Consider the following 138,888-nt stretch of genomic DNA (forward strand, 5'->3'; position numbering starts at 1 on the left):
TATATAACTTCAAATTGTTTTTCGAAAGAATGTTGTTAAAGTACGTACCACAGAGAAAGTAGAGCAGGTAAAGAGTCTACAAAGCTGAGTGCATATCTTAGCCACTTCAACAACGATCATAATTATATTTCAGCAAATCCACATCAACCACTTCCTATTGCTGAAAATTACTAAAAAAAATAAAAAAAAAATCCAAACATGCCTTAGTATTTGATAATATAAATTGATGATCAATCTAAAATCACTTATAACAAGCTAAAAATACAAATTATATAGAAAAATTTCAGTGAAGAGAGAAACTTGAGCCATCGAAAAACGAATGATGAAGGCTGTATCAATTGAATCTGGAGAAGCATCAAAGGCTATAGGTCATGGTGTGAACAGAGGACTCTCTGTATTTGATCTTGTTCTTCGTATCGTCGCGATTGTTGGTACCTTAGCAGGAGCTGTGGCAATGGGAACTGCTGAACAAACTCTTCCTTTTGCCACACAACTTGTGCAATTTTCAGCTCAATATGATGATTTTGACTCATTTAAGTAAGTCCATCTATAGAACTACACATTTCTTTATTTTGAATGATACAATCTCAAAACTACAAGTTTCAAAAGTCTTTCCTTCTTAAACTCCGTGTCAGGTCAGACTACATCATATAATTAAAACGGAGGGAGTATATATACTATGAAAGTACAATTTCATGAAGGTTTATTCATCTTTTTGTTTTCTTGACATAGGTTGTTCGTGATTGTGAATGCAATAGTATGTGCATATCTTGCTCTTTCTCTGCCATTTTCCATCTTTCATATTATGAGGAGCAGAGCAGGAAAAAGTCGGATTTTGCTCATCTTCCTTGACGCGGTAATGTAGATTGAGTTCTTCTTTATACAGTCAAATCTCTTTATAGCAACGTTGTTTATCAATATATTTGTTGACTGCTATAGTGAAATGTTATTATGGAGAACATACAATATAACAAAATAACATACTCAATGTAATCGATAGGGTAAGGTGTGTATACAAATTGTATCCCTACCTCGTGGAGATAGAGAGGTTTTTTCTGAAAGATGTTTAGCTCAAGTAACTCGTAACAAAGCAATGTTAAAAATAACATACATAATAACGAAACCATTACATAACATTCAGAAAAGAGCACAGTAACAACTTCAAAATAATGTGATAACTGAACTTATTAGTTTCACACAAAATTGGTTGTTACATAAAAATATAAAAATATTGTTACAGAGAAGTCTGACTGTACTGTTTCATTATAACTTGTGGTTGATTAGGCCTTGAAAAAGTGTATTATTATAACTATCATGAAAATTAGATCATTTTTATCCCTAATTCATAATTTTCTTGTTAAATTTTGAAGATAATGCTGGTTCTTCTCACATCTGGAGCGTCTGCAGCAACTGCCATTGTGTATTTAGCACATACTGGGAACACTTCTGCAAACTGGTTTTCAGTTTGTCAACAGTATACCGATTTCTGCCAACGATCTGCTGGCTCTCTCATCAGCTCATTTGGCGCGATTGTGTGTCTTGTTCTCCTAATCATTTTCTCATCTGTCGCGATATCTAGGCGATAAATCGATGCTGTTTATACATTGGCTTGTTAGCCTTTTATATATAGTTTGTCTATCTGTTGTGTTTGATATTTGACTAAAGTTTCATGCTTTGGATTGTGTTTGCAATTTACTGCCAGACAGTGTCTGTTACTTATATCAATATATATTGTGTCTGTTAGTTTTCAAATTGGAGTTCAAAAAATGATTCAATTCCTCAATTTACTCATCAATGGGAAGTTTAAGCCTCAAAATGAGAAAAAGCTCAATATATTTCCTTTTTGGGTTAAAGATTCAAGTTACCTATTTTTTAACATTGATATTGTCAAAAAATTTATGTATGGAATGCTCAATCATCTTTTTATATATTAAGAAGAAATAATAGCCACATGTGACAGAAGGTGAGAAGAGAACACCTTATTCTGTTCAATAGAAATATTATTGTAGCTAAACTAAGAACTTCTCTTTGCTTGTTGAACTATATCAAGTTATTGTTAACATATGACGTTGCAAGAAAAGAAAATTGTGTACTATTGCGCGTGAAATCAATGTGATGAACCTCTTGATTTTAAAAAAATTGACGGTAGTTTCATCACTTTTGGTCCGCCATCAAACTTGTCTTTTTAAAATCAAAATCGAGAGGTTCATCACGTTCAGTGATGAAAATACAAACCTCAAACAACTTTTGCAACCACTTAACCACTACACTAAACCTTCAACTGATGTCAAGAAGTGTCAACACTTGTATATAAATATTCATTAAATCAAATTTTGACCTATATATACAATATAATTTTCCGACGAAGGGATGTTGCTTGACACCCCTTGCCCTAGGGTATCTCCGTCCCTGATCACGTCGATTCCACGTACAATAATATAAAAAAATTATTTTCTTGCAACGTCATATGTCAACAAAATTGATATGGTTCAACAAGCAAAGGTAAGTTCTTAGTTTAACTCCAATAATATTTCTACTGAATAAAATAAAGTGTCCTTCTCACTTCTCTCTCATAGAATTATTATTTCTACTAAATATATAAAAGGACTATTGGACATTCCATACATAAAATTGTGAACAAAATTTATGTTGAAAAATAGACAAAAGTTTGGGAAAGGACCAAAAGTGTACTAATATTGCAAACATGAAAAACTATTAATGCTCCATGTAAAACACAAATATGGTTTTGACAAGAGACTATTTTGAGTTTTTTCTCAACAAAAACCATAATTTCCCATTATGAATTTCACATTTTGATGGTAAAATCCAAATGTAATCAATTTTTCAAAACAAGTTTAGAATCATTAACTAAATCCAATACACCAACTCTTCTGCCCAAAAGTAGGGGCGACTCCATGTCTTTAAAAATAATGTATTCGCCTTAGGCCTCAAAAGTTTGAGGGACCCCTTTTCACTTAAAAATACAATCATTTTAAGTTTTTTTTTCTCTAAAATAATAATAATAAAGTGTCTTTAAATTTATTTGTCTTACTTTGTTTTAGTTCGTTTCTAAATATTAAAGAATATTTCTTTCTTTTCAATCAATTTTTAAATTTAACTTTACACATGACATGTTTAAGACTACAAAATTAAAATATATGTTGGTATATATATCTAATTTAGTTTAAGATCATAAGATTTAAAAATCTTTTTTATTGTTTTAATTTCACGTCAAGTCAAAATCAAACAAAAGATTAAAACGGATGGAGTGTTATTTTAAAAATAAAGTAAATTTTTTCATTAAAAAGAAAAAAAAAACTTTACATCTCAAAAATAATTTTAAATATACTTATAATTATGTATCATGTAGCTTAAAGTCCCAAAAATAGAGTGAATTTAAGTATACTAACAAATACCTTAAATGATGAAGAGATAGAAGCATCATGAAATTTCGCGTTAAAATGCATGGTGTATGAGAGAGATAAATAAGTCATTCTTATTTACTTGAATCGCTTTGGGGAGAAGCACTAAAAATTACTGTTTATATATTAAACAGAGTTCCAAGTAAAGCAGTAACCAAGACCCCGTAGGTTATATATGTTGTTTATCTCCAAAAAACATGATTTTGACATGGGATTAGAAGATGATCCTATAATTGTTAGCCAAGTAAAATTATGTCAAGACTTTGCTAAATGAATCGAAGCCATGAAAAATGAGATGAAATCAATGAAAGATAATGACGTTTGGGATCTGGTCGAGTTACCATAATAACGAAACTGATTGATGTAAATAGATTTTTAAAACCAAACGTGATTCAAAAGGTAATATCGAAAGATATAAAGCACATCTAGTTGCTATCACCCAAAAGGAAGGCATAGATTTTAAGGAGAAAGTTTCGCTATTCTTTTAGAATCATTATGACACTTGTAGCTCATTATGACTTAGAGCTACATTAAATGGACGTAAAGACTGCATTTCTCAATGGAGACAATGAAGAAACAATATACATATTGCAACCATAAACCTCTGAGTCTCAAAATTAATGCACATTGTATGTAAACTTAAGAAGTTCATATATGGTTTGAAACAAAAATCATGTCAATGGTACCGAAAGTTTGATCAGGTGATAACCTCTTTTGATTTTAAGGAAAATATCATTGATCAATGCATATATCTCAAGTTTAGTGGGATCAAATATAATTTATTATTCTTATGCTATATGTTGATGGCATTCTACTGGCAAGCACTAATATAGGTTTATTGCATGAAATCGAGAAATTTCTATTCAATAAATTTGAAATGAAAATTCTTGATAAGACGTCATTTGTTTTGGGTATAGAGATCCATCAAGACGTCATATGGTGCTAAGTAGATTTGGCATGCAAAGTTGTGCTGCAGGAGTCATGACCTAGAGCGTCATGAGTGACACCACACTCATGCAAAGTATTAAATAGTATTTAATAGTAAGAATAAAATAGACAGATCAGGATAAATTATCTCTTAATTTTCTAAACCGAACAAATATTGTTGGATAACTATTTTTAGTATAGTAAATAAGTAAAGATGAATTATGAAGTATTATAATGATCATCTATTTATAGTAAGGACGACATATAAATAGCAACGAAAGAGAGTATATCATAGTGAAGAATACTCCAAAAATATCAACGTCATATAGATGAAGATATACTCATTTATTAATCTTTTTGATAAGCCATGCATAGACCACACTCCTTTAGCCACTCATCGTGGCCATCACCTTCATTTTTTTGTCAATTATAAACGTCCACCTTTAATTTTCCCAATCACCTTTCATATTTATGCTCTTGTCATCCATAATTTTTGTATTGTGATAAGGATGGTGCGTTTCTATTATTTTACTTGCAAATTATTCTTATCGATTCAAGTGGCGATTACTATAAATATTTTCTATGGTTGAAGTTTAAATCCTTGTCTCTTTTATTTTTTTTGTCCTAATACATTGATGGTTAGACTAGATTTATATTCTTTTCCTTTAGTTTTTTTTGTGGTTGAAAGAAAAGATAAAGTCTCTTGCATCATCTAAGAAAGAAATGATCTTATTTATGTGATTTATGTGATGCGATTTGAATTTTAAATACCAAAATATATGTTTATATGATTTTTAATAAATTTTGAATTATTAATTATTTGACTTATAATATTTTTAAATTTTTCAATATATATATAAATTTTATTTTTATTTTTATTTCTATTATATAGGTTAAACTAGAATAATTTAACACTGGAAATTCAAAGTATCAAATATATTGAGACATAATATATGACAAGAGATTGAGGATTTACTGTCATTTATAAATTAATTAATAATTAATATATCGTTATTATTGTAATCATTATTATGTTTGAAGACATCATTATTTCTCTTCTGTGTGGAGTTTATCCTAACAAATTAAGGATTATCTCTATTAGTTTTTTTTTCCAATCTTAGGATTAATAATGTTTTTACTTATTTTTCAGTGTAATGTGAATTAATATAGTATTCAGGTGCTTGAGCAAATCTCACTTTTCGCTTATCTCTATTAGTTCGATAATGTTATTTCAACGCGGATTAGGTAGTCTAACGAATAATTTCCAATTTTACCAATTATAAATTATAATTTTTTAAAGAAAAATCAAGTATAGGAAAAAGTGAAGAATGAGGTTAACTTGGAGAGTAAAGTCAAGCTTATGCACCCACTAAATTGACAATTTATTTGCTAAATATAGAAATGAAAGGTAGACCTTTGTAAAATATTAGTATTACAATTTCAGAACCAAATTAATTATTTGTCAAACAAGTGCTAGAAAATAAAATTCTGTATTAATACAACAATCCTTTTTACCCCTACAGTACCATGACCTTTAAATTACATATATATGTTATTGTTGATGAGATATTAGTAGTCCACGACTGATCAACTTGTTTTGGATTGAGGCATAGTAATTATTGTTGTCGAAATATTTAATCGCCGTGCACCGCCTTCTCACTGAAATTGAAAGGATGGATTCACAAAAATTGGCTGTTTGAAGAAGCTATTAGAGTTATTTTGTGACACTTCCCCTAGTTGAAATATCTCCATGGCTTGATGAGGCCCAACATATCCATTGGTCATTAATGTATTATTTTGGCTTATAGTATTGTATGAATTATTGTCATCAAATAGTTGTGAAATTGACCCAAAATAATCCATTTCTAATAAATGAGATAGTGAACAAGTCCTTGGTAGTTTCAATGTTTGTTGTCCATTAGAAGCCACAACTTCAATAGGATTAATAACACTCATTATTTGAGATTGTTGTGTGTCTTCTTCAACTTTCAACATCTCTATAGCTCTTCCCAAATTCTTCTTTTTATAAATTCTACAAAGCACCCAATCATCCAACTGAAAAATCACCAACAAGAAAGTAAGTATTAGTCATGACAAAAAAATATGAATAGTAGAAATGATTTAACTTATATTCACGAACTAGCTATAGAAAGTTACATGCCATATTTTTCAATATAGTATATACGAATTATACATATAATTACTTTTTAAATGATTTGATTAACGTACAATAGTTAAACTATACACTATGACAAAAATAAAAATTAGCGACAGTCAAATTTTATAGTTAAACAAAACTAGAAACTTATCATAAAAATCAATTAGCTATGAGTAATTTATCGATGAATTAGTGACAAACACTATGAGAAGCGAATTTTTTTTGCTATAGAACAAATTTTTCTACTTAATTCCCACTGAACCAGCTCACTGAAAAAAACATATGGTGGGAATCAAATTTACGTTGAAATATACTTAAAATATCCACTAAACATTTTTTATTTTCTCATTGAATATTCAATCAAAATATTTGCGAAAAATAGTGTTGCAAAGAATTTGAATCTTACCCTCATGGATCCATTTGGCCTAGTAATTGGTTGAGTCCTTGATTCACTCAATCTATATTCATGCATGATCCAATCAGTCTTGATACCTTTAGGTGGTTTTCCTTTATAAAACACAAGAGCTTTTTTAATACCAACATATTTTGTTCCACTATATATAGCTTTATCTGTGCCTGTGGCTTTCCAATAACCAGACACAGCTGCCCTATTTGGCCTAACACCATTTGGATATTTTCTATCACGAGGGGTGAAGAAATACCATTCTTTTTCTCCAAATTCAGCTTTTTCTACGTTAAAAAAAAATAAAAAAAATCAATATTAATTCATAAAATAATTATTTGAATTAAAACGCGATTATATATGTATATAGACTAACCAGGCAATTCCCATGGATCGAACTTATAGACATCAACTTCGGGGATGATTGAAGATGGACAAGGCCTTGATGTAGCTTGATTTCGAAGATAATATATGATTAATTCCTCATCTGTTGGATGAAACCTAAATCCAGGAGGAAGGTGATTGGAATTATTTTTACCAATCATTTTTTACAAAAAAATTTATATGAATTTTTGTGGAATAGAACAAAGGTTTTATAAAAAAAATAAAATTGTATAAGCTAAGAAAAGTATGATAAAGTGGGGTTGATGGAGGGGAATTTGATTCTATGTAAGAGGGAAATAATAATATTGAGAAGTGAGAGGAATTAATTGAAATGTTTGAAAGGGGAAGGTTGGCCAATTTATTCTTGAGGATTTTTTGTTTTGTTGCTAATCTTGTTGCATGACATGGGGTTTGATAATTGGCTGCTTTTGACTTAACATGTCCTAGTATTTTGGTTTTTTGGTTTTCCACCTGGTGTCCGAAGCTCATATTGGAGCCTCGACTAAATTTGGATTGCGCACTGCAGGGTTCATTTGGGAGGTGATGCTCCTAATAGGATTTTTTTCATACCTAAGACTTGAACCCGAGACTTCTAATTAGGGGTGAAGCAGTCTCATTATTGTGCGCACCACAGACCATGTTGATAACATTTCCTAGTATTATGAGTATAGCAAACTATACTTGAAGATTAGGTATATTACTTTAATTAATTTATTCCTTCAATGGATAACATGTCTATTATGAGTATGAGGTAGGGGTTGGATGAAGTACTTAGTTCTTATCTTTTTCTTTTTGTTGTTTGTGCTACTTTAACAAATTTTCATTCCATGGCTAGCTAGCTTTTTCCAATTTTGAGTATCAAAAACAAAATAAATAAGTAAATTTCCTTGCAAGAATCAGGTCCAGTGGCTCTTTTCACGAATATTTTAATTGAGTAGGTGAGAAAAGAAAAAACTTAATAATATTTTCATATGAAAAAATTAGGAAGTTTCTCAATATTTTAGTGAAAATCTATTTTTCATCATACATTTTCCTGATGAACTGATTTGGTGAGAAATAAGTGGAAATATCATGTTTTATAACACAAATTTATCATTAATTTTTATGAAAAAACTTTTATTTCTAATGGTGTCATGATCTTATATTGATATTGTGTGTGACCAAACGCTAATAAGAGTGAAAGTTATTGGATATTAAAGTTAAATACCCAATATATAAAGACAAAAAAAGATTATATAATTTTGTGCTACGTGTGTCTAACCTTTAGTTTGGTGGACAAAATTATCCAAATAGTCGTATTAGTGAGATATGATAGGTACCTAATGGAATAATCTAGTTTGTACGAAATGGTTTGTGTTTCATTATTAATCAAACAAATGATATATCGAGGTGGAGTCAGATATAATAGAGTTGAACCACTTTATCTAGTTCAATTATTTTATTTCTTTAAATTTTGAACCATTTAGTTAAAATTCTAACTCTGCCTTTAATTATATATCGCCCATATTCATCAATTTAAAAGGTTGAAGATTTAGGTGTATGATGAGGACAATAATTATAGAGAACTTTGGACTTTTTTGATATTTTAGAGTTTTGATATTTTCTCCAAATTAATGTACCATGTCATGAAGTAATAGCTAGAGAGAATCATTTGTGTTATGGGCATGGCTAAATTAGAACTCCACTACACCTTTTTTCTTTTGTTTTTTTCTAAAAAGATGGAAAAAAGGTCTTTAGAACAAATGCAAGCACTTTTTTTCCCATTCCACAATGATGTGATGAAACTTATATGCAATTGGCGATCGCATAGATTCATTGTATATATTATTAAAGAAAATGACTTTGAAAACAACATTCATACATAATATATGAATAACGCTTATACACAGTTTGTCAATCATTAAATCTTCACGTTATCTTAAACGTACGGGATCATTGTCATTCAATAGAAATAATTCTAGTCAATCAAATAACTAAAAGGGTCAAGGAAGTATTACTTTCGATATATTAATTAATAATTAATATTGTTATCCACTAAAAGCGTTTTTCAAAATGTTAGAATTTTTTTGTTAGTTGGTGAAATATTTATGATTTGTCTAATATAAAACATAGCTATGTGACTTTGATCGAGAAAACATAATTATGTGACCATTAATAAAGTTTTGTCCATATTTTCTTAATTAAAACCAAATCCAAAAAAGATAAAACTTTTTCCAAGTTTATTGTGGGTAATAATACAAACGTTTTGAATTGGACGAAATTATGGTTCTTTGGTGAACTTGTCATCAATTCAATCCCTTATTCCAACAATTCCATTACAAATTGAATTAAAAAAATTATCTTTTTTTTTAAAAAAAATTAAGTGTAAAAATAAAGGCCTCAAAGAGAAAATAAAGAAGAAGAAGATATATCCAAATTATTGGACTATCATCTTCATAGTATTAATGTCTTTCTATTTTTATTTTGGGTATAAAGGCATTTAGGTCAAATGGTAATAACAATGATTGGTTTCTTTTTATTGCAAGTACATGAATGTAGTAAGAAGCTTTATTTTAAAGCAAACCAATTACTGCTATTTAACTAGCAAAAAGTCCTCATAAAGTGAAGGGGTTGGGGATTGATTACCTTTCTTTTTTTCTTTATTGAGCAAGCACATCTTCTTCTTTTTTTAAAGCTTCATATTCGGTATTTGATATTCGCATAAAAACTTTTATTAATTTAAATTTAGGTAAAATAATTATTTTAAGAAAAAAATAGTATCCTATCAGAATTTTTCATATTTAATTAGGCTTTAACTTAAAATATCTAATTAAATAAAACGATTTTGTTTATTTTCATCACAGGATTATAGAGAAGACATTTTCAGTCCAATATATTTCAATTCCTTATCTTTCGATTCAGAAATGCATCAACGGCTGTGTTATCTTACATGATAGCTTAGATACTAAGAAGTAAGAACTAAGACTCACGATGTATTAAGCATTTAAAGACAATCACGATTGACAAAGAAATTGACTATGCAACGAATAGTACACACATGTGTCATACATATAGATGAATTCGCTTCAAAATGATTTGATTAGACTGACATGCTAATTGTGAAATCAATCTAGATAAATTGAAAGATTACGTGATTGATATGTGATTAAAATTGTTTTAATTATATGTGATAAATGTTAGAATTTCATTTAACCTTTCGTGTATTTATTTTTTATATTTCGAACTCTTTCAAAGACAATTCTTACTAACCACCAAAAGTTGCTATAAGTTTCCCATGCTTTAGAAAATCGACAAGTGTCTCTCCAAAAGTAGTTATAAAAGATAAGCACTATATTAAAAAAAACATATATTTACATAAGTTAGCTTGTGGTTATTATCTTAGCCACCTCACTAGGTAATAGGCTGTTCATTGAAGCAAATCAGATCAGCTTTTTGATTTCAATGTCAATCCATTTAAAATGAAAATAATATCCATTTTGTCTGTGTCATCACAATTATTATTATTATTATTATTATTATTATTATTATTATTATTATTATATTTCTATCAATAGTTATCGTATCTATTAATTTCACCATTATTAATTATATCGTTTTATTGCTATTACTATAACTATCAGACACTACAAACCACCTTTACCATTACAATTAGAATCACCATGAACTAATGTCAATACATCATCAGCCAACACACAATCTTCCAACCACTATCACAATCACCATTATCAGTCATTACCACCAGTCCACTACTATATATATATATATATATATATATATTCTACTATCAACTATATACATCATCACAATTAGCATTGCTGTCAACCACCATCAATACATCGTTAATCATCATACATTCTTTAGTTATTACCATCAACAACCCTATCTACTAACAACAATCAACTTCATTGTTACAATCACCACCATCACTATCAAACACTAATATTAATAACTATCTCCATCATAATTATAATTATTAACATTATCATTACTAATCATTAATACCGATCATCACCACACCACCCAGATCATATTTGTCATAACTAACAACATAAATATTTTTTTTTGAAAAATATAAAATAATAATTTAATTTTATTAAATTTATATTATTTCTAATACTTAATTATTTATTTATTTAAATTTTATACTTTGTTATGTCTATTAATAAATAAATTCCTCATTCTGGAAACCAAATAATTTTAATCATTTTACTATTTAAATAAAAACAACAGTATAATCATCATTCAAATATACGTTCAAATTTTCTCAACCTTAATAAAAATAAATAAGGTGAATCTGATTTGATTAAAAAATTGTTTTACCATCATACCGAAACTCACTTGACTATTTAAATAATTGATTAGATACTATCCAAAAAAAAAAGAAAAAAGCTATCCTTGAGATTGGACATCAAGTAGAGAAGAATAAAGATAATGAAGAATACCAACATCGGTACGGCATGTGGTGCAACGATGAGACTATTTCACCCTTAATTTGAGGTCTCAAGTTTGATTTTTGTATATGAAAAAATCTTATTACAAGTGTCACCCTCGAATGGATTCTACAGTGTGTGATTCGAATTTAATCAAAAGTTTCAATATGAACTTCAGAAACCAAATAAAAAACTAAAAAAAATAAAATAATGAAGAATATTCCATGGATATATTAGCAAGTTTGTTTGGGTCCTATTAAATCCCCTTTTAAGTTAGCATGCGTTGAAGGTGGATTATCTTTACACTATTTCTTTTTCATTATTCCTTCAATATACCACTAGTTATAAATTTATTAAATTTTTGAATAAAATACTAGATTTATTCTTGTGTCACTCCTTGCGTCATCTAGATACTGATATATAAATTCTGAGTATTATTTCATATATTTCGAATAGTTGTCACGTTGTATATTTTGAGAGAAATTAATTAATTTTTTAAGGTTAAAGTAAATTAATATTTTAAAATAAATTTAAATATTTTTAACCTAAAAAAATAAATTACTATAAATAATTTTTTAAATATTAATATGGTGAAATAATATATTTAAAAATATTTACTAAAATTTATGCAGTTTGATTTTAAAAAAATATGATAAGTATGTTGAAATAGAGGGAGTGATTGATTTTAATTAATTTACTTACCGTTGTATTCCTTTAATTTCTAAATAAATGAATTTCTGATTTTTTTTTAAAAATGAATAAATTTTTCGAAGTCTAGAAACGTATTAATTATCGGATTTTTGGTGTGTCTTTACTGATAAGGTAGCTGCCTTCCAAAAATTTATTGATGTTACGAATGTAGGTACGAGAAAAATAAATAAGAAAATACTATATATATATATATGTGTGTGTGTGTTGTGAATTAAATCGTAAGAGTGATAATGTTATTTACAACATACCTAAAATTGAAACAAGTTAATATACATATTATTTATTTAATTTTTTAATATAAATATAAAATCTACAAAAAAAACTACTGAGTTTGTTCAAACCCTTGAACTTCACCTAGTTCCGCCTCTGATCATACTACAATAATTTTTATAACAATATCTTTCGATTGGTTCAAGTGGAAAAGTAAAGAAAAAAAATATTTTAAATTTGCATGACAATTGTAAAATGAACCACACAAATTCCTGTGCGTATCTGTTCCTACATTTCTGACTTTTGGTATAATAATTATGAGCATAAATCATAATATAGCAATGTGCAGCTTTTAAAAGAGGAAGAAAAGGTCACATGCAGTTATAACAGTGAAACATCGTTGTTTTCCAAAAATTAATGCAAACAATAATATCAGTATATGTAACAGTAGTTTTTGCTATCAATTATTTTCTCCGTTTCAATTTATATGAATTACTTTGATTTGATATTAAGTTTCTTTTTTTAAAAAAAAATATTTAAAATTTGTGATCTAACATAAGTGATAGATATTTATGTGGCAAGAAATTATTTCATTAAGAATATAAATGACATATTAAAGTTAAATTGGTACTACATATAAAGATGCGTCATTTTTTGGAATTAACTAAAAAGAAAATTAATAAATTGAGATAGACGGAGTAGTATTTTTTTCAAAAGAAAGTTATTGCTACTCATCTTCCTTTTTACATGCATATTTAAGAAAGCATAAATAAAAAAATAATTTTACTATTCTGCCTATTAAAAAACTTCTTAGAAATTTTACAAACGAGAACACTTTTAAAAAAAATTATTTACAAAGGTAATATAAGAAAATTTTAATTAATGCTTTCTTGATTTAATAAGATGGACAACTAAAATGAAATAACTATTTTTTTAAAAAAAATTTGATTAATATGAAACGAAGGGAATATTAATTATACCTACCATTGCAGATTTTTCTTTTACTAAGTTTTAGAATTCAATGTTGATTCTAAGGAAATAGCATGCCCCATCGTATGGTCCCAATTTTTCTCTGCTCCAAACAGTTAGGCCAGAAAGAGGGGAACATAGTTTTTACTTTTGTCACTTATTTTAAAAATAATTTTTATTATTTTTAATATATCAAGAAAAGATAAAAAAAGTTTTATGTTTAATCTTTAACATTAAATACTTATTTTTTAAATTATATTTTAAAACTTAATACCAAACATCATTTAATAAGGATAGTATGGTAAAATACTTATATCAATATTATTTTTTAATGGATGTGTCAAGTCAAATAGTAATAAGTAAAAATGAACGGGGGAGTATATGATATATCTAGTGGAAACATAATGTTAGTTTCCAGCTATCCGCTTCAAGTCTTTATTTACATGATCTCTAAGTTATACTCTATCAGTTTTAGATCACAAAATTAAAGAATATTTTGATACATTCTAAATATTCAGGTTAGCTCGACCATAAAACAACTAAAGCAATAACTTAGGTTTTGGGAGTATTTTTTTTTTCCCTAAACATGTATTGTACGCAAATATATTATTAAAAAAAATCTCACAATTCGTAAAGAAATTTTTAGGAGGAAATATTATAACTTTTTATGTACATATCTTATTGAACGTGGCATCATTGTAATAATTGAGAAATGAAATAATTTTAAATGTGACTATTTATTTTGTTCTTTCATTTATACCTAACGTCTAACATAAACCCACACTATTATTTCTATATTTACCTTTTTCATTTCCTTTTCATTATTTTTATTCTCTTATTATTGAATATTTTAAAGTCTCTCAAATGGTCAAACCTTCTTCATTATGCAAAATCTATTTATGTTTACAAAAAGATCAAATTTGCCTTTTGATGTCTTCTTTAAATTTCAAACATTAAAATAAGTTATCATTATATTGAAATAGTGTAACACTATTATTCGATATTATTACATCAACTTATCATATTGAAAACAACACTATTTTGAAATCAATATATCAACTTCTTAAATTCTTGAGTTTGGATATTATTCCAACTTTAATTTATATTTTAATTTTTCATTAAATATTGTATTGTTTACATTTTTATTTCACAAATTTGACTACATCTTATCCCCGGGGCACTTCTCTTAAAAAAAATTCTAGTTAGAGAGAGATCTAACCGCTCCCGGGGGACTTCCTACTTCCTATAGATTCACCAAAAGCTTTGTATAGGGCAAGTAAATGTAAGGAGATAATAATTAAGGATAGTTTAAATCGCGTGTTGGAAATAATTATTGGGTCAAGTCCACTCATAAGAAATGCTAATTAGACGATAAATGTTAAACCATTAGTTCGTTCTTCTTTTTTAACCCTAAACCTTATGAATAAAAACACTATTATATATATATATATATAAATATAGCTTTAACTTATTAGATGACTTCTTCGATTTGTGAACACACTCGATCTCTCTATATATATAGAGAGAGAAAGAGATAGATAGATATTCAAGGTCAAACGTAGACCCCCCAAGGACTATTTATAAGAATATAATTTAATATAAGATCTTGATAATTTTTTTATTCATTAATTAATTTGCCGACAAATTCAGATTCATTTGGCATAAAATATCATCAAAGGAGAAGACCCCTACAAAAAGTTACTCCATTCTCCTTGCTCAAATCAAATATTTTTTATTCAGCGTGAAGAGATCTCATCCAATTCACCACGACAGGTCATGATCAAAAGATAAAAGAAAAAAGTGCATACAAAATAATCCAAACTATCATGAATACTTAGAATAATGGAGATCCAATTGGTGAAGTCATTACCAAATGTGCAATGTTGTTCCAATTAGTACTTTTGTTGTCTTCAAAATTTCCAAAGCAACTATCCATTTGTACTTCACTTGAGTAGTTTCCAGGGTTTTGGCTACAACCATATTCTGGAAAAAGCTCATCTAAATCCTCAATGATGGAAAATTCTGTTTGGATATCATTATCTTTTCTCATTGTATCTTCAAATATGCAAAGGTCTTCACCAACCTCTACATTTTCTTCGAAATGATTGAACGTAGACCGTGTTGTAGAATCACATATTTTTGTCCTTGTGTTCTTGATAAAACCATCAAGAAGAATTGCACTAATGTCATTTATAGTTAGTACATTTGTGTGCGACATTTGCCAAGCTTTTAGTATGTCAAGACAAGGGATTCGTTGCAAATTATTAAGAGGACGATGATAAGGATTATTATTATCGTTGTTGTTGTTGTTGTTGTATGTGCTTCTGTTTCGGACAAGCCTAGCCTCTGCTTCAAGTCTAGCAGTCTCCCATTCAGCCATATGGCTAAGGTTAGCAATGGACTTATAATCTGAACCATCTCTCTTTGGTTGATGAGTCGTGGGATCAATGCCCATATTGATTAGTCTCTTCTTCAAACGTGTGTTCCAGTAGTTCTTTATCTCGTTATCACTTCTGTTTGGTAAGTGAGATGCTATTGCTGACCACCTAATAAATAAAGAAATGAACCAAATATGTTACTATTGCACTAATCACTTAATAAAATATACGTGAATGATAGAGTCAGAATTTTAACTAAGGGAATTCAAAATTTTATTGATCCATTTTTTCCGGCTATTACCTATTTCCAAGAAGAGCATGAAGTTGAAAGATGGTTCTTTCTTCCTCAGAGCTGAACTTTCCTCTCTTGATATTAGGCCTTAAATAATTGATCCATCTCAGTCTACAACTCCTTCCACATCTCTGAAGCCCTATAGTTCAAATGTGAAAAAAAAATTACATTATATTAAATTAACGACGTAATCAGAAATTTTATAAAAGATTATATATACAATCGATGAACAAGATCGGTTTTCTAAAATATAACATAAAGAGGTAGCTACATGAACCCAAATATTTTTTATGGCTTTAGATAAGTCTACCACGCAACCACACATACTTTTTGATATTGAAATAACCATCGTTTTTATTTATACTCTTCAACTCAAAAGAAGTAGGGATTGAAAAGAAAACCTAGCTACAAAATGAATAAAGTTTATAATGTTACCTGCTTTAAGTGGCAAATCACTCCAACTACCATATCCATGTTCCTCAACATAAGCCAAGAGCTTTTGGTCTTCATCATGTGTCCATGGTCCTTTCTTCAAACCCTCTTTATCTAAACATGGTGATCTTCCCATTTTAATTATAACCTATAGTTCCAAATTTTAATAAGATATATAATGTGGTGTTTCTCTTTTTCCTCTTTTGGTGATATGTAATTATGGAAAGATAAGTGAGAGTATATATGAAAAGAAAGAATTAAATGTTATGGCCAAAGTTGTACCACAAACTTTATAATAATTAAATAGTAGTAATACATTAATCTCTGAATACAGAAAATCTAAGGAGATTATTTGATTCCTTAATTGGTGTGGTCCATGAAATAGTGAAATGATCTTTTCAAAAATAATGGCAACCATAAATGGCTCACCAAATTAAAGTAACATATCCCTTTTGACAATTACTCCAAAAGAATAATCAACTTTCTTATACACACCTAATTTTATTTCTTTTACTATAGTCTCATCCTTAATAGTTAATATATGTTACTCATGACTGTTCACTTTTATTTGTTAGTATATCAAGAAAAAGATTTAAAAATTTCTTGTACTGTTGACTTAACTTTTATAGTAGGGAAAAGGCTCAAATATGACCAAATTTTGAAAAAAGGCTCGTATATGTCATCCGTCAAAAGTTTAGCTCATCTATGTCATTTAAGTTAACAAACAATGGTAGAAATGAGCTTTTTCTCAAATGAAAATGACATAGATGAGCCAAACTTTTAACGGATAACATAAATGAACTTTTTCTCAAAATTCGATGACATATTTGAGACTTTTTCCTTCAAGTCTGGTTCTAGTTCGATTGTGAAATCAGGGGCAGACACAATTATATCAAGGGGTGTCATCCGACATGACTACTAGATCGAAAAATTTGATATATATAAAGAGAGAGAATTACATATACAAATAATAAAAATTAACTAGCTACTCTATGAGTTCAATGACTCTAATTATCTCTTAATTAAAAATCTGGTTTTGAGTTAGACTCGATCCGACAATTCCTTATTTAAAAATAAATATTTGTACCAAGTACCAACCAACCAAACATATAATTCACATATATACAATGCTTAGAAAATATAGTATTTGATATATTGAATAAGTTCAACTAAAAACTTGAAAGAAAAAAAATTACTATTTCTAAAAAGATGTAGTAATTTACATGAATTATGTTTTATTAAATATGATTTAAATAATTTATTCATTAATCAACAATTTGGTTAATTATTTAAATATCGACATCCTTTACAATTTGTTTTTTGTGTACGCTATTGATTGTCTTAAGTTATCGAGTTGTAACAATTACTTAGAAGTGTTGATAGGTTGTCGTTACTTTGAGAAATAACATTTTGCTTCAATCTAGTGATTGATGGAATATGACTTTAAATTTTGGATTGCAAAAATTGTAATCTAAATTTTAGCGTGGAGTAGATCGGACTTTTTAAACATATTGAGCATGATGATTTTCTATAAAAGAATCCTATGTTCTTTACTTTATGCACACTCAATAGCTTTTTTGTAGGGTCAGTATAAAATTTGAGAAGAACTAGGTTCTTGTAAATTGAAGTTGAGCAAACTTTTGAAGATATCAAAATTTCTTGAGCCATGTACGTGAATAACGATGGAATCAAGATTTTTATCAAGGTGATTCAAAATAAAAAGAAGTAAATATGAAAAATACTAGGGGATATTCAATAATATATATTCAGTGTAATGCAATAATGTAGGGTTTGAAAATCGTAGAGTATATGCACACATTATTTCCACCTCAATGAGATTGTTTAATTTCCAATAAACCATCGACACAAGAAACAAGAGATATTCAAATTTACTATAAACACATTAAGAAAAAAAATTAACTTTATATATATAGAATGTATTTCTCCAAAATATCAGAGCACAACTAAATAAGTTGTTCACGGTAACAAAAATAAATTTTAACGTCAATAAATTCATATTAACAAAAAGTATTAAAGTCTTTATTTGTCATTGGATTCAATATTGTTATAGACTTTAAGAACATTTACAAAAGGTGTTAATTGTCTCTAAAAAGCATGTGTAGCAATAATTAAACTATTACCATTGCAACATATCTATTAAAATTATGTTTAAGTACCATAAATATATTGTGGGACTATTTAAATTTTAGTGCATACGTACAAAATAGTTGTCCATTTTTTTCAATATTACTAATTGTATCCCATCTGTCGTACTTTTTTCTGCTATGAATTTTTTAATTCTGATTTAAATAGTCATAAGGTCGGTATAATTATGACAATTAATTCTTTACTTTCTCAAGAATTTTGTGGAGCCTTTGAGTAATGATCACATTTATTTTCGTCTCTTTTTTTCAATTCATAAAAAAGTTTACAGTACATAAAATTTGGTGTGTGGGAAGCCACGACATTGTAGGGGCATACGTTTGTGTTTGATCGATAAATTAAATTTTAAAATATATTATTGATTTAGTGATGATGAATTAATAGTTATGATTAAATAGATTTATAATTCATAACACTATTCCTTTAATATTTCTAGCTTTCGAGGTGCTTTCATTTATCAGTAAAAATTAAAAGATACTTTTCGAACCATGCTGAATAGTCATGCATATACACACAACTCTTAAACCTAATTTGTGATAGATTCCGAGAGACAAAGTCAAAGCACAATATCGTTTGCCTCATATTTTGAGATGCTTAATTTTTTTTTCTATTTTACGAATCCTACAACTCTCTTTACTAAGCCAGACTCTATCCATATTCCTATTATGTACCATTGTTCAGTAGCACTAAATTTTCTTATACAATCTTAACTAAACTGAAAGTAAAATTAAGAAAGGACCATAGTCCAAGATTATGGTTTGCATAGTTATTTCACTATATTAAAAATGATCTTTAGTGATAAATAATTAACAATAATAGTTTAATTGCCACTAAATGTATATTTTTAGCGATAGTTACTAGTGACAATTACACATTTTAACACTTTTTGTAAATATCGTTAAAGTCTATAGTGATATGCATCTTAATAAAAAATGCTAAAATCTTTATCGACATTAGTAATTATCACATAAAACAATGTACATTCTAAATAATTATCACATTTTTAGAGTGCTAAAATCATACCCCAGAAAAAATAAAAGTAATTATCATTTTTTTTAAATTTTTATTATTTAGAAGTAACTTGCTGGGGTATAATAAGTATGTACATCAATTAAAATTGTCACTTATTAACAAGACAGGTGTACGTCATTACTGAAATATTTATGAATGCTTGTTGGTCCTCACCACCCCCAATTGAATTGTCACTTATTAAACCAGATGGATATATTTTGTATAGTTAAATTTTATTAATGTTGATCCTTCCTTACATCTATTCCTTTGTCCTTAAATTGTTTAGCTCCATGACGCTATGACATGACATGAAATGAAATAATCTGCTCCGTTCGTAGTTAGAAATGGCAAATGAATGGGTAGGATTGGATATAAGAGACATGATTCGATGAATAATATAAATATTTATAGATATTCATGATCAGGTAAGAACATAAGTTAAAAATAAAAAAATAAGTTCAGACTCTCAAAAATTTAAAACTCATAAAAAAATATCAAAAAATGCATATTAATAATGTGAATATTTATATTATTCATTTTTATTGAATAATATCAATATTTGATTCATTTTGAAATGATCATTTATTCGAACTATAGGCTATATTTAATGGATTGAATTGAATTATAACTTATTTTTTAAAAGTTTTACCTAAATCTAAGATAATGGTAGCCAAAGAAATTAACTAAGTCGTAGGCCTAAAACTTCAAATGTAGTAGAAAAAAAATAAATGAAGATTCAAATTATATCTACATTGAATTCTTACATCTATCATGTCAATTTAATTGGTTGTGCCTATTTAATAATAGGTTACTCTTCTATTTTTATATTACCATATTAGCCTTGCTATAAGGCATAATACATAAATATGACCTTTAACTTGGCTTCAAATCACATTTATGCCCTTCAACTTTGGATGTACACAAGTAGACACTTAAACTTGTATAAAGTTGAACAAATAGACACACATGTCCTACATGGAATCCTACGTGTCATTTTTTGTCCTACGTGGTGTCCTACGTGTATTGTGTCACGTAGGACTCATGTGTCTACTTGTTCGAGTTTATACAAGTTTAAGTGTCTACTTGTGCATATCCAAAGTTGAAGGGCATAAATGCGAAATGAGGTCAAGTTAAAGGGCACATTTATGTATTATGCCTTGCTATAATAGTGTAAAAAAATTACTACTGACAATTACATTTTAGCATTTTTTATAAATGTCATTAAAACCTATAGTAACATTAAATTGAATGACAATTAACTAATGCTGATAAAGATTTTAATACTCTTTAGTAACGTACATATGTATTGCCACAAAAAAGTTATTTTAATTGTAGTGATAGAACCAACGATGATATTCAACATTGACCATAAAAATACTCAATATTAACCCCTTGATATCTTTGCCATAAATTATTAATTCTAATTTGCTTATGTTACATGATTGATCTTAGTTGTCCTTTCTTCAAAAAAAAATTATGTGGTGTATATATTTCGTTTGGATATCCAAAAAAAATAAAAATTGTCCATAATTTTATATTTTATTGGAGAGGTTAGGCAATATATCCCTCTCGCTCATGTATTTTGTTATGTTCTTTTAATATATAAGGTAGGGGTCATGACTAACCCCCACCCTAAAGGTGGTCTTTTGAAGAAAAAAAAATCGAGTTATTAATTTTCTTTTAACAATTTGATGCATAATGAAATTATTTATTTGCATCCAATTTTTATATCAAATCAAAATAAACCATTTTAATCTAAATGGTTAAAATTATCTATTATATACTTAATTATGATAAAATAATAAATACGTATATGCAATGAAATTTGGCATCGGATATCAACATTAAATCATAAATGGCATATAATATCACAAGTATTAAAAACAAATTGGCACCAAAATAATTTTTAAATATTTTAGGCTATGGTTTTAATCGATCATAGTATTCGTTAAGAAAAGGTTCATCTAATAACATGCATAAAGGTTACATACATGTATCAAAAGTTCATTTTTGATACATATGTGCATACACTAAAAAAATAAATAAAAAAATACAAGTATACATTGTATGCATATCAATCGAATGTGTGGTGTTTTGGGATGATGATTTCTAAAGTATATTGAAGTGTACTGTGTATACAGTATACTAATACATCTCAAATAAAACACATATATAATGTATTTCGATTGCAAGTGAATATATATTACATCCAATAAAATATATGTGTTGATATAATTAAATTGAGCGAATAGATATAATATATCCAACGAAATTGTATATTATAGTAAAATTAAGTTGAGTGAATAAATACAGTGTATCCAACAAAATTAATCGAACAAATGCATATAGGAGACGGCCCATTATACTTAGCCCATAATATTCGGCCCATACAACTTCCGAGCCCTTAGTGTTTCACTCTTTCTTCTGCTTATTCTCAGCACGGCCTAAACCCAGCAAAAATGGCGTTAAGGGGAACGATGCTACGAACCGCCGGGAAGTTCGCCGGTGTGAACTCTAATCTCCGACGATTTATCCACATCACTTCCCGTCCGGCGCCTCTAGATAGCGTGGTTGATCGTCTGACGGCGACATCACCGTCGTTGGTTTTACCTGAAAATGAGAATAACAGCAACATGTTTCCAAATTCACCTTTCAATTGGGGGTCCATGGAGCTTATGGCTGTTCCTAAGAAGAAGGTTTGATTTTTTTCTTCTTTTTAGAAGTGTTGCCGGTTTCAGCTCAGTTTAGCTTAATCCATTGAATCGTTAAATATATCCTTTAATATGATAGATATATAGCACTGAATTTGTAGGAAGTATTGCATATTTGCTTGTGCATAGCAATTTGAGTCAATACAAGGTAGATGACTCGAGGAATATTCTGAAGTTAGTTGCCGCTTAGGATCACTGTGAACATATCTTTCCCCTTGAGGATCAGTGATAGATTGGGATATGATCCTTGCTGTAGAAAAGCAAAGCCATTGTCTCTGACTCTCTGTCGCTTGGATCCTCTAAAATGATGCTGCACCGGGGTCGGATCCTCTCAAAATGCAAGTCGTGTCCTAGCACATATCAATAAGTTGAGTAGCAACTAATAAACCATAAACATTTGATAAATAAGCAATGAAGCCATGATTAGAAGATGTTGAGGTGGATGTGTGGGCATACTAGGAGAGATAAGATTAATAATAAGATATCTAGGAGAAGGTAGGAGTGTCCTCCGTGGCAGAGAAGATGATGAAAGCGAGACTAAGATAGTTTGGGCATATAAAAAGGAGATGCGAAGATGCCCCCACGAGGAGGTGTGAGAAGTTGACTGCGGTGGGTTTAAGGAGAGGTAGGCCTAAGAAGTATTGAGGAGAGACGATTAGACAGGACATGACACATCTTCAGCTTATCGGGGACATGACTAGATTACGGATTAGTGAGTGTTGTCTCACTTTCTTATGGGATAGGCTTGGTGGTAGTTTGGTGCACGTGCACCATACCTGTTTCTCCTTTCATACCAATAGCATCATTTACTCTTGTAGTTTCTTATCCTACGATTTTTGTTACAAGCTATTGTTTCTTGTGCTTTGGTTATTACATTATTTGGCTGTTGTTATTCCTTGTTTTCTGAATGCTATGTAATACTTCTCCTATTATTTGATATGTCCTCGTTTCTTCTGTATTTTCCTTTTCAAATTGCGATGATATGCGTTACTTGAGTCGAGAGTCTTTTGGAAATAGTCTCTCTACCTCCATGAGGCAGGGGTACGGTATTGAGCAACATAGGTCATTGTTTTAAACTAAACTAACCGTTTGTAATGTTTTTCATCTGGTTGTGCATGTTGGCTTTGCGCTTGTTTAGATTTTCCTATTCTATCACATGTATGCATAAAATATGTACATGCTCTGAACTTATGTGTGTTGGATGGTGCTCTGTGGAAGAGAGAGTGTTATAGAATTTACATCTGACTTTTTTTTTAATGGATTGTGGTTAATAATGCAGGTTTCTCCTCACAAGAGAGGCATAAGGAATGGACCAAAGGCTCTAAAACCCGTTCCAGTGATTATTCGTTGCAAGTAAGAGATTTTCCAGCAAAGAATACAATTTGGATTTGAAAAGTTTTAACTAATAAGCAAAATCCCTGGTGTCATTTAGCCTGTATACTCTTGAATTTAGAAGAGCTGGTTTGAGTTTATTGGAAAAAATACGACTCTACCTGCAATCTCTCAAAAATAATAGGAACCTACATCTCGAGGACAATCTAATATTTGAATTTGGAAAACACCTTAGCCCCCCAAATTAGTACAAAAGTAAAACAAATAAAAAGAGTAAAAGAGGAGACATACAATTCTTAATTTTGCTGAAAAACATCTGATGGCTCGTTTAACGCCAGTGCTTATATGTAGAGTAACATTGAGTCAGCTTTCAAGAGGGTCTAAGTTTTTAGCATAATTTGGTTAAGAAAATGATTTGAAAGATGTTATCTTTTTAAGTGACTGAATGAGGAGTATATATTGAACGTTTGAGTCTCTGAGGTTTTTCATGCAGTCAATAATCCTTGCTTAAAGGTTAAAAGTCATGAGCAGGACATTCCTTCTTAAATGATAATGTGGTCCGACGTGTTATCTTTCTCGATTAACCATATAAAATATTATTAGTATGACCTCTTCATATGTTTGGAGAATGATATATCCTTGCTTTACAATAGTACACGTTTCACTAGCAAAGAAAATATTAAAGGCGGTATTCCTCTTTGTGTGTGACTTAGAGTTACTATTGATCATGATGCTTCTCTATAGTAGTTCATAATGCCAATGATGATGCTTATTTAGGTTTACACTTGGGAAGACAAGGGCATGACTACGTTAGCCTCTATCTGCTCTGCTCTTTTTGCCTGCAACTCCTTTTGCATAGTAACACTCTTTGACATATCTTGTTGATGCAAACAAACTTGCAGGGCTTGTGGTCGAGTCAAGTTGCCACATTTCTTTTGTTGCAGTGGGATTAAGCAGAACCCTGGTGAGGAGAACAATTCTACCGGTTGATCAAATTGAAGGGATCATTTGACATATTTTCTTCATTTTCAAATCCCTTTCTTTGTAGTAGAATCTCCGGTTAGAAACTAGGAAGGTTACGTTATATCATGCCCGCATTGTGTACTATAGTGTAGTCATTGCAGCATGTACTCAAATTCCATGTTAAGTTGCACTATATCAGTTGCTTTATTCTAACCTTCCCTTGAATTGGTGACAAGTAAATCTAGCCAAATAATAAGAATTGGAGACTAGAAAGCATACCAGAGGAAGGTCATGCCATCAACAGATAGCTCTTTGGTTCTAAATTCTAATTAGTACTTAAAGAGACTATAGAATCAACATGCAATCTGAAGCAGCAATTTATGCTTATCTGCTTATTTTGAAGAGAACTATGTCTGCAACACTTGCTCCTCACTTCAATTATTTCCCATGGGTATTATGATTTGGTGTGTTTTATTGATTCCATCGACTCCCCAGTCTTCAAACTTTCCCATGTATGAGTTAACACTCAACAATGTCCGAGCTTCTTAAAAATAAGTGAAGTGACTTTTTAAGAAGTAGGGAAAATATTGCTCCCTCAACTTTCTACGTAGGGTTTCGTAAAAATTTCGCAAAGAAATCACTTCAAAGTCATAGCACCAAGATATTCATGGGCTAACACATGAAAAACTCAGAAAATCATTTAATTCTTGTAAGTCAACTCCTAAATGCCCGAAAATGCCTCAAAAATGGTGAGATTGTATGTACTGCTCTCCCAACTTGCTATGGAGTGTTCTGTAAAGGTTTTGCAAATAAATCATCTGGAAGCCATATCACCGAAATATTCATGGGTTAACAGACACAAAAATCAATCACCAAAATATTCATGAGTTAACACACACGAAAACAAATCACCAAAATATCATGGGTTAACACATGAAAATCAATCACCAAAATATTCACGGGCTAACACACACGAAAAACTGATAAAATCGTCTAATTCCTGTAAATTGGCCCCTAAATCCCCAAAATGCCTCTGAAAAATGGTAAGATTGCACGTACCGCTCCTCCTACTCCGTACAGAGGGTTCTATAAAGGTTTTGCAAAGAAATCATTCGGAAATCATTTCACCAAAATATTCATGGGCTAATACACAAGAAAATTGAGAAAAACGCCTAATTTCTGTAAATTGTCCCTTAAATGTCTTAGGAAAATGGTGAGACGGTACTTACTTCTCCCCTATTCCCTACGGAGGGTTCCATAAAGGTTTTAGAAAGAAATCATTTAGAAGTCATATCACCAAAATATTAATGGGCTAACACACACGAAAAACTAAGAAAATCAGTCCATTTCTGTAAATTGGCCCTTAAATGCCCAAAAATGCCTCAACAATGGTGAGATTGTATGTACTGTTCCCTGAACTCCCTACGGAGTGTTCCATAAAGATTACGCAAAAAATTCTCCGAAAGTCATGTCACCAATATATTCATGGGCTAACACATGAATAAATGAATAAAGAAATTCTTACTTTCTTTCGGAGTTGAATGTTGAAAAACACATATGACCATACAATATCAATAACAACAACATACTTAGTGAATACCTCTAGCTGGGGTATAGTGATGATAAATTGTATGGAGGTCTTATCACTACCTCATGGAGGTAAACGTTGTTCGAAAGACTTTTGGCTCAAGTGAAACAATTTTAAGTATAAGAAGAAGAGAAAAGTGACAAAAACTTCACAACAAATAAGAGAAGCAAAGCAAAGCCTACAAAATAATAATAATATAAACAACAACAAAATAGTACAATAGCCGAAACACAATAAATAAATGATGATATAATAAAAAAAAAGATATCACTCCACAACCTACTAAACTTCTACCCTAATATGCAACCTCTATACCGTCCTAACTAAGGTCATGTCCTCAGTAATCTGAAGTTGTGGCATGTCTTGTATAATTACCTCTTCCCAATACCTTTTCAGTCTACCACTACCTCTCCTCGTGCCTACTACATCCAACCTCTATACTTCCTCATTGGAACGTCTATACATCTCCACTTCACATGTACAAATTCTTACAATTTAACTTCCCTCATCTTGTCCATCACGTACATTACTCCTACCTTATCTCGAATAACCTCATTGTTAATCTTATCACTCTTAATATGCCCACACATCCATCTCATCATCCTTATTTCCGCGATATGCATCCTCTACCCCCATACAATAACGTCGGTCTAACCACAACTTTATAAAATTTACCTTTAAATTTTAATAGTACCTTTTTATCACAGAAACTCCAGAAGCAAAGACTCTACTTCATCCACGCTGCACCAGTACAATCTGTGATATCGACGTCAAATGTCCCCACTTCCCTGAATTACAAACCTGACATATTTAATTTAATATGTATAAGTAAAGAATCATACATATTTTATATAATTAACTTATTTATATAATAGACGTTTGAAAACAAGCATAATTTTTTTTCAAAATATCAGTTATAAATATGTAAATAAAATTCATTTGCAAAATTATTCTAAAATAAAAAGTAATGACAAAAAAAAGAGTTTTTTTAATCTTTGAGAAAAAGGGCTTAAAGAGGGGTTTTAGGAGCAACAAAGGGAGACAATTACCTTCCGCCTTCAATCTCAAACCCTAGCTCCACCACTATGTCTTCTTCTTCTTCAAATTCCTCGCAATCCCAGGAACCAAATCCCCAATCCAACACAAATACCAAAACCCAAGAAGAAATTCTCAAAAAAGACGAGGAAAAACAAGACGAAGAAGAAGAAGAAGAATGTGGGTTCTGTTTATTCATGAAAGAAGGTGGATGTAGAGACCCTTTTATCGATTGGGAAAAATGCGTTGAACAAGGGGAAAAAAACAATGAAGACATTGCAGAAAAATGTTTCCAAGTTACTTCTGCTTTGCAGAAATGTATGGAAGCTCATTCCGATTACTATGCTCCAATTTTACAGGTAGAGAAAGATGTAGAAGCTAAGGTTATTGCTGAATTCGAGAAGAACAGAGAATCGATTGAGCAGAAAGAAGAAATGTAATTTTTTTTTTTGAAGATTCTTTGTATGATTTTTGATATTTTTATTCTAAAGAGATGAATTTAGGATTTTTTTTTTCCTTTAGAATTGAAAAGAGAAAATGGAGAGTTTTTTGAGTAATTTATTTTCAATTAATAATTGTAATAAAAGTGCTACAGATTTTCAGTTCATAGAATTGTAATTTTAAAGTGCAAAGAGTAATTTGCATTGTATTTCCTTGTTTATGCAATCGATATTTACTTGATAAATTATGATCTCTAGTTTGACTATGATAAGAGTCGCGATTATAAACGGATTCGTGACTGACATGGCGGTAGATATACATGATAATAAGACTCGTGACTATGACAAGGTGATAACAACAACAACAACAACAAATCCAGTGAAATCCCACTAGGTGGGGTTTGGGGAGGGTAGAGTGTACGCAGACCTTACCACTACCTCGTGGAGGTAGAGAGGCTGTTTCCGGGAGACCCTCAGCTCAAGAACATCAAATACTATGACAAGGTGATAGCAATGAATAATAAACAGGCTATGAATAATAAACAGACTTATGATTGTGGCAAGGTGGAAGATATACACTAAGGGATCTTGTAGTGGTGTGACTTGGTGATTAATAAGACAGATTAATAATAATGAGATTTTAGATTTAATTTCTAGCGAAGGCAAAAATGTAGATTGCTCTATCAAATTAGTTGAGTTGTGCACAAGTGTAATGACACTTTGTAATCATTCCATGGCCCTAGTTTTATTAGTTGTGCATTGTTTTAGTAGTGTGCGTCAAGTAGTTTGACATTTGGTACACTTGTACTTCTGGTGTCAATGTCATCTTTAACGAACTTTGAAGTCGTTTTGTGGCTAGTTAGGAAGTAAATTATATGTATATTAAAATTAGCATATCAAACTCTTGGGTGGTGGTGTAAAAATAAAAAAGTAAACAATAGATATCGTATTTATCACTTCTGAATATTAAAGTGAGGTGTGTTGTGTTGTCTCTTCGGCATGACAATTTTTAGGATGCAATGGGTCTTGTTCTTTATCTACATTCTTCTCCATAGGTTTGGAGGACTCAATTTTTGTGCCGTCAACCAAACATAATGTCAAAAAACATTTAGAATGAAGTCCTACACACTTAACTCTAGAGTGTTATTTCGACATTTTCACCATTGTATACTTGTTTAACTTAGGACATCTTCAATTAAAGTATAGTTAAATATTAACTCTCCATTTTCAATCGAGACAAATGATTTATTGAGCAAGTAAGAAATAAGTTAACGAGAAATTAAATATATTAAGCAAATAAGAAATTAGGATAGCCTAAGTCAACCTGATTCCAATGACATTGATGCAGGAGATATCCTTAGGCAAGCTCAACTTATGCAATGAGTCAATCGAACAAGTAACAAAATTGCCAAAGAATAGAGTAGAAGTTCATTGTTTACAAGGTGATGATTCCACAACTTTTCTAAAGGGTGTTTTTCAGGAGATGATTGTCCATAATTAATCTCTGTAACTCATGATAAATAATATAATTAGTGACATTTAAGAAAAAAGAGTAACGTTTAACTTCACTTGTGGAATGATTTCATAACAGTTAATATTGACCGTTGGCTTTTTTTCTAGGCCTTGGTCTAGCTTGATTTCTACGGGGCGAGTTGTATCAACAACCTCTTGAAGTGGTACGTTACTTTGGCCATCTCCCACGTGTCCTTGCTTGATTCAACCACACATTTCATCCAATTATGTTCATTTATTAAAATTAATTTATAAAATAAAATTTAAAAACGACATTGTCCATCGGAAATTCATTTTTACATAATCCAACCTAATAAAATTAAAGGAACCGATAGACCGCCCTCAATATTTTTCGACTTTGTTCATTGATTCTTCTAAAGCGACAAAGCAAAAATTGATATCTCTTGCTCATCGGTTTACGCCAATAAACTGACAAATATATTCAATTTCGATCATCAATTTTAAGCGTTTAACAATTTAAAAGAAGTTTTAACTATATATGAACTATCAAAGGAATATGATAAAAAAAAAAAAAAAAACTCTAAAATTGTGTTAGGTGGGCTAAACTTGCAACACATTTTTTTTTTTTTAGATTTAAAAGAACAAGTCAAACAGAGCTTCCAAAGTACAAACAATTTTGTCCATAAAAAAAAATTACATATGCAATAACTAAATGTGAAATAAATAAACTAAAATCAAATTAATGATTAAAAGATATAAAAATACTTATAATTATTTAGAATAAAACCTCCCATTGTTGGAGAAGAGAAAGACATTACCAAATCAAAACCTTATTGTTTTGCTATATTTTTCTTCAAAAGTCTTATCATTAAAAAAAAATGAAGATCCTCACAAGTAAATCACTGTTTATGTTTCTAATCTTGATGTTTTTTTCAATGAAAATACATTCACTGCAATTCGAAGTTTTATCTGGTCGCACAAAATGCATAGCTGAAGATATCAAGAGTCATTCCATGACTGTTGGCAAATATCATATTGTCAATCCCAATGAACCACATCCTTTGCCAGATACTCACAAAGTCACCCTCAGGGTAATATTTTTTTTTTTAGATTTTTGTATGATTTTGATTGATTTTTGGGATATGAAGCAATTGGGTGTGCTTGATTTGATTTTTCTAGGGTAAAAGTTATGAGTTTTTGAATTTCTGGGTAAGCGTGTATGAACTTTACCCGAATAACAAGAATTGTGGTGGAGTGGTAAATAATGGTTAATTCTTAATGAGAGGTATCGGTTTCGAGTTTTAGAGCCTGTTTAGATTGGTTTATTTTAGGTGTTTTTAAGCTAAAATAGCTTTTGAACACTTTTGTAGTGTTTGGGTAAGATTGTAAAGTGCTTTTAAGGACTTGTTTTTAACCAAAATAACAAAAAAAGCTAAAAGTCACAAGGGAGGATGTTCAGACTCTTCAAAAATGTCAACGGATGTGTGTGGAATTCTCCAGAAGTTGTGTATTTTTGGAGAATTCGACATGGGTATGACATCAAAAGTGAAGAGTCCATGCAGCATAGGTCATAAGTTAGAAAACTTAACTTTATGACTTTTGGCTTATAAGTCCATCCAAACAGACTCTTATTGGATACAAAGTTGTCTTTGTCAGGGAACACTTTACCTTCTATGTGGGTCTTCTTGGCGAAACCGTCTACAACAACCATATTAATATACCTTAAATTCCAAAGTAGTTGAGATAGGTTACGTGAATATGTTGTACTCCCTCCGTCCCATATTACTTGTCACATTACCTATTATTTGTTCCAAATTACTTGTCAATTTACAAAACAAGGATATAATTAGTTACTTTCTGTTTTGCACTTAAAACCAATTCGTTTTGAAAGTGTAAAAAGTATTTATCACCTGCATAAATATTGTAAAGTTCCTCTATTGTTGATCGTTTACATGTACACTTTACTCAAAAGAGTTCATTAATTGCCTAAATTCTTAACTCGTGTCCATTTGCATCTTTTAGCAGGTCAATCATTCTTTTTATAGGGAATTTTAGGTGTGAAATGTTTCATTTTCATATAGGATTCAAGCAATTTTCATGTAGAAATTTTTGGCTCCAAAAATCTTTCACCTTGAAATGTTTTCAAACAGTGCAATGAAAAATTCAAAATATTAACATGAACTGACTTTTGCATAAATGATCTTGATACTTCATTCACTCGAGTTTATTAGTTTGAGGCATACTTCGTCTTGATGGATAAGGCATATAAGTAGAGTGTATTAAAAAAAGCTAAAGGTAAATAAGTAAAAATATCCTTCTTATTTATGATTTTGCAAGGGGCGTGTTAAGGGGAAAGTGGACAAGTAATATGGGATGGAGGGAGTATTCTGTTTGCACCATATAAACTTGTTTCATTCTAACAGTACTGATATTACGTGTATCGGAATGAACATGTCACAATGCATTCAATATTATGTTGATTTGTCATAAGTTGGCTAGCTTTACACTGGCAGTCAACTTTGTCACTCTCTTATATCGAGATTGTGGCCAAAAATGTGAGCAGGAAGGATTAGCTTCTAAACCCTTCAGTTGGAACTTTTGGTTAGTCAATATCTGCTTGATTTTATTTGCATTCTCTGTATTAACCTTACCCTTTTTATTTATTTGGGATTGGGATTGGCAATGTGAGCTTACTCAGGATACGAAACTCAATCAGGTGGAGTTAGCGTCTAATTCTTGAGTTCGAATATTTTAGCTAGAGAAAATCTGTTTGATTCTTTTGCATTTTGTCCGGATGAACCACAAAATTCTGAATTTTAATAAGAGCTTTCTTTTCTCTAAAGCTATTTGGATGCACGAGTAATAAGGATACATGTGATTTAAGGATTGTCATAGGCTTTTTTTAAAAAAAAAGAGTGATTCCCTAGGTTCATAAATGAAGAGTTATGCTCCTCTCTCATGCATAAAACAAGAACTTTTGTGAATCATATGTTACATTGATCAGACTAATCAGTTTCCTCTGGTCAAAAGATGAAGTTTTATGTGGTTTGTGTGATTTAGGTGACATCTACGCATGGGAATACCTTTCACTATGCAGATAATGTTCATGAGGGGCATTTTGCTTTTGAGACAACAGAAGCTGGGGATTATATGGCTTGCTTCTATGCTGCTGATCACAAGCCCCCTGTTACTATGACTATTAATTTCGACTGGAAGAGTGGTGTAGCTGCTAAGGACTGGACTAATGTTGCCAAGAAAGGCTCAGTTGACGTAAGCCTTCTTTCTTCTTCATGGTTGCTTATGTCAAATCACACGTATATGGGTGTCCCTATCTATTCGTCTTGAGTCACACTGGCTGTTTCACACATATTGACTCATTTCTATTCTGTGCCTCCATGACTCCCTTTTTGTTTCATCAGAACTAATGTTCAGATGAGAATGCATAGCTCTTAAGAGCGTTTCACTTTAACAATATGAAAGATTTATTTATTGAATAACTTTTAAATGTTCATGAACGTCTGAACTGCGCTCTATCTTAAGGAAGCATCTAATTGCACTTAAGCAGCCTCAATGACTGCAGCCTTTTGGCTCAGGCTTACCATTTGGCTGTTATATACAAGTACTTTTCATGAACTTGACTTCTTAGAAGAAAAAAAAACAAAGAAATGATTGGATTGAGCAGTTTGGGGCCTTCCAGGTTCTTTTTATGGGCAAGGTATCAGAATTTCGGGAGCCTCTTGTAAATTGATGTGCTTTATTCTTGAGATAACTCCTTCCAATGTGGAGAGGTGCGGGAGATGAGTTTTACGATTATATGAATTTTAGTTGAATATACTGCATTTTATTCTGTTCTTGTTTGAATAACCAGGTTCTTAACTTGGAAGGTACATTTGATTTCCTGTGTGATTATTGACCTTGAACTCATACCAAGTAGTCTCTCCATGCTTTTTTCCATTTTCTTGTATATGTGCCGTTTTGCCTGAAAAAAAAGAATGTTAAGAGAGGTTTTCTTTCGACTGCATCAGATTCCACCGACTGCTTGATTTGTAATGCTTTTTCATCTCTTATCTTGTCAGCTTATGGAATTAGAACTGAAGAAGATGCATGAACATGTTAAAAACATCCACGATGAGATGTTTTATCTACGTGAAAGGTGAGTTAACCTTATTCTTGTTATCAATCTCATCCTCGTGAATCTAACTAAGCTAATGAAATAGAGTTTGAAATTTTTCGACATATTACAGGGAGGAAGAAATGCAAGAACTTAACAGATCAACCAACTCCAAAATGGCTTGGATGACTGGACTGTCAATCTGTGTATGCTTATCTGTAGCAGGATTGCAATTGTGGCATTTGAAAACCTTTTTCGAAAAGAAGAAGCTAATCTAATGTTATTCTGATATTTTCACTACTCTCACGTTCGAGTAGAATTTTTTATAGACAACACAATAGTTAGAAGGGAAGTTGTGTTTCATGTACAATGTGATAGAAAATTGTATTCTGAAATGCATGTGTTACTCTCAGAGCTCTGTTTGCCTTCTCTCTGACTCTAATTTTCCACAAAACAAGACTCACAGAACATGAATTTGTTACCAAAGGCCTAATATGGGAACTTTCATTACAGAATATCAGTACTGATGTTTCTTGAAGAATCAACAACTTGCAAGTGTTTGATGTAATAAAGAAGGGATTTACTATGCAATTATTAAGTTTGGATTCAAGTAAAGATTTGGTTGTATGACTTCAATCTGAAATCACTGTCATACAAGAAAATGATCTTTTTGAACATAAAACTTCTGTGAAATTGAATAATGTTTGACATGATACTATTGGAACCAAAGAGAGAGATTAATAACCAAACTACATAGTTAGTGAGTAATAATACAACTAGTTGATAGAAATATTAAATTAGTTTTGCTTCAGTACATCATATAACAAAATACAAAAGAATGACAAACCATTTCTACAACATGAGGCTAAAAACAGAACACAAAGAATAGGGGCCGAAAAATTTAAGAATGATCCCATCTCCTTGCTAAACAAAATCCAATATTCACCTCATGGAATGATGACAAAATACAAAGGCCACTAGCCATTCAATACCATGGTTCTTTAACAAGCTTAGAGTTGAAAATTTGAACAACAACACTCCCTATGACAAAATTCAAATACAGAATGGACTGTTACAAATATATTATGGATGTTAGACTGATTAGTAGAACTCGTGCAGCAACACACTGACAAATCAAAAGAGTAAAAACAAGATTAAAACTTCGTGTTCTGTACATATGAGCTCAATACAATACAATCATCTGAGAAAGACCTTTGTTGAAATTTCTTGCAGAAACTCACCAGACATTTATCTCTTTGTGTTCTCATTCTGGGGCAAAAGCACAGTAACATGTTTTCTCCTGATGACTAGAAGAGACAAGGTTGAATAATTCCTCGACAAGCTATTCATTTGGATTGGTTTCAGAAAACACAGGATCAGGCTGTACATTTTCTGAATCATTATCAGGGAAAACCTCAGATTGCAGAGAAGGAACAATGTTATTTACGTGCAACCAAGTCAATTCCCATAAGCTGTCTCCACCGAGGGCGCTTCTCTTAACAAGTACCCCCTTAGACTTCATTATAGTCAAGGTGTTCTTCAGAAGTTCAGGGACTAATTCCTGAAGCTTTTCACTTTTTTTACCTCTAACTTTCACCTTCATACATTTTTCCATCCTGTTGAGGACACCCAACCACAGTTTACAGAATGTGGTCAATTGAGATAGCTCATGCAGCAACTGGTGAAAAACTTTCGCAAGGAGCTTTAAGGCAAGAACAAGTGTCTCTTCCATGTTTCGGTAGTCTTTTTGTGATGCAAGCTCAATCAAGTCATCCAACATTGTGAAAATGACCATATCAAAGCACTGTAACCATACACTATTTGGAAGATAAATTTCATGATCTCCTTTCAGGCACATTTGTAGGGATAAAAGAGCATGATTCCGAACTTCTCTCTGATCCAAGCTAACTTTCCTCAGTCCCTGTACAAGCCTCAACCACATGTCTCCAATATCTTGGGACAACTTCACAGCTTCAGTCTCTGCCAGAGCTTCCCTAGTATCTTTGGACCAGCATGCTAAACTAGCAACTGAACCTGCCATAAGATCCACCGCGCGAGCAGGTCTATCCGCAGGTCCAACACGAGACTCTGCAAAATTTCTAGCTGCATCGATGCAAAGAACATAATTAGCTGGGGACAAATGGGCTCCATCAGACATAATGAAAACCAGGGCATCGAATCCTGCTTCAGAAGCTTCTGGATGTCTTGCTGTTATAGAAAGTAAAAGAGTAATCGTTCGCCATCCCATTTGAGAACGAATGTGCGTGGCATTTGCTTTAACCAGCCGACTGACTTCCTGTGTAATCTGCTCACAGTATGCATCAGCAACCCGGGCGTCAAGCTTGAGAACAAGTTGTAGTGATCTCAAAAGTTCATCAGCTAAGTTCTCTTTATAGGGAAGCAACCTCAGGCAGATGCGAAGGAGTCCAAATATAGCTTTCTCAATCAAAGCACAAGGCATTACTGTTGAGTGGACAATACTAGCAATATGCTCATAAACTCCCTGCCAAAGAAGTCTAATTCTATCTCTGTTGTTCAAGGTGATCGCAATCAGCAGTTCCAAGCAGAATACTGCAGTGTCTTCATCTTCAGGAGAACTACTACCCTTCTGAGGTCTTCCTGCAGCCCATATGAGAGCCCGTGCCAACTGTAGCAAGGAATCAGCTAGAAGAAACTTACTTTCTGTAAAGATGCTATCAATGCGACACTTCTGAATTGTCTGCAGTGTGCGTTGGTGAGCAGCAAGTTGTTGCTCAGTAGGTTGAGACCTTGGCTCTTCAGTATCTAAAGATAGGAGCTGACTAAATCGCCCCATAAGTCCAGAAGATCTTCTAGGAGTACCTATGGATTGCAAATGTGCAGAAGATAACGAATTAGGCAAGGACTTCCCATGTCCTGTATCAGAAGGTGCCTCTGAGTCATCAGCTGCATCACTTGTCACACGAGCAGGAAGAAGGCCAAGCTTGTGCAATCTCAAGATGCAATCCAAGATATTTCTCCAACCAGTACGGATAAAATCACCGTATTCATTTGCAATAGTGAAAACTGTAACAGTTGCCATCCTTGCTTTTGCATCGTCGCCAAAGGCTAAAACAGGTTCCTCCACCAATGAAGGATTCAAGAGAGTTGTGAACTTACATAGAGATACTACCAGATCATCCAAAACATCTTCAAGATGATGGCAAGCTGAAATCTTGGCAACAGCTAAGAAACCATCAATACAAGTTTTGTAGACATCCTCATGTTCAGCGTGATCAAATACCACAGAGATAGCAGCAATAGTTGGACCAGACATGGTGGCAAACATATCATGATCAAGGTAAGCTCTCGAATCACACACAATATATGGAGATGTTTTCTTGGATTTGTGCATCAAATCAATCCAGCGGCTTGGGTTCATTTCAGCAAAACCAGCACTTTGCTCTGGTGTTGTGCGGATCTCATTGTTGCAGATAGAATGATACAATTCGGATAGATATTCACGAGGGAGATCATTACCTCCATTAATGTTCCGATTATTTCGAATGAAATCTTCCTCTGTCATCTTCTTCTTTACCTGAACATTATGTTGGTCAGTATTGAGCATTATTAGTGAATATGACAACAGCAAAGCAGCATCTTTATTAGCTAGAATCTGTGGAGATTGCTCATAATATCTCTCTGAAAACGCCTCAAGTACCCTTGCAATTTTTTGAGATTCCCCAGGCAATCGAAAAGTTTCCAAAAACAGCCGCAATGCAATATCCAGGTTCATGTCTTCAAAATCAAATGTTCCAGCAAACTCATGAAGAACCTGAATGCAAAATTCATCATGATTTCCCAGAAAGTCCCCCACGAGATTCTTATCTAGCCCAGCTGTAAACCTGAAAAAGCAAGCCACACTCTGGGGATCAAGTTTTTCTGGCAACAGATATGTTCCTTGGAGAAATTCCAGCCCTTTCTTAGGGTCCCTATTAAAATGATCAGCTCCAATCATTAACCTTCTCTTTATGTGCTTCCGCCTACGTACAAACGGTACCCAATGATCAGGATCACTATAGCTGTCACACTCAACCATCCAGAATGGAGCATAGTCCTCAAGATTTATTGGATTTTGCTGTGACCTACATCCATTGCTTATCCTCTCAGCCATTCCCTGAATTACAGCAATCAGACCGTCCAAAGCAAGAATGTTCATGGCAGATAATGGAGAGTTTACTGGGAATGCACTCTTTGACAATAAATTCGCAAGTTCTTCAAAAACATTGGTGCAGGTGATATCACAATCTAAATTTGCATACATTTCTACCATGAAGGATTTCTGCCTACAAAAATCAACAAGAGCCTCCATGGCCACTTCCTGCTGCTGGTATGATGCCCCATAACGACTTTGTGCAAGTCTCAAGACAACACAGGACAAGAAGGCCTCAAGTTGTAGCTTTAGTTCAGTATGCAAATGCTGATACAGATTTAGAACAATGCTGCAGACAGTTGAAAGAATCACTGGACTCATTGACAAGCCAAATATCATCAGATTTTGGAATAATTCATCCTGAACCAAACTCAACAATCTAGGGTGACTGTGTATAGCAGGGCCACCCAACTCAATGGCTGAGTTGATCAAACAAAGGGTGAACAGTGGAACATCTTCATCAAATGACGTGGCATTTGCTCTGGGACCCATCCCTATATGTTCAACAACATTTAACAAAGAACACAAGAAGTGAAATATCTCAACCATGCATGGAACTCCATATGGTTCACTCATTAGATGTAAATCATTAGGAACATTATCCTTCCCATTATCATTCATGACCATGCCTTCATCTATAACACTGTTAAGAAGACCTGTGGAAGCAGAAGAAGTAAAAGTTCCAGAAAGTGGCTGGCTATCATATTCAGAAGTACCAGTACCATTCTCTGACTTGTTGAAACTGTACTCGTTGTCAAGGTCCACAACCTACGCTAGAAGAAATTAACATATAATGCTCCAAACACATTCATATAGAAGAATAAGCCAAAACAGAAAATGATTTTTGAAACATTTTTATTCACTTCTAGAATTTCTCTTTGGTGCTAATTAGCAGCGGAGCCAGGAATTTCACTAAGAGGATCCAAATTATTAAAGAAGTAAACATATTTATATATATATATAACTTTGACCTTGTATATATAGTGCAATTTTCCAGCGAAGGGGTCAAAATTTTAGTTTTATGTATATATACTATATGTTAGCTCCACTTATTTTCTACATGTGTCTACTTTTTTTTTTATATTGTGACACCCCTTGGTAAAAATTTTGGTTCCGCCACCGGTCGAGATGAACCCCTTATGCTCCCCCAAGCTCCAGCTCTGGTGCTATTATACCAAGACTACCTTGTTAGAGCATAATTTTTGTCCCACTCCCCACACCCCAACCAAGGGAAAGAAAGAGAAAAAACAGGTATTTTAGATGCACATGCAAAAGAAAAGAAAAACTACTCATTAGCTTATAACAGTCTTGCTACTTTGTTTTGAATTGTAAGATCCACCTCATCAGAACTTAACCCAATCTTTTCTTTGTGCCAACACAAAGAAATATTCTTTTATCAAATGATACCCATAAGGCAAAACTGGATCATGAGAAGTATTATAAAACCATTTATACAGCCATTCTTATTGATTTGCACTCTAAGAGAGGACTGCAGATAATTCTGGAAGATCAATATTTCCCAAACCAGGAAGTAGTATGGAACATACTGCAGGAAGGATAAATCGAGATACATAAAAGAACAAAGATGCACCAATACCTTGTTTTTGGTGGAACTGCCTCGTCTAACTATAGATTGTTGCATGTCGTCAACTTCTGGAAGGTGGGAAAAAATACATCTCACAAGTTCATGCATGGTGTGACGTGCTGTCTGCTGTAAGAGCTCACTCTTGCTTCCAGCTTGATGAACTACTCTAAAGCACGTGTTGACTATGGTGCAAACATGCTGATTACTCAACATAACTGACGCTTTACTTCTCATGCACGCCAAAAGTACTTGAAGTATCTTCATCAACACAACCTCTTCTGATGCAGGATCAGTTACCTCAAATCTGCAACTGGTCACAGCATCCACTACAGAGTGCATGGCATTTTCAACATTGACAGTATTATGATCAAGAAAATCAAGAGTCAAAATCTTGAAAACAGAAGACAGTGCAACACCAGTGATTGGTGCCCCAGTTTCATCAGATCGAATAACATCCAGAAATGGCTGGAGATATAAAGCTGGACTGATGGTTTGCCACTGATGCTGCCATGAAAATATCTGTTTACGTAATGTCTTCAGAGACTGTATAAGTGAGTGCTCTAGTTGATCATCCCCGGATACATAACGACCACCCCATCTCACATTTCTTCTCATAACAGCTAAAACAGCACTTACTTCAGAGTTAACCATACAAGCTATAGCAGTTTTATTGGAAGATGTGGTCTCGCAATCTTCCGGCTCCTCTTCAATTGCTTTGATACTAGATTGTATCCTTAAACGCCCCATCACGGAGAATGTGTAACTTGAATGAACTCTGAATATGTAATCAAGAAAAAGCTTGCAGGAAGTATGCTGAAGCAAGTCGAAGCATACCCCTCACTGTCTACAAAAGACACCATTAGAATTGGAATGGCCATATAACAAATTTTTCAGGAAAGCAACTTCTCAAAAACAATGATAAGAAAGCAAAACATCCTCAGAATAGTGGTAAGATATTGACGCCATATAATGGTACTGCTTCTAATCCCAGGAAACAAGCAACTTTTTTTATAACCATGGTGTCCAGGCCAACTTGCATGCCCCTCGACTAATTCCACGGGTTACCTGCTACCTCCCACCAGCACAAGACCTTTAGTAGGAATCTCTGTCCCATAACTACGTACCACCACAGAATTAAAAAGGGTCTCTCATCAATTGAGGCTGACTCCTTAGTCTTTTACAGACATTAGCTTAGTAGATCCACATTAGCTCAGATCAACCTTTATACTCTGCAAAGTATATCTGGCCCTTTTGATGGGGATTATACATCAAACTCCATGTAGTAGCTCCCATGATTATATGTAGGTTAGTAGTATATGTTATTTCAGTACACCATTGTTATCAGTTTTCAAGTTATTTACTTGGTTATTGCATCAGCTTATGTCACTTCAGTTTATCATGCTTAGTTGTTATTTTAGCATGCATGCCTCGCATACTCAGTACATTCTAAGTACCGACTACATACTTCCTGCCTATATTGTTTGATAATATAGATTCGGACGTTCAACACTCAAGTTGAGGTAAGTATGACTCCATATCAAACTTAGTAGTGCTTTTGGTGAGTCCTCATTTTTCAAGGACATCTTTTACATTTCATTCAGTATTATTACTGTCCTCAATTAAATGTATGTTGTTCCATTGGGAGTTTATTTAGCACCGAGCAAACCTAGGAATGAAGGCTCATCCATTAGTTGAAGCATACGACCTTTAGCAATCTCTTTGTCCCAGAACTACGTACCACCGTAGAATTAAAAAGGGTCTCTCATCAATTGAGGCCGACTCCTTAGTTTTTTACAGACATTAGCTTAGTGGATCCACATTAGCTCAAATCAGCCTTTATACTTTGGCAAAGTATATAGGGCCCTTTTGATGGGGATTATACATCAAACTCCATGTAGTAGCTCCCATGATTATATGTCGATTAGTATCTCCTACAGTTCGGTCTTTAGGTTATTACATGATCAAGTATTCAGTTACTTCAGTACACCATTGTTATCAGTTTTCAAGTTATTTACTTGATCATTGCATTAGCTTATGTCACTTCAGTTTATCATGCTTAGTTGTTATTTTAGCATGCATGCTTAGAATGTACTGACTGCATACTTCCTGCCTATATTGTTTGATAATATAGATTCAGACGTTCAACACTCAAGCCGTGGCTAGTATGACTCCATATCAGCTTAGTAGTGCTTTTGGTGAGTCCTCATTTTTCAAGGACATCTTTTACATTTCATTCAGTATTATGCTTTCAATTTTCAGATAGTTAAGAGTTAGCTAGGGGCTTGTCCTAGCAACTCGTTTTAGTAGAGGCTTTTCAGACAGTCAGTTAGATTCAGCTTATGCCTATTCAGATATTGTCTAATCCAATTACCGGACTAATTCAATTTTAGCTTCCGCATAGTATTCCAGTTACTTGCAGTCATTACTTTTATGTTAATCTTAGTGTCATGCCAGACTATGAGGTTAGTTTAGGGGTCACTTGTGGCTCTAAGCACCGTGTTATGCCTAGGGGGTAGTCTCGAGTTGTGACAAGTTTAAAGCGATGTCCGACTTCCTCCATTTCATTTCCTTGTCTTTGTTATTTCAAACAGTATTGTAGCGTGAAACAATTGTACTAAGTCTTGCAAGCTCTTGTCCTAATGACACTAGATTTTGGGTGTATTTTGTTACTTCCGCACTTCTATTACTCCCAACGTTTTAAAAAGAATGACCTACTTTCATTTTTAATATGTTTAAAAAAGAATGATCCCTTTTTTTTTGCAACACTTTAATTGCAGCTTTCTGCGTGGCATGTTTAAAGTCATTAGATTAAAGGACATTTTGGTACATTTGACAACTTTAATTTACGACCACAACATTGAAAAGTCCTTTATTTTCTTAAACTCCGCGTCAAGTCAAACTAGGCCATTCTTTTTTAAACGGAGGGAGTAATATTTATGAAATCTTGACTTTAAGACTTATTTCCATTATTTTAATATATCCATGTATTGATTTGATTATTCAATTGGGGGGAGGATTTTCTTACCTACTCTAAGTTATATCATTATGGAAATATGATAATTTCCTTAACTTCAAGATTGACTTTTAGGATTTTAATTGCATCTGTTTAAGAAAGTAATTAATAAGTAGCTTAAAATCTAGATTGTGCAATTAGTTTATTGCCTTTGGTCAAATTGTCTCAATCAACTTGAGTTATTTAATTATGTGATCATATCAGGCATCTATATATATAAGACAAACACTCTTATTTTATGAAACCTACCTTCAAGGGAAAATATATTAGGAAAATAGAGCAAATGAGAAGGGAATACGAAACCTCTTCAACCAAATATTAGAGGGGAAAAGTAGCTTCGATGAACTTGATGCTAGAAAATGTAGACGTTTGTTAGAGCTAGTTGCTGATATTCGGACTAAACTTGACAAAAGGAAGAGACAGCTCATTGAACATGGAGACAAGAATGTTGCAAACGAAACTAGTGCTAATGACAACAATGCTAGAGAAGAGAATGATGGACATCCTTAGGATGTTGATTGAACATGTAATTCATTTACTTTTTTTCTATCGCTGATTTGTCATTTTGTCTTTTAACAGTGTTTCCTAGTTATAACTTATAAGTTTGTTGCCATTGTTCATCTATTTATGTTATTGTTGTCATTTAAAAAATATATAAAGGATATCCTATTTAAGGTTAGTCAACCTAGTTATATATATCCTTGAACTTTTCATAAGAAAATCTAGTTATATGTGGTTTGTTCCCATTTTCTCACTGACCTGTCATACAAAAGGTACGTTGTTAGAGTGAGTGCAATTTACATAAAGTAAAGGCCAGTGTTTGGCTGATAAAGGATCCATGGATCAATGAAGTAAGGCGAGATCATGAGATCTCGAGTTAAAATCCAAGCAGAGGCAAAAACACTATGATTTCCTCTCATCAGTCGAAGTCTTGGTGGACAGAGTTGTCGATATCTGCGATGTTGGGGAGTAGCAGGTATCCTATGAAATTACTCGAGGTGCACGTAAATTGGAACGGACGACGCAATTATCAAAAAAGACCTATTTATGTGTAAAATTAGGAATACCGATCCAGTCAACCTATTTGTGACAAACTGGTAATCTCATACAATCAGAATTCTAAAGAATATTATTAATTAATCAATATCAACTAGAAAGAGTGCAAGACTTTGACACAATTTTAGTCGATCACTTTTCAATTAGTGTTTCTATAATTAGGATGAGGATACTTTTTTCTTGAACTGGTAACTTGTATTCCTCAGCATTAAGGGTATGTTGGCGACCTCCAAAAAATGAGTTTACAAGGAGAAGTTAACTAAGGAACTCCTAAGAAGTCCATTATCTGTACTTCCTCCTAATATACATTGTTCTTTACAGTAAAATCATAAAGAGGCAATACATTTCCATTTGATCTTTTGTATGGAACTGAATCTGCCTTCAAAGATCCTTTCATTTCTCTCCTTCCATATGTTCCATCGAATACATGTTGGTAATGTTTTCCACCACTTTTTTTTACTCTTACTCCCACTCCTTCTGATCCAGCAGCTCAGTAAGTCTGTGGTATGCTCTGGCATTGTCCATTCCTCCCTAGCCAAACAGATAAAAAGTGCCTAGACTTCTGATGATGTTACCTACCGTGCAATAACAAATGGTTATTAGTTTCTGCTGCCTCCATACATAGAGGGCATCTCTGGATTTTCCTCCTCTAAAGTGTTTCATGAGTAAGACATGCTTTCTTCACCACCAACCATAAAAAGCATTTAGCCTTTGTTCGTGCCATGCTATAGACCCTTGAAACTTCCTGCCAACTCAGACAGGCCCCTCTTGTATACTCTATTTACTGAGAATTGCCCATATTCATTGTGCCTCCATCTGATGGTGTCAAGTCAGTTGTTGCCCCAGTAAAGCTTCCCGCTCTTTCTAACAGTTCAACCACCCTTTCCGCTTCCCAATCATTCAACAATCTCCTGAAAACAAGACTCCAACCCTATGTTGTCCAAATCTCTTCTATTGTGATATCTGAATTGGTGCAAATATAGAATAGTCCAGGGAAGGTCTCCAGCAAAGTTCCTTGCCCAGTCCAATTGTCTTTCCGGAAGAGCATTTTTCTTCCATTGCCCACATGGTAGCTTATATTCCTCATCAGGGGTGTCTATAAAAACCTGATAGTTCTCTAAACTCCAACTCTAAAAGTGTTTGTGACTTCATCAATACACTATTGTCCATTCTGCCCATACTTCTATAGATCACATCTTTTTAAAGAGATTGACCCTCCTCATTATACCTCCATAACCATTTCATGAGTAAGCTGTTATTTTATAGCTTTAAGTTTCTAACCCTATATCTCCTTGCTCTCTGCTCTGTTGGACTGTTTCCCACTTCACCCAATTGAAACTTTTGGCCTCTTTGTAACTGTGCCACAAAAAGTTCCTTCTCAAGCTGTCAAGAGTTTCGATTACCTTTCTTGGCATGGGAAATAAGGACATCACAAATGTTGATAAAGAATCCAAAAAAGAGTTGATTAAATTAACTTGCCTCCTAAAGAGAGATACTGAGATTCCGACATTGCAAGCTTCTTTCTATCTTCTCTATAATGCCATCCTAAATCTCAAGAGCCTTGTGTTTTGATCCCAATGACATTCCAAGATATACAGTAGGCAACTTTTCCACCCCACACCCCAGAATGTTTGTCAGCAACATGCATCTGTGTAACATCCTTAATAGGAAAGATGTTGCTTTTCCTTCAATTAACTTGCACTCCATATGTAGCTTCAAAAATAACTAGCATCATCCTAAGATAGTTGCTCAGGATTAGCATCACAAAAAATTACAGGGTCATCTACATACAACAGGTGGCAAATTTACAGTGTCTCATCTGCCCATTTTCCAATTCAAAAGCCTTGTAACCATATGCTCTGAGTGGCAATCTTCAATATACTATTGAATTCCTCCATAGCTATGATAAAGAGGAAAGCTGATAGGGGATCTCCCTGTATGACCCCCCTCTCTGCTGAAAAAAAACAGCTGATTCTCCATTAACCAGAATTGACAACCTAGTGTTTTTGATGCAGAATTCAATCCATTTCAGCCATCTGCTGTCAAATCCCATCTATTTGAGTCCCTGAGAATACTGAGTAGAAAATTCCAATCGAGATGGTCATAAGCCTTCTCAATATCCAATTTACATTACTTCAGGATCCACACCTCTCAGTCTAGTATCAACATACTCACTTGCTATCAAGCAGCATACATAATTTGTCTTCCTTTTATGAAGGCCCTCTAATGTGTACTGATCAACTTATCTCTCACCTTCGATCTTTCAACCAACACTTCGGCCATGATTTTGTACATTCCAATATTTACACGGGTTTTGACTTAATTTTTTAATCTAATTTATATATTATACTAGTGGTAAGTGGTAACAGAAGAAAACATTTTGTTGGAATATTAATTTAAAGTTGGAGTAAGAAACCAAAACTGGTTAGGATTTGTTACTGGTTAATTTATTCAATTCATGCCTAAGTAGGTGTGCTATTACTTATTTTCTAGTAGAGAAGATTTATGGAGAACATTAACAAATTTATGAGGTTCTGAAATCAATTTCATTCTTATAGGTATCAAAGTCTCTACAATCTTAGTAGAGTATCAAATAACTTTTGTTGACGCAGGGGCACTAGCCAACGTATGTCGCCCCTGTGGACAAGGATTACGTTCGCAAACTCACAGAAAATTGTCGACAGTGAAAATTTGATATAGGGTCAAGAAAAAATGCAAACATGTTTATAAAGGAGCAAGCAAATGTAGCACAAAAGGAAGAAATTATTTCTAAATGTTGGTGAAAAATGCACCAACAATAGAAAGTTGATGACAAGTGCATAAACAAATGAAAAAATATATTGATCATCAACAGTTGAGAGTTGGAGACAAGTACTTCAACAATTGGAGGTTGGCAACAAGTGCATCAACAAAAAAAAAAAGGAAGTTGAAGACAAGTACTTCAACAACTACGAGTTGGTTACAGAGTGCATCAACAATTGAAAGTTGGAGACAAGTGTTTCAACAATTGAAGTTTGGTGGCAAGTGCATAAAAAATGGAGGTTGGTGACTAGTGCATCAGCAATTGGAAATATAACTTTGAATAACGGGAGAATGTTGGAAGACTAATTCAAGGTTGGAATAAGAAACCAAAATTGGTTAGGATTTGATATTAGATAGTTTATTTTATTAACATGTAATTATATACTAATATGTTTTCAATTTCTAGTCAAAATAGGTTCTACACTATTATAAACATGAATTATATTGTACTGCACATTAAATTTACTTGAAAAAGTCATTTTCATCTGAAAAAATAGAAAAACAGATCACATCAAAGCTTAAAATCTGAATAATTAAATAAATTTGACTGCTTGAAAGTCCTGATAGTATGTAACTATTATAATAAACATCACTAGCCAAATAATGCCAAAAAATTAGCTCAAATAGGAAAAGATGCAGTATTTAATTTAATAAACTTAGTGAACAAGCAAATCACTAATTACCAGACAAAAATTAATTCTCAAAATTAGTGAATTTTATAAGTAATATTTTAACTTGACTAATTAGCAGTTTGAATTATTAGAAAGATCACATTATATTATGTAGCTGTAGAAGCCAATAAAACAGATTACGATATACGAATACTCGAAACGGAGAGAGCAAAAACTAAACCCCCAAAAATTCGTAGCTTTTACGAAATGTGAAGCAAAATTGAATACATAAGAGGAATTAGGGGTTTTATCTGAAAAAAGAGCGAAAAATGTAGAACGGAAATGGCGGAACTTACGGCTGGATTACGTCGGAGGAAGGAAAGGAGATCCCGAGGAGTTCGCCGGAAAAAGATGGACTTATTTGAAATCAATTGTAAAATGTAGGGCCTTGAAAGTGAATTTTATAAAGTTTAGTAGCCCTTTCTGTCCAATCACTTTAGTCTGTCACTGTATTTGTAACCTCAACTAGTTTTACGATTTTTTTACTCCTAATTTTTAAAAATAATACTTTAACTACGAGTATATTAATATTAATAATTTATGAGTATTTTTTTTTTCATGTCCATACGAAACTCCGATTAAATTTGAATTGCATACTGAGTTCATTATGAATTAGAGCACCCAACAAGATTTTCTTTATTTCGAAGGCTCGAATCCCAGATCTCAAATGGAATTGTCTCGTCATTGCAACACAACTGATATCAGTAATTTACATGTACTTATTTAATTAATAGTTTTTAAATATATAATTAATTGAATTTTCACTGAAAGTTAAGAGTTAATATCTCGTTGACTCAACAAAAATTTATGTAATAAAATCACTGAACTTGGTAATGCCTCACTAAAATCATTCCACTTATAGTGTTTTTATCTTTCAAAATCACTCAACTAAATTTTTTCGTTAAAAAAAAAAAAGAAAAGGGCTAAAGTGGAGGGAATAGGTTAGAGATGGGTTAAATGGTGAATTTCTAAAGAAATCGGATATTTAAAATTGAAGGTGGATTAATTTGATTATAAGTTTTCCGCATATTTTTTTGTCAAAATTAAGAACAAATTAGTGCCAGAATATAATGAGAGGAATATACTTGAATCAAAAGTATAACAAAAAAAATATATTTAAACTGAATGTATAATGAGGTATTATTAAACTTTTGTGTAGTGGCAATTTCATTAAGATATAATTCAAAAAATTTTACATAAAATTGTTTATTTAAGTATATTTATTTTATTTTCGAAACCACTTAGATGAAAAGCGGATTTTTTTCTCAGAAAAATCTAACCGACTTATCGTCAACCCCATTGACCACTGGTTTAGTGCGTAAAGTTCAATTATTTTAATATAATTTTTCTTAAAACATTATTTATTATAATAGATAAAACACTGATCATATGTGATATTAACCAAATGTAAAATTGTTTAAAGAAATAAGAAGTCTTTAAATATGACGATAACCAAGTGTTAAACTAGCATTTATATTTTCCAACTTTGATTATGAACAATTAAATATGTAAATTTGTATATAATTGAATAAGTAAACACACACGTTCTACCTAAAAATTTTACGATTTTACATGACGTCTTACGTGTATTATGTTATGTAGGATGACATGTATATCTACTAGTTTAACTTTATACAACTTTAAATATGTGCTTGTACACATCTAAAATAAAAAAAATACATATACCAGTTGATACCAAATCTAAACACGACACACTTTCTTATATCTCCTCCGAAAGTAAAAGAAAGAAAGCATTGCATTTAAAAAGAGTACATAATATTTCATACCAAATACTACTAAGATATCTTCTTTAACTATATACTTGCACAACAAACAACTAATGGCTAGTGTATATATTAGCCTACTTGAAGGACCGGAACTTTTCGCCGTGTTAGTAGGGACTCATTCATCTGGCTAATTTGGAGCGATAATTGTTCGATTTTCTGCAATAATTATAGTTACTTGTAATTAGAAGACCTAATACATAAATATATAGACAGTTTAACTTGATTTTAACTGATACTATACATTCTAATTTTGAGAATGGATAATACATCAACCTGTGACACATAAATTTTGAAAATGTCTAGATGATTATTTTGTAAGTTAGAATGTTCAATTGACACAGTAAAAATAAGTTTAAAAATTGATGTATGTTTAGTTGTCAGTTGTGATCAAGTTAAAAATTTTATTTATATATTATAGCATGTACGAGACAAATACAAAACAAAATACTTTTAAATTTCTGTAGAGTATATGTTAGTTGTACAATAGATTTTTACATTTTTTGATGTGTATGAAAAATAAAAATATAAAAAATAACGCAATCCCTAAGAATCAAATCTTGGACATTGTGGTGCATTCTAAATATTCCGAATTCCTAAGCTAATCATTTACTGATTTACATGTTATTCAAACCTTAGAAGATCACAATTTATAATATATTCAACACATATACCTAGAAATATCTATCCAACATATACAATATAATTTTTTTTTTACTGATAGATTTCCAGTGAACACCTTCACACTTCGCCCCTAACTACAATTTCAGAATAAGCTACCTCATAATTTTATTCTAATCAAATATGAGATATAAACTCATTCTAAAATTAACCTCGAGATTATTTATCTCTTATTCCTTCTACCAAACGAGTTCTAAAAGAACAAAAAATGGTAAAAAAAAAAAAAAAAAGAGAAGAAGTTGAATAAATACCTGGTCTTTTTCTTGGACAAGTAGCATAAGTTTGTTAGAAGTATTATCAATTTGTCTTTGCCGCCTCCATTTTTTCTTTATCATCCAATAAAACAATGGAACCAAAAGAAATGTCAATATTCTACTTCCATTATAAGTGAATTTTCCAATTCCAACTTTAGAAGAAGCATAATTTCTCATCTTTGAAGCCACTTGAACAATCCAACAACTCAATTCTCTTAAACTCTTTTTCAACCACTTATTTCCATATTCACCCTTCTCATCATCATCATTACTATTATTATTATCAATAGTAATATCCTCAATCAAGGGCAAAATAGTCATTTCATCAAAAGCTATTTGAATATTATTGTTATTATTATTGGTTGTAGTTGAAGATGAAGAATATGGGATTTGTTGCCATTCAGAAATATCCTCATGTGACATACTTTTTTTTTATGTGTGGGAAAATTGGAATGACTAATGGAATTGTGGAAGTTAAAGATATATTATAGTAGGGGGTATTTTTGTCTTTATTTGTTTCATTTTTAAAAAAATATCTAGTGTTGGATATTGGTTCATTTTTTAGGGATATTTTTGCTAGAAGTATCTTTATGGACTTGGCAACTTGCTTTCATGTCTTGACAAGAGATGACATTTGTTTTCCTTTTTCCTTTTGTTTGCTTTTGGGATTCTGACGGAGCTAGAATTTTAATTATGGGTTCGATTCGATAATTTTAGTTCAGATTTTGTAGTTATATTAATACATAAATAATATATTGACTGTATAGATTGTTGATTTATTATTCAACAATTTTAAATTACATAAATTATGACTTCCTTGAAAAGAGATAAAGTGTTTTCTATCTGAGAGACTATGATGTTAATTAGACTTGAACCTAAAACCTTGTGTGTCACAAACAAGTTATTGATTGCTAGTATGTGTTATTTTCACTCTAGGGAAAAAAACAGCTGCTTTATATTTAGGAAAAAAAACTACACTAAGTTGATAACATTGAAAAGACGATTAAAATTCATAAATGTAATGTCTATCAAGTCATTGATAAAATTAAAAGATGAACCTAATTTTTGTGAAAACTTTAAGGGGTATTTATATTCTCCGATCGTCTTATATTAAATTGATCGATCTATTAATAATTTTTTAATTATCATGTAAAAAGTGTTTAACGCCTTTCTAATAGGGGATGGAGGGAGTATTTGCCTACAGAAATTAAGCGGGTGTTTGACCTTCTCTTTCTTTTTCTCGAGGAATTTTAAAAAATATATATTTTTGTTTCCAAAGTAAAAATTCATAATTGATTTGAAAATAAATAAGGCATAAAAATTGATGGCTCTCCTAACTTGTCCAAAATGTTAGCATATGTTCTCCTCTCTCCCAATTTCGCTCACCTCTCTCCTCTTTCTCACCCCTCTCTCTCTCTCTCCCTCTCTTTTTACCATCACTTTATTAAGNCTTTAGTGTAAACACCCGATGCGGGCAAATTTTTTCCGACACGAACCTAAAGCCTGTGTGTCACAAAGAAGTTATTGATTGCTAGTATGTGTTATATTCACTCTTGGGACCCAAAAAAAACAGCTGCTTTATATTTAGGAAAAACTACACTAAGTTGATAACATTGAAAAAAAAATTAAAATTCATAAATGTAATGTCTATCAAGTCATTGATAAAATTAAAAGATGAACCTAATTGGGTATTTATATGATCTGTCCGTTTTATATTAAAATTGATTGATCTATTAATAATTTTTTTATTATTATGTAAAATAGAAAGTGTTTAATGCCTATCTAAATAGGGACAGAGGGAGTATTTGCCTCTTAAGCGGGCGTTTGACCTTTTTTCTTCTCGCGGAATTTAAAAAAAAATAAAAATAATATATATATATATATATATATATATATATATTAGTTTCCAAAGTAAAAATTCATATTTGAAAATAAATAAGGCATAAAAATTGATGGTTCTCCTAATTTGTCCAAAATGTTAGTATATGTTCTCCTCTCCCAATTTCGCTCGTCTCTCTCCTCTTTCTCACCCCTCTCTCTCTCCTTCACTTTTTACCATTAATTTATTAAGGTAAAAGCGAACGAATATAAGTGCAATTAGAGCAATAACGTTTATTATGTTTTTTGGATTGTAGTTGATATAGTCTAAATGCAACGAATGAATAAATTGATAGAGCGATTGTTGTAGTTTTAATTGTTTATTTTGGGGAACATCCCATACAAACCCCATTACTTCTTCAACATATGAAAGAAATCATCTTAGTTCAAATTACTCCAAAAAAAGAAGTATTTTACAAAGCATCTCTAGAAAGTATTCTTTAAAATCTGTCAAAAGGACATAAAATGCAAGATGAGATGAGAAAATAAATCTACATATTAGATGTTAGATATGATAGGCGGATTTAGAATTTGAAGTTTACCAAATCCTAGAGTGACCACAAGTTAATATGCAATAATATTCGTGTTCAAAGTCAACTCATTTATAGATATGGCTAATACAAATACATGGTCACGTAGACTCATTTGTTCCAATGTAGATCAGACTAAAGGGGCGCTAACGCTTGACTAATAAGATATCAAAGGGGCCTGACAAAACGTAATAAGTTGATACTCTAAGCTCATTTCGCTTCTTCAAGATCCACCCTTTCTTTCAAAAATCAACTAACAACCCTATAGGTTATATCATGTGATGTTCGAGCTAACTTGAACTATTTCATCGAATACTTATTACCTTCCTAGCTTCTGCCATGACTAGGTTCAGCTTCATTGCCATCACCCCAAGTCATTGTTCACCCTTTTGAGACTCGGTAGCTTCAGATTCATCGCCATCAGTAGCTTCAGATTTGTCGCCATCTCTAGCTTCAGATTGGTAGCCATCGGTAGTGCCTTGACTAGCATTTTGTTCCTGGGAACAGAGAAGAGAGAACTAAGTAGTGGAATACTAGCTAATACGGAAAGAGAGCGCTGGAGTTAATTAGTTATACAACTAGCAGCATAAGACAAACCTTAGAATTGAACATCTGTTGTGTCCATTTATTCAGATCATCTACTTTCACCTCAACATCATTGTTCATCCATTTGAGTTGGGGTGTACTAACAGATATTCCCTGTCGGACAAACGTCTCCATTTCAGGACAACTATTAATCCACACTACTCTGAGAAAAGGAAATTCAAGAGCATGCTTCGCGAGAAAGAAATGTCTCAGCTTAGGCAGCTTGCAAAGCACCAGCTCTTCCAACTGGGGAAATAAAGGCTCATTAGTCATGATTTCTTTGCCTTGATGTTGTTCCTCTTCTGTGATAACTTCTTCTATTGATTGGCAGGCTTCTATCATTAATACTTGGAGATTCAGAAGACTTCTGGCTACTGATGGAGATGTCAAGTTTCTCAATTTTCCACAATTCGATATGTACACCGTTTCAAGTTTGCTAAAGTAGGCAGTTGGAAGTTGGTGAGAGCATAGGGCAGTTATGTTGTTAACCCCAACAACTACTAGCTTCACCAGGCTGGGACAAGAAACCTGCAAACGTTAAAGGGATGAAATATCGACTCCATTTAGTTTAATAGTTGGGAAGAAAAGTAGTAACTTTGAAAGCTGAAAGAGCGGCAATTTGGTATGAAAATGAAAGATCAGATAACGGAAATGGAGAATTTGGAATGAAAATTGCAAAGAAATGACATCTGAGCCTAACTTAACCACAAAAGCTAACTCAAAAGGGGAGAATTACCCAGTCCATATAAGTAATTATTTATACAGCTAGCGGCACAAGACAAACCTTAGAATTGAACATCACTTTATTGATATCATCTACTTTCACCTCACCATCATTGGTCACACTTTCGAGACTCGGTGTACTCACAGATCCCTGTTGGACAAATGTCTTTATTTTAGGGCAGTCATGAATGCACACATCCCTGAGAAATGGAAATTCAAGAGCATGCTTCGTCCGAAAGAAATGCTCTAGCTTTGGCAGATTGTCAAGGTTCAGAAGTTCCAACAGAGGGAATAAGGGCGCATTAGTCATGATTTCTTCTCCTTGTTGTTCCTCTTCTGTGATCACTTCTTTTACCGACTCACAATTTTCTATCTTTAGTTTCCGGAGCTTCAGAAGACCTCTGGCCACTGATGGAGACATCAAGTTTCTCAATTTTCTGCAACTATCTACTTTCAGTTTTACAAGTTTGCTGAAGTAGGCAATTGGGAGTTGGTGAGAGCATAGAGCACTTATGTTGTTAGCTCTAATGAGTTGAAGCTTTTCCAGGTTGGGACAAGAAACCTGCAAAAAAATGAGTTAATATCATGTGGATCAATGACTCACATATCAAATATTAAACTAATAAGAAGCAATACTACTCGTGATCGATGACTCACAACAGAAACTTGCTTTATTGATTCAAAAAAAATTTAGATCCTGCACTAGAGCAGTAGAAGCAGACCTTTTCATCAAAAAGAGGATTTGAGCCAGTGATGAAGTTGTTGGTTGTAGGCCAGAAATTTTTGAACTCAGGTAAGTTCATGAAGTTCATTTTCCGTAACCGAGGGAACTCAATGCCATCAATAGTGTCATTGCAAAAGTGAGTGAGGCATTCGAGAGATAGAAGGTTCAAATCATATAAATTGGGGAACTTGATTACTTCATGTGTTCTCCGAGAGATCTCGGCTTCCTCATCATCAAGGCAATCTACTGTTGAACTTCCTCCATCCAAGGACACAAAAAAAACATACTTTAGACGATGACACTTTCTTACCTCCAGTCTTAGTTTGGGAAATGAAACATTATTCTGACATTGGATATGTGCCAATGAATCAAAACATTTCAGGCAGAGATATTTCACATTCTGAAATTCATCCAGCTGCAACTCGGCCAACACGTTCTTGGTTCCCTCTCCGGTTGAATGTACAAGTTCGCTCTTGCTCAACAGGTGGCGGATCCAATCACCTAATGGGGCAGTCTCGGTGACCTCTAAAGCAATATTCTTGTCGTAATCATCCATGCTTGAAGTCGCTCTGTAAGCTTTACCCACTGTAAGAGCATACCGCATCAACTTGGAGGTAAGGCCCAAGTTACTGTAGATCACATCTCCAGAACATTCACTTAATGTCAGTGCAGTCAATCTCGATAAGGATTCTAGTTCCCTCAAGGTGGAGTAACTACAATTTCTTACTTTCATTATATGTAGTTCCTCCAATCGAACTAGTCTTGATAAGACCCCTGGTGAAATCATTTCCAGTGGTTTTTTCTCATTCCGCAACTCTAACATGATTAGATTCTTCAATTTTCCTATCTCCACGGGCAGCTCCTCTAACTGAGAATCTCTTATGCTGAGAATTTCTAAAGTGACAAGTTCACCGAGAATGGATATGTCATCCAACCTTAAATTACTCAGACACAACGTCCTCAAATTCGACAACCTCTGAATGGACGCTGGAAAAGGCCAAATGGAGTATTCATATCCACTCAGGCTTAAGACATTGAGTTTACTTATCCCATCAAAAAAATTGTCTTGTAATTTGGTTGGCTCTTTACAATAGAGTTTCAACATTAGAAGCTTCAAATTTGGGCAAATTATTGGACTAGGATGCTCATCAAANGAATATTTGTCTAGGCCCATTCATAACAATACCTTCGACCCCAATAAGAACCTTGTCCTCAAGGTTCAAGTAGTACAAAATTGATATCATTGTGAGGATTCTCATTGGAGCTATTAAGGAAGCTATACACATTAACATTAGCAACTTAGAAGCAGGTGTAGGCAGTTCTCTACAACTTTACAAAATGAGCAGTACAGTGCTCCAAATTATCACAGGGAAACTCCAACCTTCAGTTTTTAGGAGATAAAGTGACTCAAAGAACATAATCTCAACATTGTAGATATATGATATAACACTCACTAGTAACTTCGTATGCCCTTTTGGTGCAATATAGCCCTTTGTGACACCAATGGTGTATCCACATTCTTAGTGTCATTAATTGAAACCACCAATTTGGACAGATTCCAAATGCAGTTCAGGATGTTCATCCCCTGAAGGATTTGTGCACTTCTGTCTCTGTGAATTTGGCCAGCAACATTTAGAATATTATGATATAAAGCAACGACTAGTGCATCATCAAAGACGTCACCGGTCATCAACGATTAGTGCATCATCAAAGAAGGTTGATATGACGTGAATATCCTAATGATCTCCTTGAAAACATCCACAACCATGCGTAAATAATAGTTTGTCGTGCCAAAAATACAGGGAGCAAACTAGAACCAGGATCAAACGGAAAGCTGAACTCGGATTGATCAGGTGGAAATCGATACAACGATAATGGGAGGTTAGCATGATCGAATTCCCTGAAGTAATCAATTATAGATCTACCCCTAAGTTGGGTGCGACTAAAAACCGATGGCCAACAAGGTAGTGCAAGAAAATTATCATCAAACATGAAGAGGTCGCCGTACTCTCCCTTAAATGTAGAAACCGTTTGAAAAATTTCATCAAACATATGGGTTGCCAGATTTGCTGAATCATTTATCACTGGATGTTCGATTTCCATGTCAATTTTTTTCTCGGGCATTTTATCGAACATGTGGTCTACCTCAGAATTTCCAGCAAGGACATCGTATTGAATTTCAAGTGAAGTGGAGGTGTTGTCCTGTTCGGCAAGAGGACATACCTGGATCGCTGGTAACACCATAGTTTCAACATTAGTTTCCTTATCCGACATCTCCTTGAACACTGTGTGTGCTAGGCTTTGGTTGTTGCGGTTTGAGTGTTCATTCAAGTCCGCCTGAGAGTAGTCCACTGCCCTATGATTCATGTTTCTGGGAATGGGTAAGAACTCGCATTGTTTGTCTCTAGGACGGGAGCGAAAATGAATCAGCAATTTGTCCACAAAATGGTCCCAGCCAGCCAGTTGTTTGTTGCGAAACAACCATCGATACCATTCCAAAGCCTCACCGTCAAAATAGAATGAAGCCAATGACAATTTATGCTCAGATAAAATGTTATGGAAGACAAAATATTTCTCCACCTGAAGAACTGTTAAATTAGGTCTTAGGCCTAACTCACACCCCAAAAGCTAGCTCAAAGGGAGGAGGATTGCCCAAGCCTTATAAGGAGTCCACCCATCTCATTAACCACCGATGTGGGACTTTTGTCATTCTTTAACACCCCACCTCACGCCCAGTGCTTAGCATCTGGTGCGTGGGCAATTTTGATTTTGGGGACCCCAACATCAGGTGAGACGGGCCCTGCTCTGATACCATGTTAAATTAGGTTTTAGGCATAACTCACACCCCAAAAGCTAGCTCAAAGGGAGGAGGATTGCCCAAGCCTTATAAGGAGTCCACCCATCTCATTAACCACCGATGTGGGACTTTTGTCATTCTTTAACACCCAGACTGCAGGGTTATCACCACGAAATCGTGGAAGAGAGACTGAATTCGGGACACAGGAACAAGATGGAGTTAAATGGGGCAGAACAGGAGACGATTGGATTAAATCGACCTGTTGGCGGAATGTACGGATAGATTCTTTGAGGGAGGTGAGTGAATTGTCCACCATGTTAGACAAATCAATGAAAGCACCAATGTGACGAACCCAATAACAAGACCACTCAATTCAAATTCAAACAACCAACAAGTCTATTTCATTAAATCGTAATTGAAATTACAAAGGAATTTAAGAACTAAATAGAAATGGAAGAACACAACTACAAGAAAGGGATGGGAAGAAGAACTCATAGAAAGGGGATGAGAGGACTTGGATATTTTCTCAACAATTTGCATAATCCTATTTTGCTCTCTCAAGTCTCTATTTATCAACCCGGATCCCACACATAGCCACTTAATCCTGTTTTGGGCTGCTTTGTGAATATTTGTCTAGGCCCATTCATAACATCATCCAACCTTAAATTACTCTGACACAACTTCCTTAGATTCGACAACCTCTGAATGGATGCTGGAAAAGGCCAAATGGAGTACTCATATCCACTCAGGCTTAAGACATTGAGTTTACTCATCCCATCAAAAAAATTGTCTTGTAATTTGATTGGCTCTTTACAATAAAGTCTCAACATTAGAAGCTTCAAATTTGGGCAAATTATTGGACTAGGATGCTCATCAAATTTATTTGCAACAATGGACATGTGACTATATTGCTCGTAAGAGTCTTTTCTTGGGAACTCTTCTGAGTTCACATCATGACTTACCATAAATATATGCTTTCCCTCAGATGCAATATATATAGCCACGTCACGAACCACATCATGCATTTTGACATAATTTCTGTTTGAACCTTGGGATAACAAGAAACGATCTTTCAGTGTTTCTAACAGATGACATACTCTATTTCTTGCTCCTTCTATATTTTTAATTTCCAAAAAGATGCCAAGCCCCATTCCATATCTAAGTAATTCTTCAGTCGAAATATCACTATCTTCCTCGAACAAAGAACAAAGCAAAAAGATATACCTGGCTTCATCACTTTCCAAGTGATCATAGCTTAGCCTCAGAGGTCTATACACCTTTGTGTGAACTCCAGGGATATTTCTTGTTTCTGCATTGCATAATTGTTTGAGGCCATCCTCCCACGAAGGCTTAGTTTTAAGCTTTAGTGCTCCTGCAACTGTAATAATTGCAAGCGGCAACCCCTTGCACTCTTTTGCGACATCTTTTGCTATGTCAAGTAGGGAAGGATCGTTGACTGAGTCACCTACTTTCTGGCTGAAAAGGTTCCATGCTTCCTCCTCAGATAAGGTTCCAACTTCCATGATCTTCTGAGCTCCCATTTCTTCACAAACATGTCGGAAACGCGTTGTGAATGTCACTTTGCACCGATGTTTGTGGTTGCTACCACTAGGAATTCCAAGTTTCTCTAGATCATGAAGAGCCTCCCAAACATCATCAAAGTTTATAAGGATACTGTCCTGTCCCTTTAACCTTAAACGCAGCCGATCTCCACGACTCCACAAATTATCCCCTTCTAATGTCAGCCCGACTCCTTCTGCAATCTCACCCTGAATTCTTTTAAAGTCTGGTTGCTGACTGACAGTTACCATGACAACATCATCAAACAACTTTTCTAGTTTTGCCCTTTGTCTGATTTTCTCAGCCAGCGTTGTCTTACCAACACCACCCATACCACATATCCCAATCATAGTGACACCGTCATCTCTCAAAGCTGCGATGACCTCATCCTCTTTCAATTTTCTGGAGGCAAACTCCTCACCCCTGTTACTAATAGGTTCAGCTTCAACAGGTGGTACATGATAGCTGAAAACATCATACTTGTTGCCTTCTTTTCTAAGTTCAATTATCTTCAGTGTAATTTTCTTAGCTCTCCTGCTCAACGAGTAACGTGACATCAAGTTTGGACAGCAACCATAGAAGCAACCACTTTCAACCTCATTTCTACCTCGTCGTGTTACAGCTTCCACATCTGCAGTAGTAGTATCAACACTAGTTAACCAATCCTCAACAGTTTGTGAAATGACTTGTAAGTTTCTCCTGGCAGCCTTTTCTCTTTCCTGCACGCCACTCCTGAGATTCTCCAGCTTCTGAGATTCTTCATCCAGAGATGTGATGTTTCTCTTGTAGTAATAGAAATATCCAATCCCTCGCGCAACTGGCTGGATTAAGCAATCAGTGAGTTTTTCGACAAAAATAGCTAAGAATTCCATTTCTGTAATAAAGAAACAACCAAAGTTTTTTTTTCTGTTTTGCTTCAATTCAATGAAAAACAAGATGTAAAACAAAGGAAAAATGGAAGAGTTAATATTTCCAGGGATTTTAGTGATAAGAATTACATGGCTCTTTCTCTTAGGCCCACTAAAATATCATACATAGACTTTTCTTCCTTTCTCTTTTAGCAGTTGGAAAATTATTTGGACATTAGTCACCAACTTCCAATTCAATTCCACAATGAAAGTCACCAACATGGACCACCATTTCTGTTTTTCCCTGTATTTTCTTCCTTCTCTTTTAGCAAGAGACAAATACTCCCTCTGTTTCAATTTGCTTGTCCTGTTTTGACTTGACACGGAGTTTAAGTTTAAGAAAGTAAAACTTTTGAATTTTGTGCTCTTAAACATGTTATGTGAAAAATTGAGATTAAAAAGTTGTCGAAAAAAAGAGAGGCTTTTGTTTTGAAACAGACTAAAAAAGAAAATAGGACAAATAAATTGGAACAGATGGAGTAGCAAATATCCAAGAAAAGGATGAAAGAAATGTTTGGCGGTTAACTTTGACCTTGCAATATTTGTTTGTCTGTTAAAGCTCTCTTGGAAAGTTCTTTTGATAAATGGTGATGCAATAGTTGTGTGCAAGCAGACGCAAACACCACGAATATGTAAATGACAACACAATTGCATAATGTGAAAGAAAGAATAAACTAGGAGGTAGTTATTGACAACACAAGACTTGGAGCTTTGAAATATTAGCTTGGTTTACTTAGGCACTAAGCTATACAAGAATTCCATTAGCAAAGAGTATTAAATTAATCACTTGAAGCTATAATAATCTAGTCTTATTTGGCAACTGTTGACTATAAAATCAAAGATTTCATCTTAATCAACATAGTAAAACTACTAGTCTTTTCTCTGTTATTGCAACATTGTACACCTAATATGTTTTTATCTCAATATTAAAGAGCTTTTGGACCCAATTTTTGAGCCAAAATACAATGTAATATTCCCATCACAAGCAGTAAGATAGCTATGTATAGGCTTCGATTAAATATGGATGAACAAGCATCACCAGAAAAGTATTTTTATAATCTTTCAAAACGACATAAAATGCAAGATTACATGAGAAAATAAAGCTACATATTAGCTGCTAAATATAAATGAAAGAAGAACAAAGAACATAGTCGGATTCGAAATTTAAAGTTTATAGAATCCTATAGTGATATCAAAATAATATATAATAGTAATAGTTGTGTTCACAGTCAAGGAATTTCTAGATATTATTAATAAAGTTACATGTATTCATCTCTGCTTCCATCAGGATCATAGGTATCAGGTGATGTTCGATCTTGACTTGTCACACTTTAACTATTCCATCGAGTACTTATTACCTTCATAGATTTGGATTCATCGACAACACGCTAGCTTCTGCCTTCACAAGACTGAAGATTCAGATTCACTGCCATCACTTACATCTTGTTCAGATTTACAGCCATCACTTAAATCTTCTTCAGATTCACTACCGTCACTTACATCTTCTTCATATTCACAGCCATCACTTACATCTTCTTCCTGAGAGTAGAGATTGGAAAAGAACATAGATGAAAGTACAATATTTACTTGAACAGAGATTACTTGAACAAACATAAATTATAAGTAGCTGAATACTACTAATGCATCTATGAAATGGAGTACTAGTTAAGACGGAAAGAGAGCACTAGAGTTAATTAATTTATACTGCTAGCGGCACTAGACAAACCTTAGAATTGAACATCTGTTGTATCCATTTATTCAGATCATCTACTTTCACCTCATCATCATAGTTCACACTTTCAAGACTCGGTGTACTCACAGAACCGAGGCCAAATGTCTTCATTGAAGGGCAGCTATAAATATACACTTTCCTGAGAAATGGAAATTCAAGAGCATGCTTCGTCTGAAAGAAATGCCCCAGCTTTGGCAGATCGTAAAGATCCAGCTGTTCTAACCGGGGAAATAAGGGCCCATTAGTCATTTCTTCTCCTTGTTGTTCCTCTTCTGTGATCACTTCTTCCATTGATTGGCAGCCTGCTATCTGTAGTATTCGGAGATTCAAAACACCTCTAGCCAGTAATGGAGACATCAAGTTTCTCAATTTTCCACAAGTCGATACGTCCAATCTTTCAAGTTTGCTAAAGTAGGCAGTTGGAAGTTGGTGAGAGCATAGAGCAGTTATGTTGTGAGCCATCCAGATACGTAGCTCTTCCAGGCTGGGACAAGTAACCTACACACATTGATGACATGAGGATCGTCCAAATCCATATAAGCAGACCACCATTCCATCCCCAACCAATATGGGATTCTAACCCACTCTAATACCTACCCTCACGCACTGGCCCAACTGTAGCATGTACCTGACTATGATAACATGTAATAGACAAGGTATGGAGAATAACTTGATATCTCATTCCAAAATGTAACCAATATAAATGCATGTTCATGAGGTGCTAGCTAAGGAAAGAAATAAAAGAGATTCCTACAAATCCGCTATCTATCTATATAGTCTACGTTCATTCTGCAACACTTGCCAAGCACTCAAACATCAGACTCTATGCATTCATTTTCTCCAACTTTTAACAAACTATTTCCCTTCCAATTTCACACAAATAAGACTTTGTGAATACATTTTCTCCAACTTTTAACGAAGTATTTTCCTTCCAGTTTCACACAAATGACTACTGACGGTATTTTAGAATAATGTCTCTACAACTAAATGGCACCATAAAGAATACTTGAAGCATGTTCATCTATTGATCTCAATCAAAAGACAACACGTACGAAGAAAACACTAGGTGATAAGTTGAGAAGCCAAAAGTGCTTATTTTAGCAAGTTGAGGTGTTTAGCCAAGCTTTTAGAAAAAGGTATTAATGCATGACACAAATATATATAGTAATTAGTTATACAACTAGCGGCACAAGACAAACCTTAAAATTGAACATCACTTTATTGAGATCAACTACTTTCACCTCATCATCATTGTTCAAACTTTCGAGACTCGGTGTACTCACAGATCCCTGTTGGACAAACGTCTTTATATCAGGGCATTCATGAATCGACACTTCTCTGAGAAATGGAAATTCAAGAGCACGCATAGCGAGAAAGAAATGCCCCAGCTTTGGCAGACTTTGAAGCCTCAACTCTTCCAACAGGGGAAATAAGGGCTCGTTTGTCATAATTTCTTCTCCTTGTTCCTCTTTTGTGATCACTTCTTCCATCAACTCGCAATATCCTATATCTAGTATTTGGAGATTCAAAACACCTCTGGCCACTGATGGAGACATCAAGTTTCTCAGATTTCCACAAAACGATACATATAATGCTTCAAGTTTGCTGAAGTAGCCAGTTGGAAGTTGGTGAGAGCATAGAGCAGTTATACTATGAGCACAAATGAGTTGTAGCTTTTCCAGTCTGGGACAAGAAACCTGCGAATGTTGAGGCCTTGTGTTTTATATAAGGGATGAAAAATCAATATAGCTTAAAGTACAAATCCAAAATTGAACCATATTCTCATCTTACATCATAGTAACAGCAAGTAAAATAAAAAAAAGTTGCTTTAAGTGACAAACAGAAATAACTATTACTATTTACTAGTTAAAGGGGAAAGAGAGCAGTAATTAGTTATACAACTAGAGGCACAAGACATACCTTAGAATTGAACATCGCTTTATTGAGATCAACCACTTTCACCTCATCATCATTGTTCACACTTTCGAGACTCGGTGTACTCACATATATTCCCTGTTGGACAAACGTCTTCATTTCAGGGCAGTCATGAATGCACACTTCCCTGAGAAATGGAAATTCAAGAGCATGCTTCGCTAGAAAGAAATGCCCCAGCTTTGGCAGATCGTAAAGGTTCAGCTGTTCCAACAGGGGGAATAAAGGCTCATTAGTCATGATTTCTTCTCCTTGTTGTTCCTCTTCTCTGATCACTTCTTCCATTGACTCACAATTTTCTATCTTTAGTTTCCGGAGATTCAGAAGACCTCTGGCCACTGATGGAGACATCAAGTTTCTCAATTTTCCGCAACCATCTACTCCGAATTTTACAAGTTTGCTGAAGTAGGCAGTTGGAAGTTGGTGAGAGCATAGAGCAGTTATGCTGTCAGCCCTATCGATATATAGCTCTTCCAGGTTGGGACAAGAAACCTGCAAATATACAATTTATAAATTAGTGGTATTAACTATTTGATTATGAACTTGATTTTGTGTAAGTAAATATCTCTAATACTCAAGTAAAAGGCAAGTTCTTAATTCATAGAAGTTTTTCTTTTTTCATGATCGGTCACATGTAGAGCAGTAGAAGGGAACCTTTTCATCAAAAAGAGGATTTGAGTCAGTGATAGAGTTGTTGGCTGTATGCCAGAAATTTTGGAACTCAGGTAAGCTACTGAAGTGCATTTTCCGTAACCGAGGGAACTCAATGCCCTCAACAGTGTCATTGCAAAAGTGAGTGAGGCATTCCAGAGATCGAAGGTTCAAATCATATAAATTGGGGAACTTGATTACTTCACGTATCCTCCGAGAGATCTCCTCCTCATCATCATCAGGGCAAGCTACTGTCAAACTCCCTCCAGCCAAGGACACACAAAAAACATACTGTAGACAACGACACTTTCTTACCTCCAGTCTTTCAAGTTTGGGGAATGAAACATTATTCTGACAGTGGATATGTACTAATGAATCAAAGTGTTTCAGGCAGAGATATTTCACATTCTGAAATTCATCCAGCTGCAACTCAGCCAACACGTTCTTGGAGCCCTCTCCGGTTGAATGTACATGTTCGCTCTTCCTCAACATGTGGCGGATCCAATCACCCAATGGGGCAGTCTCAGTGACCTTTAAGGCAATATTCTTGTCGTAATCATCCATGCTTGAAGTCGCTTTGTAAGCTCTACCCACTGTAAGAGCGTACCGTGTCAACTTGGAGGCAAGGCCCAAGTTACTGTATATCACATCTCCGGAACATTCACTTAATGTCAGTGAAGTCAATCTCGATAACGATTCCAGCTCCCTCAAGTTGGAGTAACTACAATGTTCTACTCCCACCAAATGTAGTTCTTCCAATTGAACTAATCTTGATAAGACCCCTGGTGAAATAATTTCCAGTGCTTTTTCCTCATTCCGCAACTCTAACATAATTAGATTGGTCAATTTTCCTATCTCCACGGGCAGCTCCCCTAACTTAGAATCTCTTATGCTGAGAATTTCTAAAGTGACAAGTTCCCCAATAATGGATATGTCATCCAACTTTAAATTACTCAGACACAACGTCCTCAGATTTGACAACCTCTGAATGGATCCTGGAAAGGGTAGAATGGAGTAACGATAATCGTCTGTCCTAAAACTTAAGACATTGAGTTTACTCATTCCATCAAAAAAATCATCCTGTAATTTGATTGGATCTTCTTCAAAACAAAGTTTCAACATTAGAAGCTTCAGTTTTGGGCAAAATATTGGGCTAGGAAGCTCATCAAATTTATTTGCAACAATTGACATATGACTATATTGCTCGTAAGAGTCTTTTCTTGGGAACTCTTTTGAGTTCACATCATGGCTTACCATAAATATATCCTTGCCCTCAGACGCAATATATATAGCCACATCACGGACAACATCATGCATTTTGACATAATTTTTTTCTGAACCTTGGTATAACAAGAAACAATCTTTCAATATTTCCAACAGATAACACATCTTATTTCTTGCATGTTCCAAATTTTTGATTCTCGGAAAGATGCGAAGCCCCATTCCATATCTAAGTAATTCTTCAGGACAAATATTACTATCTTCCTCAAACAAGGAACAAAGCAAAAAGAGGCACTTGGCTTCATTACTTCCCAAGTAATCATAGCTTAGCCTCAGAGGTTTATACACCTCTGTGTGCACTTCAGGGATATCTATTGTTTCTGCACCGCGTAATTCTTCAAGGGCACAGTCCCACGAAAGCTTGGTTTTATGCTTTTTTAGTGCTCCTGCAACTGTAATAATTGCAAGTGGCAGCCCCTTGCATTCTTTGGCAACATCTTTTGCTATATCAAGCAGAGAAGGATCATCGACTGAATTACCGACTTTCTGTCTGAAAAGGATCCATGCTTCCTCTTCAGACAAAGTTCCAACTTCCATGATCTTCTGAGCTCCCATCGCTTCACAAACATGTTGGAAACGCGTTGTGAATGTCACTTTGCACCGATGTTTGTGGTTGCTACCACTAGGAATTCCAAGTTTTTCTAGTTCAAGAGCCTTCCAAACATCATCCAAGATTATAAGGATGCGACTGTTCTGATCCATTAACCTTGTACGCAGCAGATCTCCACGACTCCACAAATCATCCCCTTGTAATGTCAGCCCGACTCCTCCTGCAATCTCATTCTGAATTCTTTTAAAGTCTATTTGTTGACTGACAATTACCATGACAACATCTTTAAACAACCTTTCTTTTTTCGCCTTTTGTCTGATTTTCTCAGTCAGTGTTGTCTTACCAACTCCACCCATACCACATATCCCAACCATAGTAACCCCATCATCTCTCAAAGCTGCCATGACCTCATCCTCCTTCAATTTTCTGGAATCAAACTCCTCAACATTGTTACTACACATAGCTTCAGGTTCACTTTCGACTGGATGATCAAATGAGAAAACATCAGGCTTGTTGCTTTCATTTTGAAGTTCAATCAACTCCAGTGTAATTTTCTTAGCTCTCCTGCTCAAGTAACGTGACTTCAAATTCGGACACACACCATAGAAGCAACCCCTTTCAACCTCAGCTACACCTAGCATTACACCTTCCACATCTGCAGTAGTTGTATCAACACTAGTTAACCAAGCCTTGCCATTAAGTGAAATGTCTTGTAAGTTTCTCCTGGCATCTTCTGCTTTTCGCTGCACTGTCATTCTGATATTCTTCAGCTTCTCACATTCTTTATCCATACATCTCATGTTGCTCTTGTAGTAGTAGAAATAACCAATCTGTCGCGCAACTGGCTGGATCAAGCAATCAGTGAGTTTTTCCACAAAAATAGATAAGAATTCCATAGCTAATTCTGTTTTTGACTAAATTTACAAGGAAGCAAAGGCAGGATCAGATGAAAATCACAAGTTTTTCTTCAATTCAATGAAAAACAAGATGTAAAACAGAGGAAAAAGTTCATTGCAGGGCTCTTAGTTGCAACTCAAATATCACACACACTTTTCTTCACATCTTCTGAACCATGTGAAAATTTGAAATTAAAAAGTTGTCAATAAACAGATAATGTGATGAAATAATGATTAAACAATATTATTGAGCAATGGTGTGAAATAAAATAGAATAATGTCCCATTACTACTCTCACCTACCAGCTACCTAATATGGGGCTGTCACATCTTAATTGTTTTGAATAATAACTACTCAAGAAATACCTCATGAAACTTAGTCAAGTTACACGTGTGAGTAGACACAAACACCACGATTATAAGAAATATATAAATCACAACACAATTGCATAATGTGAAAAAATGAAGGGATAAGTCACAAGTATTCCCTAGACTATGACCGAAATTCTAGAGACACACATTAACTAAACTAAGGTTCTATTACCCTCTTGAACTTATTTTTTTGTAATTTTGTACACATTTTGTCTTACGTGGTACACTCCGTAACTCCCATATAATTGAGGCGTGTTAGAGATATTTGGATGCCATGTAAGCCAAAAAGGTGCACAAAATTACAAAAAAAAAAAATGGGTTCAAGGGTAATAGGACCTTAGTTTAGTTAAGGTATGTTTCTGAAATTTCGATCATAATCTAAAAAATACTTGTACATTTTCCCAAAAATGAATAAACTAAGAGGTAGTTGTTGACAACACAAGACTATTGTAGAGAGGGCAATAGTCTACCCTATAAATTTGTACTATTACTCAGAAAAAGAAACGTTAGGGGAAAAGAATGTGTTGTCAATTCTTGATTTGATTTGTCTACGTGATAATTGAACAACTCTATTATTACTCTCACCCACCCCCAAACTTTATAGACCTTATTGTTCTCTAAGTATTTCAACCACAAAATTATGAAGTATTTTACTGTCTAACAAATTGGATACTTAAAAGGATAATTGTCAGATATTTATAAGGTAGGAAGAAAATTTATGCTTTAAAACTTGGTACACATTTATACATAAAGAATTTAAAATAGTAATAGCCACATCACAGATCATACCATTGACATAATTTTTATCTGAACCTTGAGATAACAAAAAAACAATCTTTCAGTGTTTTTAATCGAAGCAAATCTATTTCTTGCATGTTCTAAATTATCAATTTGCCTAATGTTGCCAAACCTCATTTCGTATCTAAGTAATTATTCAGTCCAAATATCATTATCTTCCTCAAATGAGGAACAAAGCGAAAAGAGGTACCTAGCTTCATCACTTTCTAAGTGATTATAGGCAGGTTGATACACATTTATAAGCACTCTTGGAGATTCCAACATCTACGATCTTTTGACACTTCACAAACATCTCAGAGACGCGCAGTTAATGTCACTTTGCCTTCAAGTTTCTTCCGACATGCTTAAGCTTTGATGGTCAGATCAGTTTACCTATGTTCGGTACATAAGATGGAATATAATCTAAATGACTTACTTCCCTTCTCTTTTAGAACTAGGTGAATGACAAACTATTTCAGCCAAGGTTTAAATTTGGCTGGAATAAAATGTATTTTGCATTAATAAACACGATCATAAGTCAACCTATCTAGAATAATTGTGTTTAGAATGTATGTGAACTTTATTCCTTTTTGATAGTCGCTTGAAGGGCCTTTTACATAGTAAACTGGCTGCTTAAATGTCATGATGAAGCGGAGTTTATTCTATGCACAATTTTTGGGTAGAATGCACTAGACAAGTCTTATGCAACTTTGGTATCAAACTGTAACTCTATCCAAAAGTTAGCGATCAAGTCTATATAGTAACTCACTGGTCCATTCTCAAGTTAACGTGAGACTCTGACTCACTCTAAAACATTTCTTAATTTTGGATTTGATCAAACATGTCACTAATATTAATTTTGAGACTTAAAAAGCATCTCATAATTCAATTTTCTTGTCTTTGCTTGAATCATATGGGATAAGACTAAAGACCAATTTTCTAGTGAATTGAGGAAAATATTGAACCTTATTGCCACTTGTCTCCTTCTTCACTCTTCTCTCCTTAACATCAATCCTGCAAACTTCAAGACAAGGGGAAGGAAAAAACCCAAATCACAAAAACAGAGACCAGTTTTTCTCATCATCTCTTTGGTTTCCTTTTTCAATTCTTCATCATCATCTTCAATGTCTGGTTATCCACATACCCTTAATCTCTGGGGAGTACTTTCCCAATCAAAGCGTATAATCAATGCTCACTCACGCCATTTCTTAGCCCTTTCAGTTTCCTTCCTTTTGCCTCTGTCGTTCTCCCTCATCATCTATCCTACTCTTCAAACCGCTCTCTTTCACTCTGGATCCAACCTTTTTCACCCACACCCATCTCACCTTTCCTTCTCCTTCTTCACCTCCACTGACCCATATGACCCGATTCGGAATCTGACCCAACCGGATCCCCAGTCCCTTCTTCTTCTCCTTGCGTACACCCTTTTAGCTGCTGTTCTGTCCCTTTTGGCGTTGGCTACAATCAGCTACAGTACTTTCCATGGATTTTATGGAAGACCCGTCAAGCTTGTTTCGTCTATGAAGTCTGTTTTGTACTCTTTCTTGCCTCTAGTTGCCACCCTTATCGTTTCGCGTGTCATTTATGCTTTAATTGTTCTACTGTTTGGGCTATTGGCGGTGATCGTGGTACAGGGTGTGCAGTTTCTGGGGTTTGAAGTGGGTTACGATTCGAATTACTTATTGGGTTTGGGTGTTTTTGTAGGTGTAGTGGTTGTATTGGTTGTTATGTGGTTGCATGTTAATTGGTCATTAGCTTATGTGATTGTAGTTGTGGAATCGAAATGGGGTTACGAGGCATTGCAAAGAAGTGCTTATTTGGTGAAGGGGATGAGATGGGTTGCGTTATCGGTGTTGCTATTTTTCGGGGTTCTGATTGGATTGTTAGTGGGTGGTTGTTCTAGTTTTTTGGTGAGTGTAGGAGCTGCTAGCGGTGGGTGGACAAGCTTTGGGGTGATATTGCAGATGGTGGTGAGTTCGGGTTTTGCTACTCTCTTGATGCTTCAGAATATTGCAGCGAGTGTCGTGTTGTATATGTATTGCAAGGCATTGCACGGGGAGCTAGCATTGGATATCGCGGAGGAGTTTGCTCGCGAGTATGTCTACTTGCCTTTTGACAATGAGAAGGTTCCTCATGTTGTTTGTGTTGTTCAAAGTTGAAACAGTCTAAGGTCAGTGGGTTCAAGACACAGTTTTTACTTTGTATTATGTAGAAATTATGGTTTTAATCATGTATCCAATTCCATAGTAGTTAAGAAATCATGTGAAGATGCTTTACAATATGTATTATGCATCTCTATATGTAATAAGTTTGTTGAAGCAGGTCGCGATTTAGACGCTTAGATCTCTTTTCTAGCTTCTATATATTGTGTAGGTACTGTAAAAACTACTTGTATCATTTCCTCAATGAAATGTAAGTTTGATTACTATATCCAAATGGCTCGTCTTCAGTTGATGCTCCATGACGTACTCTTATAATTGGGTTGGTATCTTTATTACCTCGAGAAAACATAGCATGTTTCTTCCATGCTAGAAGATCCGTGATGTATTTGTTATGTTTGAACATTGAAAGTTCTCTCCTTGTAAGAAATACTCTGTTTGGTTTTAGCTGTATTACTGATACGAGTGATGGCCTAAAGAAGTTTGCTTAAGAGAACTGCATTTTCGCCTGGTTAGCCAGTTCCGTTCAGATACTAGATATCATTTGTCACTTACTAATTGGTAAACGAGAAAACTTAAGCTGGGAATTGGTATTGGCACTTCTATAATTTAGTTGCTTCTCTGAGATATTGGCATACTTCTGATTTTGAATTTGTCTGCAGAACAGTGGGGTGAAAGTACGGTAAGGAGTTGTGAGCTATCATGAAATAAAAATATGACTTGTTTGGATGAGCTAGCTGAAAACAGACTTCTAGTTTTCCTGTCTGCTGCACTTTTAGCTAGGGCATAATGTTCATTGACCCTTCAGGGTGGCCCAGTGGTTTGGGCTTGGGACTTCCATGCTAGAGGTCTCAAGTTCGAAACCCCTTGCCGGTGAAAGCAAGGGGTTTGCCTTCTGGGTCGAGCTCGTCACGCCGGGCTTGCCTAGTGCGGGTTACCTCTCCTATGTGGTTTGCGAGTTATTGCATAGGAGCGGGGGTTTTACCCTGTCTGCACCCAAAGGGTAGCGGCTGTGGGTTTCCCTTGTCATCAAAAAAAATAATGTTCATTGTTTACTTTAGCAGTAATAGAGGTGCGTTTAGCAACTTATTTGTTCTCTGAGGTGCATCACAAATGCAAGTTGAGAAACTATGTTCATCATGCTCTTAGTGTTCGCTCCCATTTTTGACTGGAGAATCTGTTTGTTGCATTTTACAATTTTCCTATCTGTTTGTTGATTGGAACGTAGAGTGATCTCGAGTCTTGTACTCGTCTTGAGTTGCATTTTTAAATGTCTGAGTTCCCACTTCATCTGCCTGTGGATTTTGGTATCAGAGAGCAGTCCTCTTCATTTGCAAGTAAGTTCTTTGGCATCATGTCGAGGTGAGTTTCTTAGAACTATCGATTGTCATCTCTCGTAGGAGGAAATCCCCCTACTGTATGCTTTCGAGTTTCGGTTAGTCACAGAGATGGTACACATCTTGTTTTCCAGAACTGAATTGCAAAATCATGAAGAAATCCAATTCTACTTCATCCTTGTATTATACTGTCAACTACCTGACTGCTATTGTACAATCTTTTCATACTTGGAGTATGTTTTGTTATCTCTAAGAAAGTGAAAACACTTGTATTTGGTGATTTTCTTGGGATTTGGGATATCAAACGATCTTCGTAGGGAGCGCTTCCCTCCGAATGGGCAATTTGAGTTTTTGATGTTGTGTTTGGACATTCATTTTACTTGAAAAATATTTGAAGTTTTGTAAGTAGAAGTCCCAGAATTGGCAAATTAGTTTTCGAGAACTTGAAAATATTTGAGTAATGGATCTTGAAAATAAATTTGATCAAATTTCATAGCCAAACAAATTTTTGAAGATAAATTTTCTATAGGAGTAGCCATTTCTCTCAATTGGCAATTCAAAAAGTTTATGGATATGTAAAAGAAATTCTTCAAGAGTTCATTTATACAAAATCAAATAAAAAATAAAATAGGAGGAAAATTAAATCCACGTCCTAGAAATGAAAACAAATCCTTTTACCTTAGGTTTCCAAACAACTCCACATATAATTGAAATTGACTCTTTTATCCATTATACAGCCAATTAAATTAAAATGTTAATAAATACTACTTTCTTCGCCTCAAATAAATGTCATATTTTACTTTTCGAGAATTAATTTAACTAATTTTAAGATTTTGATATTTAAAATATAATATTTAAATATTTTAAAAATATACGAAATATTACAACTTCTTTTATATTACTACAATTAAGAAATATATCTTTAAATGTTTTGTTAAAATTTATATGGTTGAACAGACTTTCGTGAAATCTCCAATTCGAGTTTTGCATATGAAAATATCCTTCATAAAGAGTGTTTTCCTCCGAATGGAATTTTACACGATGCAGATTCAGATTAATCGAACTTCCATATGGATCCATGTTCTGATATGTTTGTCCAAATAAGCAAAAGTACAGTCTTATCACTTATGGGAAGAAAAATTAGTATTTTTCAGTAGTAACATATTTCAGAAGCTAAACCTAGTGTGGTTTTTTTTTTAAAAAAAAAATCACTTGTAGAATCTTAGACAAACACAAATACTACTCTAATCTTGACAAAAGTTCTTTTATAATGGTTTTGACAAAAAATACTTTTAAAAATAAATAATTTTAAAAATTTAGCCACAAAAATTATTGGTCTTATTAGAAACAAACTCTCAATACCAAAAGCAGAATCTCGGACCGAAGAAGACTAAAAAATAGTTTTCAAACCACAAGTTATGATAGAGTAATTTTTGAAGTGATAATAAGAAAACAAAAGACTTTATTAAACACTTTGGCACTTTTTGTTTTTGCAGAGTCAAACAATTTAAGATTAATTGAGATTTGCGCATATAATTTTTAAATTTTTTTAAATGAAATTTATTTATTTATAAACTACATAAAAAAAAAAACTGTAGCTCCGAAAGCTACACATAAATTGACACGGAAGGAATATAATTTATAATAGCGTCGTGACAATACAAATCTAACTCTTAAATTAAGATTCTATTATGTCATTTTATAGTACGTCATTTATGCTTCTATTTTCAGCTACCTTTTAGAGTGAATTGAACAAAGCAGCAGAGCATTCACCAAAAATGGAGCACAAGAAAACAGCTAAGCGTCTCCGTTGTATCGTCAAACTCGGTGAACTATCCTTTTTCAGTTTATTTGTCTACATTTGATTTGATTTGATTTGATATCTGTGTATTTGATTGACTAAAATAATCCTCAAATTGAGCATTTGTTTGGTACTTTATGAATAGACAATGTTGTGCTACGATTCAATTGGCACTAATTTTGTGATAAATTTACCTGTAGAACAGGGTTTTAGTCAAGCTACATGAATCCTTTGACTTGAACAGAGGATATGTGTAGATGAGCTCAACTAGTTTAGGATTGATGCGTAGCTGATTGATTGATTGATTTTACCTACAACAACAACATACCTAGTGTAGTCTAAGTGGGGTCTGGGGAGGGTAGAGTATGTGCGACCTTACTTTTAATTCACTGGGATAGAGAGACTATTTTTGATAGACACTTGGATCAAGGCAAAATCAATTTAGAAAAAGATGTAATGAAAGTACAAGCAATACTAGAAAATAACAAAAACAACAGATTGTCGCAGAACATGCTAATTGATTGATTTTACCTACAACAGCATACCCAGTGTAGTCTAAGTGGGGTCTGGGGAGGGTAGAGTATGCGCAGACTTACTTACCTCACTGAGATAGAGAGAGAGATTGTTTTTGATAGACCCTTAGATCAAGGCATAATCAATTTAGAAAAAGATGTAGTGGAACTACAAGCGACACTAGAAAATAACAAAAACAACAGATTGTCGCAGAACATGCTAATTGATTGATTTTACCTACAACAACATACCTAGTGTAGTCTGAGTGAGGTCTGTGGAGGGTAGAGTATGCGCAGACCTCACTTTTACCTCACTGAGATTGAGATAGAGAGACTGTTTCTGTTAGACCCTTGGCTCAAGGCATAATCAATTTAGAAAAAGATGTAATGGAAGTACAAGCGACACTAGAAAATAACAAAAACAACAGATTGTCGCAGAACATGCTAATTGATTGATTTTACCTACAACAACATACCCAGTGTAGTCTGAGTGGGGTCTGAGGAGGGTAGAGTATGCGCAAACCTTACTTTTACCTCACTGAGAAAGAGACCTTCTTTATAGACCCTTGGCTCAAGGCATAATCAATTTAGGAAAAGATGTAATGAAAGTACAAGCGACACTAGAAAATAACAAAAACAACAGATTGTTGCAGAACATGCTAATTGATTGATTTTACCTACAACAACAATATATTGAGTGGGATCTGGCGAGGGTAGAGTATGCGCAGACCTTACTCTTACCTCACTAAGATAGAGAGGTTGTTTCTGATAGACCCTCGGTTCAAGGACGTAATCAATTTAGTAATGGAAGTACAAGCGACACTAGAAAATAACAAAAATAACAGATTGTAGCAGAACATGCTAATTGATTGATTTTACCTACAACAACAATATATTGAGTGGGGTCTAGGGAGGGTAGAGTATGCGCAGACCTTACTTCTACCTCACTGAGGTAGAAAGACTGCTTCTGATAGACCCTCGGCTCAAAGACATAATCAATTTAAAAAGAGACGTAATGGAAGTACGTACAAGGGACAGTAGAAAATAACAAAAGCAACAGATAGTAGCATAACATGTTAATTGATTGATTGATTGATTGACTTTACCTATAGGAGAAAGTAGAAATAAAAATATGTTGGTTGATGCTTTCTTTTGAGTTTGTATTTAATTATTTTAGGTTACTCTTAACACTGTCCCTTTTTTTTTTTACTTTGGAGATTTTGGATGCATTATTTGTTTACTTTTTAGTTCAGGAGGTGCAGCCATCACGTGTAAAAATAAATTGGAGACTATACATGAGGAGAATCTTAAGGAAGTTTCATCCCAGATTCGTCAAGCATTTGTTCCGGATTCTACTTCTGCAAATGTTCTTGGAATGGATTGGAGTAAAAGGCCGGGACAGTCTGAAGCTCCAAGTTTCGTTAATGATTTCGGTGATCAACCAGTTGCGGATTCAGAAAGTTATATTGTTGTTCATGGAGCAGGTTGATATTAAGTGTGTGTTTAGTCATTAGCAGGATTTGTAAGGCTCATTAGCCATAGCAAAGTCCTTTGAATTATGAAATGAATAAACATAAATCGACCCAATTTTGGTTCTCTAGAAGGACATTTTGGATTTTAGTTTCGAGTAAACTCGTAGGCTTTTGACATTTGTTATCATTGCTGTCAGGTTCCTTTGGACACTTTCAAGCTAGCAAGTCAGGGGTTCATAAGGGTGGACTAAGCCGGCCTCTTGTCAAGGCTGGTTTTGTTGCAACAAGAATTTCAGTAAGATCCAACCCGAACCTTTCCGTTTTCAAGCAATATCTTTGTTCCACCTGACACATATTTCAACTCTATTATGTAGCTGATATTTTGTCTCTACTCCTTTTCTACCTTCTGCTTGTAACTTACGACTAGCAGTGGCGTTGCTGAATCCAGTGAAATATTCATTCATGCGTCTTTCTTCTCCTCTTTGTTTTGGACATATTTCCAGCATCTTATGCAGGCTAAAGTTCCATGCTTAATAGCTTATCTGCTTAACCTTATTCACTACACTCCTGAGAGATGTCTATTTAGAGTGTTCAGGGAATGACGTGTTTGATGTTTACTACACAAATTAAGTGATAACCTAATTATTTGCTAGACTTCTTCGTCTCTATGCGATGATCCCCTTTTTTATGTTTTCTCTTCGACTCTCAGGTGATATGTGACAGAATTTACATTTTCTTTATTGCAGGTCACATCCCTCAATCATGAAATCGTGAGATCCCTAGCAAGAGGTACTCATAACAGTTTCATTTCCATGCGACAAGCCTCTTAAGATTGTCTAGAAATAAATCTTATTGTGATTAAATGTAACTGGTGCCATAATACGTAACATGTTCGCATCTTCGCTCCATTGGATCTCACTGTGGGCAGGGTGGGAAGTGAAATGGATTTGGATGTTTAAGTCCTGAGAATCTATCTAATGGCCAAACTGCTTTATGGCATGACAAGAAATAGGATTTGAATAGACACTGTGAAGGCCATAGGCAATTTTTATATCAGATTGGAGGGGCAATGTTGCTCTGCGGAAGATGTTACAAGGGCCTAAGTTGATTTGGTATCCTCTTTTAAGTTCCCACGTCACTCTTTAAGAAGCTAACATCCTCATTAATCAACACAGATTGTTGATATCCATAGTATTTGATAGCTGTCCATCCAGTCAACCAGCAAACAATTGACAGCTCTTCACGTACAAGGCTTGTTAATTATTCATTATAGATGCATATTTTCACCTTGAAGGGTGTACTTGCTTACAACTTTATGTCTCTCTTATCAGTGGATTCCTAAGAAATGGTTTTTATTGTTGCAGAGGGTATTCCTTCCATCGGAATGTCTCCATTCTCATGTGGTTGGTCAACATGTCAAAGAAATGTTAGAAGGCGAAATGAAGATTATTTTCATTAAATGGATATATTGCTATAATTTAAGCTCTTTCGAGAGAGAACAAAATTATTCCTTGCTGTGAAATTGTTTGATATTTGGCAACTTGTGCTTTTGCAGATGACGGAGGCTGACATTTCCATGGTCATTAAAGCTATTGATGCTGGTTTTATACCTGTAAGTTTGAACTCTTTGGTCTTAGCGCAAAACTCTCATACTTTCTCGCACAGAGAAATATCTTCTTGGCAACACAGTTAATTATCAGTTTAGTTTTTTCATGTGAAACACTCTTTCAGACCATATTCTTACCTTTCCCCTGATATCTTCCCGTCCATTTTATTAGGCAAGCATGTCATCAAGATTGTGCATTGGGTAGGTAGGTTGTTCATGATGTTTAGGCTTTTCATGTCAAGGAGGTGCTAGTTGTTAGCACTATATGATGTGTATCTATAAGTTTGACGTTCAAATATCTAGAAGAAAATTATAGATAGTGCAAAATCTCATTATTATATGGTTTTTGACATTAGACACCAAAGGCTCAAAAATCCAATAGAAGAACTTGGCGAATAGGAAAAAGTTCTACTACTCAAAGCACTTTCTAATTTGTAATTTTCGATGATTTTTTGGGGGAGTGTTGTTGGTAATGATGAATCACACTATCTTAATCCCTTTGACATGTTGATCAAGAATTTTGTGCTTTGAGTAGTATGTATATTGTGCTTTCTTTCATTTTCAACTTCTTATATATACATGAGTTTAAAGGTGGCTTGTAGGTTGAAGAGTGAGTAGAGCAAAGAGATTAGGCTCACGATGAAGGGATCTGGAAGATCGAAGAATAGAAACTGGGTTCACGAGTTGAGAAAAGATCTTAGAGTAGAGCTAGTGGCTCACTGAGCAAAGTTCTAAGCGACAGATTAGGTAAAAACAATGTACAATTGGACTAGAAGTAGAAAGAAAACAGTTGTGAGAACAGATTTACATAGAAAATGCTTTTACCTAAGATTAGCTCTATTACCTTATAAAAGAACCGGAATATTGAACCCAAAACCCTTAGGATAACGTGTGAAGCAGCGTAGGGTCGTAATAGAACTTTTAGGAAACTTTCTTTCATAAGATATCAGATATTAGATCAGTGAAATAAATTAGTACTTTCTAATTTGGCAACTTTGTTATTGCAATTGCTTCGATTTTCTAATTTTGTGACTTAGAATGTTGTAACACGAGTTCATTTGCATTCCAGGTTCTGCATGGAGATGCAGTTCTGGATACATTACAGGTGTGTTTTTCAAGTATAATTGAACATTAACTTGGTGATGATCACTGATCATGTACTTAATTCTTTCACTTGTTCAGGAGTGCACTATTCTGAGTGGAGACGTGATAATACGTCATTTAGCAGCTGAACTAAAGCCAGAGTTTGTTGTTTTTCTTGTATCCAACACATCGTTAGGTAGAGCATGCATTTTGATACTGTTCATGCTGGAGATTTGCAAATAAGAATTTCAACAAATACAATTTCTAATTAGTTACTCCAAAATATCTCTGTAAATTTATAAGGCATCATCCCAGTGTAGTATGTGAAGGTCCATTTACATTGTTTTCGGAAACATTGCCTTTAACTGCAATCTATTTACATATTGCAGTTAGGAATGAGGTTATCCGGGAGAAGGTGGGAGTGGCCTCTGTGGAACACAAGTTGAGGGAAGCGAGACTGAGATGGTTTGGACATGTGAAGAGACGGAGCGCAGACGCCCCAGTGAGGAGGTGCGAGGTAATGGTGGTAGAGGGTACGCGGAGGGGTAGAGGTAGGCCCAAGAAGTATTGGGAGGAGGTGATTAGACAAGACTTGGCTATGCTTCACATTACCGAGGACATGACTCTAGATAGGAAGGAGTGGAGGTCACGTATCAAGGTTGTAGGTTAGTAGGGCTAGCGTGCTGTTTTCCCTTGCAGGGGTATGGGTTGTTAGCGTTTGGAGTAGACTTAGCCTTATGTTGTTTACTGCGTTTCTCGCATCGCATTACTTTCTTGTTGTTACTGTATCATTTGTTGATTATTCGCTATCGTTTGTTTTGGCTGGTATGTTGTATATATATTTCTCCTGTCTCTTAGATTTGTTGTTCTTGAGCTGAGGGTCTCCTGGAAACAGCCTCTCTACCTCTACGAGGTAGTGGCAAGGTCTGCGTACAATTTACCCTCCCCAGACCCCACCTAGTGGGATCTCACTGGGCATGTTGTTGTTGTTGTTGTTGTATTTACATATTGAAAAAAAGACACTATAGATTCTACTTCTAGGTCCATCTCAATACAACATATTTGCATCTAGGTCCTTTTGAGTTGTGCACAAAAATCAAAATGAATGCAGAACCCCCTAACTTGGCCTAACACATAATAACTGTTACTGATCATATCATCGTTGAACAACATGAGATTATGTTCTATAAATGTTATCCTATACATCTTGAGCGAAGACAGATGTTCTTGGTGTATATGATCGTCCACCAGTAGAACCTGGCGCTGTACTTATCCGGGAAATAGGTAAATGCTCAATTTTAGCCCTAGAGTTGGTTTTATTGTTTTGAATATGTTATTTTTTCCATAAAGCACTTATGATAAGCTAGCTGCATCATATCGGGACGATGTTTACTTGTTGCAGCTGTACGTGAAGATGGAAGCTGGTCAGTAGTGAAACCTAAATTAGAAGATACAAGCAAGCCCGGTCAGTATATTACAACTTAACTTGCATTGTACTATCGCAGAGCAATTTATTTACATGGTAATCTTGAATCTTTTATCAGCAGTTGAATTCACGGTAGCTGCACATGATACAACTGGTGGGATGGTAACAAAAATAACAGAAGCTGCCATGATTGCGAAGCTTGGGATTGATGTCTACATAACTAAGGTAATATGTTTTCATGGGAATGAAAGCAGGAGCTTAGGATGAGAAACAAATATAACTCATCCCAGCTAGTTCATTATTTATTTGAATTGATGCAGGCAGGAACAGACCATTCAGTGAAAGCCCTTAGTGGATTCTTGAAGGGTGGCATACCTGATGACTGGCTCGGAACAGCCATTCGTTACATGAGCTCAGCTAAATCATAGATTGCTCGTGCTGAATACGAGGGTTCAAATCATTTGAAGACAGACATTCCCAAACAGCAAGTTTTCGTTTTATAACGGGCAATCCCTTCCCTTGTGATCTCTCTATTCATCATTTTCCTTTTCATTTCTCAGATTTTCTGAACTGTACTATTAATTTGTTGATTAATAGTAGTTGTTTTGATTTAAGGAGGCAATATTTTGACTTGATTAAATGTGTTGTAATGTTCAACTCCCTCAACAAAATTATTGTTGATTTTGATCGAATTAACACTTCTATTAATGCATCTCATGTTGTTTGATGGAAAACAGGATATTTCTTTTGTAACGTTTTAGTTATGCTTGCATTAATTATGCAAAGATTATTTCTTATGAATTATTTAATTTGATGTATTAAAAATAGCATACATTGCATAATTTTTGCATTATTAATACACTATAGTGTATAACTAATGCAAAGACGTATCAAACGACAAACAAGATACAAGATACTACTAATACATAAAGTTAATGCATGCATTATTATTTCTAATATACTCTACCAAATGACCCCTAAACGTATCAAACGAGGAGATTTGACATACTATCTACTTAAGAAAAAAGAGGTTAACCATATGTAGATGCAGGAAAACAGAATTACAAAAGGTCTTTGATTCCTACGAAGACAATTTCTAGCTTCATAAAAAGTTGAAGGTGCAAAATTGTGTATATGCCAGATTAACTTTTCCACACCACTTTGAAAACGTTTAAAATAAACAGATAAAATTCCAACAAATATTAGAACAACAATCTAACTCAAGGACTATGGATATAGGATCAAATAGAAATTGGGGGCTTGCGTATCGAGAACACTAAGTAGAAGTAGATGTTCTTGAACAAGCTGGTCCCGTTTTCCGCTACTGTCATGTCCCTCCTCTCCCTTGGCACATTTTACTTTGGACCAATATCCTTCAGTGCATTAATCTGCTCCTCACCCATGGCAGACATGACAGACACAACAAGGTCTTTACCCTCGGCGAATCCATCCTTGATCTGCACATTTAGCAAATTAGAACTAGTCAGGAAACCTGCAACATTTTCTAGAAGCAGAAGAATTAACAGCTTAACAGAACTCGAAAAAACTCTCATAATATGCACCAAGAAAGTGCCCCTTTTTACTAAGTGGAACAACAACAACAACATACTTGGTATAATCCCACAAGTGGTGTCGGGGGAGGGTAGTGTGTACACAGACCTTGCCCCTACCTTGAGAGGTAGAGATTGGTTCCAATAGACCCTCGGTTCAAGTAAAAACATAACAAAACAGTTCAAAAACGAAAACATGAGTGAAGAAGGCAAGGCAATTTTTACTAAACCAACACGGGTTGTGGTGGAGTGGTAAGTACTCCTTCAGCCTTAACCAGAGGTCTCGGATTCGAGTGGGGGGTACGGAATCGTCTTTGTTAGGAAACACTTTACACCCCCCCCCCCCCCCCCCCCCCCCCCACNGATTTAGTCGGACACCAATGCAAGTACCGAACAACGGGTGGGAAACCAAAAAAACAATTACTAAATGGGAATCAAAATGAATTACGATCTTCTCGCAAACCCACTTAAGCTTCTAAGGGAGTTTGAGCATGCATACTGCAATGACTAAAAATATTTCCACCAGCCTCGAAATATTTACTCTGACTTCAAATTATAACTTGGAAAAAGTGCTGAAAAATTGGATGAGCTAGATCAGCTTACTAACCTGTGAGAGAAGACTCTCATCTGTTGGAAGCCTCAGGTCATCCTTAGTATTACCATTGTCAGTGAGGAGACTCACCTATATTATTATTATTAATAATATACAGATCAGACACTTTCATAAAAAATAACAAAAAAAGAATGTGACTAGGGAATAGAGATATACAAATCCATCCTCAGAGATGTCAATAAGCTGGTAATCTGTACGATTAACATGGGGGACCTGCACAGACACAATCATCATACATGAAACCGATAATGCAAAGATAAGAACATTGTGTAATGGACATGAAGACCTCGAGGAGTACATACATCACAATTGTGTGAAGAGGGAACAATATCCTCAAGTTTCTTGCCAGTGAAGATGTCAATTGCTACAAAGTGACATTTGGCATGTCCATGCTTGCCAGTCTTGGAAGTGGAGACTTCCACAACCTGTAAACAGAAATGTCAAAATTAGCAAACACTGGAAGTACTGAAGGGAAAAATGAGGAACAAAGGCCGAACTAAAATCTGCATTGAAACTAGACGATCAATGAAGAGCTGAAAATCTTTAGAATCCAACCACAAAAGTCAACAACTTAGAACTTTTTGAATCCAACCAAACTAGTCAAAGGCAAAATATATTCACGTGAGAGAAGGATATCAAATCCTATATGAATTTTATTTTAATAAAAATTAAAATCAATAATTTCACTTCCATCAGCCGAAAAAGGGTATATCTAGGCCATTGTGCCATTTGTGAACGGTAGGGGTATACATGAGCCGTGAGCCGTGAGGGGTTATCAACACCAAATCGCAAAGTTGAGGGGTATATCCTCCTTTTCCCTTTTACTTTTGATTTAATATATCCCTCTACGCGTAATCTCGTCTCAAATCAAGTACAATAGTCTGTTATTTAACACTATAAAACACTTCAATACTTTCAAAATGTTAATATATTTTTCAATAAGATTTAGTCATTTTATTATCTTACAATAACGAAAAACTTATCTACTTTTAACATATATAGCAAGTCGCTGGATTTAGCCATTGTCGCCGGGATAACTTCAAAAACAGTTTTTTTTAATGACTGTGGTGTACGGGCCAACTTTCCACTAATTCCACCTAATACCTGTCACCTCCTACCACAACATGTACCAGGTAACTTAACTTTGTATACTGATAATTAACTACTTCACATTTTGCAGATAAACTACACAAAATCCAATACTTCAAATCCTGAATCCGTCTCTATTGTACAAATAATCAAAATTACTAACAAAAAAGTAGAATTAGATGCATAAATGAAACCTTGCAAGGACGAGCTTTGATTACAATGTAACCGTTCTTCCGAATAGTACCAGCTTGTTGAGGGTAAGTTTTGGAAGCTCCGGCATCTGCCTTTGATTCAAATTGGTGCTCTTCGTCAGACATTTTCACTAACAAATAAAGCTTCTCAACACCTGCGCCTCCGCCTAAAGCCCCCTTTTATATTTTTAGGGTTTTCTTCTCTTCTCTTCTGCGTTTAAACTTTCTTTTGATAAATATTGAAAAAATTTATACAAATCTTTTATTCTTTTTCAAATTATTAAATTTTTTTTTTATGGAATTTGGATACATACTAAAATATTCCTATACATTGTGTACCGATTTCGGATATATTCCTCAAAGTTTCGATACATTACATTTCGATTTCGGATATATCGATCAATGTATCGATACCTTGCTTACAGCCTGATACATTACGTAAAGTGATGTATCCGAAAATAGAAAAGAGTAGAGATTTTTATAATTTTTTCAAATGGTAAGAAACTTTAGAGCATATGGTAAAATAAGATGTATATATAGTAATTTTTTCTATGAATTAAATTAAATTATTTCAAAATGGATTGGTCATAACTCATAGATTTTGAAAATATATGTTCTTTAGTTTTCTTTTTTTTTAAGAATATGAAACATGACCTTGTCACAAAATTAATATTATATAAGAAAAGAAATTATACTTTTAGTCCGTATATTAATGCTATAATCTGATTTTAGTTTTTGTGTTATCCAAGTTAGCACTGTTAGTTTTCAATATATATGTGAGTGATTTTCATTTTTTAACTAATAATTTTTTAAAAAAAATATTAACGGAGAGTTCATTGCTAAAAAAGACAATTCAGGTATTTAAAAGTTATTGTTTGAAAAAGAAAAAAATTCAAGAAAAATCTATTATTTGTTTCATACATTGTGTGTTTTAATCCAATCATAGTTTTACACGACAAGAAGTATTCGATTTATTTGATATGAATGCTAGGAATCATGTTCTAGAAGTGAGTTATAATCCATCACAATCATATGAGTATTCTTTGAGTTAAATATAATTTAAGATTTCATGTGTCTATCAAAGATAACTTCTTCTTGATATTGGACAAATTATTTGCATATGAAATTGGCTTAAGTACTACACTGCGGTAGTCTAGATCCCAATTATTATATTAACATGGGATATTCATTTTGTATAGTTCAGGAACAATTTTAAATATTTTTTTAGGATTTAATTAACGGTTGAGAGAAAAAAATGATAGCCAATTAAATTATTCAATTTGAATAGCATATCAGTGAGAAAAAAAATAGTATATCATATTAAGTACTTTATGTTTTGTTTTGTTTTGTTTACATAAATGTCAACCACTTTGGCTCACACTACTTGCATCTAGTTCTAATAATTAGAAAAATTATAATTCAACTAACTAATAGTACTTATTTTCATTTAAAGTTAAAGCTAGAGCTTGCATTTAAATCCAATCGTTATAACGATGAAAAATAATGTAATTTTTCAAAATATTGTATTATCATAATAATATAATAATTGATAAATTAAATGTGTTGTCTATATAATTGTCTCTCAAATTTAAAACTTCAATTAACAATAGACTTATAATCTTTTAATGATTAGTATAATTATTTTTTGTGAGATAATTACATTCACTATTGGTGGTATCAATTGATGTAACAATGCCATTAAAATTGACTTATATATTTTTTTTTACCTAATATGATCCGGTTTTTATATAAATTGAAACTTACTTTTCATCTATTAGCCCAACAACTCAGAGTATTGATCTCTTCCTTTGCATTCTCGATATTGTTTCATGATATTAATCCGAATAAAAAGAGATGTGATCGTGGAAGTAAAAAGAGAGAAAGTAATTACGCTTCGAAAGTTTTTTATTTTTTATGTTATGTTGATCTTTACGAAAGAGAAAAGAACTTTTGGAGTGGGTGTGGCTTGCAGAAACTCCATAGGTAACTATTATTGTAGCTCAAAGCTTCAAAATTTTAAAATTGCTAGAAAATTGTCTGAAAAGGTAAGTACATATTTAGGAAAGTAAGTATGAAATTTAGGGTGAATTGATGTAAGAAAAAAAAATTCTGAAAGTTCATATCAAATCATATAAATTAAGATAGAAAAAGCAACACTTTAATAAATTCGTCCAACAAATATATACTAGTGCAATCACATAAATAAAATTTTTGAAAGATGGTGTATATATATTCTTATCTCTATCTTACTATTAAATTTGTTCAATCTTAAATTAAAACAATATATAGATTTATATTATTTTTCTTTTAATTTTTTATTTGATGTTCGAAGTCCGTATTAGAGTCTCGACGAGTATAAGTGTTTGTGTTTCTACAAGTACCACGTTGGTACATGACACATATAATGACATTTTCTTACTATACATGCTTTTATGACAGTACCCCACAATATAATTAACTTTATTATACTATATACTTTTTTCTGTCAGAGTATCAACCAATCAGACACAAATCAGAATTCAGAAAGCATCAAATCTTACCTTCCAAAAACTTGAAGGGTTTTTTAGCAAAATACTTTGTTAGCCCTACCCTAAAAAAACACAAAATCATCGACAAAAGTTATGATGGAGTGGCAACTACTCTTTTATCTGTAATTAAGAGGTCTCAGGTTCGAGTCTGCTTGGGTATGAAGTCGTCTTTGTTAAGGAGCACACTTCACCCCTAATGTGGAATTTCCGAGCGCAAATCCAATCTCAATGAATCTGAATTTAATCGAACTCTAATATGAATACTGAACACAAGATGAAAAAAAAAATGAAAACACAAAATGTAACTCCCCTTTGTTTACTTTTACTCTTCTTTCAAAAATAAAATTTTATATTTACTTGTTATTTTTAATATATTAAGAAAAATATTATTATTTTTCTTATTTTATTTTTAATATTAATTATTTATTTTTAAAAATCTAATACTATATATTAATTAATATGATATTACAGTAAAATATTCATATTAGTTACTTTAATATTTTTTGAAAAAACGTACAAAATTGAAAATGAACGAATAAAAATAAACGGATGAAATATAACGAGCCTCATCCAACCCCACACTCTCAATGGGTCCTGCTTTTTTTTTTTGTCTATTGCCAATTTGTCCTACAACTCTAGCAGTAGCATTGTACTTCTTTTCATGTCTTAATTTATGCAAATATTTACAGTAAAAAAATTATAATCTTCAACTTCTAACTTCGAATTTTTTTAAATAAAGTAAAAAAGAAAAAGAAGAAAATAAGATTTAGTAGCTCATATATAAGATTTATAATTTAATTATATATTTCAAATAAATTAATCAAGTAGGATGATTTTGCTAGTTTTTAAAAATTAGAAAGTATAAACAATATTTAGATAAAATATATTTAAATTCTAAATATTTTTTGCAAGAGGCCAACCACAATTTCAAGTTCAAGATTTTTTTTAAAAGGAAAAAAGTATGTAATTTTTATAATCAAACTCTCATTAAAAATTATCGTATTCAAGTAATTTATATATAATAGTATTGTATATTTGTTATTGAACTCAGACTAATAAAAAATTGTACTAATTTTTTTCAATTTTAAAGTTAAATGTTCTACCAAAAGTGTTTTCATTTATTAAGGAAGAAAATGTCCTTATCACCAAGGCACCAACCACTATTTTTGGTGGTCTTTTAATTTAGAGTGAATATATAAAACAAATCTAACTTATCATCATGGCATGAGTTTCATATCTAGATTATTAACTGTTTACAAAATTAAGTTATTCATAAATTTATATTAAAATTGTTTTAGAGAAATATTATGAACATCACATTCTAAAAGTTTCTCTAAAAAGTTTCAAGTTACAACATGTTGATACACATGAAGAAATTGCATGAATAAAATAACATCCCCTTTTTAAAAAAGTCCATAAATTATTGAGCATTGACAAAATCCCAAATCAACCATAATGCCAATTGGACTCATATTTTTTTTGTTTAAAAAAATTCATTTTTTGCATGTCTCTCAACAAGTTATCATAAATATTTTGTCATATATTCAACTAGGTGAATTTTCTCAAGGAAAAAGCTATACTCCAAAATATAAATAAAACACTCAATAATTTAGAAATGAAAACTAGCAAAACAATGATAGTTTAACATTTTATGAGATTCACTCTTTCCAAAAAGAAGCCGCAACTTATTAAATTAGAGAGAGACAGAAGTAACAAAAGGAAAAAAAGAACAACAAAAATTGCAGTGAAGTGGTAAATACTTTTAATTCTGATCTTAGATTTGAATTCCCTAGATATAGAATTACCTTTGTTAAAAATCGTTTTACCCCTAATATAAAATTATCTAATATAAATTCATATTTAATCGAACTTCAATATAGATGTCGAACACAGAATAAGGAAAGAAGGGTAACAAAAGCAAAGAGAAAAGAGATGTGATGTTGACAAATATCATGTCACTGTTGGTTTGTTTGTGTGATAGATTTCTTATCTGGGATCTCTCTCTCTACAGAATATAGGTCTATACATTTAGAAGCTCCCCTACCCCCCTCCAACCCCCCTATCCCCACACCCCACACCCCACACCCCCAAAAGCTCACACACAAAACACCTTCTTTTTCTCTGTCCTAAAGAACCTTTCTTTCAGTGAGGCTTTGGCCCCTAAGGTTGAAAATGATAAAGCTCTAATCTTTTTCTTCAGTTTTATAAGGATCTTACCTTCTTCAATGTTCTTACCAAAAAACCATCTTTGTATTTCATTAATATTAATTTTACTTACCTTTTTTTTTTTGTGTGTGTGGCTAATTCTCCATGATTCTTGAAAAGATGTAATTTTTCAAGAAAGGGGTTCTTGAGGAGATGGGGGTCTGAGGTAAAATCCTTACATTTTGTAGATTTATAATTGTTTTACTTTAAGACCTAGGACCATATCAATTCTTTCTATATTTGATTTGTTTTAATATTCAATTAATCATTTTTGTGTTAATTTATTCAAGTTTTTATACTATCTGTAATAACAGTTGTGGGGTTCTGAAGTTATTGTTTCTGTTTTTCTAGTTTTTATACATCTCACAGCTATGTTGCCTTATTTACTAATTTGGTTATGGTTTTGGATTTGACAAGTGATCTTTTTTTTTTTTTTTTTAATTTGAGATCTTTTCCAGCTTCATTAACTGATGTAAGTTGGTTTCTTAGTCTAAATTAATGGGGTATTAATAATGAAATGCCTTCTAGTTTGATAGTTTTGGTTGAAGGATTTGAATTGCATCAGTTAATGTTGACGTTTTATTAGCAGAAGTGCTTGCATTGGCTTGTTTTTGTGATTATTGGACTTTTTTTTTGTGACCTTCAAATACATTTACTGGTGCAAGATTATCCATGTTCATTTCTAGATTATGATACACTAATAATTGAGGAGTTTTGGATTTAAGTGTTGCTGGTAGGAAAATGTCTAGATTGGCACCCAAAGGTGTGGCCTGGGGGTCAGTGACGTGGGTTGAGGACCATGAGGTCTCATGTTCAAATTCTAGCAGAGGCAAAGAAAAAACACTAGGTGATTTCTTCTCATCTGAGTTAGTAACTCAACTGTTGCTGGTGGGAGATGTCAGGTATTCGTGGAATTAGTTGAGGTGCGCGAAAGCTGGTCCTGACATCACCGGTTATAAAAAAATGTCTAGATTAGCTGCGATATTGGTTGTTTTCTGTTACTGTCTTGCTTGTTTCCTCTTCTATTCTTGGTGATTCCAGTGAAGTATGCTGGACTGTTGAGTTGGTTGCCTGTACCCTGTGCTATATCGAGCGAGTGACTCAAAAAGAGTGTGTTGACTTACAGCTATAGGAAGAGTGATCATAAACAGTTTACTCAATTAGATGTATAGCTTTGCTTGTCCTTATATGAAAAAATGCTCCTTTTTTCCTCATTTGGTTGGTATCAGAACAGTCTGGTGCAAGTTTACTTGGTAGACATACTATTATCTTCCCATGTTTCCACGTCTAAATGATTACAACCATGTGAAGAGATTAAGGAGTCATAGAGAAGTGTTGAACGGTTGAAAGAGCATCTTAAAATCTCCATTGATATAATCTTGTGTGTTCTTACCTGGCATCATCGATTCATCATCTCCAAAATCACTCATATGAGTCTTGAGAAAGCTTCACGGGGAAGACTAATATAAAGTGAGAAAGTCATCCACTTGAAGCAGAATACGAATTGCTTTCTTTTATGTTGTTCTGGCGGAAGTAAAGTAAAATCTTCAGAGAGAGTACAATATGTTCAAAATGCAAATTTGATATGCAGAGATTGGCACCTAAACTATGTGAGATTTGTGTGGCATTGTGCCAATGATGTCATTATATTGAGTGCAACATAAATATTGCATCCGCCAGTTAACATATGCTGTCTTACACTTCCCGTCAGTTCTCTATACCTGCCATGTAATGCTGATTGCTAATACTGATGCTATTCAGCTTGTTAAACGTTTGAAGGATGTACTGGTCCATAAAACACTCTGAATATCGGATGTGTTGCCCTCTTTCATTATTAATAATGGTTATTTTGCATAATTCCTTACTCTGTTTGGTTTTATTTATATGATTTGGTTCCTACTGTCAGCAGGAATGGTAGCACAAGCCCATTGTAAAGGCTACGTACCAGCTTATTACTCCATGAGCTACCTTAGCGAGGATTTAAACAATAGATGGCCCCTACATTATGGAGAGAAAATCTTCACAAACGCTCAATACTGTAATGGTTTCATGCCAAGGACTACGATAGATTCAGATCCTGGATATGATAAGGATGTTCTAAAGCAGAAAATACTTGAACACGAGGAAACATTCAAGAATCAGGTAATTCTATCTCTACTGGTCAACATTCATTTTTCTGTTAAGTTATAAGTTCTATATTTAGTTTTATACTGGTCCTCTGGCATTTTCCAGCTTGCTGCAAAATGTCTACTTATGTAAATCTTTGCTCGTAGGTATTTGAACTTCATCGCCTTTACAGAACTCAGAGGGACATGATGTATGACATTAAAAGGACGGAATTGCATAGACCTTGGACATCAATGGAGCCATCATCTTCATCAAACATTCTTGGATCCCATCTACTACCTAAAGATGCTTGGAAAGGCCATAACAACAGCTTTCCCTTTGCAAATTCAAGTTATGCTAGACCATCTATGTCTGGTACTGAAATTGTAAATTCTCCATTCAGTTCTTCAAATGCGAATGATGTACAGTCTGGTCACGGTCAAATGCAAAATGGTTGCTCTTCAAAGATCTGTGAATCTTTGGATGCCAGGCCCTCAAAATTACGGAAGAAGATGTTCGATCTTCAACTTCCAGCTGATGAGTACATAGATACTGATGAAGTTGAGCAGTTGCAAGATGATGAAGGATCGTTCTATCCAAGTTCCCGTGCTAATGGAAATGATAAAGTTTCCCAAGAGAGTTGTACAAGATTATTCCCTGGTGCTGGTACAAAGAGTGATAAAAAAGATGCTTCAGCATCCCATTCGTGTTTCAGAAGCTCAGTCAGGTTGGCTGATCTCAATGAACCAGCTCAGCCTGAAGAAGCAATCTCATTGCCTGTTGATTTTCTTGGATATGGTAATAGTCATAAGGAGACAAGAAGGCTAAATGCTTCCGCTAACTCAAATCCAGCATTTGTGGCTTTGCCTAGAGAAACCACATGGAACTCCCATCATACAAGCCTTGGTAAAGGCAAAGAGAGGGACTGGTTCCCTTCCACATATGAAACAGGTAAATAATACCTGTGGTATATACAACTGCCAGAGTTTTTGTTGTCTGCGCCTATCTTGACTTGGTTGCTTCCACATTAAAATTTCCTTCTTTTATGGATTTTCGTGATGGTATGTCAGATGTTTCCTTACTTTTGCTGTTTTGCAGGTAAAGTCGAAGGTAGCTTGACTCCAGTACCTCATAGTTTTTCACACAACAAGTTCCCTACACCACGCCAACTGGCACAAGTAATGCTTGATAAGGCCTTTCTACGTCCTGGGGTTCAATCACCTCACTATTTCAAGGATGACCTATGGAAAGAGAGAGTGGGGCATGGTCCAGAGACCTTCCACGGAAACCATGAGAAGTCCGAATATACCTATGGGAGACCATTTATCACTTCTCGGACAGCTAGTCCATATCCATTCGCTAATTCCTCAGAGTTTACCGATTCATGGTCGCACACACTCTCTTCTTGGGGTAAACCAAGTGGCTTTGCTGCAAGGCTATCATCAGGACATACAAACCCGTCATTGAACTCATGTGCCATGGTTGGTAAGAGCCCGAAATCACCTCAATGCCATGATATTTTTGGAGACAAGTGGCATATTGATGGCAGTTCTAGATCAAATTTAGGTGAGGCTACTAATTTCTCCATCAGGAATGGGTTTTACCATGGATCCTCATCTGGGCCCAAAGAATCAACCCGTTGGTTCTCTGTTGCTTTTGACTCTGAGAAGCAAAACAAGAGTGACAATTTGACATCTGACCGCTCCTTTAACAATGGATGTGAGAAATTTCCTATTACCTCCAATAATATGGACTTGATATCAGAAAAAGGTTTCGATTTGAATGTACTATCAAAGGATTCAGTAAATGAGGAACTTGCCAGCAGAGATCTTGAGTTTGTTGATGAAAAACGAGAGCCTCAAGACTGTAAACCAGTGTTGCCGTGGCTTAAAGCTAAACCAAGTTTCAAAAATGAGAGTACAGATACCATGAATGGAATGGTTGAAGCCTACACAAACTCACCTATCTGTGGAAATGGCCCATTGGAAAGTTTCAGCGACGTCTGCAATGTGCAGAATATTGCACCAGCAATGATAGATCTTAACATGAAGGCCTCAAAAGAGTTGGGGGAAACCCGAAGTGTCAGGAAAATTCTGGGGGCTCCAATTCCTGAAATTCCATGTGCTTCCAAAAATGAGTCATCTTCATTTGTTTCCACGTCTGCTACTCTTTGTTCCTCACCCATAGAAGAAAACAGCAGACACGAAGAGAGGAGAATAGTGATAGACATTAACATAGCTTGTGACCTTTCTATGGTTGAGCCCGAGAAACAGGTTGTCATGGAAGCAGTTGTTGCTGAGACAGCAATGGAAACAAAAGCTACCATTATCAGAAATTCCTTCGATTTGAACTCATGTATTACTGAAGATGATGATTCATTCTTTGTCGAAAGTGATAATGTCAGTGTGAGGACTGTCGTCGAGATAGATTTGGAAGCTCCTCCTGTTCTGGAAACTGAGCTAGACAATTTGTCTAAAGAAAATGGCAAACAAAAAGAAGCATCTTTGCAGTTGCCTGAACACAAACCTGAGCAAACACAGGATGAAGTTGTCAGGGTCGCAGCGGAAGCTATAGTTGCCATTTCATCATCCAGTCAAATAGACACCATCTGCAGTGATCCATCTGATAATCCTCTGGGATCCCTAGGTTGGTTTGTTGGCATAGTCGTTTCTTTTGAGAGTGAACTTGAGAGCAAGTCTAAAGAAATAATAGACGAGGATGCTATGATTGTTGCGCGACCTACTACTACCATGGAGATGGATTACTTTGAGGCAATGACATTGCAGCTAGAAGAGACTAAGGAACAAGACTACCTGCCCAAGCCTTTTGTTCCTGAAGTCCAACCAGTGGAAGATGCAGGAGCCACTTCACTAACAAACCGAACCAGAAGAGGACAAGGAAGGTGGGGAAGACAGCGGAGGGACTTTCAAAGGGATATCCTTCCCGGATTAGCTTCCTTGTCAAGGCATGAAGTGACTGAAGACATTCAGACTTTCGGAGAGTTGATGAGAGCTACAGGTCATTCTTGGAACTCGGGATCGAAGAGAAGGAATGGAGGTACGAGGGGAAGGCGGAGGATGGTGATTGAGACCACCCCTGTCACTGTGTCAACCCCATTAAGCCCTCCTCTAAAGCAGAATTTGAGTAACATTGTATCCAGTTTGGAGGACAAAAGCCTAACAGGGTGGGGGGGGAAGACGACTAGACGTCCGAGGAGGCAAAGATGCCCTGCAGATCATCCTCCTACTGTCCCATTTACTAAAACTATGTGAATGAGGCTTTAATTCATCACCTTCATGATTATTACAACACGTTAGGGACTTTGTTTATGAATTTCAGGTGTGAAGTTGTTAGCTATGGGTTTCCTTGTACATGTTTTGGTAGCACATAATTTGAGACACCATCATGATGTGATGTCCATTGGGTTATTGATTCTGTATTCAGCATAATGTCTTCTGGATCAACAGCACTCCCAAATGCATCTTTTGGATTTATTTAGAAAAGAATCATAATTTTATGTCAATGGAAGTATTATGGAATACTTTTTTTTTGTTCTGCCACAATGGAGGCAGATTAAGGGTGTATTTGGTAAAAGGAAAATAAATCATTTTCTGGCAATTAAAAATCATAAATTTTTTTCGTTAAAAATCTAAATGGAATTTGTATGTGCACCAAAAAGCTGGTGTAATAGAGTTTGATATAATATTAAAATTGACTTCCTTTATTCAGAATCTGCAACTTCTAAATTCGATATTGGCAACTACATATAATTTCTTTTTTACATATTAATTTTGTGCTTAAACATTAAAAATGCATGTTTTGCTCCTACTCAAAGTCCGAGTCCGAGCTAAGGTGTCCAAGTGAAAAACACGAGCGTAACTCTATGTTGCAGAAATAAAAAAATTTATTGCCATTAGCTAGCACAGGACTGGACATATGGTTGCATAAATAAATCAAATTACAGACAAAGTTAGCTAAATACACTGCTAATATTGCACAAAACAATTACAGCCTCTGTACAAACAAATTTAAAGTGCGATAAAATGATAAATAAATTCCACAATCTTACTACAGCGTCTATTTTCTTCTTTTATCGGATGAAGTTTGAGACTATGGTCTCTGATAAACATACTTGGTTCTAGGATCCACAATTAGGCCCTTCCCTCCATTCACTTCCAAATCATGCCTGCAACAGAAACATGATTATCAGTCCATTTAATCTACTCGATTCTGTTCCTTATGTTACAGGAAACGACAGCTCTACAAGTAAAGAACTGGACGACGTTCAGAGAGATGAATTCAGACAAGAACCAGACTTTTTTATTTGAGCTGCTCCAGCCTTCCACACTGAAGATCTCATTTGTCTTGGACAAATACATAGAGATCTTTGAGGGACTACGGAGGGACTCTCGATCTTTTCTAGGACTCCTTATCACAAATTCCCTAGGCAGGGTCAAGTTTCATGAATAAAATATTGAATAAACAGGGATACTAAGTGCAGTATTTCCCTTGTAGGAGTCTGAATATCTATTTCTGAGCTTTAAAGATGCTATTTTCGCAAATTAGATATCAATTATATCACACCTTTCTCAATGGAGCTACTGACAATGTGTAAAACTTCTGCTGTTTTCACACTGGAAATTCATAATTATGATCAGAAAAATGAATGATTACTTAACTGGAATACAAAATCAGGAATAGTCAGCTGCTCACGAGGAACATAGCGGAATAGTTGCAGAAGACGATCTACATATACTACTTTCTTCCATACCTGAGAATTAGTGCAAAAGGAAACAAGTCTTCAGAAAAAAGAATGAAATCCACATTGTAATGCAAGAATGACATTAGAGAGAAGACAGAGAGGAGGATAATAGGACCGTGAGTACCACATTATCCACACAGAGTTGTAAACCAAAAACTGCACTCTTCAGTCCAAAAGTAGGGTGAAGAACATATATCGCCTGCCCAGATAAAAAGGAGATTTAGAATACAGAAAGTCAACTACTTGTATGATAGCAAGTAAAAACATTGGGGAACCATGGCACAAGGGGAACAGAGGAGAAGCATTGCATACATGAAGGTTGTGCTGGTGCTTGCGACCAAGAATTTGTTGTATCCTCTTCATTAATCCTAGATCTGGTTGCCTGTTTTGGTACAACAAAATAATATCTATAAAAATCACAAAACAAAATAGAACTGTAAGGTAGGAAGGAACATATATTATATAATATTACCCAAGGAAAGAACAAAATACACATTCGATGTTTAACCTTCAACTTTTATTACTTGGACAAGTCCATAAAACAGATACAACTTCACCAAAAAAGTAAAAGAAGAAATTTATTCATCATACTGAGTTAGGGGGACAGGCCAATGTGAGAAAGGATGATACTCACATCTGTAGAGTTGCAGCAGAATGGAAGTACACAATAGAGTAAGGTTTCTGTATCAATGGTTCAAATTCCTGCAAATTGACATATAATGTAATCTTTTACAGAAAACTTATGCAGTTATATCAAAGATGACAAATAATTGAACAGCTCAATAGATATGAACAATAAATCATATCTAACCTATATTTTTGGCGGCGGAGGGAAAGCAAGTATCACGTACCTTTACAACATGGATAATAAATCTCTCCAGATCAAGACATCTTAGCAGGAAATGTGCCCCCACAATAACCATTACTGGACGGCCTTCACTGTCAACCCCTCCTCGGTAGCTGAAACGAAGTCAATTGTGACATGGAAGTTGAGCAATATAACACAGTTCATCTGAGCTTGTTCCTAACTATGTCAACGAGACTTTGCTAGTTGTTCGTAAGTTGAAAAATCAATCAAACCACTTTGTACACAAACAAGTACATATTTGGACAACTGGACACAGATATTTCATGTATTTTAGGTACCATGGACTAATAAATAAAGTCTGCAGAGACATATATACAGCAAAGATGCTTACACAATTTTCATTTCTGCAATTTCTGAAAAATTCAGAGTATTTGCTTTTGTAAGATATCTAGAATGAAGCGAATATTCTTCTGCAGCTGACAAAGGAGGTCCTGCGACGTCACCATATCCAAACATTTTAAAGAAGTTCCAGCTAGTTTGAGCTTGGGCAGTTTTTTCCCATTGTTCTCTCCGTCGCTGATCTGGGTCCTTGATCAGGGACATAAAAGCAGGATCCAGAAAAGCATCCAAATAGGATGAGCTCCTACTTAAGAAAAATCATTTCATTAAGGCTTGATGATAAAAAAATAAAGGCATATCCTTAATAAATAAGACTAGAATGTAGAAAGAAGACAAAATCCATCAAAACATGAACATGTTCATCCAAGTAATATTCCACTGTGAAAGTAACAAGAAGTTTCCGGTATTAATGGCATTTGTTTTTGAAATTTACTAGCGCAAGTGATGCTGAGCTCTAATTACAAGGATAGTTGCTTGACAGTGCCTCACTTCTAATGGGATACGGATAATATTAAAATTGTAATAGTTTGGGTTATTTTATTTATTGTTTTAATAATGTACAAACAGAAATAACAGCATACCCAGCGTAATCCCACAAGTGTGGATGCACAATTCGCCACTAACCTGGTCAAACCAACATTACTGACAGACAAATCAACAGAGGCCTGGGAAATCCTTGGATTGGACTTTTTGGCATTTGGTAACGGTTTTATCCTAATTTTACGCTCATCTATAGTTGTCTCCCCATTTTCATCCCCAACATCTGCAGGAAGTTTTAGAAGGGCAACTTCCTCCTCATGCTTATCCCGAGGAAAATAGAGTGGAAGTAATCTGCAGAGTAAAGGTACGTATGAATTAATACCACTCGAAAGATGGATGGTTGGACTTCCCAAAGAAATAGGAACTGAAGGAATTCCTTCCTCTGCTGTCTACTAGAAAATTGATGTACTAAGAATACCTTTTGTAAATCTCTGTATCTTGTGATGTAGTAGTACAGAAAACAATTGCCTCTACTTTATCTTTCTGTTTCTCACTGAACCGCCTTACAGTTCCTAATCAAAGTGAAATAAAGATGTCATCATGAAAACGTGGAACAAAATATTGGAAGCAAAAACATTGGAATACAAGTTAAAAACATATTTATAATGGAGATACAATAGCATTAATGCAACAGAGAAAACAGAGTAATGTATACCTGCAACTTGAACATCAATTATGAAACATTAATAGAGAAATTATGAAAATAGCCAACAAAGATATCTCACTTATTGCTACATGAGCAGCTGGTTCTCGTGGGTAACTTTTCGCTTCTGTATATATACAGCCCATAGCAATGCTGCATCCACATGATACAACGAGGTTACATCAACTTACAAATATTTAAACCTTGAAGTCAAAACTCAAGATCAGTTTTTTTTTATACTGAGAAATACCTAAGGGCTAGGGGCACATGGTTTAAAGATCGGTGATTAATGAGTCCACTCCTTTACCCTCTCCAATTAATTCCCGGACCTCTTATCTGTGGCAGAGCTCAAGCTCATGACGTGGGCCTAACCCACACATCACATGTTGTGCTCTTACTACTAGACCAAAGTCCTAGGGACAAGATCAGTCTTTTATATTTTCGCTTCTTTTTTCTTTTCCTTTAATAACATCAGGGAACTAAAATGTAACAGATGAAATTACAACAATCAGACAACCTCTTGAGCCCATTTTCTATAAGAAGCTCAAAGCAAGAGCGATAGCAATGACTTAGCGCATTCTCTGCAGCAGTATGGTATTTTACAGCATACTTGGGACCAACAGTATGTATGACCCTCCTGCACAATGCAAGAATAAAATGAACATGGGGTCAATAGTTAGAAAATGCTGCACAACTTCCACTAATGCTAGTATCGTGATAAATGATAATGTAAAACAAAGTCAACACTTAATGTTCCTTGCTTTTACCTTTAACAGACCATAGCAGTTTAAACGGTGATACAAAAATACAGCTAACCTAAACAACCATGATCCGGATCTTGGAAATTAAAACATTAAGTGAAGTTGCTCTTCCTTTATTTTTTGGTTGGGTACATTTGTGTGAATCACTATGTTCTTATCAGCAAAGTTAAGGTGCCAAGATTGCTTCAATTTTCATCAATAGTTGAGGTGTGAAAATTAAAGCAAATATAGTGGACCGGCATTGACTATTGAAATAGGCAGTAATAGTGGCCTAATGATTTCAATGAATGGATAAGCACTTTGAAAGTACAGTTTAAAAAAAAAAACTGAATTTATTAAACTACTACTATACTGGATTCTTATTTCAGAAAATCCAAACGAGTCAAACTGTTTGTTCATACTGAAATTTCTTGAGAATATGTCAAATATTAGTGCAACTTAGCTGGCACATGGGATTTTCCTAACCAACACACTTACTATTGTTCTACGACAACTCCATAGAACATACAATTATGGATCTCTTTACATGTTCAACGAGTGAAGTAACTATCCAATGGAGAATCTCCAAGCTCCATCTGAGAAGTATATTTCTCAGAGTACATGCTCCTTTTATGTACAGCCAGCTTAGTTGGGTTCACAGTGTTCTCCCTTTTTCTCTCTTTTTATACTGAAAAAATGGATATCTAAGAAAATGGCTAAATTTCCTTATTTGAACTTAAAGAGAAATATATTTCACATCAACAAATAGAAGAATTAGGTTACAGATTTAACAAAGAAAAACAAAAGATAATACTTAGGATGGGTATTTGTTACAAGTGAGAACATTGTAGTACATTGATTAACTTCTAGTGCAAGCAGAAATATGAAAATAATGGAAAAGCTTGTAGCAAAAGTTCTGAGAAAAACAACCCAGTATACCCACCTGGCAGGAAGATCATAAGCATTTGTAACTTTTGCCATTCCTGTTCGACAGCCTCCCTATGAAGGAAAAGTAAACCATCTATTAGTATTTCAACATCACTGTCACCAGTTGAATAGAACAGAATAAATTTTAAAAAGTGGGAGATAACTTTCTCAAGTTAGAAGAAGGAATGAACAAACTGGAACTTCAACAGTTCGCACAAGTCATACTCTAACTTCTATTTGCACGAAAGGACCTACCAATGTGGTACACTCTTCTGCAAGACCAGGTCCAGCTGAAGCATGCAATCCTGGGCTGCTGTGAGCTTCGTCTAAGTTCTTTTGACCACCAAAAAAGAGGTATAAATCTCATGTTGAAGAGTATAGATCAATAAATGATACACCATATAAATGTCTACATAAAAATATAAAAATAGGTGAAACCATATCTTATATCTCCCATCACATTGTTTGTCCACATAATGTTCAGGAAAGTGAACAAGACATTTATGGGACAAAATAAAAAAACTACATGTTTCAATTTCTAGACAGTTCTAAACTTGAAATTCCCAAAAGAACACAGATTCTTCACGCCTTTGCTACCAAAATCAACATGTTCACACTTATCAACTTTTATGCTAACCCACCTACCTACCTCATTCTTTCAGAGAAAAGAAAAGAAAATTTAAGATTATGTTTTGGACATTGAGTCTCAGTTCAAGAATAAGCGACAATTTCAGTCATCCCCTTGCTTAATAAAGTTAGTCGAAGTTCACTTAAATCGGCCATACACAGATGAGATAATCTGTTGGCTTCAAGGACTGAAAACCTTCAAAAAAAAATAAAATGGAAGTGTAGCTAATTTGTTGGCTACAAGTTCACCTTTATGTTGCCATCTCACATGAAACATTGCAGGCAAACCTAGATGTTCAATACTAAACAACAAAAAGATTCTCACATTTATGATGGACATGCAAAACAAATAATGCTACTTGAATAGTCACCTCTTACCTCATTAGTAGAGTTAACAACAGCATCTACCTCGAGATTCCAGGGATCGCCTCTCCACAAGTATATCTTGGAGTTAATCTCATGATCCATGGGAAACTTGGAAACCATGCCACTAGCATTGCATTCAGACCCAGAAGCAGATGCCAAAGGATCCGGAAAGCATGAATTAGTAGGATCTGCATTCTCATATGCATACCTAAATTCAGCATTACTCCAACGTGGAACTTGGTCCAACGTCACCATAGGATCTCCACTATCTGTAGGTTCCCCACCTCGGGTAGTAATAGGCACAGGGCGATACATATTGTGCTACACTTTTTCGAATCTCTCTTCTAATTGTTCGAAAAAAGACCTGACATTCCCCTTTATTTGATTATTGCTAAAGTCAAACTCATACTGATATCGAATAACCCCACATGGATTATACTTGAACAACTCAAATCTCCCTGGGAAAAGAACAAAATATTTGGTATTAGAATATAAGGATGCCAAACCATGAGTCCCAGACTAGTAATCCCTGAGAGCAGTAGTATTTCAAAGAAAAATAGAATCTTTACATCCAAATAGCTCCTCATATTTAACTCGGTACTTTTAGAAGCATAAAGCACAAAGAAGCAACAATATCCATGGAGCTTGAGTGGAAAGTGAAAAGTGAATCGCACTTTGCTTTAAAGTGAAGTGCACAATTTAAGGAAACTTTGAACATATATAAACTCAGTACTATAATAGTCAAATTTCAATTAAAATTAATAATTTCAGCATTCAATATAATAACTAGTAAAATTACCCGCGCTTTGCACGGGAATTTAATATCACAAAATTTATAAAATAACACTTAAAACCTATCATTCATTAAAACTAAAGCATTATATTATCTTACATACAAGATTACGTAGTAACAAATATTAATAATGTAAAGGAAAATGAAAAATATTACATCTAATCATTTATCCTTAATAATATAAGCATAAATTAATGGTTGTTAAAATACATACCGGCATCTGTAACATAAGCAATGGTGTAAGTGAGTCACTCAACAGGAGCAAAGTACACAAATATTTAATTGTGAAGAAGAAGAGGAAGTTCAAAATTTTCGTTGTGTTAAAATGAGAGGAAATCCCTCTATTTATTGACAACAAAGGGTAGTGTGAACAAATGTTTATTGTGCCTTATCGGAAAGATTTCAACTGTTTGGAAAAGTTGCAACCATTCGGAAAGGTCGCAACCTTTCACAAAAGTCGCAACTTTTCATAAAAGTCGCAACTCTTCATTAAAGTCACAACTCTTCATAAAAGTTGCAATTTTTCATAAAAGTTGCAACTCTTCATAAAAGTCGCAATTTTTCATGAAAAGGGAAGGCTAGTTTTGGAAATAAATAAATTAAAAGGGAATTCTGATTTGTGGTGGCGCCACATAGGCCGGGCCTAAGGTTCTCTATTATATATTTGGAAATAAATAAATTAAAAGGGAATTTTGGTTTGTGATGGCGCCACGTAGGCGGGCCTAAGGTTCTCCTTTATATATATATATATGATATGATATGATGTTCATATTACTCAAACTTGACAAAGTTGAGATCAAAGAACCGACTGCTTCTTGTTGAGAGATCACTTTGAACTTCATTAGCTGAATTGAGCTATATGGGTTTTAATAACACTGATTTAACTGATGTTCAATCACGAAATACTTGCTATTTCACATTGCACAGCTGTCCGTTCCGTATTTATATGACTAGACAAAGCTTAAGAAGTTAATTTGACTTAAATATCACAATAGAGGAAAACGTTAAAGTAAAAGTCGACAGGCTAGTTTAATGGAGAAACCATGGTATCAAAGTTTAAAATTTGAATGCTTCAATGGATCTGAATTCTGGGAAGTTGCCAAAATTGCACACAAAATAAATGGTATAAAACATTCTTCGAGAAGTCGTGGGCCCAGTAGCGCTTTCTTAAAGCCTGTACCCCACTCGACTTAAAAGCCGAATCTCAAGCTGGATGAGAAGGGAAATAAAGACTAGTGAGAATAGCCGTAATTCAACTAGACCTTGAATCCGTGGTTTACAGAGTGAATTAGTCATCTGCTTACGGCTAATCTGCTCTTCGAATAGGTTGGAACTATTTAACCATGATACGCTTATTCTGAAAGAACACATTTTTTTCTCTAAGTCCACCGGGTTAGATCGAACTATTTGGTTTAGCAGGAGGATAATGGCATAAACAAAGCATTCTTGGGGTGTGCCAAAGATAGTAGTAACATAAATTGGGACAAAGAGAGTATATCACTATAGTCAAAACACAACAACCCCATGATTGTCTATCTTAAAACCTTTAAAATCATCAATCAAAATCAATCAACCACATATAAGTTTCTATCAAGAAGTCTAAAATTAACAATTACACAAAAGTTAGTACCAATACTGAAGCATGTACTACTTAAAGACCCCAATTCAGATTTCTTCCAATGGTTCATAATCAAATATTAATTAATTCCCAGGAAAAAAGAGGAAAGACCCACAAATATATACACAAAGGGGTTTCCCAGAAACACATAAATATTCATATAAACTAAAAAAAATAAAAAATCTAAGCAGGTACCTGAAGAATCAATGTGGGGTTTCAAGAATACAGCAAGAAGCAAGGCAAAGACAGAAACTTTTTGGGAGGAATTTTGCTGGAGGAAGAAGATGGAGATGTGATGAACTCGCCTAAACAAAGACTATCTTCTTGGACAGAAAGTGTATTGAGATTTTGCGGATTTTTTTCCCTTTTGACTTGAAATTTTGGGAGGTGCTTTGGCATTGTTCTGTATAATTTGGGTTTTAGACTATGGTAAGGAGCAAAACAGAGTCAATTTCCTAAATAGTCACACTCGTATATTAACAAATTTTAATAAGAGTTGTTACCTACATCTCGTATAACGTATTAAATTAGTGTGATATATGTAGAAAACGTTAATTTTATTTTGACACTTTAATTTGGCCAACCTTATTTTTTCTTCTTCATTATTTAGGTTTCAGATTCATTTTTCTTTCACTTCCTTATTTTCATGTATTGAATATTGATTATGAGTTGATTATGGTTGTGTGTGATGGAAATTCAATCACGTGCTGAAATACTATATTAACATAGACATAATATTCATGCACATGAACATTGTAGAGGTGAAAGGGTAAATTTCAATAGAGGGTCACTCATGATACTCTCAATATACGATTATTTGGTACAAGATATTGCAATCGAGACATTCCATTATAATGTTGCACCTCATAAATCCATTTGAATCCCAAAGACCTAGTGATATGAATCAAGAACACTTAATTGATAGTTAATACAACAATCTGTCACCATGTTATCTAACAAAAATAAATATGAGGGCATTAAATCATGTTTAAAGTAATTCTGAATGACCTTATGGAGGTTCAGACGCAAGACCTTTATATTAATTCAAGCAAGAAAAGAAGCATTGTTTTCAACTTGACTCGATGCATAGTTTAGGGCCACTAGTTGGCCTATGTTATCAATAAATATTACAAGCGTTAATTTCTCTAATAAAAGTAGTTCCTATAATGTCTAATTCTATTTCTTTTATAACACACACCGGGGACTTCCAAAAAGCTTGCATCTTCCAAAAGGGGCAGCTAACTCCTTCCTTTGCTAGCACATCTGCCACTTATTTCTAGAGATTTGTGTGTGGTCACTTAAATAACTAGTACAATTTTTTTTTTAAAAAAAACATAGTTCCAACGATATTAGCCTAAAACACCTCTTTATTGATATCAAGGCTTAACACGAGTCCGAAACCTAAATAAGCCACAAAAAGATAAAAGTGATCAAAATAAGACATTATTCTAGTAAGCAACTAAAATAGGCTTAGTGGAAGAAAAAATTCAATTTTATGTAATATTCCAAACGTTTTCCATTAGTCTCATAATGTGTATATTTTAATATATAACAGAACTATTTTTTACACTTTGTAAAGTGTAAATTTTTCTTACACCTTGTAAAGTGGAAATTTTTCTTACACTTTATAAAGTGGAAGAAAAAAATATGTTTTACAAAGAGGAATATTTTTCAAGTATTGTTATAGGAGAACGTTGTTGACTAGTCTTAGGCTCCTTCCTAATATAGATTTCAAGTATTGTTAACTTGATTTGATTTATGTAGTCAATTTGAATCCTCAAAAAGTCGGTCAACGATTCGTCATTATAGATAATCCACTCTTCAAAATTTACTTGTCCTTGTGATAAAAATGAAGTGGGGTATTTTACGACTATAATCAAATTATAATCAATACTATTTATACCCATTCTTTTATAAATTGATGAAAGAAATTTATGATATCGGACATTAATTTAATATTTTGCATTGTATTTGGGATGACACTTATAATAAACGGTATTTCCATCATGTATAATTTCGTCATCCCAATAAATCGAAACTCTAACTTTTGGTTCAGAAGACATCTTTTTGTGATTGAAATGAAGAAAAATAGAAAACTAAAGATGTTGAAGGGCAATGTTTGAACGCCCTTAAATAGAGTTTGGAGGAGTTTTCAAAATAAAAATACATAATGTAATAATTTTTTCTGTTTTTATGATATGTCAAATCAATATAATTGTATGACAAACACGACAAAAGCTTCATAAAGAGATACAATTTAATGTAAAACGTGAAAAATATTCCTCTTTATAAAACATAATTTTTTCTTCCACTTTATAAAGTGTAAGAAAAACTTCACTTTACAAAGTGTAAAAAATAGTTCCGTTATATATTAAAATATACACGTTATGAGACTAACAGAAAACATTTGGAATATTGCATAAAACAAAATTTTTTCTTCCAATAAACTTATTTTAGTTACTTACTAGAATAGTAACTTATTTTGATCACTTTTATTTTTTTGCGACTTATTAAGGTTCCGGACTCGCTTAACACATACCTTCCTCAACTTGTATGTGTTGGTACACGGATCACACACACGAGTTGTCTACTCGTTTAAGCTTTACACCACAACGTGTTGACTTGTACAACAACCAAAAATACAAAATTATAATGAGATAGCCCTTTCCTTCCCCTAAACAATTTAATACTTTAAAAATCACCCCTTTATAAATATATTCATAGCTACCATTGTTCATTCATCAATACCCAAAATTTTTATCACATAATCTCGAGAACCTATCAACTTGTTCGCATCTCAATTATTTTATTAATCGAAAACTACTAGTTCATTCTATGGATCCAAAACAAGCCAAGACCACATCCGGATCGGGTCATTCATCGACCCATAAGCCCAACAGCCACCCGAAGCCATCCAAATCTGAGCTGATGTCCAGCGCCAAGCTAGTAGCTGACGCTGCCAAAGCAAAACTCCATCACGATCCAAAACAATTTGAGAAATCGGAGCTCGCCGGAGCTGCCGCTGACCTCCTTAACGCCGCTTCACAGTACGGTAAAATAGAAGAGACAGGGATCGGGAAATTCGTCGGAAAAGCAGAGACTTTTCTCCATAAATACGAAACGTCTCATCATTCCACCACCACCGCCGCCGCGACTGCACATACGCAGTCATCGGGGCATACAGGTGGGGGAAAACATGAAAAAGCAGGAAGTGGATATGGCGAGTATATTAAAATGGCGGAAGGACTTTTGAAGAAAAATTCCGATGGGAGTCAGTCGTCGGAATCTGGTAAAAAAGGAGATTATCTGAAGATGGCCGGAGATTTCTTGAAGAAGCATTGACCTATTTAATTTTTCTGAAATTATGTATTACTAATTGTATTTTGCTTTGAAAGTTCTATTTTATGTTGGATAAAATGTGATTTGTAATGTGTGGCTAGGCTGCATTACCACTTGTGTTAAGCCAATTAATGAAAATAAATTTGTTTTAGAGAACCACACATTGTTCCATCTAATCTTTTTTTTGGTTCGGTCCCGACTGATATCTATGTTTTCAAATTTTGGATATGTATACGTAGATATTTAAATTTGTATAAGATTGAATAAATAGACATATTTGCCCTAGGTGACATTTTACCTAATAATTTTGTGTCTTACGTGGCGTCCTACGTGTATTATGATACGGAGGATGCGTATGTCTATTTGTTTAATTTTATACAAGCTTAAGTGTCAATTTGTGCACGTCAAAATGATAAACGACTTAAAAGGCTTGCACACTAGATTCAAAGAGATTTCATTTGGTATATATATTACACAATATACTCTATATTTTGGGAGTACTTTTACTTGTTTGTAATTAGATCTTGTCTTAAGCTCATTTGAATCTTTAGTCCATTGAGCAAGAGATCTATGGTGATTCACAAAATGATACATTGTTAAATAGTTTTCAAGGTTAAAAATATTGTAGTACTTTATATGTAGACATTTTGTACAAATATTCCCTCCATCTAATGCTATATGTATCAATTACATGCAAGACTATTAAATTATTCTTTTAAATGAGTGGTGATGAGAGTTCCACGCGTCTTTTCATTTTTTCTTTACCCATAAATTGTCCCCGTGTGTTTACGCTTCTCTTTCCAAAAATGTCTTCCTTGCCTTCGAATAGTGAGAGTGTGAGACTATAATACATAGGTCTTCTGTTGGAATTACTAAACAATGTCTAATAACTTGATTTTAGGTTTTGCCTAATGACCAATAATGGTGCTGTTATTGACTAGAGTTATTATAATCCGTTAATTAACATTCAACGACAATATATCCAGTGTAATTTCATAGGTGGAATCTGGAATATCCAGTGTCGAAGACATAATTAAGAAAGTAAATAGTGCGTTCTAACTAACAACTTCAAATTTAAGATAAGATGATAGTGTCACACTTCAACAATCAAAAACTATATATGGTTTGTTTTTACATTATGTTACGATAAACGTTTATTCTCTACATCTTTTTACTTGCATACAAGTTTGAAAGATCATCCAAATGTTGATGTTGTTTGTACAATATTTACGTTCTTTCATGTAATCGATCTTAGCTTAAAAGCACAAACATGTTGCTGGCATTTTCCCAGTTGATCTGATTTTATTTGCTTTCTCTTTCACCGTATGCTCTTCTTTTTCTTGATTTTGCTCTGCTTTTGCTTTGGCTCCTCCTGCTATCTTTTCGATCCTTCCAATATCGTTGTAGAAACTTTGCTTTGTCTTCGCCCTTCGTCTATCTATTTTTGCCTGTAATTTCATTTTGTATGTAGTAAGCAAATGAATAACAAATCCAGTTAAATCCCACAAAGTAGAGTCTGAGTAAGGTAAAGTGTACGCAGATGTTATTACTACCTCTCTGAGGTAGAGAGACTGTTTTCGAATCAAATTAAAAAGAGAAATTAGAATAAACCTCAATTTGCTCTAAGTGTCGTTTCAACTTTTTCTTCTTCTTAGTCTCCCAATCAAGTATCACATTATGTTGCTTTTCATGCCTGAAAATCTCTTTGTAGTTAGATGACAACAATTTGTGTTTTTCAGTTTCAATCATATAAAATTCAGTTTAACTTCATACCGTTCTTTGATCTTCTTCATCTCTTCTTTCTCCCAAATATCTGCTTTAGAATTTCTAATTACATGATTTGTCGTAGTTGTTCCTTTCGTCATCTCTTTCTGAGACATCGATAATCTAATTGGCGTTTTGGTAGATGCAATGTCAATGTTCTTAAATGTGGAGTTCTTTCTGGTATCCTCAAAGGTTGCACTCTGCTTAATGGATCGCGTGGAGTTGAGTGGTTCTTGATTCAACGTAGCTGTTCGTATTAATGTTTTTGTCTTGAACTTTTGAACTCGACTTTGCAGTTTTGACAGCTGATTATAAATAAGGAGGAAATGAGTAAACACTATAACATATGATGATTTTGCTTCTATTATTCAGCGATAATAATATAACTGTCACTATATAAATATTGCTAAAGGCTTTAACGACTCTGAATGCAACGACATTAACTCAATTGCTGCATAATGTTCCATTATGTCCGTTGTTTGTCCAAATATTTTTTAGCTGCTATAGCGAAATGCTTATTATAGAAAACATATAATATACTAACATAACATGAAAAGTCGACTCTAAAGAAAACTTTCTACTTATAGTGAAATGTTATTATAGAGGATGACTGTTATAGAGAGGTCGGTCTGACCTGTGGACTTCTCAGGTCTCTCAATTGTATCATTTGCTTTACTCTTAATTTTGCTTAAAGGTTTATTAGCTTCAATGTTTGTCCTTGTTTGGTCCTTGTTACTCTTGTCTTCAATTGATTTTACAACAAATGCAGCTACAGCAACTGCAGTTGGGTAATCAACACCATTACTGGAATCATAATCTCGACTGGCTTTTGTCGTAAACTGTCGTTCTAACCAGCTAACGGTTCTTTTCGTCTCTGCCACAGAGAAAAAGAATATACAAAAAAAAATCACTAAACTTTCTTTTGTTTTGTTTCAAGATTCAGACTCTGAAGAGCCCATGGGAACACGTCTCACACGGTTATTCATCGAGTACTGAATCGTGCCCCACTAGCTCTCGGAAATTTCTCGGTTATAAAAAAAAGATTTATAAAGAGCTTATACCACCTTTGGACATTTGTGTTTTCTGGGATGGTATTCCTCTGTCTCTATTGTTCATTTTCTCCCCCTGCACCAGAGAAACTCACCCTAAAAGAAATTGTAATTCTAGGGGAATTAAAAGAAGGAACACATAGTGTATTCTTGAATACTATACGATAACAACAACATATTCAGTGTAATCCCAAATAAAGAGATTGTTTTTGATAGATTCTTGAGTGAAGAAAGAAACATTCCAAAGCAGTCCAGAAAAGGAAATAATGAGAGTACAAGAAACAACAAATAGTAACAGAATAAAACTACAACAAAATAATACGATAGTCGAAGTACAAGAAATAACCGATAGTATCAAAAATTGAAGGACAAAAAATTAGAAAAGTAATACTATGACTACTAGTATGCACGTACATCAAGACAACACACTCCTACCTATTATATTCTTGAAGATTATAGGTAGTTTAAAAGGAAGAAAATATAAAAGAAGAAAGATAATAAAATGTTTTTTCCCCTTACCTCATATGCTTAATTTGAAACTATTTCAACAGTGAATATCTGATTGATGCCTATTTAAAGAAACATTTATTTTGTTAGGGAAAGGTGATTGAAGGAGCAAAGTTAAACTATCTTTGCATGAAAGGTAAGTATTCTTTTCTTCTTATAGATGGTTACTTGTTTTTCATGAATAGGCTGTGAATACTTTTCAAGTTTCCTTTTTACTTTGTACAGGTTTTTGGTTTACATACAAACAGATTTGTGTGAAGTGTGACTGTGTGGCCAAGAAACAAATATAGAAAAGTAACATTGGACTTTATAATGTGCCCCTTTTCCTTCTGAGTGCATTTAATCATTGTTTTGAGATTTTGTGTATGATTTTCAATTTTTAGTAAAGCTTTCCTACATTGGCTTGGGTTTTCCTTCTTGTGACTTGTTGGATATAACTTTCTATCTTGTTTTTCCAACTAAATCTCACTGAATTTTGGACCAAATTTAGTTGTATTTTAGCAGGTGTCTAGCATTCTCACTCTTGAAACAATAATAGCATACTCAATGTAATCCCACAAGTGGAGTCTAGGAACGTAGGTGTGTGTTGCTCTCAAATGCACACTCAAGAGTGCTTGATCGCCAAGTAATATAGCGATTAGTGAGTCAGATATTGTACCCACATAGAGTTGTAGGGATAATACATATATTTGACCTTAAACTTGGCTTCAAATTTTAACTTTGACCTCCAACTTTCATAGTGCACAAACAAGCACTTTAACTATCCAACCTTTTAATAAATAAACACGCGATTTTTGGAGCCAAGAGCGTGAAATGCAATCGCTGCCACGTGTATTAGTGAGCCACTCAATGGCTGCCAACTAATTAAACACTTTACACGTCCATTTTAGAACTAAAAAAATAAAATAAAATTAATTAAGGGTAGAGTTGTCATTTCAGCATTTTTTTCACTGTTGTGTGCCTAAAAATTACTTCTCACTCGGCAAAATGCGTGCACGTCACGCGTTTTGCCAGGTAAGACACGCGTGTTTATTTATTAAAAGGTTGGATAGTTAAAGTGTCTATTTGTGCACTTTGAAAGTTGGAGGTCAAAGTTAAAATTTGAAGCCAAGTTGAAGGTCCAATATATGTATTATGCCTAGAGTTGTGATTTAATGATTTATTAGACGTTACTATTACTAATTTAAGTGAGTATTTCCTCCATAAAGTTGTAATGATCCTTATGGTCATTTGAGTTTTATGTGTTTTTTCTTTTCGTGTTTTGACCCTTTTCGTGGTTTCATATGTCATTTGTGACTTACGGGGCTGGGTGATGCAATTTCCGAGGTGATCAGATAAGATTTTCAGTTTTGAAGTTTGATTAAAGTCAATTTCTGAGGATCCTTTCGGGTTTTGGTTAAAGAAGTTTACAACTGAACTGTAGTCTTTCGGTGCCAGTGCACTCTTCTTTGTGTTCGCAACGAGACCACTGCGTTTACGAAGAATGAAGCCAGTTGGTCTTCGCGTTCACGAGGTCTTCATCTCATTCGTGATGAGGAGTGAGATCGAGCAAGCGAGATTTGTCTATATATTCTAAATCCACTTGAATGTCATGTATCTAGACACCTAATTTGACCCCATGTACCCTCGTATACATGTATCTAGATGCATCAAAATATGATAAGAGTCATAATATTACAAATTAGTGTGAATTATTTATATAAAAAAAAATACTAGTTGATTTTTGATAGGTATTATAGTGAATACTGGTGTAATATAAAGTCTTCCCTTTCTTTCAAAAAAATGAAAATTTAGCAAAAGCTAATGTCAATATGCACAAGAAGGTGCCTTTTCCTACTAGAAAAATGCAAAAATATGAAGCAACTCAAGCAAGCACATGGACAAGTAATCACATGTGGACTTGGGGAAAACAGTTTTGCGTTAAGCAGGCTGTTAGCTTTCTGTTCACATCCTAATCTTGGCAGCCCAATTTATGGCTTTAAAATCTTTAAACAAATACAAGAACCCACAATTTGCATATTCAATACAATGATCAAATCATTCTTACTCAAAGGTGATAATGAGTTCAACAGAATCACAGAGATATACAAAAACATGTTGAAAATTGGGATGTACCCTGATAACTACACACTCCCTTATGTCTTAAAAGCTTGTGGAAGAATGAAAAGTTTTCATCTTGGTGAATTGGTTCATGGGCAAATCTTGAAATTAGGGTTCTTGATTGATACTTTTGTGGGTAATAGTTTAATTGGTTTCTACACTTGTTTTGACAATGTGGAAGCTGCAAGATCTGTTTTTTATGAGATTCCTTGTAATTGTGTTGTTTCTTGGACTGTTTTGATTTGTGGGTATGCAAAAACAGGGGATGTTTATGAAGCAAGATTGATTTTTGATGAATGTTTAGCGAAGGATAGAGGAGTTTGGGGGTGTATGATATCTTGTTATGTACAAAATAATTGCTTTAAAGAAGGGTTACAATTGTTTAGACAAATGCAAATGAGTGGAATTGAACCAGATGAGGCTATTCTTGTTAGTGTACTTTCTGCTTGTGCTCATTTGGGTTGTGTTGATATTGGGATATGGATTCATAAATATGTGAAGAAGTTGAAAATGGGATCAAGTATTAAGTTAGGAACTGCTCTTATTGATATGTATGCGAAATGTGGTTGTTTAGATATAGCAGAGAAGGTGTTCGATGAAATGCCGATAAGAGACCTTATTTGTTGGAATGCTATGATATCAGGATTTGCTGTGAATGGAAATGGTTTAAAGGCCTTAAAGTTATTCAATGAGATGCAAAAATCCAGGACTAGGCCGGATGATGTTACATTTATATCAATGTTTACTGCTTGTAGTTATGCAGGTATGGCGAACGAAGGTTTAAATTTGTTGAATCTAATGTGTAATGTGTATCATATTGAGCCTAAAGGTGAACACTATGGATGCATAATCGACGTTCTAAGCAGAGCCGGGCTGGTTGAAGAAGCAAGAAAGATAGTACAAAACATGCCTAATTCGAGTGTTCCTTCCGAAGAGGCTATAGCTTGGAGAGCATTACTAAGTGCCTCGGGGAATCACAGACTTGTTGATTTGGCTGAGGCTGCTGCTGAGAGAATTGTGCAGTTGGAAAGGCATAGCGGAGCATACGTTCTACTCTCAAATATCTATGTTGCAGCTGGTAAACATGACAATGCTAGAAGGATAAGGAAGAAGATGAAAAGCCAATATATAGACAAAGTACCAGGATGCAGCTCACTTGAGATCAATGGTGTTGTTCATGAATTCATTGCAGGAGAGAAAACTCATCCTCAATTGGTTCAAATCCATGAAGTTTTGGAGACTATTAACAATCATTTAGATAATAGTACACACATCTTACATGGTTATGATCATTGATATACATTTATTAGTTTCTCAATTCATTTTCTACAATTTGGATCATTAAAAGTGCTTTGAAACCGAAAAATCGAAATTTGTTAAGTCCATAGATTTATGTAGTGCACTAAATTAGTGTGTTATATGAGTCATTAAAACTAAGAGAGACTACATTTATGCCCAAGTTAATCTCCTAAATCTTCAATAAAATAAAAATAGTTAGGTGATATTGTTATCATAAAATAAACCAAAAGTAATATTATAGGACAAATTTCGGGCTTAAATTTATTTTTATAAAAAAGACAATATCACCCAAATATGCTTAAAGAATTAATATCCATCACATATAGGTTAGATGTCATAAAGGAGCTATGCATACAGATACAAATATTTTTTCACTTTTTTTCTATAATAAGAATAAATTTCCTTTTTTATAATACTCCCTCTGTCCAACAATAGTTGTTCACTTTACTATTTGAGGATGTCCAACAATACTTGTCCACTTTATAAAAATTAATGTATAAATTTACACTTACTTCCTAATTTACCCTTTTCATTAAATTTAGTCATTTTTCAAGACATTGTATTTATTATATTCAAAGGGTGATATAGTAAAATTACCCTTCTATTTATAGTTTCTTAAGAAGTGTGCAAAGTTAATAGTGGATAAATATTGTTGGATAGAGGAAGTATGCGTTGTCCTTATTAAAAATAGATGTTTTTTAATATTTGCCATTTCACAAAATCAATGCATAAATTACACTATTCTTTTGTAATTACTTTTCCCTAAATAGAAATGAATATTTGACGTTTCCAATTTATATTTCCAAAAACGTATACCTATTCTTTTCCGTTACTAATTCGTTTTTCTTATCAAATTGGGCTTCCCACTCACTAATCCTGTTCCTAATGATATTTGATTTGGTAGTAATATATTATTATAAATAAAGTTGTTAGTAAAAAATATTGATTTCTCTTAATACTTGCAATATGTGGCCAGCAGGATTTGTATCCCATGACTGCTTCAAACACACACTCGTTAGTGTTAAACCAATTTCTGAAGAAGAAAAATTTATAATTCCCCCAATTACTTCTTCATATTCTTCTTCTTTACCCTATTTAACCATTCACTGTAATTTCAGTATAATACATCAATTTTGGTATATACCACTCAATAATCTAGAATACATAAACATGGGTGAAGAATTGGATAGTTCAACTGAATCAACCCAAATCATTCTTCATCTTTCCGATACCAAGCTCTATGAAAGACTCGACTGTGCTATATCAGAAGTGTTTATTAATTTTAAGGGCGAATTTGAAGATCAACAACACATTATAGTTGAACAAACAAGTCGTAAGTTGAAAAAAATCATGACTAAACAGATGTTGGAGGTATGTATGGATGTGACATTAATGATTGATCACCAATGCGATGGTAGAATTTTGTCAGAATTGGAAGAATTACATGAGAATGGAATGGTGCCGGCTAGTAAATCATCAATAGAGTTGCTAGAACCGATGGAAGCTGATGAAAGAAATAGCAACGATGATTGTTTGGTATGTTTAAATGCGATAGGGGAGGAAACTCAAGTACTGTGTTTGCCTTGCTCGCATATGTTTCATGGAGATTGCATTACAAAGTGGTTAGAGAATAGTCATTACTGTCCGCTTTGCCGCTTTCAGATGCCAACGGAATAGACAAAACTACGTATATTTAATCGATGAAGATGTTGTTCTTTAAGATCCAAGCCTTTTTTTTTTTTTTTTATAATTATAGTTTTAATGTACACAGTACTGATGAGAGGGAGTTGATCGGATGGTAAGCACCCCTCATTTCCAACCTGAAGGTTGCGAGTTCGAGTCACCAATGGAGCAAAAGGAGTGGGAGCTCCTAGGGATGGTAAAAAAAATAAAAAAATAAAAAATGTACACAGTACTGTGTACATTATTGAACCAAAAAAAAATTGAATTAGTTATTAGTTTTGTCAATAATATCTATCGCTTTTTGTGACAATTCTTGTATCCTATTTAGCATTAATATTTATAAATTATAGTTTGACTAATTTACCCTTTTTAATACTAAGCTATTTTAATTAATTATTATTTTTAGAATATTTTCTCTATTACAAATTCTTTAGAAATAAGAACGTACATCCCTTTTACTCAAAAGTCCTCATTAATTTTCTCTGTAAATACGTATAATTGGTTTTCCATTCTTCTTCCTCATTTTTTTAGTGGCTAACCTTCAACTTTAGCACAAAGTTGTTGAAAAATTTAAAAACGTGACACCTTGGATGGTTGTTACTCGTTGTATTGTATTGCTAGTTTAATAACAATAGTTGTTTTGATTGTTACTTAAATTTTATTGTATAAAACTTTAAATACAACGACAAAAAGATCAATTTCATATAGTAATCAATTTGGTGTGAGAATGATACAAACTATCAAAATACTATATTTATTAAAATAATACAGAACGATACAATACAACATAATACAAATAAGTTCATAATTGAAAGTTATTAGTTGAGTTTATAAAAAATGTAGAAAGTGTCTAAAAATCAAGCATATTTAAACTTATTGATATAAATGATTGAATTTATTATTGCGTAATAATAAAACAATGTCATTTTAGGTAGTAAAAATATATCATGCAGAATAAATTTATACGAGATAGGTCTATATGAGGCTAGGCGGGATGAATTGAAAAATAAAATAGAGAGGTATAAAAAATACCCTTAAACTCAAGTGTGAATTATTAGTTTTTTTTTCTAAACTATTGACCTTCTTATACATATTCCTTTACTTAACTAATTGAACTTAAATATACCTCGATCTTTGCTACATGAGTGAAATACGTCCCTCGCCAAGTTTAGGGACGTTTTCAACACTTATCTCAACTTTTTATTAAAATGTTAATATTTCTACAAGATTTTGAGACCACTTATTATATCATGTGACAAATCGAATGTGTATCTAAATTTAGTTAATTAAATAAATGGATAATTTTAAAATTGTCAATAATTAAATACAAAACTAATAATTTGCACTTGAAGTCTTCATGGATTTATACGGATTTGCCCCGCCAATGATATCGTTACTTGTGTACCTAATAAGTAGGTAATTCTTTGGTACAAATTGGAAAGAGTAAACGAAAGCTTGTATTGACACGTCAATCAACTGGCCGGAAAATCGCCACAGCTAAACTTCACCATAAAAAATGGTGGAAATTTAACCATTAACACAAAAAAACACCAATAAATATGATCCCTCTGGTCACCTTCACCTTACTCATCTTCTTCAGCTTGATTTCATCATCTTCTTCTTCACAAATCTCCATTTCTGTAACCCCAAAAACCTTATCAAAATCTGGTGATTTTGTTACAATCAAATGGACTGGTATCCCCTCACCTTCTAAACTCGATTTCTTAGGAATTTACTCTCCATCCAGTTCACTCCACGACAATTTCATTGGCTATATTTTCCTATCTTCAACACCCGAATGGGAATCTGGGTCGGGTTCAATTTCCATCCCTTTAGTCAATCTTCGATCTGGGTATCAGTTTCGGATATTCAGATGGACGGAATCGGAGATTGTACCGGATCTAGTGGATCATGACCACAATCCATTGCCGCAGACGAAGCATCTTCTTGCGGTGTCGGAGGAGGTTGGGTTTGTTTCGGGTCGGGGACCCGAACAGGTTCATTTGGCTTTAACGGGTTTTGAAGATGAGATGCGGGTTATGTTTGTTACGCCTGATGGGAAAGAGAGTTATGTGAGATATGGGTTGACCCGGGGTAGATTGGGTCGGGTTGTGAAAACTCGGGTTGTGAGGTATGAGAAGGAAGATTTGTGTGATGCACCAGCTAATAGTAGTATTGGATGGAGAGATCCTGGGTATATACATGATGGTGCTATGCTTAATTTGAAAAAGGGAAAGAAGTATTATTATCAGGTATTGTTCGGGTCTTAATTTTCTTAAACTCCGTGTTAATTAGTTGAGATTGAAGATCAGTTGTTATTAATATTAACTTAGAGTAAGGAAAAATATGAAATTTAGATTGTTTATAACTTTAGATGTAGTAATTATCAACTTCATATGGTATTGTTGAGTGAGCTAAAGCTGTGGAATGCTAATCCGTTTTACGAGTTAATGGTGCCAGCTAATTTACTTCTTACCTGTACCTACATATATCCGGCACCCTGCATGAACGCGAGATGCTTCATGCACCGTGCAGTCATACATGTGCTGTATTCCATTAATTAATTTGCAAATTTACTTTCTCAGCAAGAGTAAAGTTGTTGTCCGGTCGTGACCAGGAGGTCACGGGTTCAAGCCTTGGAAACAGCCTCTTGTAGAAATGCAAGGTAAGGCTGCATACAATAGGCCCTTGTGGTCGAGTCCTTCCCCGGGCCCTGTGCATAGCGGGAGCTTTAGTGCACCGGGCTGCCCTTTTTAGCAAGAGTTATGCTTTTACATGGGGTGCGAGGTTTGAGCAGTGGGCAACCAAGTGAAGTTTTGGTTTGCAATATGATGATTGATGGTATTGATATGATAGTAAGTTTGGGATTTCTAATGACAGTATAATATGGTGAGATATGGTAGTGATGAGCGAGTTCATGCATGCGATTTTCTAGCGGAGTACAATTTTTTGTTGGTGATAAATTATCTAGTGAAGAACATCGAGCCCCCAAAATTGAATTTTCATCAAATTCAGAGCTATATGCTATAGTGGAACCATCCTCTAGTTGAGAATGTTCTGAAGTAATATTAATTTCACCCAATCCATACAAAATCTTTTTTTTTTATCCTTAGTAGCTATGGTGGTACGCTGTGATGGTATATAATGCAGAGTTAGAAATTGTTCATTTCTTGAATGATGTCGGGTTGCCACAGTTGATATCTCTAATGATGCATTACCATACAGGTTGGCAGTGATTCAGGGGGCTGGAGCACCATTTACAGCTTTGTGTCACAGAATAGAGACTCAGGTGAAACATTTGCTTTCTTGTTTGGAGACATGGGGACTGCTACCCCATACTTGACATTTCTTCGTACACAGGACGAAAGTAAATCAACGATTAAGTGGATTAGCCGTGATATTGAAGCTCTTGGTAATAAGCCTGCCCTTATCTCACATATTGGAGATATCAGCTACGCTAGAGGATACTCTTGGTTGTGGGACAACTTTTTTACTCAGGTAGAACCTGTTGCATCCAGAGTTCCATACCATGTATGCATCGGAAACCATGAATATGATTGGCCACTTCAACCTTGGAAGCCTGATTGGTCAAGCTACGGGAAAGATGGGGGAGGTGAATGTGGTGTACCCTACAGTCATAAGTTCCATATGCCAGGAAACTCTTCAGTGCCGACTGGAATGCATGCTCCTGCAACTCGGAATCTTTATTACTCATTTGATTCTGGGCCCGTTCACTTTGTCTATATGTCAACTGAAACCAATTTCCTTCCAGGTAGTAACCAGTATGACTTTTTAAAGCATGACTTGGAATCAGTTGATCGAGTAAAAACTCCTTTTGTCGTCTTTCAAGGGCACAGACCAATGTACAGTTCAAGTAGCGGAGCAAAAGATATATCTTTAAGGAAGAGAATGATTGAGTATTTGGAACCTCTTCTTGTGAAGAACAATGTGAATCTTGTATTGTGGGGGCATGTTCATAGGTATGAGAGGTTTTGCCCTTTGAATAACTTCACCTGTGGAAGCTTAGTCTTGAATGGGAAGGAGCGGAAGGCTCTCCCAGTTCAAATTGTGATTGGGATGGCAGGACAGGACTGGCAGCCTATCTGGGCACCAAGAGAAGACCACCCTACGGATCCTATTTACCCACAGCCTCTGCAATCTCTGTACCGTGGGAGTGAATTTGGATACGTGAGGCTGCATGCCACAAAGGAAAAGCTTACACTTTCTTATGTAGGAAACCATGATGGGGATGTGCATGATAAGGTGGAGTTCCTAGCTTCAGGACAACTTCTCAGTGCTGGTATCCGTAATGGTCCTGCAGACGCAGTACACGTGGAGTCGAAGTTCTCATGGTATGTAAAGGTTGGAAGCGTGCTAATGCTTGGAGCTTTTATGGGTTACATAGTTGGATTCATATCTCNGCGGGAGTGAATTTGGCTACGTGAGGCTGCATGCCACAAAGAAAAAGCTTACACTTTCTTATGTAGGAAACCATGACGGAGAGGTGCATGATAAGGTGGAGTTCCTAGCTTCAGGACAACTTCTCAGTGCTGGTATCCATGATGGTCCTGCAGATGCAGTACACATGGAGTCTAAGTTCTCATGGTATGTAAAGGTTGGAAGTGTGCTAATGCTTGGAGCTTTTATGGGTTACATAGTTGGATTCATATCTCATGCTCGGAAAAATTCTGCTGATAAAGGATGGAGACCTATAAAAACCGAGGAAATATGAATACTTGCTTCTTCAGATTGTGAAATTTGGCGATACTCAAGTCTTACAAGGCAATCTACATCGCGATACTCAAGTCTTACTACCAGTTGCCATATGGGAAAACCGAAGTTAAGACGATGCTTTACCTAGTCACGGTAAGATAAGAGAGAATGCCTGCTTAATAAATGTGACCAGCATTTTGCACTAGACCTGTAATGTGACTGGACTATGTGAGAATAAGCATGTGTTTGGTAATGGGTATTGTTTAGTTCCAGGATTATTTTATTCCGTCATTTCAGTATAAATGGCGGGATAAGTTATCCATATGGAAGGTGGATAAAATAATCTCATGGGATATCCTGGTCTATCCCGACTTGACGTCCCCATAGCATGTTTTTAATGATTTTAGATGTGATTTGGAGAATGTTCTTATATATGATCAGTGCTTGATTGAGTTACTGTTTAGCAATTGCCAAGAAATGAAAGAATATATAATGGTTGGGATTTAGCTCTTCCTCTCTGTTGGTTTACTGCTTTCTGTATATAATTGTTGTTGGTGATTGTTCTTACAACAATATATTGTGATCATAGTAGAGGTTTGAGGAAAATCGATTTTTATTCAAACCATGAATGTCTGCATCACAATTCACAAGTTGTGATTTTGTAGGTTGAGAAGTTAAGGTTACATTGTAGTTTGATAGGTAATTGGGCAACAAGATTGAATTGTACTACATGAATGCCAAAATTGATAAGTGAAGTCATTGATGAGGAAACTTATAGGGAATGCAATTTAATTTTATTGAATTTGATAAATACAAGAATGGTAATTTGAGACGGATTCAATATTTGAAGTTTATGAGTTTCTATGACGACTTCAAATTAATAGACAATAATAATTAAGTTTTCAATCAAATATTCGTAGATATTTACATATATATGGTTGAGACAGTTGTAAGCAAATAGAGTTAAAGTTAGGAAACTACCTACTAAAGATTCTCCCAAACAATAGGAACTAATAATGGATAAGAGACAAGAACCCTCCTAAAACTATGGCGAAACTGTAAGTTACACATCTAAATTATATGAGGGTCCTATTATTTCCTGAACTTATTATTCTATACTATTTACACCCCTAAACTATGGGAGAATCCTATTACCTTCTTAGGTTAATTATCAAGATTGCACTAGTTTTTGAGTTTAACTAACCTATTGTGTCTATTAAGAAGATGTTATTGCATAGTTAAGTGCACTATTGTTATTGCAAATTTATTCGATTTTGATTAGTTTATGAGCAAATTTGACTCTTTTTCCTATGTGAAATTGTAACTAGCTAGGAGGTCTCACAGTTACATTTACATATCATAACAAAGATGATTTTAAACCTGTACTGATTACTAATCCATCTTACTCTTGAAACAATCATTTCTTTTCTCTATCTTTAAGGGAATACACGCTATTTGACATTCAGAATTCATAAACTTCAAATCATGATTGCGTATCTGACAATGAGTAGAAGTACTAATAGGTCTAGTTCCTATCCCAACAAGTGCAATTCTCATGAAGAAGCCAACTATTTATAAAGACAAAAGACATGAATCAACAATTAAAAATGATTTGGGAAGATAATTTTGGCAAATCACTTAGCAATAAAGCTTAAAGCATAGTAACAACTTCCTTGGCTTTTTCAAATGACAAAACAGAAGTATAACAGCTAGTCTTTAGAATGAGAATACTAATTATAGAAGCATAAAAACTAAAACATGGACATAAGAATGTCTCAAAGTTAAAGAAGTGAATGAACTTAACTAGCAAAACTTGAAGCATATTCACAGAACATGCTACAAGTAGCTGTGATGTAAGGTTCTTACAACTGATTACAAAGAATGTAGGGTTGACAAGTGAGAAACTGGGCATCCTGACCTGCTTATGCTTCTGCCTAATCGAAAATCAGCTTACCAGCAGACATCGCGCATCTGTTTTTTAACAAACTACCAACGCGCAAAGGTAGGCTCACCGTTCATGTCCTCAACAGGAGCAGGAAGGTTTAGGTCAAGTAAATCAGCAAATTCTGATCCTTTGACTGCTGAAGCTTGATTATGATTTCCCTGTGAACCAACAAGAAAATGTGACCTTTTGTGGCCACCTAAAGCTTGTCCAGACTTAAACATCCTGTTGCAGAACGGGCATTCGTGTCCTTTGAACTTTTTAGGTTTCATCTTCTTCTCAGGATTGTAATTGACATCTTGACAATCATGAACAGCTGGTTTTCTGTTGTTAAATGTCTCCCTATGCTTTCCCTTGTCTATGTAACTAGGACCATTTTCAGCACCACGACCATTCTCATCGGTTTCATATGTTGATTCGAAATAGGCACTGGCTTTTTTGTTGCAAGGTCTGTGTCCACCAAGAGCCTGATAAGAGCTAAAAGCCTTCTTGCAGTTGAAGCACTCATACTTTTTCTTCTTCTGAGTATGTTTGCTTCCTTCAGGACCTTTAAAACCGACCTTTATCTTCCTGAACGACGACTCATTTCCTAATTCTGGTTCATAAGATATATCCTTTGTTCTCTTTCTTGATTCACTCTTAGCCAAATTTGAAGCCATTCCATAGCTATCATATTTATATTCTTTGGTTGAACCATTAATCCTCATTTCTGTTATGTACTTTGTTGTTGTAGTTGTTATGTTTAAGTCTTTTTCCACTTCTTTTCTAGTCTCATCGCACCAAACTCCGAGGCTCTTGTTAGATGTATTCCATTGGTAATTACCATTTCTATGGAACTCATCAACAGATGCATCTGATTCAACTTTCATATATTCGCCTAAAAAGTATCCGGAATCAGAATTCTCAGACTCAGCTTCAGCATTCAAAGCATTAAGTTTCAAGTTTCTGTCCGCCTCTTTTTTGCTCCTTCGATGTGTTTCATCTAGATTGTCAGCAGGCTTTAGAAAATCCTTTCTAGCTACTTTCATGTCGACAGATGATGATTTCGTCTCCAAAATAACAGAATTGTTGTCGGAAGACTCAACAACTGAATTGACACCATTCCAAATCCCAGAATCCATCGACAACATCATCAAACACTTAGCTACTTCCTCTTGATCTTGCTCATCAATCTCAGAAACAGATGACGAAACACTTCTATTGTTAACTAAGCAAAAGGAGGAAGGCTTAGCTACAAGTCTATTGTACCTTTTAGTATTTGATCTGCTCTTCAGCTTTGGCTCCTCGGCTTCAGTATCCGAGTTGCTGTCCATCAACAGGTTCTTGTTTTCACTAGTCCACGAATGATCATCTTTCGACCCTCCCCTGTCTTTGCCAGAGTGACACGCCATATGACCACACAAAGCTTTCAACGATTGAAACACCTTACCACATTGCTGACAAACATTCTCCTGAGGCAACAAAGGAGACCTCGAATCCGAAGCCCTCCAAGTTTTCTTGGGATTGTCTCTAAGACCATAACCAGAATGTTCACTTAATTCAAACTGTGATTTAGGATCTTTCTTGCTGCTATTCTTCCCACCATCAATCCAAGATTGCAACTTTTTCTGTTTAAACTCAACTTTTTCCTTTGCTAGTACATGAGACCTCATGTGACCACCAAATGACTTCCCACATGGATACTTCTTGTCACACAACTTACAAAAGTACTTCAAATCTTGATCTTCTTCCATTGAACAACTTTGTACAACAACAACAACAACTCGAATATCAAACAAATTCACCGCGTAAACACAAGATTTCAAGTTCAAACCACCCCCATATCAAAGAAAAGAGGAAATAAAGCTTTAGATACAGATCACCAAGACTCTTCTTGGCTATTGCATTATATTAGCTAATCTCTCAAATAAATAAAAATGATACATGTTTTTGGGAAGTAAATGATCAGACCCACAATAAAAGGAGACTCTTTCAATTCCCATATCTATGTAATCTCTCACTCACTCACTCACTCAGTAAGACAAACCAGATATTAAATGTACAAAATTTCAAGAATCCTTTATGAAAAATTCAATCTTTAATGACCATAAGACTAGCAATATATTTGGGACTTGAAAAAAACAAATCACAACAGAAATCTAAAGACTCTTTCCTCCCCAACAAAACCACAAAACCCCCTTCTCTCACTCTTTTAGAATATTTTTTTTAAAAAAAAGTGTTAAAATCTTTAATGACCATAAGACTAGCAAAAAAATTCATTCTTTCTAAGCATATGGTCAAGATCTGATAGCTAATTTATTATTTGAGGATTGAGATTGAGAAAATTAAAAGAGTGAATACATTTTTTCTATTTTTGGGTATTGGAAATTAATTCTTATATTCTGAAATCTGTATAAAAACATTCTTCATTTGTCTATGCTCCTATGGTCACACACTCATAAATGGTTCCAAATCTGAAGGCTTTAGCCTTTATTGTTCTTTTTTAGGATTAATATACATGGTCAACCCTTTCAACTTATTAAGTCGTGTTTTAATTGAATACTTTAATTTATAATAAAATATTTTATTTAAATTTGGATAAACACAATTATGCATAATAGTTAAGTTAATTATATAAAATATGTCATTTTATTTAATTATACGTGTCAATCTCAAGTAAAAAATGTTACGGGTTTACGACTTATTGAGATGAAGGTAAAAAATTTAAGAAAATGATTTATTTTATGTGATTAACTTAACTATCTAATAGATAAATGAGAATACACGCAAAAAATAATAATCCAAAATATGATTTTAAAGTGTCTAATTAGAATATTTTATTAAGAATTGAGGTGTTCATTTAAAACATGATTTAGTTTAAGTGTCTAAATGAAATATTCTGATAAATTTAAGGGACTGTTTATATGTTAAGCCTTCTTTTTTTTATTTATCTTCCTCCTAATTTGTGTCTTCCTAACACATTAGAGAATTTATTTTGACCCTTAACTTTACATGCTTTGTATTTGTTTTCTTGGATTATTTTCTCCCAACTCTGACTTTACTTGGTCAACTTTATTTTTTTCTGTAGATAATTTTGTGTGGAAGATAGTGAATTGGAAGTATCTTTCACCAGCATTAAGTCATTAATAAAGTGTATTACTCTAGATTATTTGTACACCCAAGTTAAATAGTATTTTCTTCGTTTAATATTAGTTATCAATATTTTTTATACATATATAATGAAAATCTCACAAATTGTTAAAATTATCAAAATTTCATTTATTCTTATACAATCTTAACAAATGAGTAAATCATAGTTTATAAACAAGGTATTAGAATATCCTAAGGTGCCGCATTATTACATCACACATCTTCATACTCCTTTTATAAACAAATATTTGCGATTACAAACCTTCAAGCATACATAATGTTATAGAAATCTACTAGTCAACACTCAAAGTAGTAACTAACTATTCTTTAATATAATTATTTTATATGGTATGAACAATCTCTTCACGTCAAACATGAGTCTTATTTTGTAAAATTTAAAATAATGGAACTCTTTTTCTAAAATATAAACTTATAACCGAGTTTTACATTTTTAAAAATTGATCACAAATCCTTTTTATTTTTTTTTGGATAATTTGAAATAATTATGTTCCCAGACAAGTGAGACCATGAACACCTTCACCATCAACTAATAGGTTGAAGGTTCGAGTCCAATCAGAGACTAAGTGTGAATACTATTGATCGTCATTCCTCCTCTTAAGGTGATATTAAAAAAAAAAGGATATGAAAGAAATTAATTATCCACTTCGTATCTCCAAACTTTATTTATAATAACATTTTGTTAAAATGATCAAGGTTTTTTTGAAATCAATTTTTCATTATATGTTGTATTATATATTTTGTTTAGCCTTTAGCTATAAGAAGTCATTTGGTAGGATGCAGTAATTAAGATAGTCCTTAGATTAAAATTTATTCCATTAAATACAATGTTTGGTTGCACAATTCAACTCAAACACACCTAATGTATGAATAATTTAATACACCATATGTGGTCTTATCTAATACCAAAAATATGTAGAAAATACTAATACCATGCTTAGTAAGACTTAGATAAGGAAACAAAATGACTAAATTACCCTTTAAAAAAATAATTTTGGTAAAGAAATACACATTGTTCACTTTGCAAAGAAAATGTCTACAGTTTTATATATTTGTATTTCAAGTACTTTGCCTCAAGTTCGAACAAGAATGATAAATTTCATTCATATAAAACTTCAAACACTGCATATTTGAAATTATTCTATGGTGATAGGCATGTAAATTTATAAAAATTACGATATAACTTAAATGTTTTTCTTCTTTATTAGAATTTAGACATGAATATGAAAATATGCCATAATGCTATACATGAAATAATAAATCACATAATTATTCAAGAGTATAATTAAAAAGAAGCCTCTTGCAGAGTTTTAAACTAAACACAAGATTATGTGTGAAGTAATGAATGAAACACTTGATAAAAAATAATTCATGCGTTACTAATCCCTACATTACTAATCCCTCCATATCAATCTTTGCACCAAATGATTCCTAAATGTCAATTTTTTTTTATAAAGTTATTTCAAGACACCTACAAATGCGATTGATAAAGTAGAATCACATAACAATATTTACAACTTCAATAAAATCTAATAAATTCAATAAGAAGTAATAAATTATCAAGTGTTATTGAACAAATAAGAGGAAAAAAACAAAAACAAAAAAAATATTTCAAATTGCTTTAAAATGGGTAAGCTATTTTTTTTTAGTTCATACATATATAAAACGAAATTTCATGAGGTCATTAATCCAACCTTCATTTTCTTGGCGTGAATAGTTTTACTTTACTTGAACATCCTCATTTGTTATATATTATCGTAAAGTGTATCATATACTCTATGGTAATCATAAAATATCCCAAAAAATATATGTTTTTCCTTTTTATACTTATTATCTCATTAGAATTAATAAATACGACCCAGCACAATTTGCTTTTACGTATTAATTTTGAGACTTTATATTTTGAAAAATCTTTTTGATCAGAAAATTTGATCAGAATTTGACCAGAATGATATTTTATCTATATTATTTTACCTTTTTAAATATATTTACCCTTTTAACTTTAATATCTTTTAACTAAAAAATGAAAAAAAATTAATTTATTTTAATTTTTNTTCCCTCCAATTTATTTCACTTGAATTCAAATAAGTGATTGTAATTTTGAAGTGAAAAGTTGTCATAAGGGTAAAATTGTAACTTCACTGTGCTAATCATTGTTGCCTTAATCTGTGTGCCATTTCTAAAGTGGACAACTAAAAAGGGACGGAGGGAGTATCGTAAAGTGTATCATATACTCTATGATAATCATAAAATATCCCAAAAAATATATGTTTTTCCTTTTTATACTTATTATCTCATTAGAATTAATAAATACGACCCAGCTCAATTTGCTTTACGTATTAATTTTGAGACTTTATATTTGGAAAAATCTTTTTGGTCATAAAATTTGATCAGAATGATATTTTATCTATGTTATTTTATCTTTTTAAATATTTTTACCCTTTTAACTTTAATACCTTTTAACTAAAAAATGAAAAAAAAATTAGTTTATTTTAAAACAAAAAAAATATTTTCTTTTTTTAATTTTCTGACCAAATTCTCTCGCCATTTAGCACTTCCCTTATTTTTAATAAAAGACAGACTGAACAATCTGTAAAACTTACTATTTTTTTAAAACTAAAAGTAATGGTAATTTGGGATCCCGTGAACAGAAAACATACCCATCTTTTAATAATATTTTGATTCCCTTTTTGCAAATTTGAGAGAAGTAATTATGAGAGTACGTCTCGATGTGCGAGCAGAGCTAGATAAAATCGAGGATTATTTAATTTTTCTTTTATATAAAAAAAAATATTGTATTATTTATATATGGATAAAATTATTTTTGATAGATATATTAAATGATGAACTTGTTTTAACTTTTTTTTTATGTGTCTACCTTTTTATATTTTGAACTTTTAGTGAAATCATGACTTACTGCTTTGTATTAGGATTATTCAAAGTCAAATCGAAATTGATAACTTGAATCGAAAAAACAATTAATTTATCGATAATAATTATTGATTTCACAACTTTAGTAACAATTTTAATTTAATTTTATTATCGAGTTATTCGATTTTAAACGATTTGAGATTTTTTTCTTAACAGATTAACTGATAACTTGATAATAAATTAAATAATTATAATTATAATTTTATAACATTTGTTATATAAAATTTTTGACTTAAAGTTGGGATTTATAATAAATATAAATTAAATAATTATATTTATGATAAGTGGATCGCAGTATACGCTGTCCAACTCACAATAAATTATGATTAAATAATTGATCTCTGTCTCCATTAATAGAGAACTCACGCGCGCAGGCACTCTCTCTCTTCATTTTCTCTCTCTAAACATCAATGGCGAATCCTGCATAGCTTCAATCTATACGTATATATAACGGAATTACACCAACCAACTCACACTGCCCCTCGCATTGCTGCTCAACTGGTAACATCAACAATCCTAATCATTTGTTTTGTTCCATTGTGATTCCAGAATTTTGAGTTTTTTTGTTTACATCTGGTGTTCGGTATTCATATTGAGCTTCAATTAATGCCGCATAAGGTGAAAAAGCTAGAATAAGCCGAGAACTCTGGTTAAGAACAGAGGGATCACTCTTTTGGTGTAGAATTTAGAGTGAATGAGTTGAGAACATGTGCAATCGTATATTATATTGTATATGTATAATTGTTTTGTAGGTATTTACATGATTTGAACCGTGAGAATGAGAAGCAATGCGTTTAGTTGAATCTGCTGCAAAGGGCTAAGATTCGTCTCTGGCTTTGTTAGTAATCAACTTTTTATAATGTGATTTTGTTTTAGTGTGCTGCTTGATTTGGATCTGATCTGTGTTTGAGATTTTGTTATCTCTCGCGCTAGAAATTTGGAATCAATTATGAGTAGGATGTTTGCTTCAGCTGCTTATTTTTTATTGATCTTAGGTGGATTCTGTGTTTTTGATATGTATTTGAGACCATTTTCTGCTGGAAAAGCTGAAAGTTGGAATATAAATTGTGATTCATATCTGTTTTTTGGGGATTGGGGTGGAAGGGTCTATTTTCATCCATCTTAGTTGGAAATGTTGTGTTTTAATCTATGCTGCTCGGACTCTTCAAAAATGCCAACGGGTGCGTGTCGAATTCGCCAAAAGTAGTGTATTTGAGGATTTTCTGCTAGAATTGTTAAAATTGGAATATCAATTGTGCTTAGGGTGTTAGTTGCTGTTTGTTTTTCTTTTCTTTTTTTTCTAGTTTTCCTATTTTTATTGATTTTAGATTTGGTGTTTTTTGCAGGTTGATCTGTCCGTGTAGTTGCTGGATTTGGATTTCTTTGTATTTGACAATATAGCCAGAGTTGTTTTGGAATTGGTATTTTTCAGTGCAGTTGTGTTTTAGAGGACTTTTCTAATATATTTTGAGGGGTAATTGATGCATCATTACCATATGGGAGGAGTTATGGTTGATCTAAACTTTTTGTTTTAGTTTCCAATTGGAGACTAACAGGATAGAGATTGTGCTGATTGTGATCTTGATTATCTGATTGGTGGTTTGGTATGATTTTGGATGTCCATTCTCCTAAGGAAGTTAGGTTGAGTTCTAATCAATGCTAGTTGAAATTGTTCGAATTTTGTGTGGTATATGTGGGTGATGATATCGGATGACAGCTTATAATTTTCATAGCTCTTGGAGGTTGAGGTTGAAGCAAATAGCTAGCACATTGTGATCTTCTCAACTTTAACTTTGTTGAGGTTACATAAATTGGAGATGAAAAGCCCTTGGCTTAACAAATTATCAAGAAATTTCAGGTCTAGATCACCATTCAAGTGGTTACTCTTGTGTCTTGTCAGTGTCTTGGTGGTGATAGCATTGCTAGGATCATCTTCAAGTACCTTTAATTCAGTCACTTCCTCTGTGAAGAATGATATATACACGAATTACAGAAAGCTAAAGGAGCAAGCAAGAAGCGATTATTTAGAGTTAAAAAGCCTTGCTGTGGGAGAAAATCAGATAAAGGATGTTGGTGTTTGTGGTAAGGAAAGAGAAAATTATGTGCCTTGCTACAATGTGTCTGCAAATATTCTAGCTGGGCTTAAAGATGGCGAGGAGTTAGATCGGCATAGTGAGTTATCACGAGAACATCAATATTGTCTGATTCGTCCACCTAAGGACTATAAGATTCCGTTGTCTTGGCCAGCAGGAAGGGATGTTATATGGAGTGGAAATGTGAAGCTAACCAAAGATCAGTTCCTTTCTTCTGGAAGCATTATGAAAAGGTAAAGTAAATTAAATGATCCTGTCAATGATCTTAACATGTCAAATTGTTGTGCGTTACATGCTTGAAGGACGAAGGCCTGAATTTTGAGTTTCCGAGCTCTTTTGGGGTTATTCATTTGTAGGAATAATCTTGAAGTCTTTATGTAAGGTGACAGCTTTCCCTCTACCTTATTGTAACTCTTCATTTCTCCAGGCTAATGTTACTAGAAGAAAATCAAATTGCTTTCCATTCACAAGATGGGATGATGGTTGATGATGTCAAAGATTACTCTCACCTAATTGCAGAGATGATTGGGCTGGGAAGTGACACAGAATTCCTTCAAGCTGGTGTAAGTAATCATTTGTTCATCTTTCCATAAGCTACTTGTTTGGGTCATTGCTGGTTTCTAATGATCGATGTTTCTAGAATGCTACCGGTTTCATATTATTGGAACTGTGATGCAGAACCATAGTTCTACTTGTAGAATATAAGATTTTTATTTACTGAATAACAGGTGCGTACTGTACTAGATATTGGTTGTGGCTTTGGTAGCTTCAGTGCCCACCTGCTCTCGCTCAACTTGATGGCTCTTTGTGTGGCACCTTATGGTTCATCTGGTAGCCATGTTCAGGTAGCACTTGAGAGAGGCCTTCCTGCAGTCATCGGAAACTTTATTTCAAAACAGCTACCATTTCCATCATTGTCCTATGACATGGTTCATTGTGCTCAGTGTGGAATCATTTGGGACAGCAAAGGTATTGCCATTGCTTTTCACTTTTCAGGAACTGTATTTCCCATACTTATTTCTCATTATCGTTTTATGTGACCTGACTGATTTCCCACCAGTGTTTATCAAGATTTTATTTCAATTAGTATTCTCATTTTGCCTAATTTTGATATGTAATTCATTTTCCTAGTCTATTTCATGCTGTGAGAGTAATGTACTTCACAACTAGTAATCCACGGTATCTCCCAAACTGTCTACTTTACAATGGAACTCCTTTACAGTAAAAAATATCTTCTCCAAAATATAATAAATCTTGTTGATTTGACCAATCTCACTTGAACTTTTTGGTGATCGTGCTAATAAATTATTGGTTCTGGTTTTAAATCCAGCCCCCAGCCCAGTCTCACCTAAAAAGATTTATTGCTGAGCTGAAGCAAAATTAACCTTCACAGTTAGACACCCTCATCCTTTTCCGATAGTAACATGTTCTAGTTTTTGTGGGTCACTTTTTTTCTTTATTGGATCACTCAACAATCATCTATATGGTAACTGACCTTCTGAGGATTTATACCCGAACAAGTGGCATGAAACTAATAATGATTTGACAAAACAGATGGGCTGTTTCTTATTGAAATTGACCGTGTACTCAAGCCTGGAGGTTACTTTGTTTTGACCTCATCCACAACCCAGCAGCAGGGCAGTTCTACCGGTGCAAAGAAGGGAATCATGTCTACTTCTTTGGAAGATTTCACTAAGAAACTCTGTTGGTCTCTTTTGGAACAGCAAGACGAAACTTTCATCTGGCAGAAAACGGTTGATTCCCAGTGCTACACATCTGGGTAAGACTACCAAAGAAGCCAATGCCATGTATTCCCTCTATATTTTGTTCCCCGTTCCCTTTAACCTACTTTTGATTTCACTTTATTCAGTTAAAAAGCTAAAAGTTGAAGAATAGTCATTTAAATAGAAGTTACAATCAATTGCAGAGTCTAGACTCAGGAAGATGATTTATATTATTTTTTGGTTTAAACACATTATTCTTAGGTGTACTTGGATTTTGTATGTGTGCATGGTCAGGTTTTAACTAATTCACATTTTGTTTACACCGTCATACCTCTCAATAGTGACAGTGTTTGTTTGAAAGTTTCATGGCTTCTACAGTGGGGTGTTGTTATGTATGTATACTGAAATTTGACGTTTAGATCTTAATTAGTTGTTATAAACAAAAGTATGCAAAATTAGAAAGAGTATGAATGTAAATAAGGCAAACATCAGTAGTCTTTCCTCGTGAAGTTATTATGTCCATAACTTATGGGCACCGTTTAAATACAATTTGTTTTCTTTAGATTTATATTCATGCTTGAAATTTACTATGTGCATAACATTAATGATGATTATCATAAATATTTTAATATTTTGTTTTATACGTAATATATTTCTTACAAAATATTATTACACAATATTTGAGAATAGCTATTATAGAGGGGTAATTTACAAAAAGTGTATTGCTATAATGACTGTCATTGTTGTTATAGGTAGAATGTTGTTATAGAAAATGTAAAATATAACATGAAAAATCAGTTCTGGAGAAAATCAGACCGTTATAGTGAAATGTTGTTATAACGAATGATTGTTATAGAGAAATTTGACTGTACTTGTTTTCACTTTTAAAAACCGTACTTTTACCCCTCCCACACCCTGCTAAAAAGTTACGGAAAAGCTCTCCCTTCATGCTCAGACTTTGATGCAGATGTCTTCCATTTCTGTTCTCTTTTTCAAGTTACAGTTTTCATTTTTATGCTTTTTTTCCCACCCGACCTTCTCTAATTGCACTGGGTATGTTGTTGTTTACCTTCTCTAATTGGCTTTTGCCTTTTAATGTAGCAAGCAGGATACTATACCAATTTGTAAAGGACAGGATATGCAACTGTACTACCAGCCACTTGCACATTGTATATCTGGAACAGGCAGTGATCGATGGATTCCAATTCATAGCAGATCTGATTCTATGAACTCAACTGAGCTCAAAGTTCATGGCAAGTTTATCTAAATAAAATTGGTTTGTTCAACTTTACCGTCATCCTCTAATTTCCTGCCATTTGGCTCTTTATTGTTAACATGCAATCATTGCCTGTGTTTTGTTCTATGGCAGGAGTTTATCCTGACAATTTCTTTGAGGATTCAGAATTCTGGAAATCAGCTGTGCAAAACTATTGGTCTTTGCTGTCACCCTTGATTTTCTCTGACCATCCAAAGAGGCCAGGTGATGACGATCCATTGCCTCCGTATAATATGGTGCGGAATGTCTTGGACATGAATGCTCATTATGGGGGTTTAAATGCCGCATTGTTGGAGGCAGGAAAGTCAGTTTGGGTGATGAATGTTGTGCCTCTTGGGGTGCATAATACACTTCCTCTGATACTTGATCGAGGCTTTGCTGGCATTTTGCATAACTGGTAAGCCATTCTACTATAGACACTGAGATTTATGCGCTGTTGGATCTATCTTAAGTTTGTGGATTCTGCGATCATCTTGCAGATTATTTTAGTGAAGAAAATCACAGAACTTTGTGAATTAAGTAGCAATGTGTTTCTCGTAATGTATGTGATCATAAATCACTTAAATGATTTCTACAATTAGATGGATCGTAAAATCAGACAATGCTATAATGGCTGACCTCGAACATATTAGACGGATGGTAATATTATCAAATGATCCTGATGTTGAATTTAATATAACCATCTCCAAATTTAATGTGTGGTTTTGAAGACTCATAAACATAGTATAGTTTGTATTGTGATTGTACCTTTTTCCGATCCTTACAAATCTTTTCTGCCTTAAAGCAATGTATTTGACCAGTGAGGATAAGTTGAAGATAAAAAGGAAAAACCCGGAGCCATAATCAACATAACAAGCTTGACCTTATCCTCACCGGATGTTTATCATTGTTTTCTTACTCACGCTTTTCCCTTGATATTGGATTCAATCATATGAGTTTGAAGAATTATGTTTGAGACTGATATCCAATGTTCTTAATATTGGGCCAGGTGTGAACCCTTTCCTACATATCCACGAACATACGATTTGCTCCATGGTAATGGACTTCTTTCGCACCTTGAATCAGAAGGATGCAGTATAGTTGAAGTGCTTTTTGAGATGGACCGTATCTTACGGCCTGAGGTAATATTGTATTTGAAGTCTGCACTCTTAGATCATTTTTCATTTTACTCTTTCTTTAAATATAAGCCTGCTTTTCTTAGATATGCTTAGGGGTGGAAAATGGGCGGATCGAGTCAGATGTGAGTGGGTCAAAAATGAGTCAGGTGAAAATGGATAAAGTATCCGACCCACACATCTTTGATATGAAAAAATAATGGGTAAACAGATTATATGGATAATATACTTGTTATTATGTAAAGAAATAAGTACTCCCAAACTACAAACATTTTTCTCTTCTTTTTCTACTTTTAGGGTATGTTTGGTATGAAGGAAAATATTTTCGTGTACTCCTAGAAAACGTTTTTCTAGAAAATAAATGGTCCTGAGTCGAAGTCAAGGTTGGGTTTAGATCGTGAGTCGGGGTCGAAAGTCAAGTCCTGAGTCGGGATTTGGGGTCAGGTCTTGGTTTTGGTCAAGAGACGGGAGTCAAGTCCCAAGTTGGGATCGGAAGTCGGATACTGGGTCAGGGTTGGGGTCCTGGGTCGGAGTCGGCCATATGATCTATGTTTTCATCTTTTGACGTTTGGGATTGCGTAGGTCATTGATTGCTTGATACTCTTATCTTCCTGTTCTATTTAAGGTTTGGGATTCAGGCATAGTTCATTGATTGCTTGATATTCTCTCTTATCTTTCCTGTTCTATTTGATAACTGAAAACACCTTCAAAATGTGTCACTCATGTTTGCTTGATTCCTTGACTGTTTTAACATGTGAATTTGACAGGGATGGATTATTCTCTCTGATAAATTGGGCTCTATAGAGAAAGTGCGGATGGTAGCAACACAAATGCGCTGGGAAGCCAGGGTAATTGACCTCCAGGATGGAAGTGACCAACGACTACTCGTATGCCAAAAATCATTCGTGAGAAAGTGATCATCTTGAAGTGGAATTCACAATCCAATGATTAGCCACTCCTTGTCCCATGTATGTGTGTGTGCTCGCATGCTTTTTCCCTGCAGATTTCTGCATTTTGTTTCCCTGCAAATGTCTTTTTAGTATGTAGTGGTGAGACTTGTTTTTTAATCTTACCAGGCCACAAGCTGCACGGCCACGTCTCAATCTTGACATCCTTTTAGATGGATAATAAGGTGGCCTCAAAGGCGGAAATATAATTTTTTGGAATCTGTAGTTTGCTGGAATAGAGACAGCAGAGAAAGAAGAATTTCCCCTTACAAAAGATTCATGTAGCAATTCATTCAGCATTGTTTTTCTTTCCCTTTTTCAGTTTATTAACATATTTTTTCAATTTGTAACTAAATGTTGTGTAGTGAAGAATCACCTTCTGTCAAAGCAAGAGATTTTTTTCATAAAATGTAAGAATCAATCATAATGAATGGCTTCCCAAGATACACCTTGTTTTTTTAGCTCTACAGACTCTTACGGATAATCCTGGATTTGTGACTGACAGTTCAGTGGACGTCTTCATTGCCATATTTCTACGTCTTGAGGAAGTGCTTGACAATTCTGAGTTCTTGGATTGCCGGTATGGAACCTCTTTCTCGAACTGTTCCCCAAACCAGATGAGAACAACTTACGCGCTTACCTCTCCTCTCCTTTTCCCATTGAGTTATGTATATTCTGCAGATTAGGTTCCAAGTGCAACTACCAGAAGAAAGGGAGCGAGGTATATGACACTAGCTGGGGTTTACATGGGCCAATTCGAAGCTCCCTGCCAGTGAATTTCAATTACAGGCAAGCACCATTTGACCGTTGTTTGTTTGGAAATATAACTTGGTGTCATAGCAGTCATGACTCTGTTCTAATTCTCCTCCTATCCCTAGTTGCCATTCTCTCCCCATACCTTGCAAATATATCAGCTAAATCGAATTGCCCAACTTCTCTAAGTTTGTTGCTCATCACCTCAAACATAACAACCCCTTCCTCATTGGAATAATAATGCAAAAACTTGTTATAATCAAACCTAGGCACCTCAACTTTCCTGTACAGTAATCTCTCTGCATATTTGTTTGCCTCCAACGTCTTCCCCGCCTTAACCAAACCTCCTACGAAGATGGTATCGAAATTCACAAGAGGATCTGATCCTTTCCTCCCTCTCCTCCCTAAATGCCCTTGTAACAACATAACATACGTATGCATTATCGGCTCACATCCCCTTTTAATCATCTCCCTAAATACTTCAGTTGCTTCACTTGCTCTTTTCAATTTCAACAGCCCCTTGATCATCCCATGATAAACACTTATATCAGGATTCTCTACTCCTTCCACAACCCTATACGCCTCCATAACCCTTCCTCTACTCATAAGCCCATACGTTATCGATCCTAATGTAAGATTGTCTGCTTTAATCCCTCTCTTTTCCATTTCTTCAAACACTAAGTAACTTTCTCCAAGCTTCCCTTTCTTGCACAACCAATTGATCACCAACCTATAAGTTGAAACCCCTAATTCACTCATCCTATTTACTCTAACAGATTGAAAAACCTTCAACGCTTCAACATATCTATTATTCTTGAAAAGGGTCTCAATCATAGTTTCAATCGACGCAATGTCAGGTTCAAAACCTTCATCCACCATTAAATTCCAAATCTTTGAAGCTTCAATCACATCACCAACATCACAAAACCCGTAAATCAACCATCTATAAGTAACCTCATTTGGTTTTACCCAATCTTTCAACTTCAATACAACATGCTCAGCCTCCTCAATAAGCTTAGATCTACAAAGAGCTTCAACTACCTTATTCAATACATCAACACTATACCCATATCCATACTCATTCATCAAATGAAAAACTCCAACACATTTCTTCAACTCCCTAGCAGAAGCCAAAGTTTTCACCCCAACTACATAAGTCTTAGGGGTAACCAACTGACACCTTCCAATTTCTTGTAGAACTTCCCAGAAAAGGTCGATGTTTCTTGATTTTCCAATTACATCTAGCATTTTGTTGAAGGTGACGGGGGTGTGGTTGAAATGGGGTTGGGTCTTGGTAAATTGATAGAATTTGTATATGGGTCTCCAAGAATACTGGAATTTGTTGCAGATTTGAAGGAAAAACTCATGGGTGAGGTCAAATGGTGTTTTGCAGAGGTTGTTGTGGAGTTTCTGGTCAGATGAGTACTGTTGCTGGTAGAGAATTGTAGAAACTCTTAGGAGGTGAGATTCATTTACTGGTTTAATGGGGTTAGGAGAATGGAGTTGAGGAGCAAATTGGATTGGGTTGGGGGGTGGTGATGCAGCAGAGGGGGTGGGTGGGGTGTGGAGAAGACGATTGGGTGATTGGAGGAAGGTGAAAGACTTGAAAGTTGTAGTTTTTAACATTTGTGTGGGAAAATTGTGTAAAGTTCGCCTCATTAGGAATTTGTTTTTCTTGAAGGGAGCTGAGAAAGGGAGGCAGGAAAAATAAGTTTTATGTATGAGAAATAGAAAATAGTAAGAAATGGAGAGAGATAAACAGATCTAGTGTGTCTAAATACATCTATCTCGGTAATATATATATCTTGAATATATGGAGTTAAAATAAGATGTAATTCATTCTAAATATACGATATTCAAGTGAATTTACATATATTTACCTTTTTCACTCACTTCTATCCTATCTCTCTTGCATCTTTCTCTATGTATTTGCTTTTCATAATTTATTTAATATGATTTGCATGTATTTGAGATACATTTATTATTCCGTTCGCCTCTCTCCTATTCTCGCTCACGCCTCTCCCTATTATAATTAGTCACATCATTAAAAATATGAAAACTATTTGAAATCTACCACCAGGCTTACTATATTTAACATGTGGATTAGTTCATTCTGTCTGACCGTAACTTTTGTCGTTAGAAAGAGTATGAGATGATTGTTGAATCCTGATGCTTACATACTCTGCCCCCATTCAATGCACAAAGGGACACTATCTATAGTACATTACAAACCTAGAGTGACAGCACAAAAGAAAAAAAATATGATAAGGAAACAAAACCAACAAAACTCTTTATTTGATAAAAAATTTTAAAATTAATTAATTCTAATATCAAAAAAATATTATCAACATAAATTGTGATACAATAATAAAATTACTTCACTTTTAATATGAAGATAAAGTATCACTCATTTATATTAAAACACATTGAGTTAATTAGTGGTAAGTCAGTATATTAAAATAGAAGTGCTTTTTGTATTTTTCCCATTAACATTACTTGTGATACTATTTTTTTTTAATTTCTCCTCAAATATTCGATATTTATATTAAAATTGAATTATTTTAAATTTATATTATATAAAGTTCATTTATATGAAAATTCAAAATTTAAAGTCGAGATCTCTTAAGACTATCCTCTAGAGCACATGGTTGAATGGTTGGTTAACATCTAGCTCTCCACCTCACACTGTCATCTAAATCTCCACCGTCATTCTTGTTTGCTTTGTCTACACAACTTTATTCACCTTTCCACTTTTCTCTTCTTCTTTCCTCTGTTTTCTTCCACAATTTTGCCACTACCATGACCACTTTTCTACTATTTTCACTACTCTTCTTGGCCATCACTAGTCACTCAAGTAAGTAATCCATTGTTCCAGTGTCAAAGTCAAAATATGAAGTTTATGAGTTTTGAATTTGCTTGTTTTTGAGCTGATTTTTTCTTTTGGTTGTGCAACTATAGGTGGTTTGTACTGTATTTGTAAAGATGGAGTAAGTGATCAACAACTCCAAAAGAATATAGATTATGCTTGTGGAGCTGGAGCTGATTGTACACCAATCACTCAAAATGGTCCTTGCTATAACCCTAACACTATCAAAGATCACTGCAATTATGCTGTAAATAGTTATTATCAAAGAAAAGGTCAAGCTGGTGCTAGCTGTGATTTTAGTGGAACTGCAACTACCAGCTCAAATCCACCTACTAGTAAGTTCTCTAGAAAAATAAAATAACTATTCTTTTTTTAAAAAAAATTATGTGATTATCAATTTATAGATTTACTTATTTTATTTTCTTTATCAACAGCTGCAAGTTCTGGGTGTGTCTATCAATCCAGTCCAAGGTATGTTCTTTGTTCTCTATAGTTGTATTAAATAACTTAGATCTTGAGTTTCCATTCCTTATTTTTAAAAGCATAATACATAAATGTGTTTCATGAGTTAGTCTCATTTCACATTTATATCCTTCGAGCTTAGATATGCACAAACAGATACTTAAACTTGTATAAAGTTGAACAAGTATATACATAAGTCTTATGTGGCATAGTATATGTAGGACCTAAATTGTCGTGTAGGATCTTACATATGACGCATTTATTTATTTGTTCAACTTAATACAAGTTTAAAGATGCTTGTGTTCACCCTAAGTTAGAGAGCATATATATGTGAGGTCAGATCAAGTTAAAGGGTATAACTTATAAGCATTATCTTAATATAATATTGCGAGAACTGAAGTAATATACATGTATGCTAAATCCTTTTCGTTATGGAAAAAGTTAACAAAGAAAAAAAAATGAGGCCTTTAGGATTAATCTTGAACAACTGGCTAATGGTTACCTTAGAAATGTAAGTAAAATTATGTTCAAGTAACCAAAGACGGAGCCAGAATTTGAACTTTATGGGCGGTAAATTCTAAGATAGCACATTAGGCATTAGTAATTGAGATTCTCAATTTAATTTTTTTTCTATATTTAGTGAATTTTTTAGTACATTGATTCGGCTAAACTCATACTTGGGCTTCTAGCTCTGAACTTACGCTTTAGCAGTTTAGCTACTGGAGTTATTAGTATTTAGTGACAAGATACGAACTCGATGAATGATCGAGATGGCCAGCTAATTAGTCAGTTACTTTTTCCAAATTGGTTACTTTTATTCAAAGTAAGATTGGTGTTGCCAATTTGTCCTTCCCTAGCCAAATTTTCAAACAGAGGTAATTTCGTCTTTGTCTGGTTGTTACAATTATTTTCTTTGAAATGATAATGTTGGATGGCTTTTAATTCATCATTAAGCGCCCTAGTTAGCAGCCTTAATGATGACATTAAGGCATGTTAGTGGTAATCAAGTTAGTTCCTACTTTCTTTGCAATCAGCAACCACAAATCTTAGTGCTGATATTTGTTTCTATCTTATTATATTTAGTATATAGTTTGTTTTGGCCAGAGGGCTGGTGAGAGGGCAGCTCGTGATGTGTGGATTAGTTCATGTTACGGTTTTGAACCTTTGATGCAAGTAAAAGTTGGTATTTAAGTGCCGAAGGGTAGTGAACGGGGGGCCATTATCTATGTCAAGTTTCGAGTCCTGCACCACTACCCCTTTGGAATGTCTCGATTATATAAGAAAAAATACTTGAAGTGATTCGTGTTTTGTGATGGTCATTTTCAATTTTGTTCCAGCAACACTGCTGGAGGTACAACAACTCCGACAACAGCACCACCAGGAACCACAACTCCTACAATCTCACCACCAGGGACCACAACTCCAACAATCGCACCGCCAGGAACCACAACTCCAACAATCACACCACCAGGATCTACCATTCCAACGACTGCACCACCGGGCACTACAACTCCAGGATCTGGCACGGGGACAGGCATAGTGACTACACCTGGGGGAAACAATCCAACTTTTGGGCTTGGACCGAGTAGCGTTGGCATAGACGGCAATGCAGCTATGCATCTCCAAAACAGTATCTTTTTCACTTTAGCCCTTTTGGCTATAAGCTTTTTATGCACAAGGGTCTAAAGTAAAAGAGGAGATAGGAAAGTCCATATTTAGAAGAATCTTTGTTTAGTTCTTTCTTTCTTCTTTTCTGGTCTTTCTACCTAATTATGGTTGCTTTGAAAAGTTGGAATTGGATTCCCATAGTTAGTAAATTTTT

General features: G+C 34.1%; 22 protein-coding genes and 1 pseudogene across 31 annotated transcripts in view; 13 read left to right on the plus strand and 10 right to left on the minus strand.

Annotated features, from left to right (window-relative positions):
- Positions 1-255: 255 nt before the first annotated feature.
- Positions 256-1,600, plus strand: LOC125854343 (casparian strip membrane protein 2-like). Its single transcript, XM_049533859.1, has 3 exons — positions 256-537; positions 733-856; positions 1,371-1,600. Exons 1-3 carry the CDS (start codon positions 320-322, stop codon positions 1,584-1,586), a joined length of 558 nt encoding a protein of 185 aa, XP_049389816.1. The 5' UTR covers positions 256-319; the 3' UTR covers positions 1,587-1,600.
- A 4,147-nt stretch (positions 1,601-5,747) lies between these two features.
- LOC125854337 (NAC domain-containing protein 2) lies at positions 5,748-7,601 on the minus strand. The gene is made up of 3 exons (XM_049533853.1): positions 7,287-7,601; positions 6,914-7,197; positions 5,748-6,404 (listed from the first exon to the last, which is right to left on the minus strand). Exons 1-3 carry the CDS (start codon positions 7,453-7,455, stop codon positions 6,006-6,008), a joined length of 852 nt encoding a protein of 283 aa, XP_049389810.1. The 5' UTR covers positions 7,456-7,601; the 3' UTR covers positions 5,748-6,005.
- Positions 7,602-15,337: 7,736 nt separating this feature from the next.
- On the minus strand, positions 15,338-16,894 carry LOC125854334 (transcription factor MYB106-like). The gene is made up of 3 exons (XM_049533851.1): positions 16,720-16,894; positions 16,294-16,423; positions 15,338-16,160 (listed from the first exon to the last, which is right to left on the minus strand). The coding sequence occupies exons 1-3, from the start codon at positions 16,850-16,852 to the stop codon at positions 15,449-15,451; spliced, it is 975 nt and encodes a 324-aa protein (XP_049389808.1). The 5' UTR covers positions 16,853-16,894; the 3' UTR covers positions 15,338-15,448.
- A 5,420-nt stretch (positions 16,895-22,314) lies between these two features.
- Positions 22,315-25,353, plus strand: LOC125854348 (uncharacterized). The gene is made up of 3 exons (XM_049533864.1): positions 22,315-22,586; positions 23,881-23,954; positions 24,836-25,353. Exons 1-3 carry the CDS (start codon positions 22,350-22,352, stop codon positions 24,921-24,923), a joined length of 399 nt encoding a protein of 132 aa, XP_049389821.1. The 5' UTR covers positions 22,315-22,349; the 3' UTR covers positions 24,924-25,353.
- Positions 25,354-25,923: 570 nt separating this feature from the next.
- LOC125856289 (uncharacterized) lies at positions 25,924-28,163 on the plus strand. Its single transcript, XM_049535804.1, has 2 exons — positions 25,924-25,990; positions 27,511-28,163. Exons 1-2 carry the CDS (start codon positions 25,924-25,926, stop codon positions 27,957-27,959), a joined length of 516 nt encoding a protein of 171 aa, XP_049391761.1. The 3' UTR covers positions 27,960-28,163.
- Positions 28,164-30,233: 2,070 nt separating this feature from the next.
- On the plus strand, positions 30,234-33,957 carry LOC125854342 (transmembrane emp24 domain-containing protein p24delta9-like). Its single transcript, XM_049533858.1, has 4 exons — positions 30,234-30,523; positions 32,493-32,702; positions 33,509-33,585; positions 33,677-33,957. The coding sequence occupies exons 1-4, from the start codon at positions 30,311-30,313 to the stop codon at positions 33,819-33,821; spliced, it is 645 nt and encodes a 214-aa protein (XP_049389815.1). The 5' UTR covers positions 30,234-30,310; the 3' UTR covers positions 33,822-33,957.
- A 464-nt stretch (positions 33,958-34,421) lies between these two features.
- Positions 34,422-47,264, minus strand: LOC125854315 (ARF guanine-nucleotide exchange factor GNOM-like). Of its 2 annotated transcripts, none has more exons than XM_049533823.1 (3): positions 47,138-47,264; positions 39,312-40,139; positions 34,422-38,482 (listed from the first exon to the last, which is right to left on the minus strand). In XM_049533823.1, exons 2-3 carry the CDS (start codon positions 40,044-40,046, stop codon positions 34,886-34,888), a joined length of 4,332 nt encoding a protein of 1,443 aa, XP_049389780.1. In that variant the 5' UTR covers positions 40,047-40,139; positions 47,138-47,264; the 3' UTR covers positions 34,422-34,885. The 2 variants fall into 2 exon arrangements, with proteins under 2 accessions (XP_049389780.1, XP_049389779.1); XM_049533822.1 differs by having other exon boundaries at positions 39,312-40,143; positions 47,138-47,247.
- Positions 47,265-48,530: 1,266 nt separating this feature from the next.
- On the minus strand, positions 48,531-50,028 carry LOC125854344 (uncharacterized). The gene is made up of 2 exons (XM_049533860.1): positions 49,558-50,028; positions 48,531-48,784 (listed from the first exon to the last, which is right to left on the minus strand). The coding sequence occupies exons 1-2, from the start codon at positions 49,981-49,983 to the stop codon at positions 48,698-48,700; spliced, it is 513 nt and encodes a 170-aa protein (XP_049389817.1). The 5' UTR covers positions 49,984-50,028; the 3' UTR covers positions 48,531-48,697.
- Positions 50,029-52,008: 1,980 nt separating this feature from the next.
- On the minus strand, positions 52,009-66,463 carry LOC125856290 (uncharacterized). Its single transcript, XM_049535805.1, has 11 exons — positions 63,584-66,463; positions 62,918-63,421; positions 62,197-62,694; positions 60,988-61,495; positions 60,668-60,797; positions 59,486-59,572; positions 57,497-59,377; positions 53,999-54,974; positions 53,338-53,838; positions 52,566-53,081; positions 52,009-52,465 (listed from the first exon to the last, which is right to left on the minus strand). Exons 1-11 carry the CDS (start codon positions 66,305-66,307, stop codon positions 52,343-52,345), a joined length of 8,448 nt encoding a protein of 2,815 aa, XP_049391762.1. The 5' UTR covers positions 66,308-66,463; the 3' UTR covers positions 52,009-52,342.
- A 1,913-nt stretch (positions 66,464-68,376) lies between these two features.
- On the plus strand, positions 68,377-69,885 carry LOC125854332 (uncharacterized). Its single transcript, XM_049533848.1, has one exon. It carries the CDS (start codon positions 68,580-68,582, stop codon positions 69,612-69,614), a length of 1,035 nt encoding a protein of 344 aa, XP_049389805.1. The 5' UTR covers positions 68,377-68,579; the 3' UTR covers positions 69,615-69,885.
- A 2,764-nt stretch (positions 69,886-72,649) lies between these two features.
- LOC125854333 (isopentenyl phosphate kinase) lies at positions 72,650-79,549 on the plus strand. Of its 2 annotated transcripts, none has more exons than XM_049533849.1 (12): positions 72,650-72,778; positions 74,518-74,748; positions 74,934-75,031; positions 75,483-75,525; positions 76,101-76,162; positions 76,292-76,348; positions 77,412-77,447; positions 77,525-77,602; positions 78,643-78,709; positions 78,828-78,890; positions 78,973-79,076; positions 79,172-79,546. In XM_049533849.1, the coding sequence occupies exons 1-12, from the start codon at positions 72,730-72,732 to the stop codon at positions 79,277-79,279; spliced, it is 996 nt and encodes a 331-aa protein (XP_049389806.1). In that variant the 5' UTR covers positions 72,650-72,729; the 3' UTR covers positions 79,280-79,546. The 2 variants fall into 2 exon arrangements, with proteins under 2 accessions (XP_049389806.1, XP_049389807.1); XM_049533850.1 differs by having other exon boundaries at positions 72,694-72,778; positions 74,513-74,748; positions 79,172-79,549.
- Positions 79,550-80,037: 488 nt separating this feature from the next.
- On the minus strand, positions 80,038-82,519 carry LOC125854347 (eukaryotic translation initiation factor 5A-4-like). Its single transcript, XM_049533863.1, has 5 exons — positions 82,298-82,519; positions 81,317-81,439; positions 81,171-81,227; positions 81,009-81,083; positions 80,038-80,308 (listed from the first exon to the last, which is right to left on the minus strand). Exons 1-5 carry the CDS (start codon positions 82,418-82,420, stop codon positions 80,207-80,209), a joined length of 480 nt encoding a protein of 159 aa, XP_049389820.1. The 5' UTR covers positions 82,421-82,519; the 3' UTR covers positions 80,038-80,206.
- A 4,379-nt stretch (positions 82,520-86,898) lies between these two features.
- LOC125854316 (uncharacterized) lies at positions 86,899-92,582 on the plus strand. Of its 3 annotated transcripts, none has more exons than XM_049533825.1 (4): positions 86,899-87,193; positions 88,934-89,169; positions 89,301-90,084; positions 90,232-92,582. In XM_049533825.1, the coding sequence occupies exons 2-4, from the start codon at positions 88,939-88,941 to the stop codon at positions 92,403-92,405; spliced, it is 3,189 nt and encodes a 1,062-aa protein (XP_049389782.1). In that variant the 5' UTR covers positions 86,899-87,193; positions 88,934-88,938; the 3' UTR covers positions 92,406-92,582. The 3 variants fall into 3 exon arrangements, with proteins under 3 accessions (XP_049389782.1, XP_049389781.1, XP_049389783.1); XM_049533824.1 differs by having other exon boundaries at positions 88,937-89,169; XM_049533826.1 differs by lacking the exon at positions 86,899-87,193 and having other exon boundaries at positions 88,975-89,169; positions 89,327-90,084.
- Positions 92,583-93,016: 434 nt separating this feature from the next.
- Positions 93,017-101,748, minus strand: LOC125854321 (uncharacterized). Its single transcript, XM_049533836.1, has 15 exons — positions 101,552-101,748; positions 98,958-99,403; positions 98,208-98,285; positions 97,969-98,024; positions 96,803-96,922; positions 96,368-96,438; positions 96,061-96,154; positions 95,727-95,933; positions 95,095-95,346; positions 94,747-94,855; positions 94,530-94,597; positions 94,208-94,277; positions 94,020-94,094; positions 93,813-93,904; positions 93,017-93,319 (listed from the first exon to the last, which is right to left on the minus strand). The coding sequence occupies exons 2-15, from the start codon at positions 99,258-99,260 to the stop codon at positions 93,244-93,246; spliced, it is 1,671 nt and encodes a 556-aa protein (XP_049389793.1). The 5' UTR covers positions 99,261-99,403; positions 101,552-101,748; the 3' UTR covers positions 93,017-93,243.
- Positions 101,749-103,914: 2,166 nt separating this feature from the next.
- On the plus strand, positions 103,915-104,851 carry LOC125854345 (nodulin-related protein 1-like). The gene has a single exon (XM_049533861.1). It carries the CDS (start codon positions 104,192-104,194, stop codon positions 104,696-104,698), a length of 507 nt encoding a protein of 168 aa, XP_049389818.1. The 5' UTR covers positions 103,915-104,191; the 3' UTR covers positions 104,699-104,851.
- Positions 104,852-105,841: 990 nt separating this feature from the next.
- On the minus strand, positions 105,842-107,628 carry LOC125854336 (uncharacterized; annotated as a pseudogene).
- A 2,162-nt stretch (positions 107,629-109,790) lies between these two features.
- Positions 109,791-111,438, plus strand: LOC125854323 (pentatricopeptide repeat-containing protein At2g20540-like). Its single transcript, XM_049533839.1, has one exon. It carries the CDS (start codon positions 109,819-109,821, stop codon positions 111,409-111,411), a length of 1,593 nt encoding a protein of 530 aa, XP_049389796.1. The 5' UTR covers positions 109,791-109,818; the 3' UTR covers positions 111,412-111,438.
- Positions 111,439-112,380: 942 nt separating this feature from the next.
- LOC125854340 (uncharacterized) lies at positions 112,381-113,091 on the plus strand. Its single transcript, XM_049533856.1, has one exon. It carries the CDS (start codon positions 112,381-112,383, stop codon positions 113,089-113,091), a length of 711 nt encoding a protein of 236 aa, XP_049389813.1.
- A 1,447-nt stretch (positions 113,092-114,538) lies between these two features.
- LOC125854317 (probable inactive purple acid phosphatase 2) lies at positions 114,539-118,314 on the plus strand. Of its 3 annotated transcripts, none has more exons than XM_049533828.1 (3): positions 114,539-115,349; positions 116,323-117,459; positions 117,713-118,314. In XM_049533828.1, exons 1-3 carry the CDS (start codon positions 114,657-114,659, stop codon positions 117,827-117,829), a joined length of 1,947 nt encoding a protein of 648 aa, XP_049389785.1. In that variant the 5' UTR covers positions 114,539-114,656; the 3' UTR covers positions 117,830-118,314. The 3 variants fall into 3 exon arrangements, with proteins under 3 accessions (XP_049389785.1, XP_049389786.1, XP_049389784.1); XM_049533829.1 differs by having other exon boundaries at positions 116,323-117,434; positions 117,646-118,314; XM_049533827.1 differs by having other exon boundaries at positions 116,323-117,348; positions 117,602-118,314.
- Positions 118,315-119,525: 1,211 nt separating this feature from the next.
- On the minus strand, positions 119,526-121,928 carry LOC125854320 (uncharacterized). The gene has a single exon (XM_049533835.1). The coding sequence runs from the start codon at positions 121,483-121,485 to the stop codon at positions 119,797-119,799; it is 1,689 nt and encodes a 562-aa protein (XP_049389792.1). The 5' UTR covers positions 121,486-121,928; the 3' UTR covers positions 119,526-119,796.
- A 4,257-nt stretch (positions 121,929-126,185) lies between these two features.
- On the plus strand, positions 126,186-133,547 carry LOC125854319 (probable methyltransferase PMT5). 4 transcript variants are annotated; one of them, XM_049533831.1, is made up of 11 exons: positions 126,186-126,331; positions 127,177-128,156; positions 128,351-128,486; positions 128,652-128,892; positions 129,478-129,703; positions 130,749-130,900; positions 131,017-131,320; positions 131,912-132,044; positions 132,806-133,006; positions 133,115-133,395; positions 133,491-133,547. In XM_049533831.1, the coding sequence occupies exons 2-9, from the start codon at positions 127,648-127,650 to the stop codon at positions 132,953-132,955; spliced, it is 1,851 nt and encodes a 616-aa protein (XP_049389788.1). In that variant the 5' UTR covers positions 126,186-126,331; positions 127,177-127,647; the 3' UTR covers positions 132,956-133,006; positions 133,115-133,395; positions 133,491-133,547. The 4 variants fall into 4 exon arrangements, with proteins under 4 accessions (XP_049389788.1, XP_049389791.1, XP_049389787.1 ...); XM_049533834.1 differs by lacking the exon at positions 133,491-133,547 and having other exon boundaries at positions 127,177-127,602; positions 127,689-128,156; positions 133,115-133,429; XM_049533830.1 differs by lacking the exon at positions 133,491-133,547 and having other exon boundaries at positions 133,115-133,429.
- On the minus strand, positions 133,237-135,367 carry LOC125854328 (putative pentatricopeptide repeat-containing protein At1g26500). Its single transcript, XM_049533843.1, has one exon. The coding sequence runs from the start codon at positions 135,362-135,364 to the stop codon at positions 133,829-133,831; it is 1,536 nt and encodes a 511-aa protein (XP_049389800.1). The 5' UTR covers positions 135,365-135,367; the 3' UTR covers positions 133,237-133,828.
- Positions 135,368-136,452: 1,085 nt separating this feature from the next.
- Positions 136,453-138,888, plus strand: part of LOC125854341 (PLASMODESMATA CALLOSE-BINDING PROTEIN 3-like) — a 2,538-nt gene continuing 102 nt past the window's right edge. Inside the window, exons 1-4 of the mRNA XM_049533857.1 lie at positions 136,453-136,592; positions 136,697-136,939; positions 137,039-137,075; positions 138,404-138,888. The exon at positions 138,404-138,888 is cut by the window's right edge and continues 102 nt beyond it. Coding sequence (XP_049389814.1) covers positions 136,538-136,592; positions 136,697-136,939; positions 137,039-137,075; positions 138,404-138,752 — 684 coding nt within the window. The 5' untranslated portion in view covers positions 136,453-136,537 and the 3' untranslated portion in view covers positions 138,753-138,888. The remainder of the gene's footprint in view (positions 136,593-136,696; positions 136,940-137,038; positions 137,076-138,403) is intronic.

Source organism: Solanum stenotomum, chromosome 2 (genome assembly GCF_019186545.1).
Source record: "Solanum stenotomum isolate F172 chromosome 2, ASM1918654v1, whole genome shotgun sequence".
NCBI lineage: Eukaryota > Viridiplantae > Streptophyta > Magnoliopsida > Solanales > Solanaceae > Solanum > Solanum stenotomum.

Excerpts from the sequence above, each read along its gene's own strand:
- LOC125854317 (XM_049533829.1), top strand. The coding sequence starts at position 114,657 with ATGATCCCTCTGGTCACCTTCACCTTACTCATCTTCTTCAGCTTGATT. Across the intron at positions 115,350-116,322 it reads GAAAGAAGTATTATTATCAG|GTTGGCAGTGATTCAGGGGG; the intron begins GTATTGTTCGGG and ends ATTACCATACAG. Across the intron at positions 117,435-117,645 it reads GCAGACGCAGTACACGTGGA|TGCTGGTATCCATGATGGTC; the intron begins GTCGAAGTTCTC and ends ACAACTTCTCAG.
- LOC125854328 (XM_049533843.1), bottom strand. The coding sequence starts at position 135,364 with ATGTTAAAAACTACAACTTTCAAGTCTTTCACCTTCCTCCAATCACCC.
- LOC125854344 (XM_049533860.1), bottom strand. The coding sequence starts at position 49,983 with ATGTCACATGAGGATATTTCTGAATGGCAACAAATCCCATATTCTTCA. Across the intron at positions 48,785-49,557 it reads TTGTCCAAGAAAAAGACCAG|AAAATCGAACAATTATCGCT; the intron begins GTATTTATTCAA and ends TAATTATTGCAG.
- LOC125854343 (XM_049533859.1), top strand. The coding sequence starts at position 320 with ATGATGAAGGCTGTATCAATTGAATCTGGAGAAGCATCAAAGGCTATA. Across the intron at positions 538-732 it reads GATGATTTTGACTCATTTAA|GTTGTTCGTGATTGTGAATG; the intron begins GTAAGTCCATCT and ends TTCTTGACATAG. Across the intron at positions 857-1,370 it reads TGCTCATCTTCCTTGACGCG|ATAATGCTGGTTCTTCTCAC; the intron begins GTAATGTAGATT and ends TAAATTTTGAAG.
- LOC125854321 (XM_049533836.1), bottom strand. The coding sequence starts at position 99,260 with ATGTATCGCCCTGTGCCTATTACTACCCGAGGTGGGGAACCTACAGAT. Across the intron at positions 96,439-96,802 it reads ATAGAAAATGGGCTCAAGAG|CATTGCTATGGGCTGTATAT; the intron begins GTTGTCTGATTG and ends ATGTGGATGCAG. Across the intron at positions 93,905-94,019 it reads AACTCTGTGTGGATAATGTG|GTATGGAAGAAAGTAGTATA; the intron begins GTACTCACGGTC and ends ACTAATTCTCAG.
- LOC125854320 (XM_049533835.1), bottom strand. The coding sequence starts at position 121,485 with ATGGAAGAAGATCAAGATTTGAAGTACTTTTGTAAGTTGTGTGACAAG.
- LOC125856290 (XM_049535805.1), bottom strand. The coding sequence starts at position 66,307 with ATGGAATTCTTATCTATTTTTGTGGAAAAACTCACTGATTGCTTGATC. Across the intron at positions 59,573-60,667 it reads TCTGAATCTTCAGTCTTGTG|GACAAGCAAATTGAAACAGA; the intron begins AAGGCAGAAGCT and ends AAGTCAAAACAG. Across the intron at positions 59,378-59,485 it reads AAACAGAAATGGTGGTCCAT|TGGGCCTAAGAGAAAGAGCC; the intron begins GTTGGTGACTTT and ends ATGATATTTTAG.
- LOC125854323 (XM_049533839.1), top strand. The coding sequence starts at position 109,819 with ATGTCAATATGCACAAGAAGGTGCCTTTTCCTACTAGAAAAATGCAAA.
- LOC125854333 (XM_049533849.1), top strand. The coding sequence starts at position 72,730 with ATGGAGCACAAGAAAACAGCTAAGCGTCTCCGTTGTATCGTCAAACTC. Across the intron at positions 75,032-75,482 it reads TTGTTGCAACAAGAATTTCA|GTCACATCCCTCAATCATGA; the intron begins GTAAGATCCAAC and ends TCTTTATTGCAG. Across the intron at positions 75,526-76,100 it reads CGTGAGATCCCTAGCAAGAG|AGGGTATTCCTTCCATCGGA; the intron begins GTACTCATAACA and ends TTATTGTTGCAG.
- LOC125854319 (XM_049533834.1), top strand. The coding sequence starts at position 127,541 with ATGACAGCTTATAATTTTCATAGCTCTTGGAGGTTGAGGTTGAAGCAA. Across the intron at positions 127,603-127,688 it reads AAGCAAATAGCTAGCACATT|GTCTAGATCACCATTCAAGT; the intron begins GTGATCTTCTCA and ends AAGAAATTTCAG. Across the intron at positions 132,045-132,805 it reads ACCGTATCTTACGGCCTGAG|GGATGGATTATTCTCTCTGA; the intron begins GTAATATTGTAT and ends TGAATTTGACAG.
- LOC125854315 (XM_049533823.1), bottom strand. The coding sequence starts at position 40,046 with ATGGGGCGTTTAAGGATACAATCTAGTATCAAAGCAATTGAAGAGGAG. Across the intron at positions 38,483-39,311 it reads GCAGTTCCACCAAAAACAAG|GTTGTGGACCTTGACAACGA; the intron begins GTATTGGTGCAT and ends CTTCTAGCGTAG.
- LOC125854337 (XM_049533853.1), bottom strand. The coding sequence starts at position 7,455 with ATGATTGGTAAAAATAATTCCAATCACCTTCCTCCTGGATTTAGGTTT. Across the intron at positions 7,198-7,286 it reads CGATCCATGGGAATTGCCTG|AAAAAGCTGAATTTGGAGAA; the intron begins GTTAGTCTATAT and ends TTTTTAACGTAG. Across the intron at positions 6,405-6,913 it reads GGCCAAATGGATCCATGAGG|TTGGATGATTGGGTGCTTTG; the intron begins GTAAGATTCAAA and ends GTGATTTTTCAG.
- LOC125854334 (XM_049533851.1), bottom strand. The coding sequence starts at position 16,852 with ATGGGAAGATCACCATGTTTAGATAAAGAGGGTTTGAAGAAAGGACCA. Across the intron at positions 16,424-16,719 it reads TGATTTGCCACTTAAAGCAG|GGCTTCAGAGATGTGGAAGG; the intron begins GTAACATTATAA and ends TTTGAACTATAG. Across the intron at positions 16,161-16,293 it reads CATGCTCTTCTTGGAAATAG|GTGGTCAGCAATAGCATCTC; the intron begins GTAATAGCCGGA and ends TTTATTTATTAG.
- LOC125854347 (XM_049533863.1), bottom strand. The coding sequence starts at position 82,420 with ATGTCTGACGAAGAGCACCAATTTGAATCAAAGGCAGATGCCGGAGCT. Across the intron at positions 81,228-81,316 it reads CCTCTTCACACAATTGTGAT|GTCCCCCATGTTAATCGTAC; the intron begins GTATGTACTCCT and ends GTGTCTGTGCAG. Across the intron at positions 80,309-81,008 it reads ATGAGAGTCTTCTCTCACAG|ATCAAGGATGGATTCGCCGA; the intron begins GTTAGTAAGCTG and ends CTAAATGTGCAG.
- LOC125854345 (XM_049533861.1), top strand. The coding sequence starts at position 104,192 with ATGGATCCAAAACAAGCCAAGACCACATCCGGATCGGGTCATTCATCG.
- LOC125854340 (XM_049533856.1), top strand. The coding sequence starts at position 112,381 with ATGTGGCCAGCAGGATTTGTATCCCATGACTGCTTCAAACACACACTC.
- LOC125856289 (XM_049535804.1), top strand. The coding sequence starts at position 25,924 with ATGCCTCTGAAAAATGGTAAGATTGCACGTACCGCTCCTCCTACTCCG. Across the intron at positions 25,991-27,510 it reads GTACAGAGGGTTCTATAAAG|GAGCAACAAAGGGAGACAAT; the intron begins GTTTTGCAAAGA and ends GAGGGGTTTTAG.
- LOC125854332 (XM_049533848.1), top strand. The coding sequence starts at position 68,580 with ATGTCTGGTTATCCACATACCCTTAATCTCTGGGGAGTACTTTCCCAA.
- LOC125854348 (XM_049533864.1), top strand. The coding sequence starts at position 22,350 with ATGGCGTTAAGGGGAACGATGCTACGAACCGCCGGGAAGTTCGCCGGT. Across the intron at positions 22,587-23,880 it reads TGGCTGTTCCTAAGAAGAAG|GTTTCTCCTCACAAGAGAGG; the intron begins GTTTGATTTTTT and ends TTAATAATGCAG. Across the intron at positions 23,955-24,835 it reads CCAGTGATTATTCGTTGCAA|GGCTTGTGGTCGAGTCAAGT; the intron begins GTAAGAGATTTT and ends ACAAACTTGCAG.
- LOC125854342 (XM_049533858.1), top strand. The coding sequence starts at position 30,311 with ATGAAGATCCTCACAAGTAAATCACTGTTTATGTTTCTAATCTTGATG. Across the intron at positions 30,524-32,492 it reads CTCACAAAGTCACCCTCAGG|GTGACATCTACGCATGGGAA; the intron begins GTAATATTTTTT and ends TGTGTGATTTAG. Across the intron at positions 32,703-33,508 it reads CCAAGAAAGGCTCAGTTGAC|CTTATGGAATTAGAACTGAA; the intron begins GTAAGCCTTCTT and ends TTATCTTGTCAG.
- LOC125854316 (XM_049533825.1), top strand. The coding sequence starts at position 88,939 with ATGGTAGCACAAGCCCATTGTAAAGGCTACGTACCAGCTTATTACTCC. Across the intron at positions 89,170-89,300 it reads AGGAAACATTCAAGAATCAG|GTATTTGAACTTCATCGCCT; the intron begins GTAATTCTATCT and ends CTTTGCTCGTAG. Across the intron at positions 90,085-90,231 it reads CCCTTCCACATATGAAACAG|GTAAAGTCGAAGGTAGCTTG; the intron begins GTAAATAATACC and ends GCTGTTTTGCAG.